General features: G+C 39.8%; 2 protein-coding genes across 3 annotated transcripts; one reads left to right on the forward strand and one right to left on the reverse strand.

The window, feature by feature from the left end:
- Nucleotides 1-3,711: 3,711 nt before the first annotated feature.
- On the forward strand, nucleotides 3,712-21,977 carry LOC145996971 (uncharacterized). Of its 2 annotated transcripts, none has more exons than XM_083133561.1 (7): nucleotides 3,712-3,857; nucleotides 11,491-11,557; nucleotides 12,108-12,205; nucleotides 15,800-15,895; nucleotides 16,570-16,686; nucleotides 18,135-18,295; nucleotides 21,816-21,977. In XM_083133561.1, exons 1-7 carry the CDS (start codon nucleotides 3,762-3,764, stop codon nucleotides 21,859-21,861), a joined length of 681 nt encoding a protein of 226 aa, XP_082989687.1. In that variant the 5' UTR covers nucleotides 3,712-3,761; the 3' UTR covers nucleotides 21,862-21,977. The 2 variants fall into 2 exon arrangements, with proteins under 2 accessions (XP_082989687.1, XP_082989688.1); XM_083133562.1 differs by having other exon boundaries at nucleotides 12,111-12,205.
- A 1,942-nt stretch (nucleotides 21,978-23,919) lies between these two features.
- Nucleotides 23,920-79,422, reverse strand: LOC145996972 (arylsulfatase B-like). Its single transcript, XM_083133564.1, has 8 exons — nucleotides 78,916-79,422; nucleotides 75,462-75,621; nucleotides 73,356-73,582; nucleotides 34,014-34,269; nucleotides 29,949-30,106; nucleotides 27,776-27,911; nucleotides 26,089-26,244; nucleotides 23,920-24,683 (listed from the first exon to the last, which is right to left on the reverse strand). The coding sequence occupies exons 1-8, from the start codon at nucleotides 79,012-79,014 to the stop codon at nucleotides 24,271-24,273; spliced, it is 1,605 nt and encodes a 534-aa protein (XP_082989690.1). The 5' UTR covers nucleotides 79,015-79,422; the 3' UTR covers nucleotides 23,920-24,270.
- Nucleotides 79,423-144,179: the final 64,757 nt, after the last annotated feature.

Raw genomic sequence — 144,179 nt, forward strand, 5'->3', positions numbered from 1 at the left:
AGCAGAAAATGTATGAACCGTATTCTGTGATTCCTTCTCAGTGAATACAATTTGATGTTTTTGTTCATCCACTCACGACTTTCAAATACTTAAAACGTGAAAACTGTTACGGAATCCCACTCCTTATCAACAATTAAACGATCTTTGTAACGAGGGTTTGTTTTATCCAACAACACATTTCTTCTTTGCACTTCTGCAATAAGCCCTTCCATCTTTCTCGGCGACTCGCCACCGGACGGCAAATGCGATACAAAACAAACCTGTTTGAAAATCAAACGTTGCGTGCGTTGCGAGCGGACGAATCGCACGCGTAACGTGTCCACGTAGGACGGGCTCATTGCTGACTACAGGTTTGATCGGATACGACTGCCGCGTTGCTCGCATCGCACCGCACGCACCGCGCTGCCCGTATCCACGTTGGACATAGCGTTACACTCATGTCGATGACACTAAGAAAGTTTTGTGGGGTTCCCCTTGTCGTTTCATGCAATCATCATTATCATCATCGCCGCGATTAGTTTAAAGCGGAAGAAAAGAGACAGTAAATATCCAAAATACAAATGCTTCAGTGTGTATATCTTTAAAAGAAATGATGATGATGATAATAATAATGAACCTAATTCATACACAAAAATTTAGTTGCCAAGAGCATTCCACGCGTATTTTTTCTCCCGTATTATTAACGAAAGTATGACGATAACAGGACGTGGTCGACTGTCTAGAATGTTCGTTACTATATTCGCGACCACTGTACCAAATATCATAGCAATTATCACATTCATAGAAATGCTTCATGTAAAAGAATCAGACGTTGCAGCGAAAACTGCATTTACTTCCATTATAAGCAGTCGAATACCAAGCACCGGGTTCAACACCAGCGCCTCTAGCGGATCATTTTCGACTGGAACCAGCCAGAGAGCGCAGAACCGTGCGCGTTTTCATGCATGGAGGTCCGCAGGATTTTTTCCAGGGAGTGACAAGGAAGGTATTTTTTTCCAGGGGGGCAAACAAGGCACATTTCCCCCCAAAATAGTGTTGTTCCCTAAAAAAAATTGCTTAAATTTGATGGTGTTCATGCAATAATTAACACATTTTATTGTGGCTAAAATGAAATTATATGTGTGAAATACATAATTTTAGGTTGACTTTCCTTTTTCAGGGGGGCACCCCCCATTGCCCCCCTTCTGGACGTCCATGGGTTTTTGTAAACATTCGGAATTCAAGCGGGCGGGTTGGAGATTTCAACCTTGTTTACGATGGTATACTTTGTGCAATATTTGGTTGTTTAGGTCTAACAGGCACTCACGTTTATCCTAGAATATTCCGAGAAAGAACAGAAGGTGCAATTCACGGCACAGAATTTTCCGATTCTTGATTAGAATACGCCGTCATGGTGAGAATAAATCGTGTCAACATTAATGAACAAATCAAACAGTACAGAGCGGTGGAGTGAACATTTGTTTTCAGGTAAGTTCATATATCGTTTTTCTCTGTGACTTTTAGTACAAATAGATTGAACTGGTGTTTTTATCATACTTGCAAGTAGCGTTTCCTTGTTATTGTTTTATTTTGTAGAAAGGTGTTGATAAGTTTGACGATAAAAATAATAACATTCAAAGTTAAATTCATCTTGATAATTGCACGCTTGTACTTGATTATTTATATTTCATTCATTAACACAGACTGTTATTAATTGTTATTATATTCATGAGAAAAGGTGCCGGTAGTAGGTTTTGCGTACTGTCAGAAAAAAAGCACTGCTTGGTTAAAACGTGTTAATAATATATCAAAGTATCTCAAATTTATTGATTTATTTGGTTTATTTTACTTCGTTTTTCTGCTATATTTGGCTAGTCGTTAAGATCAGTCATGCACAGGGCGAGATTCGAATCCGGGACCCCTAGCATCGTACTGCGTTGTGCTAACCACTCCGTCACTGAGACCTGCATATCGAAAAATTGTTAAAGCAAGGAGTGAAATTACTGTTTTTGAACAACTCAACATTTCAAATTACTGCGGTTGAACAACGTTAAAAGGAAACAGAAGATAACCACTTTCTCCCACCCCGAGCGGGAAATAGGTTACTTACTGGATGTAAATATTTCAAGCAGAATCAGAACCACTAATAACACACACAAACTGATTCCATGTAGCTGGTTCAAGTACATAAACACAGGTGAACTAGAGTTGGCCTTTTCGTTGTATTTTTATGCAATATTACCGACATTTTACACAGTACTAACAACAAACGTGCTCTTGGCGCAGGTGTAACGAACGCTGCGTGGTGGGTATTTCCTTGGAGACGACAAACAGCTTTGCCGCAAACATGGCAGTGGTGCGAATCCTGACGTCACATGAAACCCACCTATACTTAATATTGTTAAGTATTTACTGCTAATAAAATTTGAGCACACGGTCAGTTACACAAGAACCAGATGTGTTGTCGATGAATTAACTAATTATATTTGAACTTGCATCATGAACAAATTTACATTTGTAGAACTAAAAGTAATATTTAGATTTAGATGGGAGCTGAGGGCTACACCTCCAGTTCTCTATCTTCAAAGGGGCTTGGGAAAATTGCTTTAAAAAGGGCCACAAAATTTTAATATAATATATATTTGAAAATGTTATGTTATATACGAAATAGGGGCCTCCCCGATGGCGTGATGGTAACGTCTTATTTTCAAGAGGTCTCGGGTTCGATACCCAGTGGATGCACATACTGGTTCGGATCCTACTTTAAACTGTAGGTCCAGTCCCGATTAGCCTCCCCGTGCAAAAGTAGACTTCAAAACAAACTCAAATAAAAGAGATAAATAATCATCAGATGTAACTTAGCCATGAAGTTACAACTTAAATTGTGTATGGCGGTGGGGGAGAGAGGCTCATGGTGTGATTAACCCAGGACCTCCACACACGCTCGCCAGGGGCCGCGGGTTCGAATACCGGCCTGGGCGTGGGTTTTCTTGTGAGTGTCTCTTCATCAATTTCATAGTATCATCAGTCGTTCTCGTCTTTGCGATTAGCCAAAAGTGGCAGAAAATGAAGTGAAATAAATCAAATCAAATAAAGAAACAAATCGAATAGTTGGACTCTAATGTAGAATTAACCTAGCTGGTAACTCGAGAGCAATTGTTCAAATCACGTCACCAGGAAAGCTTCAATTCCTAACATGCGTATTGAAAATAGTGTAACCATTGTCGGAGTTCACATGTAGCCGAATCTAGCGCTCTAGCCTTTGGTGTTAGCGGTCCTAGGTTCGATCCGTTGTGGAAGCTCCAAAATTCAGATGTTGTATTGATCCAGCATCGTGAGAACAATTTGAGAGCTATTTGAAAGCGAAACCAGCTGCGATTAGAACACAATGATCTGACCACACGTCAGCGGCTTGGAGGTCATTGGCCTCCAAAGGACTGTTCCGCCGTGAAGTTTATGTTAGAAAAGCATGTTAGAACATCCCTACACTTATATTGACGCTTGAATCAAGTGGGAAGGAGGAATATGGGCACGAAAACATAAAGGGGGAATTCCCGTTCCAGAATTCACCGCTCACGGAACCCAAAAAAGGAGCTTACGAAAGTATATGTCGCATATATTGCCCGTAGGATGACTGTAAGTTCATTCCTTCGCAGGAAGTGTACTTCCGTAGGTGAGCCACTTCCTCCGAAAAATCGTAATGCAATTTTCTTTTTCTTGTTCCTTCGCCGACTTCAAGAGTCCTTCATTCCGTCAAGGGCAATCTGTCAGAAATTCAGAACATGGAGCGCCTCGTTATGTCCCTTGCATTCTTTGCTGCGGTGTTCGTCTTTCCATGCGTTGTCTCGCTTGAGAATAGAACACTCGTGGAGGATAAGGTAAGTAGTTTATTGTTCTCGCAAAGTGTTACTTAGCACCAGTCAGTGGCGTGGCCGGATTTTCTTCAGGGGGCGTTATGTCTTCATTTTGTAGTTGCCAGTTCCTTATTTTGCCTGCTATTTCTGCATTTGAAGTCTTTTTAATTAAGGAATGCTCTGCCAAATGGGAGTATCTCAATTGGGTACGCCACTGGCGCCAATATCTGAAAAGTTACTTTTTAAAAGTAACTTCCGGCGTCACCAGAGAAATTTTAGTGGGGTCATGAGAGGGCAAGAGATTTTGAAGTGGGTTCTTCTTCTGTGGTCTGGGGTGCTAAGAATCTCTTTCCCACCCCCTTCTCTCTTCTTTCTACATTTCTTCATCAGTCTCTCTCTCCCTCTCTTCGTTCTTTCTTTGTGTCTCTTTCTTTTCCCTCTCTGTTCTTCCTTTGTTTCTCTCTGTTTCTTGCTCTCAATGTTCTTCCTTTATATCTCTCTCCTTCTCTCCTTCCTTTCTATCTTTGTTCTTCCCTTGTATCTGTCTCTCTGTATCGCTCTCTTTTTCTCTATGTTCTTCCTTTGTATCTCTTACTTTCTCTATGTCCTTCGTTTGTCTTTCTCTCCCTCTCTCTATGTTTTTGCTTTGTATTTCTCACCCTCTCTATGTCCTTCCTTTGTCTTTCTCTCTATGCTCTTCCTTTGTATCTCTCACCTTCTCTATGTCTTTCCTTTGTCTTTCTCTCTATGTTCTTCCTTTGTATCTCTCACCCTTTCTATGTCTTTCCTTTGTCTTTTTCTCTATGTTCTTCCTTTGTATCTCTCACCCTCTCTATGTCTTTCCTTTGTCTTTCTCTCTATGTTCTTCCTTTGAATCTCTCACCCTCTCTATGTCCATCCTTTGTCCTTCTCTCTCCATGTTCTTCCTTTGTATCTCTTACCCTCTCTATGTCCTTCCTTTGTATCTCTCACCCTCTCTAATGTCCTTCCTTTGTCTTTCTCTCTATTTAATCTATGTTCTTCCTTTGTATATCTCACCCTCTCTATATCCTTCCTTTGTCTTTCTCTCTATGTTCTTCCTTTGTATCTCTTACCCTCTCTATGACCTTCCTTTGTATCTCTCACCCTCTCTATGTCCATCCTTTGTCCTTCTCTCTCCATGTTCTTCCTTTGTATCTCTTACCCTCTCTATGACCTTCCTTTGTATCTCTCACCCTCTCTATGTCCTTATTTGTCTTTCTCTCTATTTAATCTATGTTCTTCCTTTGTATATCTCACCCTCTCTATGTCCTTCCTTTGTTTTTCTCTCTCTATGTTCTTCCTTTGTATCTCTCGCACTGGGCCCGTAGCTAGAATTGATCTCCAGAGGGGACTTGTAAACCAAGTCGAATTTTCAAAAGTTTAAGAGTATTAAATGAAGGTAAATTATGTGTGGGGGGGGGTCATTAAGTTATATGAAATTTAGAAATATCATACAAATATAACATTTTTTTCGATATCTTTAAAAACATCGTTTTCTTATAAGTGTTGACTGCTCCTGAAATCATTCCTTACTGCACACTCCATACTACTTTTGATGATACAGATATTTATATCACACAAGAAAAAATGCACAATATTCAATCATAGTGCCTACAGTACATTCCACCCCCGGCGGAAACAATGAAACTCCCCTTCGTTCCGAAAACTTGGGACCTGTTGACCTTTGACACAAACGTGGAGGGAATTTGCACGATGTCATCAAAGTAACAGATTTCTGTCTAAGTGGAAGGTCGTAACAGGGGCAGCGAAAGTACAGATAAAGAAGCTGCCCTGTGAACAGGCACGTATCCAGAGGGGGGCTTAGGGGCTCGAGCCCCCCCGAAAGTTTTAGGTTTACACTAGATAAAATGAGTTTTTTTGTTTCTTGTGGTGTGAAATAAAATAATGTGACAATAATTTAAGGAAAGAAATAATTATCGAGGCAAGACTGAGAATGTTCCGTAACCCTGTTATTGATAATAGCACGTATCCAAGATGGGTCACAGGGGCTCGACCCTCTCCCAAGGAAATTTTTCACTTTACGTTAGATAAAATTAGGTTTTTCGCTTCTTAAATAATGTGAAAATAATGTAAGGAGAGAGATAATTACCGAGGCAAGACGGAGCATGTTTTATACCCCTGTTATTATTAATAGCTCGAGCCCCCCCCCCCTCAGGAAATTTTTAAATTTACACTAGATAAAATTAGATTTTTGGCGTCTTTAATAATGTGAAGATAATAAATTTATAAATCTGAGAGAAATAATTATCGAGACAAGACGGAGAGTGTTCTATAACCCTATTATTGTCAATAGCACGTATCCAAGGTGGGAATCAGGAGGCTTGAGCCCCCCTTCAGGATTTTTTTTCTGTTTACACTAGATAAAATTAGGATTTTGGCTTCTTGAATAATGTCATGATAATTTGGGAGAAATAATTATCGAGACAAGATGGAGAATGTGCTATAACCCTGTTATTGTTAATAGCACGTATCCAAGGTGGGGTTGATGTGGCTTGAGCCCCCCCCCCCAGGATTTTTTTATTTTACACTAGATAAAATTAGGTTTTTGGCTTTTTGAATAATGTGACGATGATTTAAGGAGATAGACAAGTATCGAGGCAAGACGGAGAATGTTCTATAACCCTGTTGTTGGTAATATTGCACGTACACTTTCCTTGCGCATTCGGTGTTGTTTCAGCGCACTTGAGGACTATGTAGAGTCTTGTCAGCATTTGGAAGCTGCACAACAAAGGTAGAGCCACACGTAGGGCGATTCGTTGTAATTTCTAATCTCTCGAAGGCGGGAGAGGGTTCGTTCTTGAATGAGAGAAGGAGTCAATTACTGGCGATATTAACGAATCGTTTTATCTGCGGAACGTTCTACAAGATAATGAGGATATAAATACGCCGATTCAATTTTTCGATTGATCTGTACAAAGAATCGGTTAATGAGATTTCAGAGGTACGTAAGTGTGACAATTCATACAGTCGATTGGTGATCAGATCAGTCAGCGTCCTCTGGTTGCTTTATAAGATATAGTGATTCGAAAATGAAGACATTGACGACAGCAGAACTTCCGGGGCCTCAGAGTAGTGCTAGCTCGGTTCGAGGGCCGAAGAGATCAAGTCCTCTCTCTCTTTCTCTCTCTAAAGTGAATATTTCATCAGTACCGGATATTAAAACAGAAATAAACTGCATAGATCAACTGAAAATCAAAGTTTTGAGTGATGATTTAGTTTTGCTAGAACTAAATTTCGTATATGCAGTCTGAGAATTTCATGATTTAAAAAAAATACTTTTGTTTAAGCCTACTGGGTTCGAAACACATTCAAACACTTAACTACCATAAAGAGACAGCCGAAAATTTTATGAATGTCGAGAAGAGAAAGCAAGAAGATGTTGCATATGTAGACATTTTAGGCGGAAATTGCAGGCTCTACCAGGACCCAAATCAGGGCTCTGCCAACTGAGCCACCTAGTCATCCCTGACTTCAACCGATTTTTCGTTAAAATGTCTACATAGTACATGTCCTGTGTATATCAAATCGTAAGGTGTTGCCTGTATAGTGAACAAGCACAGAAAATATAGGAGAGAGAAGAAAACTGAGGAGCATTATCACCGGTTGAGGATAATTTTTTTCTGTGGTCAACAAGAGCTACTACTTCAAGGTGACAATGACAGTGGCCTAATAAGGGAGATTTCACACCGTGTCGCCTGAAGATTAGGTTTGTGCGGCCTTTTGTGTCGCTACGGTGTGAAACGTTGCTGTTGATTGGCCCATTCCAATCGACATGTATCGCGTGTCCCTTCGGTCTGAAACCTTCCTAAGTCTTGAAAATCCAAGTCACAAGGATGAAAAATTAGGGCCTTGTTAAGGTTAGGTGTGAAGGCAGGCAGACGACAGCACCCTAAAGGATCATATTCAAACCTGTAGGGTCAAATGGGGTTATTACCTCACCAACCCTCCCTTGGGCACGTCACTGGAGATAAATGAGTAAGCATTTGATCATACTGGGAGACGAAACATTAGATGTGTTGGGAACGGAAGGGTTTTCATTATGCATTAATTGTTTCGTGATCCACCTGTATTCGACAAGACTTCCTTTGTTTCGGCCGATATATAACAAGACAGCGGAAGCTGTGACAGGCATTTTTGAACACTTGTGAGTGCTAAGGCCTGAATCTGAACAATTTGGTGGGTTTCGGCTTTTATAAGAGCTGAAAAAATGGGAGGACAAGACACGTTAGTGGTGTTCAGGCTCGAATCAGAGAGAATATTCGAGAGCTGTCTGCGTCCAGTTCGCAACCCACAATTTGAATCTCGCATTGTCGAGTGGATTGTCCATCCCGTGCATGTGTAACAGCTTCGTAAAAACACTCAAAGATACCATAGATGTTTTTATACCTGATGAGAAGAAATGGACAAACACACATACTGAGATGGTTCCGGCACACATTATTAATGCATGGAAACAGAGGAGTCGAGTGGTAAAAAATGTTCCGATTTCACGTTCTGATTAAAATGATAGCCTTACAGTGGCAACGATTTAAGGGATAGTTGCTCCCCAATTTTTATTTTTCTGCTTCAAAATTATGGCCTCTTAATGTTAAGCCTTGTCTACCAAGAGAAAGTAAACTTTCCTTGCAACGCCTTCCGCACCCCCCCCCCTTCCCGTTTTGGAACCCAATTGCCACCACTGGTCTTAAACATACAATTGTGAGGTTCTTACTATACCCCTTAAAAAATGGTGTTGAGCCCCCCCCGAAAGGAATTCCTGGATACGTGCCTGGCTGTGAAAGAACCTTCTAGAGTCTAGAGAAGGGAATCTTCTAAATACTTGCCGCTACTTATACTTCTTCTTACAAATGAGATGAAGAAATATGTTAGCTGTTCGTTCATATTCTGTGAATTTATCCTTCACCAAAGTTGTGAGAAAAATAATATCTGCTGTCTAAATTTTCACTCTTCACTGCAAAACAAATTACAGAAAATAGTTTTGCCTAATGTCAAGGCGGCTGAAGGCAGTGCCAGGGGGGGCTCAGCCCCCCTGGCCCCTGCCTGGCTACGGGCCTGTCTCACACTTTCTATGTCCTTCCTTTGTGTATATATATATGATTTTTATTTGTATCTCTTTATTTCCCTACTTGTATGTTGTCTATTGCTTTATCTTTCTTCATGTCAGTTTTTTGGCTGGTGCCCTCTGGTAACTGAGTTAGTCACTTTGATTTGAAAGTAATTACCTGTAACTCAATTAATGTTATTTTAAAATTAACTATTAACTGCAAGCTTCTTTTACAGTTACTTTATTATAGATAAACAATAACTTGCTTGCTGTCAATGGCGTGCCCAAAGGGAGGTTGATGGGGGTTATAACCCCCCCCCTTTCGCCCAGAATACCTATAAAAGGACGTCAAAAGTAGGAAAATATGACAAAATGAGGGCTGACTACCAAGAAAAAGTATACATAGCCCCTCCCTTTCGAAAATCCTGGGCACGCCACTGCTTGCTGCACATACAAACTGCAAGCGAACTGCACTTTTCTTTCGTGATGTGAGGCTCTAAGAATAATACCAATTGCCATTAAATTATAATGAAATAAATGTGAAAATATTTAAGCAAAAAGTCACAGTAAACCCACATGTTCTAAAATATTCATAAGATAAAATATTTCGCTCGTAACAAAAATATATGAGAATGTAAATGAGGCCTATTCCTATTTTTTCAACAATCCAGATTTTTGTTCATTTCTGTTACAGAAAAGTAATTTCTTTCACTATTACTTCCACTCGTATCTAAATTGAATTATTATTGTAACGAAGTGTCATAATTGGTAGTATTATTGCTCTTGATTGCAGGAAGAAAGCACATTTGCAAAAAAGCAAGTCTATTATCAGATGTAGTAAATTGTGTAACATTTCTTTGCACCCGGAACTTCCTGTATAATACTTATTAGTCTTTGAGGTACAGCAATATTTTCATTGACGTAGGAAGACCACATATCCTCTTTGATATTTTTTTAAAATTTTCCTTTTGTGGTTTTAGCAGAATGATATAAGATTTAAAGGAAAACATGTAGGGTGTTCGGCAAAAGACACATTAAGCCACAAACTGTGATTTTCTGTTAAAAATTGTGGACAATGCTGATCCAACGTTTATACAGGGTGATTCTTATAAAAACCGGCCCGACAAAATGAGCTGTAATGTAAAATATACAACAGTAGATATAAACGTAATTTATACATGACGTACCTTAGATAGTGTGCCGTTGATTGTGATCAGAGCATGTGTTGAAAGTGTCCGCCGTTTTCAAGAAGGCACGCCTCCAACCGCCTTTGCATATGCGCCGTAACGCGCCGCAGTGTTTCTCCAGTGATGTTCCTGACTTCAGCCGAAATGTTGTCATTTAAAGCTTGTAACGTACGCGGTTTGTTTGCATGCACCCTGTCCTTCAGTAAACCCCACAGGAAAAAATCTAGGCTGATAAGGTCGGGGGATCTTGGGGGCCTGTCGCCTGGGCACTGCAAACATGTTCTTAAGTGACCTTGAACCATAAGTGCTGCCACCTGTCGGACCATCCGCACGTCATTCGACTCAGCACGGGCCACGGATTATTATGTCGTAATTGTGAGCGGTTGTATGCATCACCTGCAGCATTATTAGCAAATTCATCAGGCCGGTTCTATAAGAATCACCCTGTATAATGTCTGTAATGTTTGCTATTGAAAGAATAAATATAAATACGGTAACTGTCTGCTCTAAATTGCATTTTTAGACTTAAGTGCCTTTTCCCGAACAATCTAGACATATGAACAATTCAGAGCGAAGAGCAAGATTTAATACGAATCATGCAAAAGTTCGTTTTCAATCTATTTTATGTACTGTGTCTATGATTAAATGTGGCAAACGACTCACTGAGACGTGCCCCTGTCGTCAATCGAACACAGGACCCCTTCATTAAGATGATGTTTTATTTGGATATAATATAGAATGTACGATAATGATAATATTTGATTAGTTTTTGTGCTATCAATTAAAATTTCTCTGAGTTGTGTTGATGGGAATTATATGATCAGGAGGAAATATTACACAACTCTGGTGTTGGCAACACTGAATTACGCTCGGATATGCAAATTGGATCTGGACCTTCAAATCCTACTTAAAAGTGGGATCCGACTACAGTGCAATGTGCCTCCACCAGGGACCAAACCCGGCACCCATTCATTCACTACAAAGCATTCGAGTACCAGTAACTGTAACTTAGTAATTTTTTTAAATGAGTAACAGTAACTCAGTTACCAGTACTTTCTGAACCAACTTACTGTAACTGTAAATCGGTTACTTTCAAAAATAACTTACTGAACACTCTTTCTAGAGATGTGACTCGCTCTCAAGTTGTAAATACACACGACGACCCTTTCATCCGCAATTAATATTGATAATGAATAATGTCATAAGACACATAAAGCTATAAGCGTAACGAAACTAAATCAAGTAAGATATTTGACATTAAAGAAAATGTGTCTCGTGTTTGTTATTAATGACATGATGACATCGGAAAATAGCGTAATTCTTCATAAATTATTAAATTCAATGAGAATATAAAACAATTTTGCTTTTTTTCTCTTCTTTACAGGACTTCCGAGTCCGAGTTGTCCGCTCTGACTTTGAAGAAATAGAGAAACATGAATTTAAGGAAGACAGTAAGTATGAACAAATTATACTTTTGAAATAGAGCATAATGGTTATGTTTGATGAACTTACAGGGAAACGCTTGGTTGTTAATGACGTTGTTGTAAATATAGCTACTCATAGAAAAGCCATGAATGAAGAACTGTAAGATATTGTGTTTTCAAAGATATACAGCGTGATCCAAAAGTCACTCATACAAGATTACTTCATCGATAATGACATGAAAATGGGAAGAGATAATTACATTGTTTTTTAAGCATATACACGTTATTCAGTGGAGATATGGTGCAATCCTGATTGTTCAGGATGGGAAATATGGGAAATGTATAATTCGAAAACGTAAAATTGGGGTTGCACTGTATGTTTAATTCTTTACTTAGCTCCTGGGCATTGTAACAAGGGTTAAAAAAGCAAAATTGCTAAAATAAAAAAGGAGACTAGGGGAGAGGGGAGTAAGTCAAGGGAATAAGAAAAACAAATAAGGAAATGTTACAGGCAAGAAAACTGAAAGCTGTCATATATATATGTACATTTAAAAATGCTAAAATGAGCTTTTCCTAGCAGTTTGTGGATCAACCTTGCGAGAAGTTCTTCAGGAGAACAGATGTAAACCTCGTCCAACGGTGGTAAAGTTAGAACCAATTGATCAGTATTTACAGGTATGTAGATTTTATACAATGTTAATATGTACACCGTTAGTGAAGGTCATATTTGTATTAAAGGAAGCAAGGTGATAGTAAGCAGCAGATAATAAGATGATCGTGTAGATTTGATTCCCCCCCCCTTTTTTTGGTAACTAAGTACTCGGAAATTGAGTTTGTGGTATATTCGTTGGTGGATAGGTATTCGAACATGATTTCATGACTGAATCCTGCATACAGTCCTGATCTTGCTCCGCCAGGTTTTAGACTTAATAAATTTGGTGATCCAGTCTTGCTACTGTCATGGAAAGAATGATTTGTCGTTTATAAGTCCACTTTATGCACAGATAGGCTAACCGGGACTGGACCTACAGCTTAAAGTGGGACTCGAACCACTGTGCCTTCACCAGGTATCGAACCTGGATCCCCTTGATTACAACGTGACGACTGTGACTGCTATGGAGATTGATTGATTGAGTTGGTGTTTTAAGTCCACTTCATGCACAGTAAGGCTAATCGGGACTGGGCCTGTTTACAGTGGGATCCGAACCACTATGTGCCTCCACCGGGTATCAAACACAGGACCCCTTGATCACAAGGCGACGACGTCACCACTGCGCCATCGGGGAGGCCCATGGAGATTGAATGAGAGTTCTGACGTTTAGGTTTAGTTTTCCCCTCTGCATTGTACCGTGTGGGGTGTGAAAGTACGGATCCACATATTCTCCTCTCGGCCATAATAATATTATTAGAGGCACCACTCATCTCCACAGGTACCCATTCACCAGAGGCTGGGTGAACCGAAGAGCTGCTTTTTAGGTGTGACCATTGTCGGACATATTCACGTTAGGTCATTCATCTTTGGAATCGAAACCGGGTCTCCAGCGTGGCAGTCAGACGCCCTATCAACAGAACCATCATACGTGTGTAGTAGATATCATGTCTGCCTCGCAAGCTGAAGGTTCCGAGTTCAATCCTTGGCGAGCACTGGTGTGGTATATTGAGAACACCCCCCCCCCCCACACACACACACACACACACATATATATATAGGTTCAGCAATAAATATGTCTTCCATGCAAGTACTTTTTTCCTGAAGGTGATTTTTTACCTATTTACCCACATTCTTAACAGATTTTTGATTAAGTATGTATGTTACGTTGCCCGTCTTTTGATCAATATAAAAATGAACCTTCACTTCCTTAGTGGTGAGAACATCGCGTTACGAGGCCAGGGGTTCTGGGTTCGAATCCAGACCTGGGCATGGATGTTTGTGAGTGTTCATTCATCAATTTCATCACATCATCACTCATCCTCATCTTCGCAAATTAGCCAAAAGTGGCACAAAAAAGCAAAATAAAGCAAATCAATCAATCAAACTTCCTTAGTGCCGTACAGTGAGACTCGAACGGTCCATTATGAGGACAGCTCAAACGTGGAACAAACTATAGAACATATGATCCAAACCCATCCATAATGCAGGATATAGTCTCTCCTGTTCAGCTCCAAACACTGTTATCACTAATACTCGCTTTGAAAGAAACACATAATTAACTAACAATAACATTACTATTGAACAGCCTTTTACTTCAATTACAACTGTCAAAATTCCATAAACCAACTTTCGATAATCTTGATACACGCACACATTAATTCCAAAGCATTTCCTTGGTAACCTAAAATCTACAGTAATCGCTAGAATTGACGTCGAATAAGAAGAGTAATATATTTTAATCCTTGCATTTTCAATGCCCATTTACTCAATTGCGTGGGGTCGTAACAACTAAAAATATAGACAAAGTTTTTGTCATTGTAATCAAATCAAGATATCATCACACTGCAGTAGTTCAACATAACTCCACCACAAACAATGCCTTCCTTTTTTTTTTTACCTCGAGCCCCCTCCCCTTCTCCCCGCCGGATCATGTCAGTGAGTCAAAGAAATAACCAATGGCGCCCGCAGGATATTTTCTCAGGGGAAGGGGCATTCAAAGAAAATTTCATCGTCATCACCATCATCATCATCATTATCATTATTATTATTAGTAGTAGTATTATTGCTATTATTATTATTATTATTATTATTATTATTATTATTATTATTATTAGAGGAAACTGTCTAAATACGGGCCCCCCTTTTTATGTTGTCATTTTCGGAGAAAAAATAATATATCAAGCACCTGCCTTTAAAATGCATATCAATGAAATATATACTTAAATGTAATAGCATGCTAAAGTATTAGAAGGTCTCAATTTCTTTTTTAAAAAAAGCCATTTCCAAAAAATGGTAAAATGATGTCATTCAAATTGTGGCCTAAATATGGGCTACTAGTGGCAATATCATAAAAAGGAATTAAAATTTAAAAAATAGTCATTTATCGCTATAACATTATAAAATTCATATTTATGAATAATCTGTTGTTTTGATAATCACGCGGAATGGGAAAAATCGAAATTACGAAAAACATTGAAATATTTGTTGAAAATGTGATCTCAACATTAGACCTCATGCCATAGCCCATATTTAGACCATCACGCTATGTTTCTTCTTCAATTTATTTTTGCTCTCTGTGGTAATATTTCACAAGAAATCATGGCGTTATAAAAGCCCACATTTGTTTTATGTACCGCTAATATCATAACTTATACAAAGCAGATGAGAATTCAGAAAACGCTGAGTTAAAACATGCCTGCAAAAAGTATTCAGAGGTCGCAATTCTATAACAGCGTCCAAGGCCAAAACTAACCACCACTTTCTCTTGCGAATTGTCGCCGCAACCTTTGTTCTTGACAGATAACCAGTTCCAATAGCCTCTGCCAGGCTGCAGCACCCGGCAGCGCTGATAACTCCAAAACCCATATTTAAACATTCGCCCATATTTAGACCTTCTCCTCTATTATTACTTATTATATTTTGTTAAAATAATACATACATTTATAATTTTCATATTCAGCATATCCATACATATTTGCATAACTGTATACTTAATATATCAATTCATTTAGAACAAAATGCTGTTTTTATAGTTAGATATTAGACTGAAAGTTTAAATGTAACCCTACTTCAATTATAATTATTATTGCTGAAACTTAATTCCCGTATGTCACAAAAAAACAACAATATTTTCTGTTGTAAAATATCGCTAAAATTTTACCATTCGAATTACATTAACATTTTCCAGAAATCTCAGGGGAGGGGCAAGTGCCCCCTGGCTCCTCCCTGCGGGCGCCCTTGGAAATAATAAGTATTATTATGATTTGCACAAGCACAACGTATCCGTAAACTCTTTGGCATCACTTCGAAGAAATTCAAAAATTGAAATCTAAAATAAGCATCCATGGATTTTGGTTTTAAGGTGCATTCATTTTTTATCTACTGGATGAGTTAAAACACCTATCCTCACCACTTCCATTGAACTTGGCTTTTAGAAAGTTTGCAAATACTAAATGAGTCAAAGTTGTTAAAAGTTGTAGTATATCAGTAAGTTTCTAGGGATAACTGAACCATAAACATAATAAATAAATAATTAAATATTGTTTTCATAAATATTTCTTTCTCACTAAATGTACTGAACCGAGATTTAAAATGCTTTCCAATGCTTTCGTTTCCAGATGAATCCAAGCACTTTGACAGTCAACCGTTGTGGAGGATCTTGTTCTTCAAAGAAGTCTTGTCTACCCACAGCAGCCAAAGATATCACTGTGGATGTAAGTAGCATACACCTGTTCATCACGAACTACATAACGTAGCGTTCATAGTGATATAGGACGGAATCTCTACATTTAAGACAAAAATTACCTTATTTAACGTAGGTTTATATTTATGTATATAAGTTTCTGTTCTCTATTAGCTTATGTGGGTATGTGCAGAATGAATCAGACCACAGATAAGGGTATACCCTTTTCTGTGATCAGACTATACTCTGTCCCTGCAATCTCTGGCTGCGCGAGTAGTGACTCGTAACAGCTCGACCAATTATGCGTAAGGGGGAACAAAATTGAGTGGAAGGGGAAAAGGGACTGTAGCTACCAGCCATTTGTACCAGCGTGTACTGCCTCGCTTCGCCCACTCGCTTCATCTCCTTCTCTGCCGTTATGTGTAGCCTTTCTCCAGAGATTCCCAGGATAGAGTATAGCTCGAGAAGACCGAATCACTATCTTTTGTAGGGCCTCCCCGATGGCGCAGTGGTAGCGTCGTCACCTTGTAATCAAGCGGTCTCTATTAAAAAAAGAACATACGATATTGTATATTTCAGTTCCCTTTGAGCATTAACGCTTTTCATGCACACCCAGAACAAACGCCACTGATCTTAACTCGAACAGGGAACTTGTGTGGCGATTCAGTAGCATGCTAAGCTTAATGACATTTCTTTCTGTTTCAGGTTAAGCCGCTACATGCCCTGAGGCGGATGTACCTCTGTGGTCAAGTTAAGATCTTAGAGCATACGCAGTGCACTTGCAAGTGTTCTCAGATGGAGCACCACTGCACGGAGAAGCAGGTAAGTGTGCATCAGTTTAGAGTTCATATTGCTTTATGCTATTGTTAATATTTCCTCTAAAGCAAGGATTCCCAACATTTTTACGTTCGTGGCACCCTTGGGAATGAGTTTAAAAACGTCGGGCATCCTTGTTAGTTTTTTTTTTTTCAATTTTTAATCCTAAATCGAATTGCAACATGTTATCAGGATCAAGTTAAATTTATTGTCAAATAAATACTTACTTCAGTACTAATATTTATTTTGACTACTTCCTAATAATATATATATATATATATTCGTTTATCCCTAAAATATTTTGCGGCAACCTAATGTGCTGCATCAAAGTGCAATGTGAATTTATCAAGTTCTACCTAGCGTCTACAGATTCCAGAGCAAATACACCAGTATATTTAACACGAAACTATTTCTAATTTCATACTTTTGTTAAGAATTTACCATACATGGGAACAATTTTTACAATGAATGCCAGTCTATGTTTCGAACAAGTCCTTTGTACTTACCAAAAAGAAGTGCAACTCGAACCACTAACCATAAAGATTGTGCGCAAGCGCAGTAGCCTACAGAGGGCGTCACTGTGCATCGTAGAGATGACGTAGCAGAGTAGGCAGGGGGCTACTGCGCTTTTAACTGCGCATCCTCTATCTGACGTTGTAGATAAACCTTATTCAACTTCTTTTATTTCGACATAGAAGGCTGCAACGCATACACCTCCACCATACGCAAGTTTTGGGTAGTTATGTTGCCACAGACAAACAATACAATTTAGCTTTTTCAACAAAAAATTTATTTATGTAACAAAAATGAAATCGTGACCAAAAAGTTAATTGTTAATAGCTGTCGTAGTAGAATTATTTAATTTTTTGCACTAAATCATGTAAATATTAGGATTATTGAATGGATGGAAATCAAGGAATGATGAAGATTACTTACAGCAAATTTTACGTTTTGAGAAAAATATATAAATTGTCAAAATTTTACCAAGACTAAGTTTATACGTATTTGCAGAATTATTACAACAATTTTTAAAGTTAATATGATAATGGAAAGATATTAATCCCCGCCCAATTTAAAATGTTTTCCGTTTGTGGTATAAATTACTCGAAAACAATTGAAAATTTCTATCACACTTCATTCACCTTGACTTAATATGTGATCCGGGTATCTTCAAATTTCCCTACAAATTCGACATCTTTCATACAATTTTTTTCCCAACTCACCTAGAATTCTGCCTGAATTTTCCTGCACTGAGGGAAATTTCCTTCATGTGGAAACACTGATTCTCAGTGTGTGAATTTGAGGAAACTCTTACATATTCTTCGCATAACCATGAAAAACAATTACTTATTAAAATCTTTTAAAGTTTATGTATAAAATGCTTATTTTTAGAATGTGTCTTACTTCAGTTACTCTTCAATGTACAAAACTATTTTAATATTGTGATCTTACAGATGTACGATGCAAGAAACTGCATGTGTGTGTGCAAGGACCCTATGGAAAGGATGAGATGCATCAACAGAAAGAAGGTTTGGGACGAAAAGAGGTGCAAGTGCATGTGTGCCGAGGAGCGAGATTGCAGCACAGGTCTTGAATGGATTCCAAGCAGATGTGGGTAAGTAGAAAACATTCCAGATAGTGAAGTTCTACTGTATCAAAAATGACCTTGTAATGCACTAGAACATTACACTTTAATGTTTTTATTCTTGAATTGTTAAGTTATTCCAACGTTTCAGAGGCGTGGCGTGCATGTAACCGGTGTTACCGCAGGTAACAGCAAAATGTAAAGAAATTAAAAAGTTTTTTTCTCAATAAAATAACAACATTGTTAAATAAGTTAACCGACAGCGTTGCAGTTAAGTGTATATTGCAGAGGACATTTTTTCCGCAGCCGACAAAAGCGAAGAGACAGGCCGTTCCTCTACCCTCAAGAGGCAACAAGAAAAATGGGCGCCCGCCAATGCAAGGGAACAGCGGGGAAAGACTTGGAGGCAAGTGTGCTAGGGGGTTATTCATATGCCTGTTTAGGGGCTCAGTTGGCGGTCAAGCCTACCGGATCAGCAAGTGTTGTCACAATGCATTTCCAGAAACGAGCAAAATCCCGCCTAAACCAACTAGGCAACTGAAGCAACTAGCTCTAGACTGCAAAGCCAGAACTGGATTTAACTACCACTGAAACCGTTTAGTAATAGACGAAAAGATAAGTACTTGATGCGATTCGTGATTTGGACAAACCCTGCTCCAAAAAACTAAGTGTGGCAACAGTAGTACGTACATCTGAACTTCCCTTCCACCGCTGGAGGAGGGGAATTCTGTCGTCTGCTCAACGCAGAAACGTCAAACTGACCCGAATGTGTGGTTCTTCTTCCCCTTTTCACCTCTTTGCAAAGAAATAGAGATGGTTGACAAGGCTCGACTACTATTCACTGGTTTTTCGCGGTGATTCTCTCATGAGTGGTAGTTCTTTCTAGGAGTGATTGTGACTAAATAAATCATTGAGCGGATTGAAAAAAAAAATCCACATTAATTAAAGGCATGTTTTTTTTTTGGGGGGGCGGTAGGGTGGAAATGATAACGTCTGATGGCCGGTAACACTTTTGAAAAAGTCACGCCACGCCACTGCAACGTTTATTACTTTGAAAAGTATTAATTATGTCATAATAAACTTTATTTTAACAAGTTATAACAATATGCAAGGTCTTTGAGTGTAAAAAAGATAATTGTTTAGTTAGTTTGCCACCAGATGGCTTTGATTTGGAAAGGGGCGTGGCTAAGAAATACCGGAGATCGGAGGAAAGCGAGCCTCGTGTGGCTTAGGTTAAAGCACGTTAGGTTGCGTTCGTTCTCTTTGAGTGTTGAAAGGGACATACTCGGAATGGAATAAAGTCCAGGGAGTAGCGGTTTTTGTAGTGGTTTAGTATTTGAAGTTGTTTTATGTAGTGTATTTAGTTGAAATATTTTAGTTAAAGCACAGCACACTTTGTTCTATTCTGAGATAGGTCTTTTGGGGGAAAAATGAATATTAAAATTGGATATTAAAATGAAATTACTATAATCCCCTTTTGGTTAAATAAAGTGTTAGGAAGTCTTAGTTATGTAAAGATTTAATTGTATAATTTAATTGTTTCTTGATTATTTATTGAATTTAGATTGGGGTTTGTATTCTTATTATTATCATTTATGTAGTCTCAAGCCCTTCAGGCATGATGTTGAATAAACCTCTTTACTATCAAGCCTTTACGTATAATTCCTTAAAACCTACAACTTTACAGCTTAAGCTTTCCACTGCCATTTTTGAGTTATATGTCTGCTAGGTTATTGTACCGGCTTTATTGATTGATTGATTGATTGATTTAGTTTATTTTACTTCGCGTTTTGTGCCTCTTGGCTAATTTGCGAAGATGGGGATGAGTGATGAAATGATGAAATGGATGAAAATGGACATTCACAAACAACCATACCCGACCGGGATTTGAACCCGGGACCCTTGGCGTCGCAGCGCGATGTGCTAACCACTCGGCCACAGGGTCGGGTACCGGCTTTAGTTGTAAGCCTTGTGCCCTACATTAAAAGACAATATTTCTTGTGTAAATAAATCTAAAGGACGTGCAATAAGAAGCTGGTCATAAGGTTGGACTCAAAATCAGGAATGGACCTACAGTTTAAAGTAAGAACCGTATCACTGCGCAATTCGCATCCATTGGGGATCAAACCAGGGACCCTTTTATTACAAAGCGACATCGTTCACGCTACGTCAGTGCCATTATAGAGCCGCAGAAGTTAAAATCATACTAATTTTAAGAAAGAGGCTTACGAGCAAACAACAACAAACATATTCTTCAGAAAAACATTTGTTGTTGAAGACTGTTACAGAAGTATCAGTGTAATACACATTAGGTGCATTCCCTTTTATTGGGTGGGACACGCGGACTACATTTTTCAGTAAAACTCGTTAATCCGGACTAATGGGGGGGGATAAGTTGAGCGGTTTAACGAATGTCAGGATTAACTGAAATAACCTAAAACAACAGTAGAAAGTGCATTAACACTCCGTTTATAGCAACAAAACACGTTTATTATGGTGTATTTAAAGAGCATAGGCCTAAATACACTATACAGTACAGTACAAAGTCTGCGGTAAACATAATTTCATCAGTGGTTGACTGCCTTTTCTTTGGGAAGTTCTGTTGACAATAGCCATATTTAAAAACCTTGCATTCTGCTATTTTTTCCTTTTGCCTTTTACCTGTCCGGATTAAGCGCAGTCCGGCTTATCGCGATCCGGATTAACGAGGTTTTACTCTATTAAAGATAATGTTAAGCAACAATTGTCTTACACTTTGTGGGGAATGCAATATGAAACCTTAACACTGTTGATTCAACATAACTACCCTTAAAATACTTTCCAAGATTTGTAGCTGTAAGTGAAAAATTTTGTGTCACGGGTAGGACAAACGAAACACTGCCTCTTTACTTAATAAGAAATTTATTTAATTTCTGTGAATTGTCAAATGATGAAAAATAAATTAGGTTAAGACCATTGAATATTATAGTGGAGTTGAAGGGGAAATGCAACAGTTAAAGAAGAAATTAATTGTTTCTGGTGTGGGTTGGACACATTACAGAATACAAGTAAATCAAAAAGTTAAAATAAACAAACAATAAGCAAAATACCTTTTAACTTAATTATGAATAATACTTGAATTTTTATGTAAATCACAATTTTAGATTGTTCACCCACAAGATAGGATAAAGTTACCGCATTGCATTTAATTTTAGAAATTGAGTTTCAGCGGCACTTTTTCATGGACTTCCCCATTAATAACTGAAATTTAGTTTTTGTACGAAGTATTTTTTTCCAGTAATTGTTTTTCGTTATCTTTTGCTGTAATATGGAAAATTTTGGCCGATTGTCCAAGAAGGTGAAGTTTTAGAAAAATATGTTTCAAAAGGTTTTGTTTTTGTATTATGTAGAACAGATTCGTCATGCTAAGAAAGGAATGTTTGTTATAGAAGTAAGATTGTATAGATTGGACGTGTTGGAAATGTATAGGATGGACGTTTCCTTTGTTTCTTATAAGACTACAGCTATCATTTTCTTCCTAAGACATTTTCTGTATACATTTTCTTTTCAGATGTGGTTTGGTGACCATGATGGAGGAAAATGACGTTGACTACTAGTCTATTCCAGGAGTCAATTGACTCCAGCAATCGACAAGAATGTTCCTATGATTATGCAGTTTACAGAAACATTGCAATGTCATAATGTCATGACATCAATAAACAGAACTTTGGAATATGTTACTTCTTACTGATTAATATTAAAACTTTAATTGTATATTTGCATGCACTTGTAATAATAGAATAAGTATTGCACAACATAAAAGTATATAGCATAAATAAGAACTATATTGAACTGGTTGGCCTGCTCTAAGAATACAAAGGTCATGGATTCAAACCCTGGGTAAGGTATGTGCCTTGTGTTGTGTTTGCTTCCTAATCTGTTTCATCAATTCATCATTCATCCTCATCTTGGCAATGTAGAAGAATAGCATCAAACATGGCCGTACATATACAAAAACAATGGGTGGAGTTGAATTTACAAGGGTGATACAATTATGTTAGTTATTATTGTAACTATTTATTTATTAACTTATAAACAATCTTAGCATTATAACTAACAAGAAATCTCTCTAAATAATTTGGATTTCATTAATTTTATTAACCACAATAGTATTTTTGTACATTATCTTCGTTACATTGGGTTTCATCTCTAAAGCAACTATTCGAGTGTATGTGTGTGATATTAATATAAGCACGAAAACCTTTCCAGCCAATGTAGTTCCTTGACCAATCTTGAGATGTTATTAATTTCATTAAGACAGTGAGTGCAAAATGTTCACTACGCAAATGTGAAAGGTTTGAACCCGTTAAACCTTTTCCTAAGGCATACAATACAGCGTGTTCCTTTAATGGAATGCGAGTGGTACTAGACGAAAGGGAAACTCAAATAATTTTATTGCATGACTTTGAAGTTCACCGTTCTCTCACTATGCAGCGCCACAATCGCATAAAGCACAATAGCAACTCCGCAGCAGCGCACAATCTGTATTCTGGTATGCAGAGACCAAATCAATCATTACAGTGCAAAGAAATTACCGGAGAGAATATGGAGGTGAAGCATCTGATGGGAAAACCATTAAGGCATGGTGTGCGAAGCTTTTGGTGACTGGAAGTGTTAATAAACAATCCGGAGGTTCTCAGATTGGAGATTATTCGTGCTACAAACGGTGTACACATTGAATTGTATTAGAGTTCAGTGTAGAGGTGTATTGGTGTACTCGTATTTAGTGCTTCGTGCAATAAAATCCCTTGAGTTTCTCTTTCGTCTAGTACCATTCGCATTCCATTATGTTTCATAACCTTTTAGCAATGATGAATTTAAATGTAGAAGGTTTGATCGGAGCACCCTGTACGTTACTGCTGCACATAATATTGAGAGGCATGGAAAACATCACAATTGTTTTCGCAAAGAGACCTTCAATAATTCGTCGTATAAGAACCAGAGGAACGTAACTCCACAAATGCTGTTTTCAGTTTTATTTAACGTGTTAGATTGACATATCTCCACTTCTAATAATTAACACTAACACTAAGCTGGAGTCAAGTATCTCCAATTTACCGAATCTTTTTAAGAGTCAGACATTTTCCTAAGAACATTTTCTTTCTCCTGTAAATTTGGTAAATTTGAGTTACGTCCTTCTAGTTCTTAAACGACAAATTGAAACAAAACACTAAACACACAATCGACAACCACTGGGGCTGTAGCCCCATCAGTTCCCCCTCTGCGTACGCCAGCGTCGACAATCTCTGTACAAGCGTCAGAACAACTTCATTCCTTAAAATAACACGTAGGATGCAAAAGAAAAACAAATTAAAACAGCAATTGACAATTTTCCTGTTATGATTTACGCATCACACTGTACACATTCTTAGTTGTACACCTAACGGCAAAAGAAACAGTAGGCAAATTGTCCATCACCATTTTCATTTGGTCTGTTTTGCACATTATGATGATAATGAATTGAAATAGAGACTTCAATAAGCAGAGGGCAATGCATGTTTTGCACCATCATAATTGCATTGCTTAAAACAACACGGATGTAGAATGAAAAGTAATGAAAATAACGATGGACAATTTGCCTACCATTATCTTTGCCGTTGCCTGTACAGCCAACAACAAAAAAATAGTAGGCAAATTATCCATAGCTATTTGGATTCTACAATTATTCTGTATCTTGTTTTATTTTAAGCAATGGAATTCTAAAGTAAAAGATATTCAATAACAGGTTGGAACATATACTATAATAGTACCTGAACTCAGCAACTTTGGCTAGAAATCGCAAACGCGGTGTGAGCCAAAAATAAAGAAGAAGAAGAAGCAATGGAATTCTGTTAATATTGCCCCCCGCTCATTGAAGTTGTTATTTCAATTCATGATCGTCACAATGTGGAAAACAGATTGAATGAAAATGATGATGGACAATTCGTGTACTATTACTTTCGCCGCTGGGTGTACATGTCAGGATTTTAATTTATGTCATTCCAAAATGTCCACGTGTAGTTCCAGAATATTGGGTTTGATTTTGGATCCAGGTCCACATTGGATGCAGGAACAAGTTTTGCTGCATATTGCCTCATCTTCTCATCCATCATTTTGGAAGCTGGATGGACCCCGTAGATATTGTTCCGCTCACACGGATCTTTCTCCAAATCGAAGAGACAAGGAGCTGAAAGTGGGTCGCATTGTCGTTTGCTCTTGCTGTCACATTGCAGCTGAGATTGCAGTCTGAGATCCAAGATGTGTTCCTGAAGGAGAGACCCAACATCCGCCAGCGCCTTTGCTACTTTGCTTTCATAAACGTCGCGCGTGTTGTATGGTCTACGATTATCCATATCCTCTGGCTCAAACCATTTGTCAAACTGCCCATCACTGGGTGTACCTGCAAAACACAATATGGCAAACCGTCAAATACAGTGTGTAGAGTAAATGTCCTTTATGATTGCTTGGACGTCGGGAGACCCAAGGGCTGTCGAACCAACTGAAATTATGTGGAAGTCAATTCCAGTCCGAACAGAAATTGAATCCAAACTTCGCGCTCACTTACGCGAGACTGAAACTTGCCTTTGGAGTTTTAGTTCAGGTTCAGGAATCGTCGGAATCAGTTCTTTTTAAATTTCGGTTCAGTTTCAATCGCGATTCCAGGGCCCAGGGCTGTCGAACCAATCGGTGACCGCACAGGATATTGGTATTATTACTTTAAAAAAAAAACCAAAAAAACAATGAACTTACGTTGATAGCCGCCAAGATAAATAATATTAAGCCGGCTTCCTGGCGGAGCGTTTATCACAGTGTGCTACGACGCCAGGGGTTCGAATCCCGGCCTGGGCATGAATGTTTTTTATGAATGTCCCTTCATCACTCATCATTGCGATTAACCAAAAGTGGGAGAAATGCGAAGTAAAATTAACCAAATCAATCAATCAAGAAATAAAGTTAAGTTATGCATATTTAGCATTCTAGTAGAATATGCAGTGGCGTAGTCGTACGGGGGCGTCACTTCGGTACGCCTGCCTCACAAAATGACAGTAAATATTCAATTTTTAATTTGCTTAATATTAATTTGTTGTGTAATCCGAAAAAAAACATAAAGTAGCACGTTACTTTATTGGGAAACACATAAGAAGAAACTCAAGTTTCAAGAGGGATGCGTGGAAGCTCTTTTGACATTTTTAAAATCGTTTCCTTAAATTTCATCGTCATGGAAATTTGCGGATGTATTTCATGATAACAATAAACTTCATGTTAACAAGAATGATACCATATTGCCTAGCTTAACGTATGTACTGCTAATACTATTTTATGTCATTGAGATGCAGTTTGTAAAGCGACTACACCACTGAGTATATGCAAAACAAAGTAACGAGTTAGCTCTCAAAGAACTGAGTGCAAAGGGCAAGAGCCAAGGTAGAATTCCATGTTTTTGTATTGTGCCACTTAATCTTGAACGTACTACCGCTATTGAACCGCCACTCAAGACCAGTGGCGTTTTCTCCGGGTGTGCAAGTCTTGTGCGAACACCCAAGGGAAATTGAAATAAAGATCATATGTTTCGTTTAATAATTAGACCTTGACATTAGGATTTTGAATGTTTTATCTTTAATTGTCAATGTTTCCAGCACTAAGTATTACATGAAAACGAAATGTATAAATGTTCATATCAAAATAACATAACGATTCTAAGAAAATTTGTGACAAAATTGCTTTAAAGCTTAAGGGAACTTATTCCCTGAATTATACTTCATTTCATAAGAAAAATTTTAAGATTTCCACAAGAGTAAGCCTACCTATGACAAACTTCAAATTGCCGACCCTCAACGCAGCATACGGAATCTTCTCGTCGATGTTGATAAGTACTTCCTCTCTGGGGGATTTCTCACCGCTAGACAGCGCCTGCCACATATCGATGCCGTCAATTTGACCCAACCGTGACACGTTCCCTCCTGCAATAAAAGAATGAGATTGATTGATGGACATTTAAATATATGGGCACGTTGAATCTCAGGCTATTTGCCCCGTCACATTACACAGGGTGTCCGAAAATGATCTCTTTGGTTTTGAATTACAGTTATGTTATTAAATTCTGACTCATACGTGTATGTAAGGTATTATATGGAAGTACTATGTTCAAAGTTTCATTGCCTTTACTGTAATTCATTGTGCTCAGCCTTAGCAACGTGGAAAAGAATGCTACCAGTACCAAACTTGACCTGCCTAACCTATACACGTGTGCTTATAATAGCTTAAACAAACAAACTTGAACCTGTATAACCTATTTACATGCTTATTTTTGCTATTATATGCCTACGTGCTAGGTTAGGACGGCACAGGTTTGGTGCTGTTAGCATATATATTCCAAATTGCCAAGTCTGTCGGTAGACGCTGGTGTGTAGAACTATTCGAAAAAAACGTGTGGACATCAGGTACAGATGTACACACCATATGATGACGATATGTGTCATAGGTCCTCACAATAATATCAAGAAACCATCGAGTTATTTTTAAATAATCATGTGTATGCAAGAAAAAAACATTTTCTACATAGGTTAAAATATGAAGCTAGAGATAACAACTCACAGTACAACTGAGTATTAATCTTTCCGCAGGCCTAGGCTCCAGAGACTCGTTAGCGTGCAGAATTGCAGTTTCGAGGGTGTACAACATGGAAGGAAGATTGACATTTTAGTACAGTAGCAAAATACGACGGGGAAGGCAAATGAAAACTTAATTTGTTTGTTATCTAGTTGCTGCAGCCATAAACCTTCTGGTTTAAGAAGGCTAGAGAATTAGTTAGTTAGTCTAGTACATTTCTTCATATAGAATTGCACAAGTCTGCTGTATTTTAGCTGATCTACGTATTTTCAATGCTGAGTTAGTGCATGTATACTTCAAGAGAAAACACTTTTTGTGATACACTTGCAGTTACTTTATGAGTCACTGTAAGTGTGTTTCCATCCATCAGCATGACAACTGAGACCATTGTCACACTTCCTCTAGTGCAAGTGTGTGTGTGTGTGTGTGTGTGTGTGAAGGAGCCGCCATCTTTAAAATGTCAGAATGGAAGGCTTGAATCTGACTTGATCAGTGCTGCAGCCTTGCGGTCGTTCTGTAAATAATAGTTGATATCTCAGGTAAATTTGAGCTGTGTACAGTCTGTCATATAATTTTTTGTCAGACTTTTTAGGGTTATCATTTGACTATACCTCGTAGAAATATTCATGAAAAACATGTGGTTGTCGAGAAATCAAATCTTTTCATGTTTGGAGAAGGTAATGAAGTAGGACCGTAAATGCTTCCGATGGCTGCTCAGGCAGGGAGGGAAACATTGTGAGGAACAGGCAAGCGACGTATCCAGAATTCCTGGTAACCACGCTGGAAGCAAGAGACGCGGATTGGCTTCAGCAGCTACGTGACTCTCCGCCGTGTGCACATGCATACGCGACCATCGGCCGTCGTATATGACAAGGTGTATACCTGCGGCGGAGTATAGAGTGGGGAGCCAGTCTGCAATGTGCATCAGCTGAGAGGACACCCTCTGGTTGTTGTGGAATCTCTTGCTCCACACACACGCCGGAGTCCTCACAGATCCTTCGAAGGGAGTCCTCTTTTGCTGCAAAAGAAGAAAACGAACTAGATAAAGTTTTCTGGAAACTTCAGAATAATGTGTTGAAGAGGAAAATACCTAGGTATAAGGAGACATCATTGGGCAATGCATGGTATCTTGTAAACTGTTATCCCCAAGTTACACAGAGAAAAATGTTTGTTTGAAATAACAAAAAATATAGCTTCTGGCAACCAAACATATGCATAAATAGGCGACAAGAAATGATTGTTCAATGGAAACAAATTTATTTGGTAGTCGTGCGCATTTGTTTAAAGTTACCCAAAAATTTGCACAAAATTACCAAATTTGTTAAGGTAAAGGTAAAGTCCTCCGTGCATATAGCACCGTGCGATGAAGGTACAGTAAGCAGATGTAGGGTAATTAAAAGAAATAGAACATCCGAATTTCAAATTATTTGATAAAGGTTACTAATATCTTTGTTTATAAGTACCAAAAAGTTTAACCACCCAAGCTTTGTTGGTCCAGGGAAATCAGGTTTGTTCTGTGCTGCTTCTGTGAAGAGTCGGAAGGCACCGTCATATGAATGTTAGATCTCAATTTATATAGCGTTGCTTTTCTGTCACTTTTGGCTAATCGCGACGATAAGGATTAGTGATGAAATTGATGAATAGACAAGCAAAAATATGATTCGAACCCGGTAACCCTGGCTTCATAGCAGCCACAGATATCATGACGTGAATCGTGATTCCTTACACTGAACGAGAAAATCAATTTATTTATTTATAATTTTGTAATATCCCAGCTCCATACTATTCCACAAACGTGTCCAGGCTTGCCCAAACCTGTAGCTGGTTTTAGCCGGGAAAGTATTTCTTTTCCCAGAGAAAGTGGGGAGACGCTTACCTCTAGAGGAGGTGAGTGAAGGTCAGGCAAAACCAACAAAACCAAGAGAATCTGGGGGCAAGGGGCTTTATGAGGATTCTTCGCTGCCAGGTAGAGACGGAGGGAGACAAGATGTGCGCGATATCGAACAGGGTAACTTATCACTATCCATCTATCTCCCATTCTCAGTCAGAAGGGTTGGGATAAACATCTCAATGTTATTTATTTAAGTTAGATTAGTTATCTCTTATCTGGCCCCCTTCGGAGCCATCGTTGCAAGCGATTAATACAATTTAGGGGATGAGCTACTTCCCCATTGGTTCAATCCCCAGTTTTACAGGGTAGAACGTTACGATTTTATCGAAAATTTTGAAATGTCCAAATACATAACATCAAGCTGGAAGTTATTTGAAATTGATTGAGTAGTACAATACTGATAGATTGGTGAAGCCTGGAAGAAAACCATGCTGAGCAGTATCTACAAGGGTGATGTGAACTTTAGCAAGTGCTCCAATTTAGAGGATTATAATTTGGACAAGCAGGAGATGTGATGCGTAGAAATATAAGCGACCAGGACTCAATCCTGAGTGTCTAGCATATAGCGCGAAACCAGTAGCTCAGTTGGTACTTCAATGGCAAGTTATACCAAAGACTAGGATTCGAAACTAAAATTTTGGCTGTAATTTCTACGTAGTACGTCACCCGTGTGTGTCAAATCATAAAATAATATGCAGCATCACGCTGGAATATATTAGGCACCATTGACGTCATCAGCTCGCACGGATAAAATAGCGGTAGCGAAAGAATCAGGAGAAATCAGATTGTCTCTGCAGCTCAGTTGGAAGCTTAGCTCCGTGTCTGATTGGAAGACAGGGATCCCGGGTTTGAATTCTGCGCATGGTACTCGAAATACACGGTTAAACGTGTAATTTTGGTTTCATTAAAATGATCTTCTCAATCAGTGGTGGCGATTGGGTTCCAAAACCGGAGGGGGGGGGGCAAGGTGCCAAAACTGGGAGTGGGTAAAGACAGTATATTTCCCTTTGTAGATAAGGTTTAGCATAGTGCGGGGTAAAAGTGGCGAAAAGTGATGCATTTTTTGTGCATCACACTGAACAGCAGCTGAAGTACCCTTTTATGCATTCATGTGTAGTTTGATGCACTAGAAATTGCAGCATTAACAATTTATGCAATCCTTACCCCTCTCAGAGGCCAATTTGATCCATGATTCGCGTGCATTCCTTTCACCGGAGCACCATTATCCGAAAGGAAGACAACGATGGATTCAGCCAACATTCCTTTCTTCGCAAGAGCCTCTATCACAGCTCCAACCGAACCATCCAGTTCTGAGACCATCGCTAAGAGAAGCACAAGTAAGTGTCAGCGTACCGGCATTTATACAGGGTGGCCCAGAAAAGGTAACCGAACATATACCACTGCTATACATTTCGGTTACGTTTTTTGGGCCACCCTGTACATGCATACGAATACATACAGGCTGTGCACGTAACTATGTACAGTCACCGGCAATAAAAATGTGACACAACATCCTGAAATACTCTCTTACCTGCAAAGGCGCCATGTGTGTTGCATAACTCCACGGCGAGAGGTGGATTTAAATAGCCTTCTAACACCGCCGGCAACACACTGTTTCAGAGGAAGCAGATAAGAGCTTCTCCATGTATAAGTCTTTACTAGCAGACAATAGACAATCATTTTCATTTGAGAATCTCAGCAAAGAGAATATACAGGGTGAGTCAAAAGTCCCTGACCACCCCTTATAAAATTAAAGGGATTGCAGCAAATTGGTCATGGTAGTATAATATGCTAGGCCTAGGGTGAAACTTTTTGGTGCATGTCATGACAACGTCCGCCAGCTTGGTGACCGCCATCTTGGATCCAACTTCATTTCTTTAAATGGGAAGGGAGCCATGTGGGGTATCGTTTCGGGCTAGAATTTTACCAGTGGCGAAGTCACATTTGTGAAAACTGTAATGATAAGGAAGTTATGGGCATATGAAAGTGATAATTACGTATCATTTGCAGGTGCTGAAGTATGCCATTGGTCAAGTCCGAACGAATCCAGATCATCAAGCTGTGGGGGGTTAGAAGTGCCCGTGCCGTAGCTCGTGATTTGAAGGAACGGAACCCTCAACGGAACCCAGTGTAGCACGTTACAGTGACCCAATTGCTGACCAGGTTCGAAGAGAGCGGCACAGTCCAGGACAGGCCACGATCTGGGACGCCCAGAACTGTCACTGACGAAGGAACAGCCACGGCAGTGCTAGCATCGTTTGCCAAGTCTTCGCAGCATAGCTCACGTCAAATGTCTATGCAATGTGGTGTCAGCCAGAGTTCCATTTGCAGGGTGTTAAAGATGGTTAAGTGGCACCCGTACAAGCTGCAGCTGCAACACCATCTCTCTGAGGACGACCCGGATAGGAGAATGCAGTTGGATCTAAGATGGCGATCACTAAGATGGCGGACGTTGTCATGACATGCACCAAAACGTTTCCCCCTAGGCCTGACATATTACTACCATGACGAATTGCTGGAATCTACATTCCCCTTCATTGTATAAGGGACGGTCAGGGACTTTTGACACACCCTATAGTTCATTTTCTTCGGATTTATTGTGAAAACTCCCTGCAATTTTTCAATAACAATTACAGTTGTAATTATGTTTAGACATTTTGCACTCTGATCCATTAAATTGCTACCTAGAATTAGGTAGCAATAGGGAAACAGTTTTAAAAATACGAGGGTTGCTCCGAAAGTAATGCCTCCAACTTTTTTCTCATTGCAAGTGACAGTGTAGGTGGTTGTTGGTGATACGGTAGTGGAGGCTCAATAATCCTGAAAATATACTTGCTAGTTCGTTGCTGTGCGACAGATGGAGGCTGAGACGCAGCACACAGATGTGAGGTCTGACTTGTATGTCCGTTTGAAGCAACGATGTGTGATTGAATTCCTTCACGCGAAAAAAAGTTGCACCAATTGAAATCCATCGACGCTAGCTGCAGTTTTATGGAGACCAGACAGTGGATGTTAGCAAAGTGAGACGGAGGTTGGCACGTTTCAGCCGTGGCCAAAGTGAAGTTAAAGACAGACCACGTTCTCGACGGCCATGCACAATTGTCACACCAGAAAATTAGATGCGTCTTGATGAGCTTATCCGTTCGAATCGGCGAATAATGACCAGGGAACTGTGCATAGAGCTGAATATTGGCTTTATTTCATTTGAAACCATGTTAAGGAAAGGGAAATATCACAAAGTTTGTGCGCGGTGGGTACCGCGATTGCTTACACATGACCCAAAAGAGACGAGTTTGAAGATCAAGGAACACATTGCCAAATTTGGCTGGACTGTCGTTCCACGTCCACCATACAGTCCTGATTTGGCTCCGTCAGATTTGCATCTTTTCGGGCCAATGAAAGATGCATTCCGTGGGCAACATTCCCAACAGATGATGCCGTCATCACTACTGTGAAACAGTGGACTAAATCGGTTGGTGGTGATTGTTACGAGCATGGCAGACTCTTGTTCATCGCAGGGGAAATTGTGTAGAAAAAGGTGGTGATTACATAGCAAGATAGTGTATTGCAGCTGAAACTGTGCTTTATTCAATCATATTTTGTATCTGCTGTGGTTTGTCCGAAAAAAAAATTGGAGACATTACTTTCGGAGCAACCCTCGTATATTGGTCATTTTAATACATTTTTTTCTTTCCTATTACATCGCATATCACGAAATTTCAGCTCTTCTATCTCATTACTCTTATCCAAAAACCTAATTTGTTTTACCCGAGAGACCTTACGGTGTAACAAGTATTGCGTAACAAAAAAAATATATTCTTTGTTGGAGTAAACAAACACGAACTTATTTTTTCGACCCCATAATTTAAAAACAGGTATTGTTGTCGCACCATTGACGAAGAAATTTGATAAGAGTTTGCGATATGAAGGTTGTAATTTTACCGACAAAACCGGTCGTTGTTACAATTATTAGATAGCAAGTTCATTGGAGAAGTTTTGCGTTTTGGTGTAAGCAACACAACAGGGTGTTTATGAAGTTTCGAACCAGTATGGTGGAAAAACATTTACTGCAAAAATGGTCATGAGCTCTACAATGCAATTTAACTCAACGCAGCTCAAAAACATTTTGCAGGATATCTGACAACTGTTGGAATTATTAACGTTGGAAATTATCAAACCAAAATATTATGAAACGAAATCGAATGATTAATGATTGTAAGACATTAAATGTCCATTTCTGACAGATTTACTGTTGTTAAGATATTGAATAGTCTTGTAGACTTTATGACCATTGATGCAATACAACTCTTATAGTTTCTTGCTTTTGAAAGTAACTAATTACTTGTAATCCAGTTACAAGTAAGATACATTCTTGAGGAATTCTAACTGTAAATATCTATATTTAGAAGTCAGTAGCTGTAACTTTTACATTGCATTTGTTTTACGACACTTAAATTGTTGACTTGTAAATTTTAACATGAGGAAAGAGTTAAATATGGCAACTCTGTTTCCAACCATGTGCCTTCTTTGGATCTAAGGTGAAAGGATTTTTATGGAATCGTCTAAGGTATCTGTAATAGTTTTTAAATCCATTAGTACAGGTGAGAGTCAAATGAAAGCCTTAAGAGTCCGACAAAAATTACAGGACAGACTGTAAACAGATCAAATTTACATGAGGTATCGACTGTTATTTACGAAACGACATCAAGGTTGCAACACTGATCAAGTGGGCTTCACAACACACTTTTTGTCATTTTATAGATTGCGCCTCCTGCATACATATACACAACAGTGGTTTCTTACCCTCTGAAAGCCTAAAACTAATAGACATTATACGGCAAATAAAAGTTCAATGTCTCTATGCATGCTTACCACACCAGCATGTTTACAAATAGTGGAGAAAGTTCGACAATGGCCTCAGTCCGCACGGAGATGGGTGGAAAGTCATTTGCGGTGTATACAGACACTAATTCAGACTTGAAAATATATGTGGATCAGCAATGGGTCTATCCTAAATTTCAGCAAACTTGTGCAACCCTCCATACAAAAATCCACTAGTTAAAGAAGAAAAACAAATTAAGGTTTTCAATTGACTCATGTACGTAATAATTCCAACCAAATGCGCCGATTAGATAAGAATTACTTGGAGAAATGTTGCTGGTGAAAAATAATCAAATCAAGCACATGTTTCGACGGCAAGCTTCTATGATATGTTAAGGTGGATCCTACCTGCGTACGTTCTTCTTTCGTTGTTTTTGATGTGAGAAAACTTCTCTACCCTGGTCAAAGGGGCCTGCAGTGGTGCATAGTAGTTCCCGGCGTGGGGAGCCAAGTGTGATAGATACAGGAACAGTGGACGGGACGCATCGTGGTTTTGGATGATGTCTATAGATTCCTTGGTGTACAAATCGGTTGAGTAACTCCCAATTGTACTCCATTCGCAGGCCCAGTTCCTTCGCATGTCCAGGCCCCTGAATCCCAAGAACTGGAAAGAAAAGACTAAATATGTGTGGACATACTTCTGAATTAGAATTCTGTAACAAACACACCTTTTCTTCATGCATTTAGTGAAGCAAGACCACGTGACTATTTCTGAGAAATAGTTCCTTTCCTATATAGTAGTGTAATTGATGATACAACCAGCACCACTTACAGGTGTACAAATGATGAGCTCATATAATTAAACAGCCCGATTTGCCCACACTTAAAATTATGCCAAGATGCTCTTATTCCCCAATTCTTCAAGTGTGATATGCTCTTAATTCTAAGAATTTTGAATCCTAGTGTACAAATGATGACCCCCCCCCCCAGATTGATTTGCCTACACTTATAAAAGGCACTTCTGTGAGATTGTTGTCCATAAATTTGTTAAAAATATGCCCCTCTTGATATTTTTTTTGCCCACACCTAAAACTAGGCCAAACGTATTAACACACACCCACACCCACCCACCCACCCACACACACACACACATATTTACTTCCGGTCCACTTCCGGTTCACATCCGGTTCACTTCCGGTACACTTCCGGTTCACTTCCGGTCCACTTCCGGTTTGCCTACTTCCGGTCCACTTCCGGTCCACCTGTGGCCTATTTCTGAGCACAGCTCTGTTAGAGATATGGATATTATATAAATTTAAAAATTATTTCATTCTTCACAAACAAATCTTATCTAACAATTCCATAACAGTTCCATGCTCAGCTCTGTGTCTGTGTGAAGCAAGCACAGCTCTGTTAGAGATAGGGATATTGAGTATTGAAACATCTAGAAATTATTTCATTCTTCTCAAGCTCAGCTCTGTGTCTGTGTGGGGATTTGTACCTAATAACATCAAAACAACACAGCTCTGTTAGAGACAGAATATTCAGTTCCATATCTATAACATCTCTGTGTAATTCCATAACAGTTCCATGCTCAGCTCTGTGTCTATGTAGAGCAAAACAGCACAGCTCTGTTAGAGATAGGTATATTATATAAATTTAAAAATTATTTCATTCTTCACAAACAAATCTCATCTAACAATTCCATAACAGTTCCATGCTCAGCTCTGTGTCTGTGTGAGGCAAGCATAGCTCTGTAGGAATATTAAGTATAGATTTAAAAATTATTTCATTCTTCACAACTACCAATTCTATAAGAGTTCCATGCTCAGCTCTGTGTCTGTGTGGGATTTGTACAGCAACATAGCTTTGTTAGAGACAGAGTAGATGGGTATAAATATTATTTCATTCAATTCTTCACCTCTATATCCATAACAGCTCTGTTAGAGATAGGGATATTAAGTATAAATTTAAAAATTCACAAACAAATCTCATCTAACAATTCCATAACAGTTCCATGCTCAGCTCTGTGTCTGTGTGAGGCAAGCACAGCTCTGTAGGAATATTAAGTATAGATTTTAAAATTATTTCATTCTTCACAAACAAATCTCATCTAACAATTCCATAACAGTTCCATGCTCAGCTCTCTGTCTGTGTGGGGATTTAGCTTTGTTAGAGACAGAGTAGATGGGTATAAATATTATTTCATTCAATTCTTCACATTTTATAACAGCTCTATTCTTCACATCTAACAATTCCTATAACAGTTTCATGATCAGCAAGGCTCTGTTAAGTATCTTAATATTTCATTCCTTCATAACAGTTTTGTGTCTGTGTGGGGATTTGTACCTAATAACATCAAAACAACACAGCTCTGTTAGAGACAGAATATTCAATTCCATATCTATAACATCTCTGTGTAATTCCATAACAGTTCCATGCTCAGCTCTGTGTCTATGTAGAGCAAAACAGCACAGCTGTGTTAGAGATAGGTATATTTTATAAATTTAAAAATTATTTCATTCTTCACAAACAAATCTCATCTAACAATTCCATAACAGTTCCATGCTCAGCTCTGTGTCTGTGTCTGTGTGAGGCAAGCACAGCTCTGTTAGAGATAGGGATATTAAGTATAAATTTAAAAATTATTTCATTCTTCACAAACAAATCTCATCTAACAATTCCATAACAGTTCCATGCTCAGCTCTGTGTCTGTGTGGGATTTGTACAGCAACATAGCTATGTTAGAGATTCATTCAATTCTTCACCTCCATATCCATAACAGCTCTGTGTTTATAATAGATAGGAATATTGAGTGCATTTAACAATTCCTGCCCATAACAGTTCCATGTTGTAGAAATATCAGCAAGGCTCTGTGTCTGTGAGATTTGAAACCTTGTTCCCAATCAGTTCCAAACTGTACAGCTCTGTGTCTGTGAGATTTGAAACCTGTTCCTGTACAGCTCTGTGAGAATTTTCATAGTGCCTAATAATATCAGCACAGCTCAGTTAGGATCGCATCTAACAAATATCAAGGATTTGTACCTAATTACAGTAGCACAGGGATAGGGATAATAAGTATAGACTATTGATATAGAAATTATTTTATTCTTCAATCTTATTCATAACAGTTCTTTGCTCCTATGTGTCTGAGCAACATCAGTACAGCACAGCTCTGTTAATTAATATCTATTGAAACATGTGTCTGTGCGGGAATTTGTACCTAAGTGTAGCTATTATTGAGTATAGAATTATTATATCTAGATCCATTTTCTGTGTCTGTGCAGGGATTTGTACTTAATAACATCAGTACAGCATTGCTCTGTTAGAGTATAGATTTATATTATTATTGAAACATCTCTTCACAAACAATCTCATCTAACAATTCTATAACAGTTCCGCTCAGCTCTGTGTCTGTGCGGGGATAAACATCAGTACAGCACAGCTCTGTTGCTCATCTTTTCAGCTCTGTGTCTGTGCAGGGATTTGTACCTAATAACATCAGTACAGCACAGCTCTGTTAGAGTATAGATTTAATTATATTATTATTGAAACATCTAGAAATTATTCTTCAAACAAATATCATCTAACAATTCCATAACAATTCCATGCTCAGCTCTGTTGCTCATCTTTTCAGCTCTGTATCTGTGCAGGGATTTGTACCTAATAACATCAGTACAGCACAGCTCTGTTAGAGTATAGATTCAATTATATTATTATTGAAACATCTAGAAATTATTCTTCCTAACAATTCTATAACAATTCCATGCTCAGCTCTGTGTCTGTGCTGGGATTTGTACCTAATAACATCAGTACAGCACAGCTCTGTTAGAGATAGGGATATTGAGTATAGATTTAATTATTGAAACATCTAGAAATTATTCTTCAAACAAATATCATCTAACAATTCCATAACAATTCCATGCTCAGCTCTGTGTCTGTGCGGGGATTTGTACCTAATAACATCAGTACAGCACAGCTCTGTTAGAGACATTTAATTCTTCACATTTATATCCATAACATCTCTGTGTCTGTGTGTCAGTACAGCACAGCTCTGTTAGAGATAGGGATATTGAGTATAGATTTAATTATATTATTATTGAAACATCTAGAAATTATTTCATTCTTCACAAACAAAATCTCATCTAACAATTCCATGCTCAGTTCTGTGTCTGTGTGAGGCAAGCACAGCTCTGTTAGAGATAGGGATATTGAGTATTGAAACATCTAGAAATTATTTCATTCTTCACAAACAAATCTCATCTAACAATTCCATGCTGAGCTCTGTGTCTGTGTGGGGATTTGTACCTAATAACATCAAAACAACACAGCTCTGTTAGAGGCAGAATATTCAATTCTTCACAATTCCATAACAGTTCCATGCTCAGCTCTGTGTCTATGTAGAGCAAAACAGCACAGCTCTGTTAGAGATAGGGATATTAAGTATAAATTAAAAAATTATTTCATTCTTCACAAACAAATCTCATCTAACAAATCCATAACAGTTCCAAGCTCAGCTCTGTGTCTGTGTGAGGCAAGCACAGCTCTGTTAAAGATCTTCACAAACAAATCTCATCTAACAATTCCATAACAGTTCCATGCTCAGCTCTGTGTCTGTGTGGGGATTTGTACCTAATAACATCAAAACAACACAGCTCTGTTAGAGACAGAATATTCAATTCTTCACATCCATATCCATAACATCTCTGTGTAATTCCATAACAGTTCCATGCTCAGCTCTGTGTCTGTGTGAGGCAAGCACAGCTCTGTTGAAGATCTTCACAAACAAATCTCATCTAACAATTCCATAACAGTTCCATGCTCAGCTCAGTGTCTGTGTGGGGATTTGTACCTAATAACATCAAAACAACACAGCTCTGTTAGAGACAGAATATTCAATTCCTCACATCCATATCCATAACATCTCTGTGTAATTCCATAACAGTTCCATGCTCAGCTCTGTGTCTGTGTGAGGCAAGCACAGCTCTGTTAAAGATCTTCACAAACAAATCTCATCTATCAATTCCATAACAATTCCATGCTCAGCTCTGTGTCTGTTTGGGGATTTGTACCTAATAACATCAAAACAACACAGCTCTGTTAGAGACAGAATATTCAATTCTTCACATCCATATCCATAACATCTCTGTGTAATTCCATAACAGTTCTATGCTCAGCTCTGTGTCTGTGTGAGGCAAGCACAGCTCTGTTAAAGATCTTCACAAACAAATCTCATCTAACAATTCCATAACAGTTCCATGCTCAGCTCTGTGTCTGTGTGGGGATTTGTACCTAATAACATCAAAACAACACAGCTCTGTTAGAGACAGAATATTCAATTCTTCACATCCATATCCATAACATCTCTGTGTAATTCCATAACAGTTCCATGCTCAGCTCTGTGTCTGTGTGAGGCAAGCACAGCTTTGTTAAAGATCTTCACAAACAAATCTCATCTAACAATTCCATAACAGTTCCATGCTCAGCTCTGTGTCTGTGTGGGGATTTGTACCTAATAACATCAAAACAACACAGCTCTGTTAGAGACAGAATATTCAATTCTTCACATCCATATCCATAACATCTCTGTGTAATTCCATAACAGTTCCATGCTCAGCTCTGTGTCTGTGTGAGGCAAGCACAGCTCTGTTAAAGATCTTCACAAACAAATCTCATCTAACAATTCCATAACAGTTCCATGCTCAGCTCTGTGTCTGTGTGGGGATTTGTACCTAATAACATCAAAATAACACAGCTCTGTTAGAGACAGAATATTCAATTCTTCACATCCATATCCATAACATCTCTGTGTAATTCCATAACAGTTCCATGCTCAGCTCTGTGTCTGTGTGAGGCAAGCACAGCTCTGTTAAAGATCTTCACAAACAAATCTCATCTATCAATTCCATAACAATTCCATGCTCAGCTCTGTGTCTGTGTGGGGATTTGTACCTAATAACATCAAAACAACACAGCTCTGTTAGAGACAGAATATTCAATTCCTCACATCCATATCCATAACATCTCTGTGTAATTCCATAACAATTCCATGCTTAACTCTGTATCTATGTAAAACAAAACTATTAGAGATAGGGATATTAAGTATAAATTTAAAAATTATTTCATTCTTCACAAACAAATCTCATCTAACAGTTCCATAACAGTTCCATGCTCAGCTCTGTGTCTGTGTGAGGCAAACACAGCTCTGTTACATGATAGGAATATTAAGTATAGATTTAAATTTCATTCTTCACAAACAAATCTCATCTAACAATTCCATAACAGTTCCATGCTCAGCTCTGTGTCTGTGTGAGGCAAGCACATCTCTGTTAAATATAGGAATATTAAGTATAGATTTAAATTTCATTCTTCACAAACAAATCTCATCTAACAATTCCATTACAGTTCCATGCTCAGCTCTGTGTCTGTGTGGGATTTGTACAGCAACATAGCTTTGTTAGAGACAGAGTAGATGGGTATAAATATTGTTTCTTTCAATTCTTCACCTCCATATCCATAACAGCTCTGTGAAATTTATTCTTCACATCTAACAATTTCATAACAGTTCCATGCTCAGCTGTGTGTCTGTGTGGGATTTGTACAGCAACATAGCTTTGTTAGAGACAGAGTAGATGGGTATAAATATTATTTCGTTCAATTCTTCACCTCCATATCCATAACAGCTCTGTGAAATTTATTCTTCACATCTAACAATTCCCATAACAGTTTCATGCTCAGCAAGGCTCTGTGTCTGTGTAGATAGGGATATTAAAACTTCATTCCTTCATAACAGTTCCTGTGTCTGTGTGGGATTTGTACAGAGCACAGCTCTGAGATAGGGACTAACAGTTAGGGTATAATTAATTCTTCACATCTATTGAGTGTCTAGATGTTAATTCATCCCTATGCCATGACAGTTTCAACTCTGTATTTGTATGGAATTTTAAACTTGTCTGAAAAGTGGCAATCAATGCCCATTGTTTCTATATAAACGTTTCAACGTACGTACGTTATGGATATGGAGGTGAAGAATTGAATGAAATAATATTTATACCCATCTACTCTGTCTCTAACAAAGCTATGTTGCTGTACAAATCCCACACAGACACAGAGCTGAGCATAGAACTGTTATGGAATTGTTAGATGAGATTTGTTTGTGAAGAATGAAATTTAAATCTATACTTAATATTCCTATATTTAACAGAGCTGTGCTTGCCTCACACAGACACAGAGCTGAGCATGGAACTGTTATGGAATTGTTAGATGAGATTTGTTTGTGAAGAATGAAATTTAAATCTATACTTAATATTCCTATCATGTAACAGAGCTGTGCTTGCCTCACACAGACACAGAGCTGAGCATGGAACTGTTATGGAATTACACAGAGATGTTATGGATATGGATGTGAAGAATTGAATATTCTGTCTCTAACAGAGCTGTGTTGTTTTGATGTTATTAGGTACAAATCCCCACACAGACACAGAGCTGAGCATGGAATTGATTTTGATTTGATTTAGTTTATTTTACTTCGCGTTTTGTGCCTCTTGGCTAATTTGCGAAGATGGGGATGAGTGATGAAACGATGAAATTGATGAATGGACATTCACAAACAACCAAGCCCGACCGGGATTCGAACCCGGGACCCTTGGCGTCGCAGCGCGATGTACTAACCACTCGGCCACAGGGTCGGGCGAGCATGGAATTGTTATGGAATTGATAGATGAGATTTGTTTGTGAAGATCTTTAACAGAGCTGTGCTTGCCTCACACAGACACAGAGCTGAGCATGAAACTGTTATGGAATTACACAGAGATGTTATGGATATGGATGTGAAGAATTGAATATTCAGTCTCTAACAGAGCTGTGTTGTTTTGATGTTATTAGGTACAAATCCCCACACAGACACAGAGCTGAGCATGGAATTGTTATGGAATTGATAGATGAGATTTGTTTGTGAAGATCTTTAACAGAGCTGTGCTTGCCTCACACAGACACAGAGCTGAGCATGAAACTGTTATGGAATTACACAGAGATGTTATGGATATGGATGTGAAGAATTGAATATTCTGTCTCTAACAGAGCTGTGTTGTTTTGATGTTATTAGGTACAAATTCCCACACAGACACAGAGCGAGCATGGAACTGTTATGGAATTGTTAGATGAGATTTGTTTGTGAAGATCTTTAACAGAGCTGTGCTTGCATCACACAGACACAGAGCTGAGCATGGAACTGTTATGGAATTACACAGAGATGTTATGGATATGGATGTGAAGAATTGAATATTTTGTCTGTAACAGAGCTGTGTTGTTTTGATGTTATTAGGTACAAATCCCCACACAGACACAGAGCTGAGCATGGAACTGTTATGGAATTGTTAGATGAGATTTGTTTGTGAAGATCTTTAACAGAGCTGTGCTTGCCTCACACAGACACAGAGCTGAGCATGGAACTGTTATGGAATTACACAGAGATGTTATGGATATGGATGTGAAGAATTGAATATTCTGTCTCCAACAGAGCTGTGTTGTTTTGATGTTATTAGGTACAAATCCCCACACAGACACAGAGCTGAGCATGGAACTGTTATGGAATTACACAGAGATGTTATGGATATGGATGTGAAGAATTGAATATTCTGTCTCTAACAGAGCTGTGTTGTTTTGATGTTATTAGGTACAAATCCCCACACAGACACAGAGCTGAGCATGGAACTGTTATGGAATTACACAGAGATGTTATGGATATGGATGTGAAGAATTGAATATTCTGTCTCTAACAGAGCTGTGTTGTTTTGATGTTATTAGGTACAAATCCCCACACAGACACAGAGCTGAGCATGGAACTGTTATGGAATTGATAGATGAGATTTGTTTGTGAAGATCTTTAACAGAGCTGTGCTTGCCTCACACAGACGCAGAGCTGAGCATGGAACTGTTATGGAATTACACAGAGATGTTATGGATATGGATGTGAAGAATTGAATATTCTGTCTCTAACAGAGCTGTGTTGTTTTGATGTTATTAGGTACAAATCCCCACACAGACACAGAGCTGAGCATGGAATTGTTATGGAATTGATAGATGAGATTTGTTTGTGAAGATCTTTAACAGAGCTGTGCTTGCCTCACACAGACACAGAGCTGAGCATGGAACTGTTATGGAATTACACAGAGATGTTATGGAAATGGATGTGAAGAATTGAATATTCTGTCTCTAACAGAGCTGTGTTGTTTTGATGTTATTAGGTACAAATCCCCACACAGACACAGAGCTGAGCATGGAACTGTTATGGAATTGTTAGATGAGATTTGTTTGTGAAGATCTTTAACAGAGCTGTGCTTGCCTCACACAGACACAGAGCTGAGCATGGAACTGTTATGGAATTACACAGAGATGTTATGGATATGGATGTGAAGAATTGAATATTCTGTCTCTAACAGAGCTGTGTTGTTTTGATGTTATTAGGTACAAATCCCCACACAGACACAGAGCTGAGCATGGAACTGTTATGGAATTGATAGGTGAGATTTGTTTGTGAAGATCTTTAACAGAGCTGTGCTTGCCTCACACAGACACAGAGCTGAGCATGGAACTGTTATGGAATTACACAGAGATGTTATGGATATGGATGTGAATATTTGAATATTCTGTCTCTAACAGAGCTGTGTTGTTTTGATGTTATTAGGTACAAATCCCCACACAGACACAGAGCTGAGCAAGGAACTGTAATGGAATTGTTAGATGAGATTTGTTTGTGAAGATCTTTAACAGAGCAGTGCTTGCCTCACACAGACACAGAGCTGAGCATGGAACTGTTATGGAATTACTCAGAGATGTTATGGATATGGATGTGAAGAATTGAATGTTCTGTCTCTAACAGAGCTGTGTTGTTTTGATGTTATTAGGTACAAATCCCCACACAGACACAGAGCTGAGCATGGAATTGTTATGGAATTGATATATGAGATTTGTTTGTGAAGATCTTTAACAGAGCTGTGCTTGCCTCACACAGACACAGAGCTGAGCATGGAACTGTTATGGAATTACACAGAGATGTTATGGATATGGATGTGAAGAATTGAATATTCTGTCTCTAACAGAGCTGTGTTGTTTTGATGTTACTAGGTACAAATCCCCACACAGACACAGAGCTGAGCATGGAAATGATATGGAATTGATAGATGAGATTTGTTTGTGAAGATCTTTAACAGAGCTGTGCTTGCCTCACACAGACACAGAGCTGAGCAGGGAACTGTTATGGAATTACACAGAGATGTTATGGATATGGATGTGAAGAATTGAATATTCTGTCTCTAACAGAGATGTGTTGCTTTGATGTTATTAGGTACAAATCCCCACACAGACACAGAGCTGAGCATGGAACTGTTATGGAATTGTTAGATGAGATTTGTTTGTGAAGATCTTTAACAGAGCTGTGCTTGCCTCACACAGACACAGTGCTGAGCATGGAACTGTTATGGAATTGTTAGATGAGATTTGTTTGTGAAGAATGAAATAATTTTTAAATTTATACTTAATATCCCTATCTCTAACAGAGCTGTGCTGTTTTGCTCTACATAGACACAGAGCTGAGCATGGAACTGTTATGGAATTGTGAAGAATTGAATATTCTGTCTCTAACAGAGCTGTGTTGTTTTGATGTTATTAGGTACAAATCCCCACACAGACACAGAGCTGAGCATGGAATTGTTAGATGAGATTTGTTTGTGAAGAATGAAATAATTTCTAGATGTTTCAATACTCAATATCCCTATCTCTAACAGAGCTGTGCTTGCCTCACACAGACACAGAGCTGTTATGGATATAAATGTGAAGAATTAAATGTCTCTAACAGAGCTATGCTGTACTGATGTTATTAGGTACAAATCCTCGCACAGACACAGAACTGAGCATGGAATTGTTAGATGAGATTTGTTTGTGAAGAATGAAATAATTTCTAGATGTTTCAATAATAATATAATTAAATCTATACTCAATATCCCTATCTCTAACAGAGCTGTGCTGTACTGACACACAGACACAGAGATGTTATGGATATAAATGTGAAGAATTAAATGTCTCTAACAGAGCTGTGCTGTACTGATGTTATTAGGTACAAATCCCCGCACAGACACAGAGCTGAGCATGGAATTGTTATGGAATTGTTAGATGATATTTGTTTGAAGAATAATTTCTAGATGTTTCAATAATAATATAATTAAATCTATACTCTAACAGAGCTGTGCTGTACTGATGTTATTAGGTACAAATCCCTGCACAGACACAGAGCTGAAAAGATGAGCATTAGAGCTGTGCTGTACTGATGTTTATCCCCGCACAGACACAGAGCTGAGCGGAACTGTTATAGAATTGTTAGATGAGATTGTTTGTGAAGAGATGTTTCAATAATAATATAAATCTATACTCTAACAGAGCAATGCTGTACTGATGTTATTAAGTACAAATCCCTGCACAGACACAGAAAATGGATCTAGATATAATAATTCTATTCTCAATAATAGCTATACTTAGGTACAAATCCCCACACAGACACATGTTTCAATAGATATTAATTAACAGAGCTGTGCTGTACTGATGTTGCTCAGACACATAGGAGCATAGAACTGTTATGAATAAGATTGAAGAATAAAATAATTTCTATATCAATAGTCTATACTTATTATCCCTATCCCTGTGCTACTGTAATTAGGTACAAATCCTTGATATTTGTTAGATGCGATCCTAACTGAGCTGTGCTGATATTATTAGGCACTATGAAAATTCTGACAGAGCTGTACAGGAACAGGTTTCAAATCTCACAGACACAGAGCTGTACAGTTTGGAACTGATTGGGAACAAGGTTTCAAATCTCACAGACACAGAGCCTTGCTGATATTTCTACAACATGGAACTGTTATGGGCAGGAATTGTTAAATGCACTCAATATTCCTATCTATTATAAACACAGAGCTGTTATGGATATGGAGGTGAAGAATTGAATGAATCTCTAACAAAGCTATGTTGCTGTACAAATCCCACACAGACACAGAGCTGAGCATGGAACTGTTAAGGAATTGTTAGATGAGATTTGTTTGTGAAGAATGAAATAATTTTTAAATTTATACTTAATATCCCTATCTCTAACAGAGCTGTGCTTGCCTCACACAGACACAGACACAGAGCTGAGCATGGAACTGTTATGGAATTGTTAGATGAGATTTGTTTGTGAAGAATGAAATAATTTTTAAATTTATAAAATATACCTATCTCTAACACAGCTGTGCTGTTTTGCTCTACATAGACACAGAGCTGAGCATGGAACTGTTATGGAATTACACAGAGATGTTATAGATATGGAATTGAATATTCTGTCTGTAACAGAGCTGTGTTGTTTTGATGTTATTAGGTACAAATCCCCACACAGACACAAAACTGTTATGAAGGAATGAAATATTAAGATACTTAACAGAGCCTTGCTGATCATGAAACTGTTATAGGAATTGTTAGATGTGAAGAATAGAGCTGTTATAAAATGTGAAGAATTGAATGAAATAATATTTATACCCATCTACTCTGTCTCTAACAAAGCTAAATCCCCACACAGACAGAGAGCTGAGCATGGAACTGTTATGGAATTGTTAGATGAGATTTGTTTGTGAAGAATGAAATAATTTTAAAATCTATACTTAATATTCCTACAGAGCTGTGCTTGCCTCACACAGACACAGAGCTGAGCATGGAACTGTTATGGAATTGTTAGATGAGATTTGTTTGTGAATTTTTAAATTTATACTTAATATCCCTATCTCTAACAGAGCTGTTATGGATATAGAGGTGAAGAATTGAATGAAATAATATTTATACCCATCTACTCTGTCTCTAACAAAGCTATGTTGCTGTACAAATCCCACACAGACACAGAGCTGAGCATGGAACTGTTATGGAATTACACAGAGATGTTATAGCTCTAACAGAGCTGTGCTGTACTGATGTTATTAGGTACAAATCCCCACACAGACACAGAGCTGAGCATGGAATTGTTAGATGAGATTTGTTTGTGAAGAATGAAATAATTTCCAATTGATCTATACTCAATATCTAACAGAGCTGTGCTGTACTGACACACAGACACAGAGATGTTATGGATATAAATGTGAAGAATTGAATGAAATAATATTTATACCCATCTACTCTGTCTCTAACAAAGCTATGTTGCTGTACAAATCCCACACAGACACAGAGCTGAGCATGGAACTCTTATAGAATTGGTAGTTGTGAAGAATGAAATAATTTTTAAATCTGTACTTAATATTCCTACAGAGCTATGCTTCCCTCACACAGACACAGAGTTGAGCATGGAACTGTTATGGAATTGTTAGATGAGATTTGTTTGTGAAGAATGAAATAATTTTTAAATTTATATAATATACCTATCTCTAACAGAGCTGTGCTGTTTTGCTCTACATAGACACAGAGCTGAGCATGGAACTGTTATGGAATTACACAGAGATGTTATAGATATGGAATTGAATATTCTGTCTCTAACAGAGCTGTGTTGTTTTGATGTTATTAGGTACAAATCCCCACACAGACACAGAGCTGAGCTTGAGAAGAATGAAATAATTTCTAGATGTTTCAATACTCAATATCCCTATCTCTAACAGAGCTGTGCTTGCTTCACACAGACACAGAGCTGAGCATGGAACTGTTATGGAATTGTTAGATAAGATTTGTTTGTGAAGAATGAAATAATTTTTAAATTTATATAATATCCATATCTCTAACAGAGCTGTGCTCAGAAATAGGCCACAGGTGGACCGGAAGTGGACCGGAAGTAGGCAAACCGGAAGTGGACCGGAAGTGGACCGGAAGTGAACCGGAAGTGGACCGGAAGTGGACCGGAAGTGAACCGGAAGTGGACCGGAAGTAAATATGTGTGTGTGTGTGGGTGGGTGGGTGGGTGTGGGTGGGTGTGGGTGTGTGTTAATACGTTTGGCCTAGTTTTAGGTGTGGGCAAAAAAAATATCAAGAGGGGCATATTTTTAACAAATTTATGGACAACAATCTCACAGAAGTGCCTTTTATAAGTGTAGGCAAATCAATCTAAGGGGGGTCATCATTTGTACACTAGGATTCAAAATTCTTAGAATTAAGAGCATATCACACTTGAAGAATTGGGGAATAAGAGCATCTTGGCATAATTTTAAGTGTGGGCAAATCGGGCTGTTTAATTATATGAGCTCATCATTTGTACACCTGTAAGTGGTGCTGGTTGTATCATCAATTACACTACTGAGGTTATATTGCTCATTAATACATTAGTTGCCGCTGTACGCTCATAACATAAGGTCCTATAACACTTAGAATGCAACTATACGGAGTGATACTACCCTATAATATGCACTACATTTTTACGTGCAAGATTTCTGCATAACTATCATTCGAACAACCAATTTCTGAGGAGCAATAGTTCCTTTCCTATGTGTCAGTACTTTGCCCATGAATACATTGGTCTTACCTATTCAACTAATAATCAATATACCTAGGTAGCAGCTACGTTGAGTGATATGGCTCTATTACAGGCACTATATTCCTACGCACAATATTTATTCATAGCCGTATTTCGAACAACCAATAGACTTTCTCAGAACCCACATGCATACGTTTATACAGGGTAAGTCAAAATGATGGAAGTAGTGTAAATTTGTGACTCCCACTGCAACTCTGATTTCTTGACCAAACGACCACAAAAAGTTGAAAAACTCACTTTCTCTCCCTGTTCCGTGCCTTATTTATTGCGCTGACTATGTTTCACGGGCGCAGAAAAGCAGTGATGAGTGAAAGATGAGCTCTCATCCTCTCATCCTCTCATCCTCTCATCTTCTCATCCTCTCATCCTCTCATCCTCTCATCTTCTCATCTTCTCATCCTCTCATCCTCTCATCCTCTCATTCTCTCATCCTCTTATTCTTTCTACCTTCAGAACATTGTCGTCAACATCAGAGATGAAGTTGGAGTGCTGGAATCAACGGGACCAAATGTTTATATATCGTGACCTTCGTAAACCTCTCTCTTGGGGAAGGATGTGGCATATACACACGCGCGCGCTCTCATCCTCTCATTTTCTCATCCTCTCATCCTCTTATTCTCTCTACCTTCAGAATATTGTCGTCAACATCAGAGATGAAGTTGGAGTGCTGGAATCAACGGGACCAAATGTTTATATATCGTGACCTTCGTAAACCTCTCTTTGGGGGGAACGATGTGGCATATACACACGCGCGCGCGCGTATGGCTCTCATTATTTTCCGTATTGTGACGCAAAAAACAAACCTCTCATCTTCTCATCCTCTCATCTTCTCATTCTCTCATTTTCTTATTCTCTCATCCTCTCATTTTTTGGGGGGGGTGAGTGCACCTTATCGTAATTTTCCAAGTCCGGGACCCAAATGTTTATATATCGTGACCTTCGTAAACCTCTCCTCTCATCTTCTCATCCTCTCATCCTCTTATTCTCTCATCCTCTTATTTTTTGAAAGATGAGTGCACCTTATCGTAATTTTCCAAGTCCGGGACCCAAATGTTTATATATCGTGACATTCGTAAACCTCTCATCCTCTCATCCTCTCATTCTCTCATCCTCTCATCCTCTTATCCTCTCATCCTTTTATTCTCTCATCTTCTTATTCTTGAAGGATGAATGTACCTTATTGTAATTTTCCAAATCCCGGTCAAAATGTTTGTAGATCGTGACTTTTGTAAACCTCTCTTTTTTGGGAACAATGTGGTGCACACACATAAACACGCATGAGGTGGAACTGTCAACGGGGTTTATTGCCATCCGCTTCCGCAGTGGACGACTCCACCCTCGGCAACCACAAACGGCAACAAACTCCCCGATTGAATACCATGATAAACACGCATGAGGTGGAAGTGTCAACGGGGTTCATTGCTAGGACATTGACTATAGCCCTCATTGTGTTTTCACCAAGGGGGTCGCGGTTCCTATATAACGCACCAGTTTCTCTTTTTGTACATCATTATCATAGTGAACCTCAATCGTGGCAGTTTAGTATTCTTAATTGTTTGTCTGATAGTATACATATATATCATCGTGGAAGTTTTAGTGAGCTACAAGTTTTATTTTGAAGTCTCTCTATCTCTCTTGAAAGGTGAACGTCAATCGTGGCAGTTCAGTATTCTTAATTGTTTATCTGGCAGTATACATATATATCATCGTGGAAGTTTTAGTGAGCTACAAGTTTTTATTTTGAAGTCTCTCTCTCTATCTCTCTTGAAAGGTAAGTTTTTATTTTTTCATGATATATTAATATTTTTGTTTTGCGTCTGACACACACATATTCGGAGGAGTCATAAAAAATTGACACACACTTACATGTCGTATATTTTTAACCTTCTACAACAGTGCAGACACACATACATACATACATACATACATACATACATACATACATACTGTTCGCGTCTAATATATATGTGGAAGGAAAAAATGTCTAGCATTTTTTCAATTTTTTTTTCTTCTGTTTCAGTGCGCTTTCCACTACCACCACCACAACCCCCCCCAAAAATTTCTCTGTATATATATATAAATAACAGAGGGAAAAAATGGAATCGCAACCAGGTCCCTCCGGTCTTTACGGGAAAGTGGCATGTCGCAACTGTGAGAAGTTGATTTCTAAACCTAACATTGCTAGGCATTTGAAAAAATGTCGTCTAGCGGATCATGATGTCGTAGTCCCGCCGGCAAAGAAATCTCGCATTGATGGGCATGAAGGCGGTGCTTTGAATAAAAGTGCACGCATTATGACCTATAAATCTGGAAGTGAAAAGTGTGACTCGAGCACCTTCCTCGACAAAGTGAAATCGCGGGTAGTTGATCAATTACGTGATTGCCTCGTCAATGTTGCAATTAAAATTCATCTCGTCTTGACCCTGCTGTATGAGAAAGTTGTCTCGTCCGAGTCAAGCACTTTCAGTTTTTACGTAGGGTGCGAATGCTTACACGATGACAATAACGAGGATCTGGAGGAAATTGTGACACGGCTATTCGAGCACTTGGGAGAAAAACAAGAAGACTTTGAAGGTAGAGGAAGTGGGTGGACTCTTTGCGGTGAGAATCATGCGTTAGAACTTCGAGTCTGCAATTTCAAACCATTACGCAGCGCTCAAAAAAACAAGCAAAAAAAAAAGCAAAATGCAGTGTTGAACATACAAAGTAATGATGCGAAGAGTTTCCTGTGGTCTGTCATCGCCGCATTACACCCAGCTAATAATGTTAACCCCGAACGCCTGTCCAATTACAGAGGATACGAGGGAAGATACGAGAATATGATGAGAGGAATTTCCTATCCTGTGCCCCTGAATAAGATCAATCAAATTTTAAAAAACTATAGAGAGGAAAAAGGAGAAGATATCGATATTTCTGTGTTTGGGGTTGACGATTCCGGCAATATTCGTGTGTTAAGACCTGCTAGAAGCCAGAATAATGTAATTCGACTCTTGCTTGTAGATGGCCGTTACAGTTTGATACGGAATTTCTCACGATTAGTAGGAAGACAGATCAGCAAGAATCGCGATAAGATCGAAATTTGCGATCGGTGTTTGAGAATTTTTCGCGGGGGTAAGAAGATGAGAGAACAGCACAAGTGTTTTGGCTCCGTGAATGCAGAACCCGAAGATGTCATGCCGGAACCCGGAACCAAGATGAAATTTCAGAAACACCAGACTCTTCTCCACCATCCCGTCGTTCTTTATGCCGACTTTGAAAGCTTCCAAGTTCCCATGACGTCTTGCGACCCTGATCCCTCTACCTCAAGCACGATCCAAATTTTTCACCACGAGCCTTGCAGTTTCTCCATCTACGGAGAAAAATTGAATGATATCATCTTGTATTGCGGACCCGATGCGGCAAAACATTTTGTTAAGAAGATAGCGGAATGCGCGAGAGAACTTGCACCCAGCCTGAAAGGCTCTTACGTTTCTCCACCTGCTCTCACGACGGAACAACAACGGAGACATGACGCGGCGACAAGATGCGAGGAGTGTAACCAGGCTTTCACCCCCGAAAATTACAAGGTCGTCCACCATGACCACCAGAATGGATTATTTCTGAGCACCATCTGTAATTCGTGCAATCTTAAAATTAAGGAGTCGCATTTCGTTGCCGTGTTTCTGCACTACACGGAGAAGTACGACACGCATCTCTTCGTCAAAGAGTTGTATAACATAACTTCTCGAATCAGCATCATTCCGAGAACGAGTGAGAAGTATATTGCGGTAAGAATTTGGATCCCTCTCCAAGAAGGAGGAATTGTGGAAGTGCGAATCCTGGACTCTTACAATTTCCTGTCCTCCAGCCTCGCAAGCCTTGCATCTCAACTTGGCGACGAAGATCTTGTGGCCACCAAGCAAAAATGTTTTTCGGAGAGAGATGAGAATTTGAATCTGTTGCGTCGCAAGGGCGTCTACCCCTACGAGTACGTCAACGATTTCGAGAAATTTGACGAGACGGAACTTCCACCCCGGGAGGTATTTTATTCTCATCTCACGGAGGACGTCTGTTCCGAAGAGGACTACGAACACGCTCGTAGTGTGTGGACGGCCTTCAATTGCCAAACTTTTCGCGATTATCACGATCTCTATCTGAAATTGGACGTGACTCTCCTCATGGACATTTTCGAATCGTTTCGTAAGAGATGCATCGCGATATACAAGTTGGATCCTGTGTATTTCTTCACGACGCCGGGATTGACTTGGGAATCGATGATGAAATACACCAACGTGGAACTGGGACTCATCGCAGAGAAGGAACAGTATGCTTTCCTGGAGAGTGCGATACGCGGTGGCATCGTCCAATGTCCCCGACGCCATGCTCAGGCAAACAATCCTCATACGCCTGGTTACGATGCATCGAAGCCCAACACCTATATTGTCTACTGGGATGTCAACAACCTGTACGGCCACTCCATGTCCCAGTGTCTTCCCATCAGCGACTACGCGTGGATGACCGAAGAGGAACTCTCCTGCGAAGATTTTCTCAACTGGAGGGAAGATAATGAATGGGGCTGTTTCTTGGAAGTGGATCTCGATTATCCCGAAACGCTTCACGAGAAACATCACGGATTGGCCCTGGCCCCCACCAAAAAAAAGCCACCTGGAGGATCGGAGCCAAAACTCATACTAAGCATGGAGAACAAGCGGAATTACGTTCTGCACTACCGACTCCTCCAATTTTACATAAGTCACGGCTTGCAGTTGAAGAAAGTTCATAAAGGATTGAAGTTCCGACAGAGCAAGTGGCTGGAACCCCACATAACCGAGAACACGCGCCGCAGAGCGCAATCGACATCGCCTGCAGACAAGGATCTGTACAAACTGTTCAATAACGCCATCTACGGCAAGACGATGGAGAACGTGCGTAATTACATCGACGCAACGTTGGTCACGGACGAAAAGAAATTTGAGAAGATCGTCGCGTCCCCCTACTTCAAAAACTTCACCATTTTCGACGAGAATCTAGTATTCGTCGAGAGGAACAAGAAGCAAGTGATGCTCAACAAGCCGATTGCCATAGGTGCCACCGTCCTTGAACTATCAAAATTACACATGTACCAATCGTACTACGATCAGTTTCAACCTTTTTATGGAGATAACATCCAAATATGTTACATTGACACGGATAGCTTTATTTTTCTAATCCAAAACACACCAAACCTCGAACGTGATCTGACTAAGATGAAGCATCTGTTTGATTTTAGCAACTTACCATCAGGCCATCACTTGCATTCGGCAGAAAACAAAATGACCATAGGAAAGTTCAAAGATGAAGTTGGCGGGAAGTACATCAGCGAATTTGCGGGGCTTCGTGCCAAAATGTACTGTGTAAAGATTGCAGAAGAAAAAGAGATCAAGAAGGCGAAGGGTGTGGGAAAAATAAGTACCAGCAAATTTAGCATGCAAGACTACAAGGAATGCCTTTTTCATAGTAAAAGGCAACTCAGCGCCGATCATCGCATTACAAGTAAATTGCATGATTTGTACACGACGCGCGTAACCAAAGTAGCATTGGATGCAACAGACAACAAGTTACGTGTTCTCGATTGTAAAATCCACACGAGAGAGTGGGGGGGCCACTGCAATGGAAGCGATAAATGTGACGTGTGTTAACTGTAACCCCATAGCCATGAAGTCCGCTGTGTTTTTTGCCATTCTTCAAACAAACAGACGGAGGAAAAGAGGGGCCCTCGGGCGATGAAAAGTTGCAAGCTGTTATTATGCTGTTAAGCCCGCTCCAAACCGAGGCTCATTAAATTCAACTCTTATTTTTTTCTTCTTCTTCATCGTGATGTAATCAGATAATTACATGTTCTTGAGCTTTTTGAATTTTATCGCCTGAGGGCCCCTCTTTTCCTCCGTCTGTTTGTTTGAAGAATGACAAAAGACACCTCATGTAGAAATTTAATTTAAATAACAGGGACAATGAATCTTTTTGGTTTCCGTAAACAAGGCATCATGGACACTACACAACCAAATTCCAATAACCTCTTACCTTTCGTGTTATCTAAACTCAATGGTCTGTTGGTTATTCATCTCAATAGTATCTGGACGAAACTAAATGACGATGTGGGCAAGATATTTTATGTTTTTAATAACAATTTATATTTCTACGAGATTCCGATCGACGGGAAACTTCAAATCACTGTGAATCCGGAGAACGAAGGGCAAAATATTAAAATTTCTAGCGGCAAGAACATTTTTCGAATCAAGCACGACAAGATGCTTTCTAACATTACGTACGATGTTTCCGCAGGAGATTACCTGTACGTGGAACTCCTCGGAGATTACGACAAACTCATTCCTCTCTTCGTAGAATTACGAATCACCTATCCTATTATAAATAACCGTTAACCAAAAATGCCTAACGACATTTTCGGCAACACGAAGCGTGTAGACCACGCAGAAGAGATTCTCATGTTGGACATTCGAGTTAAGAAGTTGAGGACCGACTTGATTGCTTTGCAGGAGACCTTAAACAAAAGTTTAGAGTCGGAGATCGCTACGCTCCAAACGCAATGTCTCGACCCCATTCTAAAAATCGATTCCGAACTGAAAACGCTCATAAAAAATTATGTCGACGTACCTTCTTACGACAACGTTCAAAATATACAGTTGAGCGTGGATTCGCTTCAAAATGATTTGGCCAAATTACAGCAATTTCAAGCGAAAAATGAAGATTTGGAAAAATTGAAACTCGAAATCGAAGAACGAACTTCCGCAATAGAAAAGAATTTCTCCGAACTTCAAACCGTGGTGAACGATATTGATGTAGAACGCTTGCACGTCGTTGTTTCCAAATTACAAGAAGAATTCACCAGCACGTTGGAAGAAATTAAATCCAAGTTGCAGACTTTGGAAGATACAATGACGAACCTACCATCGTCGGACGAACTGCAGGTCATCGGTAAAAGCGTCGCGAATATAAAAATTCAATTGGAGGCCTATCAAGATTTCGAACACATTCAAACCACCATCGCTACGCTTCAGGCGTCCTTGGAATTGATCAACGAAGAAATTAAAAATATTCACGCTGAAGCGAGAGCGTTGACGAGCATTCAAGACACGTTAAGCACGGTTCAGCAGAAGATCGAATATTTAGAAAATTTGAACGTCGAATCCAATCTCGCTCATTTTCATCACGTACTGGACAACATACAGGGTGACTTGGAATCGTTACGGACGAGCGTACCTTCGAGCGAAGATTTGGAAAAATTGAAAACGGCGGTGACGGCACTATCCGATTCGAGTGACATCAAAAGCTCGTTGAGCGATCTCGAGAGTAAAGTGGCCAATCTCCCCACCTCCAAAGAATTACACGCTTTGAAAAGGAACATATCACGTATGCTGAAACGAGTAGAAACGGAAACAGCGAACGTGGAACAGATTCGAGACGAACTTGCTTCGCTGGTGTCGACGCTGCCCACTTTGCAGAGCGTCGCCGACCTTCACACGCAGTTTACAGAGATGCGAATCATCGTGAACGATCTTACCGAGAAGAGCTCGAAATTGAATCAAATCGAGAACCTTCAGAACATTGTCGTCAACATCAGAGATCAAGTTGGAGTGCTGGAATCAACGCAGGAATCGACGCTGGCCTCTTTCGGTGCCAAGTTGCAAGAACTCAACGAAAGCTACAAGCAGTTGAACGTGGAAGTGAAAATCAAACCGTCATTTTCTACCGTAACAAATACCATAGTCGAACATTTGTTGCCCGTACAAAACACACTGGGTCAGCTTCACAGCAACCTCGTTAGCGTCGATACTAAATTCGCTAAACTGCATTCTCTGCAAGCCATCGAAATCAACAGCGTACCCAATCAACAGAGAATCTCCACGTTCGTCGAAGGTAACAAACTGTACATGCTACATCCTTATCATCCGTACTACAAGTTTCTCCTCGATGGCACGATTCAGATAAACGAATTTTCGTACTGGTCTCACGGCAGAAAAGCTAGCGTTCCCACCATGACTTTGATATCGAATCGTGGTGTCCAGAAAGCAGGAAACATTCCTCTGGCACGTTGGAACGAAACGCGCAACATATATGAAATACACGAAGACGAAGATCTTACTGTTTTCGACGTGAGTGCCGGCGATAAGCTGATCATTCAAAACACGAGCGAAGTGCCACCCTCTTTGAATCCCATCACGCTGGTGCTTCTTTTGAAACGTAATCTCTAAAAAATAATAAAAATGTCTAGGCAAGCCATCGTCCAAGAATTGCATAAACCTGCACGCCGCAACTACAAACGTTTGGCTGTGGTAACCAAGGGAATCGACGACCTCTGGGAAAGCGACCTCGTCGAAATGAGTAGCGGCAAGTTAAAAAACGTGCATAAATTGAACAAGGGCAACAAGTACCTCCTCACCGTCATAGACACATTTTCGAAATTCGCATGGGCTCTACCTTTGAAGGCGAAAACAGGAACGTGCGTCACGGAAGCATTCAAGACAATTTTTCGCGAAAGCGGCGGCAGACGACCTCGGTTTCTGCACACGGACAAAGGGAAGGAATTTTACAATGCCGTATTCCAAAAGTTTATTCGGAAACACAACGTTCAACATTACTCGACCTTCAGTGACGTCAAGGCCAGCATCGTGGAAAGATTCAATCGCACTCTGAAATCGCGCATGTGGTCACGCTTCACGCTTCAGGGAAGCTACAAGTGGGTCACTATTCTTCCGGAACTTGTTAACGACTATAATCACACACGGCACGGAACGATAGGCATGAAGCCAGATGACTTTACCAAGTCTGACGAGCAACGTTTAATTTCTAGCGTTTACTGTCCAAAGTACACGCCCACGACAAAAAAAGCTAAATACAAAATTGGAGACCAGGTGAGGGTCAGTAAATTGAAGCGAACGTTTGACAGGGGTTTTACACGAAACTGGAGCACTGAACTTTTTACCGTGGTTCGAGTTCTACCCGGGAACCGTCACACGTATATAATAAAGGACAGTGGCGGTGAAATTTTATTGGGGCGCTTCTATGAGGAGGAACTCTCTAAAACTAAATACCCCGACACGTACCTTATCGAAAAAGTTTTGCGCAAGAGAGGCAACAAACTTTTGGTGAAATGGCTGGGACTTCCGGAAACAAGTTGGATCGATTCAAACGAAGTGATTCTATGAGTACGTGGAATGTTGTGAAACGTTTACCTAATTCGGAAAGTCAAACGAAGAAAAAAAACGGTGAATTGCTCCCCGACAGCATCCGCTGTCTGATCGTAGGACCTTCGGGGTGTGGAAAAACGACACTGCTCGTGGACAATTTTCTCCTCGCACCGAATTGGTTAGATTGGAAGAACAGGCACCTGTACGTGTTCTCGAAAAGTTTAGAGCAATCCAAATACCAGCAACTGATGAAACTGTACGATGGTCTGGACATTGCAACGTTCGCCTCGGAAATAAAACCACTCGACGATTGTTGTGAAAATTCAGTCGTTGTGTTCGACGACGCCATCCTGGAAAATCAAAATGAAATTCGCAACTTTTTCACGCAAGGTCGTCACAAAGGAATGGATTGTTTTTACCTAGCTCAAACATTTTCCAAAATTCCAAAACAGTTAGTACGCGACAACGCTAATTTCATATGTTTGTTTCGTCAAGATCACACCAACCTCAAGCACGCGTACGATGACTACGTAGGCGGAGACATGAACTACAATCAATTTTCGGAACGCTGCTGCTCTACTTGCTGGAACGGTGACGATTTCGGATTCGCTACGATCGACATGACGAGGAAACCCAACGACGGAAAATACAGAAACAAAATCAACGACTTTCTAAACGTTGCAACGTTGTGAGAAACAACGTATATAAATAAACGTCATGACGAAACGAAAAATCGAAGACGAAAATCTCAAGTTGCGAGAATACCTCGCGAAACGCTTCAAAGGTTGGAAATCCGAGAATCGCGGATTCTACGAAGAGAAGAAACGTCAGGATCAACCTGTGATCGATGCCATCAGCGGTCTAGGTAAAGAAATTAAAAGTGTCACAGAACAAAATAAAAATTTGATCAACGAACTCGTACCGCTCGCAGCTAAAAGTTACGCTGTACCCACGCCTATTTCGAGCATTCCTTCGACGCCGTTCGAACTGAAGGATGTACCGGCACGACGTCGAGCTATTGGTAGCACCTCGTCGTCTTCGGATAAAATCGAGTTGGGACCTTTGGCACGAGACTACCTGAGTACGGGGAAATTCGACAAGGATGAAGTGTTCGGATTGTATCCCAGCATGGAAACCAGCGAAGGCGGCGGTGTGGTGTGGAAGATTGGGAAATCGAAGGTGACCTTCGAAGGCAACGACATTAAAGTCAATTTAGGCGACAAGAATAGTTGGAACAGGTATCCGGGTACGGTGGGACTGTGGGAACTCGTCGCCAAAAAGCAGCCGAAAGATTACACCGACGAAGATTACCAGAGTTACAAGGAAATTCTGATCATGACGGATGCCTTGTACCAGAACAACGACGCCTCGCAGAATAGGGTGAAATCGAGCAGCGGCGAGAAGTACAGGAATCTCATCAAACCGATTTGGAACCAGGTCAAAACGGGCAGCGGCGTCAAACGCTACAACACGTTACCCAAAGAATTCGTTTGGGTGGACGACGTTAGGAAGCTCGTGGACCGATTGTTGGTGATAGCCGGCGAAGAGAATGCAGGCAACCGTAATTTCTACAACGAGAAGGTTGGCATCGTGGACATGATCAGCACGAAACTTTCCAACTTCATTGTGAACGACGACAAGGGCATAGGTTACCTGATCAAAATCATCAACACGCTGCCTCCGAAATTTTGGAACGTGGCCGAAGGAAAGGGACTTGTGAACGACATCATCAACAAGTTACCTTTCGAGATGCATCTACCTGGCTACCAGTACTGTGGACCGGGTACCAAACTCGAGAAAAGATTGGAGAGAGGAGACAAGGGTGTGAATCCGTTGGACGCCGCATGCAAAGATCACGACATCGCCTACAACACCACGCAGACGGATCTGGATGCACGTCACGAAGCAGATAGAAAGTTAGAGCACGCAGCTTTCGAAAGGTTCGTGAGCAGAGACGCATCGCTGGGTGAACGGGTCGCCGCACTGGGTACCACCATCGCCATGAACACGAAACAAAAATTGGGGTGGGGTATATAAATAACATACAGTAAAAAAAACAACATGGCTTGCATAACTGATTTGCCGCACGAACTACTATCTAAAATATTCAAAAAGGTAGTTAACGGAGATGTTAATAAACTTGTGATCATAGCAAGAACAACGCCGGCATTTCGAATTCCGTGTGAAATAGTTCTCAAGGACCGTCTTCGGGAGATCAGTGGCCTGAGGTGCGGTGATCTCAACATTCTGCTTTTGGCTGCAGGGGAGAAATTAAACGATAGGTTCGATGAATTGCACGAGGCAAGGCAGGGGAGAAGACGGTACACAGTAGATTGGTACAAGTCTATGCAGGAGACAGAAGATATCATTACGCACATCATCGCGTTTTCCGAAGCACGGACTTTCTTCCTCTGTTAAAAAAGTAATAATATATATACGTGTCAAAAAAACTTGATATATAAATAAATAATCTTCGGTATATATAAATAACACAACGTGAAAAAACAATTAAATTTCTCTCTAACACTCTGAAATTTTTTTTGATATGACGACTGAAAAAATAAGTGATCTCCAAGCATTAAAACAAATGCTAAATTTGTCAGTCGAGTATGTAAAAATTCAGGAATTGGAAGTCGACAAACCTTACACGATAACTTCCGGTTCAATCGTTTCTACCCAGTATGGTCCCAAGGTACGCCTGTTGCTCAACGCACAATACAGTCTATTTTTACCAGATCGATACGCTAACATGTTATCTGACAAGAAGCTATCTATTTTAATCGAAAACAAAACTCGAATCGTGTACAAGGGGACAAAGGAACTTCTTGGCAAGAAAACGAAGCACGTAATAGAATTTGTGTAACGACTGCGAGGCCTTGAAAATATATAAATAACATACCGTAAAAAAAACTACACAAGAAAAATTCTCAGAATATATATATAAATAACATACCGTGAAAATAACACATAGAGCATCAACATGAAGCCCAAGGGTGTCGTGTACCAGATACCATATTCGAATCTAAAAAATCTAGGTACCCTCGATGGGTTACTCACCAAGAAACAACGCGAGAAGAAACGTTCTTGCTTGTCGAAAGGACATGGAATGAAATTGCTGCTCAGCACACCTCAATTGAAAAGATTGCAGCGTTCGCGGAAACAGCAAAAGATCGGAGGTTTCATATTCAGCATCCCGGCCATCCTGGCAGCATTGGGGGCCGTTGGAAGTTTGGCCGGCGGAAGTGCCGCCATCGCGAAAACCGTCATCGACTCGAAGAAGAACAAGGCGGAATTGGAAGAACAGAAACGTCACAACCTGGCCATGGAGAAGAAGGGGAAGGGCGTGATGAAAAAGTTTAAAAAAAAGAAACAGAAGCACTCACCAACCGAGACATTGAATCTCTGATCGGACCGTTACAAATCAAACACTTCAGAGGAGTTTTCATGTCCGACTCGTTACCTTCAACCGTCAAAAGAAGAGAATGCGGAGTAGTCAACTTGGACGGTCAAGAAAATCCAGGCACGCATTGGATATGTTACCACAAAAACGACAATGATAAAGCATTCGTTTTCGATTCTTTCGGAGGTGTTCCACCTACAAATTTAGTTCATTATCTGAAAACGAACAAAACCTCTATATACTACAACGACGAACGCATTCAAAATTTCGGAGACGTGAACTGCGGTCATCTCTGCCTCTCCGTGCTCGCGTTTCTCTCTAAAATAAATAACCCTACGATCGAGGATTTCCAGAAAGCATTGTGGAACCTCAAACAGCATCACTAGGATGGGCGTGTTCCATCTCACGAGCGAATCTTCAATCTTGAAACTCACGCTGCACGACGACATCGTCTATCCTAAATCCGTGGCTCTGCGTGCATTCTACAGCATGTACCTCATACCTAATGTTACGCATCACAACAACAAAATTAGCGTCGGAAGCGAACACATCGTCGTCACGCCAGGACAATACAATCTTTCCACTTTGCAAGCTCAATTACCCAAAGGCACATACCTTTCTCAAAATTCGGTCACGCACAGAGTGGAAATCCTATCCGCGACGGAGACCGTGGACCTGGGCACCATGGGAGAACTTTTAGGTTTCGAGAACGACACCAAACTCGAAGCTGGCATCAAGCACGTGGCAACAAACATTCCTAAATTCTTGGCCATAGAGACTCTGAACGTACACTGTAACGTGGCGGAAGGTATGATCACGAAATCTTCGGACGGATTATTAGGAAGTCACAAGCAGACGGGAATCATAGCCACTTTCAAACCAAGTTCCGAATTCATGGAACCGATCATCTACACGCCCTCTTCGCCGATCTATTTTCCAGTATGTCGCAACCGCATAGACGACATAGAGTTGGTGGTGACGAACGAGAAAGGAGACGTGGTGGATTTTGCAGGTGCCACTACGACGGCCATCGTGGAGATCAACGTGTAATAAATAACCATACATGTAAAATGGAGCAAATCGAAAGTTACGAATTGCAATCTTTCCCTCCCAACCGTCGCACGTTTGCCAATCTGAACGAAGCGAACAGGGAGATCGAATACGACGTGGACGTAGGCGACGGGTTCATTCATCCTCACAGAGCGGACCTCTACCTTCAATTCGACGTGGTGAAGAAAGAAAACGGAGACGCGTTTCCCGCAGCAGCAAACTTGATACTCGTGGACAACTTCGTGCCTCACCTGTTCTCGCAGGTGGAGGTGAGGAAACACAACACCGTCATCGACAGAATAGATTATCCAGGCATCACGTCGACGGCAGTGGGAACGTTGAAATTATCCAAAACAGACGCAGCGTACTACCAGGCCGGGGGATTCGAAGCCGGGACCAAAATATCGACGAGAAGTCACACGGTGCTCTTTCCCATGCGTCTGCTGCCGGGTTTCTTCTCGGACTACAAGGAGATCATGTGGAAGGGGGGATTGCGCGTCACATTTCGAAGAGCAGCCAACGACAACGACGCACTGATGCGATACTCTACTTTGGGTCCGGACGGCACCACGCCGATAGCCAACACTTTACCCGAAGCAGCGAAATGCGTCATCCGGAGCATGGAATTAAGAATGCCGGTAGTGGAATACGAAACAAACTACGCCCTCAAGTACAAAGCGGAGATCTTGAAAAGTCCGCAGGTGTCGATTCACTTTCACGGTTACCAGTGCGTGCAGAAGATGGCATCCGGAAGTCACATGGAATTCGACGTGACAACGCAGTTCAACAACATACAGTTCGACATGCCAGATTTCGTCGTAGTGCTCTTTCAGACCGGGAGAGACAACAATCAGGAAAAAGATTCCAGCAAGTTCGACGACTGCAAGATCAAGAACATTTATCTCAAGAATGGACGCAACGAAGTGTTCCCGCGCGAGAATTACAACCTCGACATGACCAAAAACGATTATCTCAAACTTTACGAAGCGTTTTCGGCTTACAAACGCGTGACCGAGGGAAGTGTGGACATGTACTACACGCCCAGCGAATTCAAAGCACGGAGACCCATGACCGTCATCAACACATCTAAGAGGAAGAAGGTTGTGGTCAACGATCGAACCAACATCAAGATCGTCTGCGAGTTCCACGATGCCTTGCCCGAGGACACCCTATGCAGCGTCATCCTGATTGCAGAGAAGTCCTTCGCCTACAACCTGAAGAACGAGAGAGTCACAGAGCAGTTTTAACAAGTTTTTAACATCTTTTCTTGCACAATAAGAAATTTTTTGTACTAGCACAATCAGTTACAATGGCACAATACGAATTTCACTAGTTCAGATCAGTTACAAATGTCAATTTCATTAGTTATCAGTTACAATATCTTTTTTCATCACTATAGCACGAGACAATCAGAAAATTTGCACAAAAAAATTTGTTGTTGTTTTTACACAAGAAAATTAACAATAAAATTTCTTTTTTTATCGTTTCAGATGCTGTCGAAACATCAAAAACACATACACACACACTAGAAAAAAAGCATGCAACTTTATTTGTAACACATACACATACATTCTCCATCTTCATCAAGAAAATATTAATAATAAACATAATTATTTTTATCTATATCTCACAATAAAACTCTATATCCAAAAATATCACAACATCAAATAACACTAGAGTCGTTAGTACACGTTGCATGCATTACGGAGGTCCTCTGTAGGGTTTCATGGAAGTTTGGGGGAAAAAAAAAACACGTGAAACTCTACAGAGGTGCGGTAATCTATAACCGCAGCCGTTAGAGAACCTTTTTTACTTTTTGGTTGGGCACCACGCACCCTGGCGAGGTTATAGGGGCCAGGTATCCTAAAAAACAACAATTATTATTTTGTTTGTTTGTTTGTGTTACAATACGGAAATAATAAAAGGCATACGCGCACGCGCGCGCGTGTGTATATGCCACATCGTTCCCCCAAAAAAGAGGTTTACAAAGGTCACGATATATAAACATTTGGGTCCCGGACTTGGAAAATTACAATAAGGTACACTCATTCTTCAAAAGATGAGAGGATAAGAGGATGAGAGGATAAGAGGATGAGAGGATGAGAGAATGAGAGGATGAGAGGATGAGAGGTTTACGAATGTCACGATATATAAACATTTGGGTCCCGGACTTGGAAAATTACGATAAGGTGCACTCATCTTTCAAAAAATAAGAGGATGAGAGAATAAGAGGATGAGAGGATGAGAAGATACATTTCTCAAAAAATAAGAGGATGAGAGAATGAGAGGATGAGAGGATGAGAGGATGAGAAGATGAGAAGATGAGAGGATGAGAGGATGAGAGGATGAGAAGATGAGAGGATGAGAGGATGAGAGGATGAGAGCTCATCTTTCACTCATCACTGCTTTTCTGCGCCCGTGAAACATAGTCAGCGCAATAAATAAGGCACGGAACAGGGAGAGAAAGTGAGTTTTTCAACTTTTTGTGGTCGTTTGGTCAAGAAATCAGAGTTGCAGTGGGAGTCACAAATTTACACTACTTCCATCATTTTGACTTACCCTGTATAAACGTATGCATGAGGGTTCTGAGAAAGTCTATTGGTTGTTCGAAATACGGCTATGAATAAATATTGTGCGTAGGAATATAGTGCCTGTAATAGAGCCATATCACTCAACGTAGCTGCTACCTAGGTATATTGATTATTAGTTGAATAGGTAAGACCAATGTATTCTTTTCATCGCCCGAGGGCCCCTCTTTTCCTCCGTCTGTTTGTTTGAAGAATGGCAAAAAACACAGCGGACTTCATGGCTATGGGGTTACAGTTAACACACGTCACATTTATCGCTTCCATTGCAGTGGCCCCCCCACTCTCTCGTGTGGATTTTACAATCGAGAACACGTAACTTGTTGTCTGTTGCATCCAATGCTACTTTGGTTACGCGCGTCGTGTACAAATCATGCAATTTACTTGTAATGCGATGATCGGCGCTGAGTTGCCTTTTACTATGAAAAAGGCATTCCTTGTAGTCTTGCATGCTAAATTTGCTGGTACTTATTTTTCCCACACCCTTCGCCTTCTTGATCTCTTTTTCTTCTGCAATCTTTACACAGTACATTTTGGCACGAAGCCCCGCAAATTCGCTGATGTACTTCCCGCCAACTTCATCTTTGAACTTTCCTATGGTCATTTTGTTTTCTGCCGAATGCAAGTGATGGCCTGATGGTAAGTTGCTAAAATCAAACAGATGCTTCATCTTAGTCAGATCACGTTCGAGGTTTGGTGTGTTTTGGATTAGAAAAATAAAGCTATCCGTGTCAATGTAACATATTTGGATGTTATCTCCATAAAAAGGTTGAAACTGATCGTAGTACGATTGGTACATGTGTAATTTTGATAGTTCAAGGACGGTGGCACCTATGGCAATCGGCTTGTTGAGCATCACTTGCTTCTTGTTCCTCTCGACGAATACTAGATTCTCGTCGAAAATGGTGAAGTTTTTGAAGTAGGGGGACGCGACGATCTTCTCAAATTTCTTTTCGTCCGTGACCAACGTTGCGTCGATGTAATTACGCACGTTCTCCATCGTCTTGCCGTAGATGGCGTTATTGAACAGTTTGTACAGATCCTTGTCTGCAGGCGATGTCGATTGCGCTCTGCGGCGCGTGTTCTCGGTTATGTGGGGTTCCAGCCACTTGCTCTGTCGGAACTTCAATCCTTTATGAACTTTCTTCAACTGCAAGCCGTGACTTATGTAAAATTGGAGGAGTCGGTAGTGCAGAACGTAATTCCGCTTGTTCTCCATGCTTAGTATGAGTTTTGGCTCCGATCCTCCAGGTGGCTTTTTTTTGGTGGGGGCCAGGGCCAATCCGTGATGTTTCTCGTGAAGCGTTTCGGGATAATCGAGATCCACTTCCAAGAAACAGCCCCATTCATTATCTTCCCTCCAGTTGAGAAAATCTTCGCAGGAGAGTTCCTCTTCGGTCATCCACGCGTAGTCGCTGATGGGAAGACACTGGGACATGGAGTGGCCGTACAGGTTGTTGACATCCCAGTAGACAATATAGGTGTTGGGCTTCGATGCATCGTAACCAGGCGTATGAGGATTGTTTGCCTGAGCATGGCGTCGGGGACATTGGACGATGCCACCGCGTATCGCACTCTCCAGGAAAGCATACTGTTCCTTCTCTGCGATGAGTCCCAGTTCCACGTTGGTGTATTTCATCATCGATTCCCAAGTCAATCCCGGCGTCGTGAAGAAATACACAGGATCCAACTTGTATATCGCGATGCATCTCTTACGAAACGATTCGAAAATGTCCATGAGGAGAGTCACGTCCAATTTCAGATAGAGATCGTGATAATCGCGAAAAGTTTGGCAATTGAAGGCCGTCCACACACTACGAGCGTGTTCGTAGTCCTCTTCGGAACAGACGTCCTCCGTGAGATGAGAATAAAATACCTCCCGGGGTGGAAGTTCCGTCTCGTCAAATTTCTCGAAATCGTTGACGTACTCGTAGGGGTAGACGCCCTTGCGACGCAACAGATTCAAATTCTCATCTCTCTCCGAAAAACATTTTTGCTTGGTGGCCACAAGATCTTCGTCGCCAAGTTGAGATGCAAGGCTTGCGAGGCTGGAGGACAGGAAATTGTAAGAGTCCAGGATTCGCACTTCCACAATTCCTCCTTCTTGGAGAGGGATCCAAATTCTTACCGCAATATACTTCTCACTCGTTCTCGGAATGATGCTGATTCGAGAAGTTATGTTATACAACTCTTTGACGAAGAGATGCGTGTCGTACTTCTCCGTGTAGTGCAGAAACACGGCAACGAAATGCGACTCCTTAATTTTAAGATTGCACGAATTACAGATGGTGCTCAGAAATAATCCATTCTGGTGGTCATGGTGGACGACCTTGTAATTTTCGGGGGTGAAAGCCTGGTTACACTCCTCGCATCTTGTCGCCGCGTCATGTCTCCGTTGTTGTTCCGTCGTGAGAGCAGGTGGAGAAACGTAAGAGCCTTTCAGGCTGGGTGCAAGTTCTCTCGCGCATTCCGCTATCTTCTTAACAAAATGTTTTGCCGCATCGGGTCCGCAATACAAGATGATATCATTCAATTTTTCTCCGTAGATGGAGAAACTGCAAGGCTCGTGGTGAAAAATTTGGATCGTGCTTGAGGTAGAGGGATCAGGGTCGCAAGACGTCATGGGAACTTGGAAGCTTTCAAAGTCGGCATAAAGAACGACGGGATGGTGGAGAAGAGTCTGGTGTTTCTGAAATTTCATCTTGGTTCCGGGTTCCGGCATGACATCTTCGGGTTCTGCATTCACGGAGCCAAAACACTTGTGCTGTTCTCTCATCTTCTTACCCCCGCGAAAAATTCTCAAACACCGATCGCAAATTTCGATCTTATCGCGATTCTTGCTGATCTGTCTTCCTACTAATCGTGAGAAATTCCGTATCAAACTGTAACGGCCATCTACAAGCAAGAGTCGAATTACATTATTCTGGCTTCTAGCAGGTCTTAACACACGAATATTGCCGGAATCGTCAACCCCAAACACAGAAATATCGATATCTTCTCCTTTTTCCTCTCTATAGTTTTTTAAAATTTGATTGATCTTATTCAGGGGCACAGGATAGGAAATTCCTCTCATCATATTCTCGTATCTTCCCTCGTATCCTCTGTAATTGGACAGGCGTTCGGGGTTAACATTATTAGCTGGGTGTAATGCGGCGATGACAGACCACAGGAAACTCTTCGCATCATTACTTTGTATGTTCAACACTGCATTTTGCTTTTTTTTTTGCTTGTTTTTTTGAGCGCTGCGTAATGGTTTGAAATTGCAGACTCGAAGTTCTAACGCATGATTCTCACCGCAAAGAGTCCACCCACTTCCTCTACCTTCAAAGTCTTCTTGTTTTTCTCCCAAGTGCTCGAATAGCCGTGTCACAATTTCCTCCAGATCCTCGTTATTGTCATCGTGTAAGCATTCGCACCCTACGTAAAAACTGAAAGTGCTTGACTCGGACGAGACAACTTTCTCATACAGCAGGGTCAAGACGAGATGAATTTTAATTGCAACATTGACGAGGCAATCACGTAATTGATCAACTACCCGCGATTTCACTTTGTCGAGGAAGGTGCTCGAGTCACACTTTTCACTTCCAGATTTATAGGTCATAATGCGTGCACTTTTATTCAAAGCACCGCCTTCATGCCCATCAATGCGAGATTTCTTTGCCGGCGGGACTACGACATCATGATCCGCTAGACGACATTTTTTCAAATGCCTAGCAATGTTAGGTTTAGAAATCAACTTCTCACAGTTGCGACATGCCACTTTCCCGTAAAGACCGGAGGGACCTGGTTGCGATTCCATTTTTTCCCTCTGTTATTTATATATATATACAGAGAAATTTTTTGGGGGGGTTGTGGTGGTGGTAGTGGAAAGCGCACTGAAACAGAAGAAAAAAAAATTGAAAAAATGCTAGACATTTTTTCCTTCCACATATATATTAGACGCGAACAGTATGTATGTATGTATGTATGTATGTATGTATGTATGTATGTGTGTCTGCACTGTTGTAGAAGGTTAAAAATATACGACATGTAAGTGTGTGTCAATTTTTTATGACTCCTCCGAATATGTGTGTGTCAGACGCAAAACAAAAATATTAATATATCATGAAAAAATAAAAACTTACCTTTCAAGAGAGATAGAGAGAGAGACTTCAAAATAAAAACTTGTAGCTCACTAAAACTTCCACGATGATATATATGTATACTGCCAGATAAACAATTAAGAATACTGAACTGCCACGATTGACGTTCACCTTTCAAGAGAGATAGAGAGACTTCAAAATAAAACTTGTAGCTCACTAAAACTTCCACGATGATATATATGTATACTATCAGACAAACAATTAAGAATACTAAACTGCCACGATTGAGGTTCACTATGATAATGATGTACAAAAAGAGAAACTGGTGCGTTATATAGGAACCGCGACCCCCTTGGTGAAAACACAATGAGGGCTATAGTCAATGTCCTAGCAATGAACCCCGTTGACACTTCCACCTCATGCGTGTTTATCATGGTATTCAATCGGGGAGTTTGTTGCCGTTTGTGGTTGCCGAGGGTGGAGTCGTCCACTGCGGAAGCGGATGGCAATAAACCCCGTTGACAGTTCCACCTCATGCGTGTTTATGTGTGTGCACCACATTGTTCCCAAAAAAGAGAGGTTTACAAAAGTCACGATCTACAAACATTTTGACCGGGATTTGGAAAATTACAATAAGGTACATTCATCCTTCAAGAATAAGAAGATGAGAGAATAAAAGGATGAGAGGATAAGAGGATGAGAGGATGAGAGAATGAGAGGATGAGAGGATGAGAGGTTTACGAATGTCACGATATATAAACATTTGGGTCCCGGACTTGGAAAATTACGATAAGGTGCACTCATCTTTCAAAAAATAAGAGGATGAGAGAATAAGAGGATGAGAGGATGAGAAGATGAGAGGAGAGGTTTACGAAGGTCACGATATATAAACATTTGGGTCCCGGACTTGGAAAATTACGATAAGGTGCACTCACCCCCCCAAAAAATGAGAGGATGAGAGAATAAGAAAATGAGAGAATGAGAAGATGAGAGGATGAGAAGATGAGAGGTTTGTTTTTTGCGTCACAATACGGAAAATAATGAGAGCCATACGCGCGCGCGCGTGTGTATATGCCACATCGTTCCCCCCAAAGGGAGGTTTACGAAGGTCACGATATATAAACATTTGGTCCCGTTGATTCCAGCACTCCAACTTCATCTCTGATGTTGACGACAATATTCTGAAGGTAGAGAGAATAAGAGGATGAGAGGATGAGAAAATGAGAGGATGAGAGCGCGCGCGTGTGTATATGCCACATCCTTCCCCAAGAGAGAGGTTTACGAAGGTCACGATATATAAACATTTGGTCCCGTTGATTCCAGCACTCCAACTTCATCTCTGATGTTGACGACAATGTTCTGAAGGTAGAAAGAATAAGAGGATGAGAGAATGAGAGGATGAGAGGATGAGAGGATGAGAAGATGAGAAGATGAGAGGATGAGAGGATGAGAGGATGAGAAGATGAGAGGATGAGAGGATGAGAGGATGAGAGCTCATCTTTCACTCATCACTGCTTTTCTGCGCCCGTGAAACATAGTCAGCGCAATAAATAAGGCACGGAACAGGGAGAGAAAGTGAGTTTTTCAACTTTTTGTGGTCGTTTGGTCAAGAAATCAGAGTTGCAGTGGGAGTCACAAATTTACACTACTGATGGACCCGATTTCAGATATTTATTCTGTGAAATATAATAAACAAATGTTATTGTGAGACATGTGCTAAGAAAGGTAAGCTGTCAAAGTTTTTTTTCAAACAAATCAAAAGTGTTCTATGTGAGCACCTCGCGTAACACGGCACACATCAAGCCGATAGTCTATCTCCTGCCAAACCTTGTGTAGCATGTTGCGGTCAATATCAGCAATGGCTGCTGTGATGCGGGCACGCAGGTCATCCAATGTTGTTGGAAGTGGTGGTACGTAAACATGATCCTTGAGAAAACCCCGCATGAAGAAATCACATGGGGTCAAGTCGGTTGAACGAGGTGGCCAATGAAGGAGAGGTCGATCCTCCAGAGATGCACGGCCTGTCCAATACCCCATTGAGATGGTCCCTAACGCTGCCATGGTAATACGCAGGGGCACCATCCAATTGGAGTATAAAATCTGCGCTATCCTCTGCAAGCTGTGGAAGGAGCCATAGTTGCAGCATATCAAGGAAAACAAGTCCAGTCACAGTACGTTCATGGAAGAAAAAGGGCCCATAAATCTTTTCATGGGAAATAGCACAAAAGACATTCACTTTGGGAGATTTGGGAGAATCGCGTTCGTGTTCCACAAATTCATGTGGGTTAGCTGCTCCCCAAATCCTTACGTTGTGTCTATTCACTTTCCCTGAAAGGTGAAAAGTTGCTTCATCAGTGTAAATTAACCTCGCAGAGAACCCATCCGTTTCCATTAATGCGAGGAAATCAGCACAGAAGGAAGCGCGCAAAGCATAATCAGTGTCTGTTAAGGCTTGAACTAGTTGAAAACGGTAGGGTTTCATTTGTAAACGTTTCCGCAGAACCAGCCAGACAGTTTTCTATGGAAGTTGAAGTTCTCTCGCTGCCCGGGAGGTGGACTTCTGTGGACTCCGCACGAAAGATGTGCGCACTCGTTCCACTGTGTCTTTCCTAGTCGACGGACGGCCAGTCGATTTTCATTTACAGATGCAGACCGAATCTCTGAAATGTTCATACCACTTACGAATGGCCTTCTCCGTAGGTGGATCTCTCCGATATTTGGTACTGAAATGTAGTTGCACACTAATCACAGACTTGTTCACATGATAATCAAGCACACAGAAAGATTTTTGTTCTCCAGTCAACGCCATTTTCCTGCTCGCTGCTGACTCCTAGCGGTAGAAAGTGGAAACACTGCGTGGAAACTAAACTTTGCAAGTTAACCTTTCCAAGCGCATGTCTCACAATAACATATGTTTATTAGATTTCACAGAATAAATTTCTGTAATCGGGTTCATCATTTTGACTTACCCTGTATTTACTTCGATCTTTCAGTGCATGGAGAACAGTCTTTCTAATTTTGGCTGTTTTCTATACGATGTTTCTTTACTTAACACGATTCCATTCTATTTTTCTACCTAATTTAGTGTTCTTTGAAGAATGCTATAGTAAAAATTAACAAACAAAACTAGTAGGAAGGGAGAAGAGAGACCTAGTGAGAAAATGGAAGGAGGCCAAGGAAATAGAGAAGAAATGTGGAGAAGACGCAATGAACTGGAATGGGGGCTGAAGATAAACAAAGAATGGAAGAAGATGTTAGAAAGAGTGGAAAGGACAAGAGAGAAAGAGGAGAGAAGAAGGAAGAAGAATGAAGGAAAATGAGCGTGAGATAAAGAGTCCAATCACATTCTAGATGGAAGAAAATATTAGCCTTTTAGGTGAAAGTACAGTTGACAAGGGAAAGCGTCCTGCTAGAATGTTCCAGAACAACTTTTTAATAGTATGGAGGGGAGTAATGTTTGTGTATATATATCGTCCTGTTTTGTACCTTCTACGTTACGCTTAGTTTATGTTTTATAATGAAATAAATTTCTGCCTTGGTCAGGATATTGAGTTTTTCATTTACTTCTGATTTATCTCCTACATGAACATTTAAAAGTTTATTAAAGTAGCTCTTCCATCTACATATTCTTGTAGTATTAAATATTTGACGCAGTGGCATAACAAAATCGTCAAGTACGCGCCCACAAGAAACAAATTTAGTTCCCCTAAGTGCAGTCAGAATCTTACAAGAAATTTAAGTACCCTATTTACTTTGAATATCTGGTTGGGGCTACACTTACATTCATAATTATGCAAATAAAACCTCTACCTGTGAATTCATAAATTACAACGTGTCTTTCTTTGATATTTGTGCAAGAAAAGACAAACACTTACTTATCTCCTTGACTTCTGGGCTGCGAATGACACTACTACTTCAAAGCATTCATAGATCTTGCCCTTTCACATTCAATAGTGAGATTACTGAGTCCGCTAAATTTAGCCTGAATCATACTACCCTAGCTTCCAGGAGTTCTGGGTAAGTTTTAATGTTGAGAAATATAATTCTTCTGTCGTGACTGTTACTGGAAGAGTAAGAAACAAATAGGAGGTGGTACAGGGTGCAGAGAACTCTGGAAGCTACTGCAGAGTTATCAAGAAAAATATACTTTGTCAAAACACTTATGGATGTTGTTGAGATGATTTCAGATTTAAACACATTCCTGAAACTTAGAGCTTGATTAGAAAATTCGGAAGATGATTTTGATTACATGTTCTTACCCGTTACAGAGGGAATCGCTGCATCTGAAGTTGTAGGAAGGAAGAACTGCTAATATTATCCATGCCCTTCTTCAGACGGAGGCATTTAAATGCACCATAACTTGCTCCGTGGCAGTTCGAGGTGCTTTATTGTTAACATATTGAAATTGGGAGTGCAAGGTCAAGGGAAAGAAGAAAATACAAGACAAAGTGTTTTTTTCTTCAATACTAAATGCATAAAAATATTAAACACTGTATAAATAAAAACCTAAATAATCGTGAATTTTTGCGTAAATGTTTTACATGAAAAACACAATATTTTTAACTTTTTTTTCGGCCCTCTTAGGCTTAGGGTCCGCCCGCTTGCATATATGTTAGCCTCTAACTTGATGTATTCATTCAAATTATAACATTAAACTAGAATTTAAATCCAGAAAAAATAATATTTTAATTTCATTGCCCTCAAAAATAGCCTACTTTTCTCACATCTATTTACTGCATTTTTCGCCCACTTCGCCCACCCCTTGCTACGCCACTGCTGAGATAAGGTTAGTAAATCTGAGCCTACCCTAAAGCGATAGAAAGACAATGAAATATAAAACGTAAGTATGATTATAGAATAAATAGCACATCAGCATACAGGAAACTTATCGTAAGGCAGTTCAAATCTTAAAGTTAAAGTTTACGCTTGAAGCACGTACCGTGGAGAGCGCAGTGTGATCATAGTAATCCTGGTAACCACTCATATATCCATAATGGGTGTCGAATCCTCTAAGTAAAGGAGTGTACTTCCTTTTGTGAAAGCCCAAGTGCCATTTCCCGACGATTCTGTTGATGTAGTTGAAGTCTTTTAAGTATTGCGGGAGGAGTTTTTCAGTCAAAGGAAGTCCCCTTGGTTCGTTTCCCATTAATACATCATGCTGCATCCCTAGGAGTAATATTACAGACGTTAAGATGGTAACCCAAAGAAGGGTTTAAGGAGTTCAAATCCATAGAAATATATTAGAAATTAAGAGCGTAAAAATAAGCATAAGCATTCTGTTAGGTGACTGTAATGCACAGATTGGCAAAGAAGAGACATTTAAACCCACGATTGGTAAAGAAAGTCTTCATGAATTAAGTAATGATGATGGTATAAGATTGATTACTTTTGCAACCTTAAAGAATTTAATTGTGAAAAGTACCACATTTAAACATAAAGATATCCATACAACAAAATCTAAAAGTTATATAATTTAATACAGGAAAATTTGCTGATGAAAGAATTAAGAAAGCTTACCAAATTAAATTGTCAAATAGAGTTGATGTTTTGCAGGATTTAAATGATGATGAAAATATAAATGAAACAGACGTAAATAAGAATTGGGAGCACATACGTAATGCAATAGAATCAGCAAGTAAAGAAAGTACGAGGGGAGTTCGACAATTATTGTCCCTAACATAGAAGGAATGATCCGAAACAACTGCATTTTTTTATGTGTCCTGTATAACTCTTTGCATGATTACACACAAAAGTTCAGCCATGTAGGGTCTATAATGTTAATGTTATGTTATGTTTTTCAGGACAATGTGAGCCCTGACTGAGAAAATGGAAAAATCGAAAGTGAGAGCCGTCATAAGTACCACTGTTCAGAGACAAATTTGGCCTTGCTTAAGAGAAATCCGGGTAAATTTTTGGTAGATGTGTGACCGTAAATGAAACCTGGGTACACCATGACGACCCTGAATCAAAACAACAGAGTATGCAGTGGCGGCACCATCATTCTCCGCCACTCCAAGAAATTCAAGACAATGCCATCAGCTGGCAAGCTTATGGCCACCATTTTTTGGGATGCCAAGGGAGTATTGTTCATTGACTACCTCCAGCGCCAAAAGACGATAACAGGTGACTATTATTCGCAATTGATTCCAAAAGTGAGGGATGCACTCAATAAGAAACGCAGAGGGATGTGTCACAGGAAAGTGCTGCTGCTGCAAGACAATGCTCCAACCCACAGAAGTAATCTTACAGCCACCGCTGTTGCTGCTGCTGGATTTGAACTAATCGAGCATCCACCCTACTTTCCAGCACTTGCCTTGAGTGACTTTCACTTGTTCCCAAGGCTGAAGCAGTACTTAATGATTGTACTGTCACTTCCGATTTTTCCATTTTCTAAGTCAGGGCTCACCTTGTCCTGAAAAACATAACATACCGTTAACATTATAAACCCTACATGGCTGAAATTTTGTGTGTAATCATTCAAAGAGTTATGCATGACACACAAAAAAATTCAATTGTTTCGGATCATTCAAGTCAAGTCAGGCTAGACTTAGGTGGTTAAATAACTCTGATGATACAAATCTAAGCAATTATAATAGTCTACTTTATGCACAGATAGGCCCTGAAGCTACAACACCAGCAATTTAAAGTGGGATCCGAACCACTATGTGCCTCATATACATGTGTGTGTGTGTGTGTGTGTGTGTTGGTGACTACGAATTAAAGAAGGCCCACCAAGAATATGGCGCTTTTTTTCACACAAGATATTACTTAAGAAATTACATATAGGAAACATTTACTTTATCCATGCAATAAAAAAATGCAAAGATGCCAATAAAGTTATGAAAAAATAAAAATAAATTCGAAACATAGTATCTTGCTTGGATGGAGTAGGATATTATTATAACGAGAGGATAATACAATTAAATTAATAATATTATGAATAACGTAGGAGATATTGAAAGTAGATAGTTCTGCAGGGAATTGAAGATAATGTAGTACAGTTTGCCGTATAATTTAGTACAGTATCCAATTATTATGCACTCACCTAAATGAATAGGGTACTTTCCTGTCATCAGAGCTGTTCTGGATGGGGTGCACATGGGCAATACATAGTGGTTCTTCAGTATTATACCCCCGTAGCACAGAGCATCAATGTTTGGGGTTGGGATCTCATTCGAACCGTGGAAACTGACGTCATTGTAACCCTGTAAGCATATGTAGCATTTAAAGCTGTTATGGCTGATGTTAAGAATTCTGCATTGGTTAAAAGTGAGGTTTTACAAGAAAGGGGTAGCTATCATCCCCACAGAAGATTATTCGAACCACTGCCGTACGCAGGGGAAGCTGATAAGGCTCCAACCCCTCCGAAATTTTGACAAAATCAAAAGTTTCGAATGAAATTAGTAAAGGACAAAAAAAACACTGCTAGATAAATATAAATTCCTTTAAAATGTGTCCCAGTTACAATTTTTGTCTTTGGACAACTTTTAGAAGGTTTAAAGATTGTAGCTACGAAATATTTTACAGAGTATCCCCCCCCCAAAGAAAGCAGCTATCTAATATCCACCTTTACAATTCCGACCCCTCCGAAAACAAGATCTTGCATATGCTAGTGATTTAAACTGAGAATTCAATCGCCAGAGCCTCCTTAACCTGCAACATGCATTTATAGCAGGATGTAGGGGGTTTGACATGTGAATACCTTCCCAAAACGTCATCCCTTACAATTCACAAAGAGAATTATACTAACAAATATTCCATCCTGTAATATACTGCATATAATTAATTCATCCACCAGATGTCCTACTTATTAAAATACTCATTTTTGTAAATAAAATGATTAATTCTATTACTGTACAAAAATATGTTTTTTTCCAGATTTTGCACAAAATGTTCTTCTATATTCTGTAATATTATAGAACGTAACAAAATAAATACGTAACGTAAGAAATATAATGATTTAGTGTTCCCAAACAGAAGTCACAAATGAAAATAACATTTCAATATGTTATCAATTGCATTTCGGCTAAATCATTTAGAAGGCTTATTGGAAACAAAATTCTTAATTGACAATATGTTTTTTTAGTTTAAAAGTAGAAAGATGTGACCCGTAATTTTGAGTAGTGACCCTATTTTTATTTTTATTGTAATTTTGACAATGTTAATTTTACTCCACAGCTCACATTTTCTGTGACTTTTAACCAATATCAATCCTCTACACTTGTATGTTAGGCCTAGGGAAAACCTTTTAGTGCATGTCATGACAACGTCCGCCATCTTGGTGACCGCCATCTTGGATTATTGGATTGGATTACTAACTATACGTACGATCACCTTTCATTTTGAGTGGTCCAGTTTATAGCAATAGCATATTGTAAGTGTGAGTCAACCATAGTTCATCTTTCTTCATTGTTTCTCATCTAACGGACGTATTTTCAAGTTAAATGTTAGTTCAGATCGGTCAACGAATTATCTAGAGTAATATATTGGCAACTTCTATTTGCTTACTCTATTTGGCTCAGTGTAGTGTCAAAAATGTCGCTCGAACGGGGCTTACTGGATAGTGATGTAGCTACCTCATTATCTTCGTGATTTCTCCGATGTCGAATATGAGGGAGAGAAAATATTGATGAATATGATGAGTTCAGAGTAGGAAATGACGATGTCAGAATAGATGTTCATTACATACTACTTACGAACTTGTGTACAATTATTCTTCAGATGAAGATGTGGAAGATGATGACGATACATGTGAGTTTCGGCAGATTGATGTCTCCTTCTTTATTGATTTTGTTTATTTTACTTCGCTTTTGTGCATCTTTGTGCGAAGATTGGGATGAGTGAAGATATGATGCAATTGATGAATAGTACGCCACGGTTGCCGGTGTTTCCTCCTTTCCAAGTGAGTGTTCGTGTATTTCTAATTTTTGTGATAGAATAAATAGAATAACGTAATTATATTTATAAAACGTTCCCACTAATGAAAAAAGCATACGTAATCTTAATCTAAATGGCAAGGAAAAATGTTACTAGAAACATAAAAACTAAAAAATAAATAATACACCATAATTAAATAATAACGCCAGGGGTTCCGGGTTCGAATTCCGGGTAAGGCATGGGTATTTGTGTTTGTCTGTCATGACAAAAATCGAGAAAATAATCCAATTGATATGAGTGAAGGTCGTGTGAATAATGGGGAATACTTCCGCATAGGGGTATACCTTTTTCCTATATATAAAAAAAAATCCTTAGGGTGTCTGGCTACCATGCGAGAGACCCGGTTTCGATCCCCGTCGTGGGAGAACCGGGACTTTTTCAACCTGTTCAAGCGGCTCCAGCGCCCACCCAACGTCGTATAAAGTGGGTACCTGGAGGAAACTCTGAAAAGGGGGGGGGGTTAAAGGCGGCTGATCACATCACCCCAAGCTCGGCCCTAACCCCACACCCCCTATACACTTTCATGGCGTGGTGCAAAGCACAGGGGAGCACTTTACTTTTTTTAAATAAGTAAATAAATAAATGAATAAATAAAATAAACACATGATGTTGATGTTGATAGGTGATGTATTTATATATTATTTATGTATATATTTAATGACAATTTGACAGTGTTAAGTTAACACCTCGTCTTCCATGATTTAACTGAATAACATGATCCTTCTGGCCTTCTGTTCCTTTGTGCCCCTCTATTAGCCACTGCAGAAGGCAGAATTTGTAACGAATGGCTATAATGATGTGAAAATAAAAGAAATAGAAAAACACAGGAGTTATTTCACGCTCAGAATAAAAGCAGTTAAAAATATTGCATGGAAAAACAATACCTGTGAAAATGATGGGTTCGTCCTAACAGGTAGCTAGGAAATCCGCATCCTCCTAGTTTTAAAACCTTTAAAAGATATTAACTTTTATGGGTCCAATGAGTGTATTGCTTCACTTTTGTTTCTAGCATTACTACTTGGCACTAAACTTGAATATATGGATCATTTACAACAAGCATAACAAAAAAATATAATACCCGTAACACATATATTTTCTTTTTTTTTAATTTTCAAAAGAGAAGACACGATGCTTTGCTTTTTTCTTTATACATAAGACAATATATATTTCAATGTAATGTATAAGGTTCATTCGGGTACCGTACCAGAGTTTTTCTTTATTTCAAACTTTCCACCCAGAAAGACAGTTCACAAATTTGGTAAGACCTGACAGCATATTTAATTTAATTTCTCTAACAATATTTTATTTTGGTTCATGTGAGTTTGGCTGCAGGAAGTTATTGATGTACTACATCTACTTGCGTTACAACTCGAGAGAAATGTAACTCATACTAACTTTACAGTTCAAAAATGGGGGAAAATGTAAGATCCCTTAGAATTGGCTGATTTAGGATCGAACTTCATATGTAATGCCACCACTCCACTGAACAAGCCAGAACTCCCCTTGTACAATATTAGATGCTAATGAATAAAACCTATACATGAAAAGAATCATTCACTTACCAGATCATCGGCTAATATGAAGATTATATGTTGTGGCTTCCCATACGTAAGACAAATTGAGAAAAAAAATATGGTGAGTTGAATCCAGATTTCAGGCATATTTAAACCTGAAAAGATGTAATTATACACAGTTGGCTTTCTTCAATCTTACTTTTGGTCCAATCGTAACACTGACTAATATTTTTGCGCTTCTACGAATGAAAATTTAACATCTATCACTGAATCGGGAGGTCTTACAAAGTCCTGCTATTGGTTTGTAATCCAGTTTTCGTGGATTTGAACCCTTGTGGTTGAAGTAACTGGTTACTATATCACTCCGTAGCACAGTCTACGCACAAACTAACTTAAATTTCAAGATTTTTTGTTGCCTTGCTTTCACAAGGTTAAGGCAACTTAACGTATTCCTAAAACATTCAAACACAAAGGAACAAATACACTGAAATACGTCCTCGTTACACTACCTCGACGTTCCACGTTGTGAAATTACATTTCAGAACAGAAAATTTATCGAAATACTCTCTGACACTTTACGTGAAGCAAGCATTTTGACGAAATGCTGATAAATGTTTATTTTTGCAGGTCAAATGGTAAATATTTCAGATAAGCACCTGACCGCCATCGCAAAACTGTCATTACTCTACACTTTTAAGTAAGTCTCAACCCATTCCAGGTTAAAAAGTAGACTACTCCACAATTCCCAATCTTCTGATAGTGATAATCATGTGTACTCAGAATACACGTTGCGTAAAAATTTAACATGTTTCGCAACGTTGTGGTTTTTGTGTAAGTCAATCGACGGTACTTTCCCTTCATTTTTCAACTTGTGACCATGACGTCACGCTTGATTACATTTCCTATTTCAGGACAAATTAACCTCGCCACCCCTACCCATACGGACAAGAGTGTTATGACATGGGAACCGGATTTTTATGCAATTTCATATTTTTTTCTTGTACAGTCAACGGCAAAGGTAATTGTAGCAAATTGTACACCGCTATTTCAATAACTTTTTTATTCTGCATGCTGTGTTTTTTTAAAGAATGTAACTATGTTGGTTCGAAGCAGGGATTGTTCTCTGCTTATTGACGTCATTATTTCAATTCATTGTCATCACATTGTGTAATCAGGGCCGGATTAAGGTGTGTGCTATTGATGCTACAGCATTAGCCCCATTCCCGAAATAGGCCCAGATGAAAACAGACGAGAATTTTCCAAAAGCTGAACAGTTTTCTCTTTGCTATATTAACCTGAAAATAAATCTTAGAATGAAATTTGGAGCCTCAATTTCGGACGCCTAGACACAGCGTTACTTATTATATAGTTACCATTATTCTTTGCACTGTGACGTAACTATAACGTCGTTGTGTTTATTATTCACCGAAGATTTCAAGCATCAGGCCCAATTTCGTCTTAATCCGGCCCTGTGTGTAATACAGACCGAATGAAAATGGTGGTGGACAATTCGCCTACTGTTTCTTTCGCCGTTGGGTGTACGTAGTCAAGCAAAAATGAGAATGATTATATTACATATTTTGATATATTTGACATATTTTTCGCTTGGGGTATCTTGTCATTTGTGCTATAATAATACTGATTATAGTTTTTAATGCATAATACTTTTGATTCATTTTGTTTATTTCACACATATCTATAGACAGCAATCATTGATTGATAGATTGATTTGGTTTATTTTACTTTGCATTTCTGTACTTTTGGCTAATCGCGAAGGTGACACTCACAAGGAACATCCATGTCCAGGCCGGGTACGGACCCGGGACTTATGTGAATCCGCTTTCTAATACTACACAAACTAAACAATATTTTAATATTATTTTCTATTTCTTAATAATGAACTGAGTAAATATTTTCAGTTTCTCAATAATAAGAAACGCCTTGTATTTTTCTACCCCTGGGATTAACTATTGGGATGATTCACCAAGGTCGTTATGTCGTTATGTATACGAAGGGCATGACTTTCTCGCTCTACGAGGTCAAGGTTACGTAGGTAAACAGAGCGTCTCTTCACTGACCCTGAAGATATGCCTCGTTCACACAAGCGAGTTCATCGCGCTTCTTATCTCCAAGTATTTCCTCATTGGAAGTAACTTCGCAAGGTACGTACACTTCGCAACATCTTATTTGACCGCCCTGAAAAATTTCAAAGTCCGGAATTCGTAAATTTGGCAGCATGGCGATTCAGAGCCAACTAAGAGTAGCCAACTTTGCAACATTTCTTCTCCCTGAATGAAAACGCTCGTGATTTTTTTTCATTCTTTCACATTCCATAAAGTAAAGATACCCTGAAGCAGTAATAAAATATATGAGTAGACAAAAAAATGTTAAGTAGAAATACGAATGTTGAAAATATTTCAAGATTCTTCGTTCTGAATTTGAAAATAGGAAAATGTATGTGCATTGTGAAACACTGAACAGGTTCTCATCCACCTGGAAAGAATTGCGGTCACATTTGAATGCAAGAAGGCAAACTTATGATGATTTTATGCGAATTGTTTAGTAAAGATACCTTGCACAACACCAAACGATTCTGCAAAGTGTGTCTTTTCCTTGGTTCTTGGCGAAAAATGGTTCGAAACTCCGGCACAATGTTGCTTCAACTGAGATTAACGTGTTTTAATGAGCTTTCTGTTAGCAATCTCCTGGAGTAGTTGGTTGGATGACAACACATTCGTTTTTTTACTGTTTTCGTTAAGATCGAAACATCGTAGGTTCAAATCCCACCCTTTCCATATTATTTTTTCCTTTTTATTTACCGAGTACGAAGTGCTCTAAAAACGTAATATAATATTATATGATATTACTGTAAATATTTATGTGATGCTTGCTCAGTGGCGGCGATTGGGTTTCAAAACTGATGGGGCAAGGTGGAGGAGAGGGGAGGGCAAGGACAGTTTCTTTCCCTTGGTAGATAATGTTTAGCATAGTGCTGGGTCATCTGCCTCTCCACACTCCATAATCGTCGCCACTGTGCATGCCTCAAGTAATGCTTTTACTAATGTTTTTAATCTTTCAGTGATTGGCAGGATTTTAGGAAATACTTTTCCTTTCATTCAGCTGTTATAAGTTAACACATATTAAGAACTTACATGTCAACTTTCTGCATCCGGAAATGCTGGACATAAATCGCATAAATATCAACGGAAATATCCAAGAAACGTAGATAAGCATTCTCGTCCAAAGCAGTTTACTTCCCGAAAAAGATTTTGCAAAGAAATAGGTTTGAACCCATGACCTTCCATTCCATAAGCAAACGATCCCCCTATACCACACGGTTCACGTTATTTTATGCACTCTGTTCGGATCCCACTTTAAACTGTAGGTCCAGTCCCGATTAGCCTTACTATGCATAAAGTTGACTTAAAACACCAAATCAACCAATTCATCTCCTTTCAGAGTGGGCTTTCTATGATACTGTAGTCGGCCAGCATCCGAAAATACAGTTCTGCTTCGCGTATACCAGAGTGTAATTGCATTTAATATTGTGACTAATTTTACTTGAAAACTAAAGATTAAACGATAATAGTGTCCAGAAAAAGAACACTAGGAAGTCAAACAATGAAGTCAGTGGCGGCTTGTAATCACACATTCGCGACTATCTCGAAAACGACTCGTTTGCAGACCCATGTTTACTGAGACTTTTTTGCTTCTATTATCGTGTAATTTCACCTGTGTCAGTTTGCGCTATTACTTATGAAACACGCTGTATATATATATTATATATATAACATAACCCCACAGCTCTACAGCACCTTGGCGGGCCTTGGCTTACCTACCGACTGCTGGTCTCCCTCCCACACTGTTCCGCCGTCACCTGTTATAGAGTGGAGGTCTCAGACCAGTGTTGGGGTGACGGGTGATCAGCCCGACGAACCCCCAGCCGTTGTTGTAGGTCTTCTCGACCGGGTTACGCTCACTCACTCGGAGCTTCCCAATTTCCTCACGATGGTGGGTTGCCACCGGCCCTATACGTAGGCCGAATGAATTCCGACCAGAGCCGGATTCGAACCTACGCCGTCCGGCAGCGAACGATCTCAAGACGAGGGAACGCCTTAACCCGCTCGACTACGGAGGAGGACATATATATATATATAAACTGTAAAACGAGAGAGAGAGAGAGTTGATTAGCGCCGTTACTAGATAAAAGTTATACAATAGTACATAAAGCACGGACAAATAGTAGACAAATCAAAAGCAAAACACCAGAGCAATTTTCCCAGAGACTTATACCCCCCCCCAATTAGAATCATGGGTAATGTTTACCAACCATTTGTTACACTCATGGGAGGGGTAGAAGTGCCTTATTTATAAAGATACAACAATTTTTAGACTGACAGTAGTCATCTTGATTAACAAAAACCATGTGCTCTAAATCACATATTTATTAAATCTTTTATCCTTTATTGCAAATCAAATATAACACTTATCCATAGGTAAAATAATGCCTAATTTACTAAAAGTAAATTCATTTGCAATTATCTGGCATAATTAAGCCAGAAAAGGTGAAAGAACACTTTTATTTACACTTTTCAAGCAATTGATAACTCTGCCATGTGGTGGGAGAAAGTGGCAGACAGAAAGGTCTCAGAGGACTCCAGCTGGTCAATGAGAAGCCGTCAAGGCTGTGACGTCACAGAGCAGACTTTCAGGTGGCCTATTGTGTGTTGAGCTGGGTGTAGCTACACTTCGCAACATCTTATTTGACCGCCCTGAAAAATTTCAAAGTCCGGAATTCGTTAATTTGGCAGCATAGCGCTTCAGAGCCAACTAAGGCTAGCCAACTTTGCAACATTCCTTCTTCCTGAATGAAAACGCTAGTGATTTTTTTCATTCTTTCACATTCCATAAAGTAAAGATACCCTAAAGCAGTAATAAAATATATCAGTAGACAAAAAAATGTTAAGTAGAAATACGAATGTTGAAAATATTTCAAGATTCTTCGTTCTGAATTTGAAAATAGGAAAATGTATGTGCATTGTGAAACACTGAACAGGTTCTCATCCACCTGGAAAGAATTGCAGTCACATTTGAATGCAAGAAGGCAAATTTATGATGATTTTATGCGAAATGTTTAGTAAAGATACCTTGCATAACACCAAACGATTCTGCAAAGTGTGTCTTTTCCTTGGTTTTTGGCGAAAAATGGTTCGAAACTCCGGCACATGGTTGCTTCAACTGAGATTAACGTGTTTTACTCAGATTTCTGTTAGCAATCTGCTGGAGTAGTTGTTTAGATGACAACACTAGTTTTTTTTACTGTTTTCGTCAAGATCGAAACATCGTAGGTTCAAATCCCACCCTTTCCTTATCATTTTTTCCTTTTTATTTACCGAGTACGAAGTGTTCTAATAACGTAATATAATATTATATGATATTACTGTAAATATTTATGCGATGCATGCTCAGTGGCGGCGATTGGGTTTCAAAACTGATGGGGCAAGGTTGGGGAGGGAGCGGAGGCGGGGGCAAGGACAGTTCCTTTCCCTTGGTAGATAATGTTAAGTATAGTGCTGGGTCATCTGCCCCTCCACACTCCATAATCGTCGCCACTGTGCATGCCTCAAGTAATGCTTCTACTAATGTTTTTAATCTTTCAGTGATTGGCAGGATTTTAGGAAATACTTTTCCTTTCATTCAGCTGTTATAAGTTAATACATATTAAGAACTTACATGTCAACTTTCTCCATCCGGAAATGCTGGACATAAATCGCATAAATATCAACGGAAATATCCAAGAAACGTAGATAAGCATTCTCGTCCAAAGCAGTTTACTTCCCGAAAAAGATTTTGCAAAGAAATAGGTTTGAACCCATGACCTTCCATTCCATAAGCAAACGATCCCCCTATACCACACGGTTCACGTTATTTTATGCACTCTGTTCGGATCCCACTTAAACTGTAGGTCCATTCTCGATTAGCCTTACTATGCATAAAGTTGACTTAAAACACCAAATCAACCAATTCATCTCTTTCTATGATACTTTCTACAGTTCTGCTTCGCGTATACCAGATTGTAATTGCATTTAATATTGTGATTAATATTACTTTAAAACTACAGATTAAAGCGATAATAGTGTCCAGAAAAAGAACGTCAAAGTAGATCTTCACACAAAGTATTTTAATCCATTGCCAAACATTTCAGTTAAGAATAATGTTATGCTATTCCATTGACCGTATTTTCGATTCATGGTGAATTTGCTAAAAGGACCATGTCAAGAAATCTAAATATGTAAGTTTTACTAGTAAATGCATTTAAAATGCACGAAACAACAGGGGAGGAGAAAAATAAACCTCAAAAAATAAGTAAAAATGCAACAAAAACTGTAAAAAAATACTAGGGTCAGAAAAAAAGTTGATTTTTCATCAACTTCCGGACCCTAATTAGTAATTATGACCATTGAAAATGTTGGAGGTAGATTACTTAAAATTTTCTTGCTGAGGGATCGTATCGTCCCATATCTCCACTTCATAACATAGAAAAACATCAAGTTCATATTTCGAAAATGCCTTGGAGTTTTCCACCACGAAAATATGTTTTTCATAGTTTGAAGTGAGTTAGTATTATCTTTCAAGGTTTCCATTGTTTTAATTTCACACATATTTTATATTTCATACGTTCCTCTCTCTTTTCATACAGTCTTTGGAAATAAGGTGAAGTTTCCTGTCAAACGGGGTCTGGTTCAAATGACTCCTTTTCGCTCTCCTGTTCCTACTTTAAACAAACAACAAAATACTTCTCAAAACACGGAATTTTTACACAATTTACAAAATTCGACAAAACGACAATAGATATGTTCATCATTTTTCCCTTTCAGCGTTTCTCGATTTTATCTGAATTCGTTTCCTCATGAAAATTGCCATGAGGAAATTATATATATGACATTATGTGCGAATTGGTTTCTTCAAACTGGTAGCAAATTTTAACAAGAGCTACCTGGAGAAGAGGTAACGTGCTTGATTCTTACGAGGGAGGTCGTAGGTTCGATTCTCCACCTAGGCAGGATTTTTTTCAGGAGTATATCGTTGGGTGTAAAGTTTATCCATCGTGCTAAGAAGTTAACATTGGTCTCTGCATTTCACGAGGTGAAAGGAAATAGTAAGATAAAGTAATTTCGATGATAGGAGGAAGTCACATGCCACGTGGAATGCGCAGAATCAAGTTACATAGAGCTAAGTCTGTAATGGTGGTTTCGAATATTGCAAAGTTAGTGCGAAAAGTTTGTTATCTGATACTCGTTCTTTCTGTTCAAAGAAGACAAACATTTTAGATACAAAGCAGTGAGGAATTAACGATCATTATGAGGTTTTGAATTTTTTGTTTGTCACTCACTATATAAATACTTATTAGTAGTTTCTTATCGAATCGGCCTTCGTCGCAATAACAATTTATTTTATGTTAATTAGTATTGACAACAGTCATTACGAAGGAACGGACATAAAATTACCAATCTTAGCAATTTGAACTCATTAAACGCTCTCCTTCGTTACAGTACTGCACTACATCACTACTTAACATTACTGTATATCTTTTTTAAATAATAATAATCCTTCGCGCAACAGCCCATGAAGGGCCTAGGCATATCTACCGACTGCCGGTCTCCCTCCCACGCTTTCCTTCGTCACCTCTAAGCGTGGAGATCTTCAACAAGTAGTATATCGAAATCAAATAATCAATATTTTAGGTGTCAGTGAAGAACAAACAATACATAACTTAAATAACATTACATTTTGCATCCTGAATACATATATGTGATTTGTGAATTAATCATGATGTGTGTGTTAACACAACATATGAACAATAACTAAAAAGAAAAGTTTTAACTTTAAATCCTGGAAATCTCCAACTTCTAATGGGAAATATGCGCAGTGTGCATCGGATTCATTTTTTAAATCTTCTAATAACAACGGTACCTGTTCAGCAAATAAAAGAAGAAAAAAAAGAAAGAGGAGAGGGTGGGATTTGAACCCGCTACCTTTCACGCTTGATGAAAAATAAGGATAGCAGAGCCTAACCAACTGCTCTACGTTAACTTAATGACGTTATATCCTTAAAAAACATGTTGACGTTTATGAAGACTCCCACCTTCCTGTGTTCCAAGCACATTTTCTCGACAAGTCGTGCAAAATATATGTTTTTGAGAACTGTTCGATATTATGCAAGGTATTGTAAATAAGATGTCGCATAAACTCCTCACAAATTTGCTACTTTCTGCACAAACGTGATGGCAATTTCCTCCAGGTGGAGAAAAACTCTATTCAGTGTTTCAAACCCACCAAATTTCAAGTCGAGCAAGCAGAATCGTAAATATCCTTCAAGGTTCTTTTTCCAATTTATTATTTCTGTTTGATTGCTTATTATAATAGCGGTTTATAGTTTCTAAGTTCATGGAAAGTGTTAAATTGAAAACCTATAACCGCAGCGTTTTTCGTCTAGTGGAAGGACTTACTCAAAGTTGGCTACTCTCACCTGGAGCTGAAGTGCAATGTTGCTAAGTTTACGATTTCGGGACTTAGAATTCTTCTTTCTTTCGGGGCGGTCAAATAAGATGTTGCGAAGTGTACCAGCTCACTTGTATTCCAGACTCACCTGTGAAGTTGCTGGCAGAATCCAGTGTGTTAATGGCCGCCTGTGCCACCAACAAAGGATGCATAAGGGAAACAGGGATCTAAGGTCCAGTTATAGTAAACATGGACCTAAGTGTGTGTGACCAAGTGGGATATTGTGTCCAAAACAGCATTTAATGATCCCAGTGAAAATTTCAGCAATATAGCGAGTTTTTGTGTCCCTCATCCAAAGTGGAAATCCAGATCACATGGTCGGCAGAACTGACGCCATAACAGCATCCATAGGATATCAGCTAATATCCAAGTTGTTCTCATCCATCCATGCAAGAAAAGCCAGGAAAAGCCATCCTTAACTCCCCCCAAAGCCGTTGTTACACCAAGGGAGGATTGAATTACCATTTTTAGTGTTGTGTACCCCAAAATTGCCCATGTGTCGGGATGTGGCTATGAAGGGTGAAATAGTGTGTGTACGGCCCCAGGTATGAATAGTATAATGTGAAAACGGGTGGTATGTAAGTATAGAATCTTTTGTATATCTTTTTGTGTGTTATGTACAGTGAAATGCTCATGTTTGGTGGTAGCTATGCCACAAGCTGTGTTTTTTATGAATAAATATGTCGTTCAAAGGTGTCTGGCCTTTTATCATTGAAGTGAATCATAAGCCTACCAAGGGCTCCCCTGGTTATTGATTGTTAAATTTAGGCTAAAGTTCGTCTGTTGCTTAACAGGTATCTCAAGGGATATCTGTTATTATACGGAACACCACACGTGGAATAGGGTCTGCATGTGGCCGCGTAAAGCGTGGCTCTATCTTTTGTTTTTGCTGTTTTTGATATATTGTATATTCAAAGTCAAACTTTTAATAAACTTAAACACACCCCTCATAATATGTACATCTGCAATGCGGCATTTTGAATGACGACGCATAAGAAAACGTCTCCGGGTTTACATGGTATTACATACGAATGTATTCAACACTGGCCTTTGAATGGATATGAAATTTTACTAAATACATACAATTCAATATGGAACAGTGGAAAAATTCCATCACAGTGGAAAGAAGTGGTGACAATACCCATGTTAAAACCAGGTAAACAATCAGGAATACATACGAACTATAGACCTATTGCAATGTCATCATGCCTTGCTAAATTATATGAACATTTAATACTGAACAGACTCACATGGTGGGTCGAATATAATCAGAAATTACCGAAACATCAGATGGGATTTAGGAAAGGAACTGGAACAGTAGATGTATTAGCGACACTAATTGTAGATATATGGCTAGCTTTCATACGGCGGGAATTTTGTATCGTAGTTTTTCTCGATCTAAGTAGCGCCTATGATTCTGTCCTTCCAAATATACTGTTAGAAAAATTGGAGAAAATGAACGTTCCACGTAATTTTATAAAAAGTATTCTTGGATTGTTATTGGCACGTAAGTTGTACATTCGATATGGAGGACAGTTATCCACCGCACGTTATACACATAAAGGTCTACCACAAGGCGCAGTGCTGAGTCCCATGCTATTTAATATGTACACGGCAGATTTAGGCTCAAAAATTCTTCAACACACTCGTCTATTACAATATGCAGATGACATTGTTATATGCACTAGTAGTAAAAATATTCAAGAAGGGGCTCAAAAGATTCAAAAATCTCGGGATGAATTATCATCATGGTGTGATATCAATGGAATTGAAGTAAATCCAGATAAGTCTTCGGTGGTAGTTTTTAATAAGAAGAGATCTCATTCATGCATATCAATAAATACAAACGGAAAAACTATTAGTCAACAAAGAAGTCATAAATTTTTGGGACTTATATTAGATGAAAAACTTAAATGGAAGTCAGAAGTAGAACTGGCACAATGTAAGGGATCTCAAGTGTTTAACATAACAAAAATGTTGACAGTTAAGAAAAAGTGGGGTGCTGAGCCTAAATTATTACATGAGATCCATAAACAGATGCTGAACTCAAACTAGAGTATGGTTCCTTTATGTACAATGATAATCTAAGTTGGGCTTTTAACACGCTATCTTCTATCCAATATAGCAGTTTATCCAGGATATATGGCCTTTGGAAAGGAACTCCAAAACAAGCAACTTTCGTAGAAGTGAGAGATCCACCATACAAACTTAGAGTTAAATATCTTGCGAGCAAATTTTTACTTAAGAAAATTGCCAACACGACATTTCCGATCATACCAAAACTTCAACTGTTAGACTCTTTGATGCTCAACAGACGTACAGCAAAATATAAATCCAGATTACCTATACTATGTTATGCTTATAAGGACATTAATAAATTTCAAGCTAATATTATTTTTTTACCTAATGCACCATGCTTCATGACAGACTACTTTAATATGATATCTTCCATGAGGATTCATTTTCCTGCCTACCCAAGTAGAGTTTTCAGGAAGACAATCCCTACAATTTCAAATAATATATATCAAGACTACATGCATTCAAAATTACAATGTGAATATCACATATATACAGATGCTTCAAAATCAACGTCTGGAAAAACAGGAGCAGCATTTTACTGTGATAATTCTACAGAAATCAAAATTTTTCCTTTGCCATCGTATCTGTCCATTTACACTGCAGAAGTTTATGCAATACGACAGGCATTGCTTTATGTACAAAGGAAGAAGTTAAATTCAGTTCTAATTGCAACCGATTCAGGCTCTGTGCTAAATTCTTTACAGTTTGCATCATGGTCATGTCATACGGAATGGTACATTGTTAACATAAGAATACTCACACTGAAATTAACGAGATTGGGATATGATATCAACTTTATTTGGGCACCTGGACATTCTTTAATAGAAGGGAACAATATAGCAGATACTTTGGCAAATTATGCAGCGAATCAAACAATCCAACGGCCGCTTTCAATAAAGATTCCGTCCGTAGTTTTGGAATCACACACTAGAAAAATACTATTTACTGACTGGCAAAGCTTGTGGACAAATACTGGCACTCAATGCGGTAAGGCCTACTATTCTATACAAGAAAGAATTCCAAAGGAATGTTGGTTTAAACAGATTCAGCTCTCAAGCGCCACTGACACTGCCTTGTTCACTGACTTCACCTTCATTCTCGGTAATCTATATTCTTACAAAATATCTTAATAAGTCTAATATAATTCTGTAAAAGTGTAATGAAATTTGGAAACTATTTATTATGAAAGGAATAATTGTGAGTAAATATTATGTGCATACATGTATATAATACCAATTGATAAATTGTTAACTGGTGCATGAATTTTGTCCACAACCAATAAATATTTTATATAAAAGAAAAAATGACGACGCATGCGCACTTGTTTGTGGGATAAATGTGAACAGCAAATATGCTATGGGAATTGTTTCAGTTGATTTTTACGTTATAACAGAACAAATCTGTGATTTAATTCTACTACAACAAACAATAATTATTCTGGTAAGTACATTACGACACTCGTCATATATATATACGTATATAGTATATATTTATATTTACTTACACGGGAATACTTTCCAAACCTTTGGATTAACATAGGTTGTTTTCTTGTATTCTTGATCCCTTGAATATTCCATATACTTTTAAAGTAAGACTTTCTTATTTGTCACGGTCGAGTCTGAAAAATATTATAACACAAACTTCAATTTCTTTTGTAAAATATGTAAACAACCTTTGTCCCAGGCAATGGCGGCGATTGGGTTCCAAAACCGCGGGGGGGGGGGCAAGGTGCCAAAACTGGGGGGCAAAGACAGTATATTTCCTTTTGTAGATAAGGTTTAGCATAGTGCGGAAGCAAAAGTGGCGAAAACTGGTGGGGGGCAACAGCCCCACCCCCTAATCGCCGCCGCTGGCCAAGTTATTGAAACATGGCACGTTGTACTCATTATTTGGTTTTGGCGAGCAAAGTAGGTCAATTTTTCCCTCCTTTCTTAATCCCTTGATCCTGTATATGTTAATTGGTGTCCTTTATTTATTTATTGTATATTTGGTTTATCGAGGTGATTTTATTGCTAAATAACGGAATTACAGCCACATTCAATACATACTTGTGTTTGGGTTTCAAAGCATGAGTCAGGTAACTTTGATTAACATAATACTGTTGTGCAAGTGACCCTTGCCCTGTAAAGCATTATGAATACGAAAGGTATTAAAAAAAAGATTTAAAATAATGAGAGACAAGGAACTCTGAACTATGAAGATGTTGACTTCATGCTCAGATTGCTACAGGAAAATTACTTCAGGGTAACAAACTTGTGTTTACATAAGAATTGGTGGTGGAAACGTTTTGCTAGTCGCCCGGTAGGTGGCAGGCAAGTACATAATCCCACCTAGCTGTTAGTTTGTCATTTGGCCAATAGATGGCACGAAATATGACTTTCACATAGACAGAGTTGTGAAAGATTAGTTACCATCATAACTAAATTTTGGCCGAGAATGTTTTCGTGTTATAAATTTGAAGTTGTGTGTTTACACATAGTTGTGAAAATGATCCCTTAAACTCTATAACAGCACTCGATTCTTCTAAGTCACTAGTAAAGTTAATTAAGATATACTTTATTTCTATGTGTTCGTTGGTTTAAATGGACATGGTATGACGAAATTTTCTATGAACTATATTTGAACACAGACATTTAAGGGATCAAAGGAACTACTTTTAACATAAACAAATAACATTTCCTTCCAACGTGAACATTTTTGAATCTATTTATTTATAATTTCATTATTTTTTTATCCTCGCACAGGAGGTGCTTATCTCAAGTACATACATTGCTCGGTATTTACATGTAGATATAAATTACATGGTCACCAGGAACTCCGTTAGGAGTCTTGGACATCCTGGATTTCTTGCTGACGGCTTATTCTGCTGCATTAACTTGCGTTAGAACTTACCACGATATGTACAATGCTGATACGCTTATTTTCGTGGGCGGTACTAATTTGTATGTATCTATTAATAATATGATTTTTTTGCAAGGCGTACTTAAGTCATTGCCATTGACATAATATTCTAGATCTTAGTATACATCTTTCGATTACCATTAATACCTTTATAAGAGCGAGGAGGGGGCAACAGGAACATTTGCAGCAGATTCTAAGGCTCTAAAAGCAGAGCAGTAAAAATGTTCACTTCATATTTGTTGTATATTGATTGGTTTATTTTACTAGTACTTAATGTTTTATTATAATTATAGTAATTAATAATTATAAATAGTAAATAAGTTATTATAAATATTATAAATAGAATAATTCATTTTAATGGGTATATTTCTGTAATTGAATGGCGATGAGGATGAGTGATGATATGATGAAATTGATGAAGGTACGCTCACAAAGAACACACATGCCCAGGCCGGGATTCGAACCCGGGACCCCTGACGTCGTAACGCGCTGTGCTAACCACTCCGCCACTGAGGTCGGCATGTTTCTTGTAGAGTCGCGGTAGCCCAGTCGATAGGGTGTCTTCCTGTCGCGGGGGAGACTCGGGTTCGACTCCCGTATCAAGTGCTTTCAGGTGAGAATTTTTTCAGCAATGTTCCCTGCGTGGAGCGATTCTGGGATACACTCAGCCTCTTGCTCATGGGTACCTGGTGTGCAAAGGCGGCGGCCGGAGCTTGATGTTCATTACATCACCTCCACGAATGACCCGAGATTGTGGATCTGCGAAGTCCTACCTTCATATCTTCGTATGTGTGCTGCAGGCGAGAGAAGCGTACTCAGTTGTCTTAAAATATTACCAAGAATACATTGAACTTTCCTGAACAGAACTAGAATTTCAATCCATGACATCCAGGGGTGCCCATCCTCCCCAAGGCCCATGACACACTCCCCCCCAAAGAGGTAAAACATTCGCCCCGCCCCTTTATGCCGCATTATTTACTCAAATTATATTCAACAATAGAATACAGACTATTTAAGCAATATATGCTTAATTTAGGTACCTTAGCCTCACTTTCATGTTTGCTAACTGTTCAGACGAATTGTCATTCTCATTAAGCTTGTTGCCATGCAGTGTGCGCATGCGCAGTGTGAGTCCGAGTTGAGTCGTGAGACGACGTACAGATGTTGTACGCCTCGTCATATTCGTGTACATTTGTGAGGAACTCTTCATTATATTCAGTGTTATTTACATGCTTCATGTTATGAAAGCTTAAGTTAATCTACATACATGTTTCATTATGCCAGCGTGAAACTGACATACGCGAAACCACACACCCAGGAACTAGGAAGCTATTCACAAACAAAAAAAGTACAAAACTGCTCAGGCTCACTAGCGTTGTTAGTGTACTGAATCTTATTCTTAGCAGTTTATCTGCTTGACTAACCTTGTATTAATGCGAACAGCACGTCTCCCCATCTTCAAAACCGATTATTAATGCATAATAAGTGGTGTTTCATTTCAACCCCACCGCCGCGATCACCCACAGGTAAGTAGAAAATCTGTAAATAACCTAAAAATCAATAAGTCAATCAAACGAAACGATCCCCCGCCCCATTTTTGTGTGACGATATATAGAATTAATATAAAACCTTGTCCCTCCTAAAATTCCCACGACCCAGGCGCGTCATGAAACCCCCTGTGGGCACCCCTGATGGCATGATTAGCATAAATAATGCCAAGATCTTCAGTGCTAAAGCAATAGCGAAGCTGAAGTCAAAGGCAAAAATAGATGGCCTAGTAAGAGATTCCAATCTGTTCTGCAAGATGTATATAAATTCCTCAAACAGAGAAACACGTGTCGAAATACATTTCCAGCATGAAAATCATCGCTTGTCAGCCTTCAATATCCCAAAGTGTAAGATTTTGGAAGAAAATGCAGATGTAACAGTATAGTATAGTGAAAACACATTTCTTCAAATTTTCAGGAGAAAGTACTTACGGAACAAAGTTTCTTTCGACTTTTGGAGGCTCGTGAAAGTGTTTTCTCCCTTCGTTCAACTTATTCGGCCGGTAAATCATGTATTTTTCGACATTAATGTATCTCCGATGCACGATAGCTCTTGCCACCACCATTACCGTCGACTACGTGAATCAAATGTTCCGTGCGTTCGATTATGTAACCCCCTGTCAGTGTAGAAACCACGCGGTAGTTTTACAAGATGACGTGTGAGCAGGGTTTTTTTCCAATATAATTTTCTGTTTGCCTAACCTAACCTTCCGTGAATGGTTTGTGGATCAATTTTCGCTTAAAAACCTTCTGTGAATAGTTTGTGCGGCATTTTTCGGTTAATAAGTTTGGAAACACTGCATATCAGCTGACGATAGACAACGTGAGTCAAGATTTGCCCGCCATATAGTGTGTAACGAAAGCGAATTAGTACAAATGTAAATAATTAGGAAATAAACGAGTGAAATGTGTTTTCATTATACAATACTGTTACCAATGCAGATATTGTGCATTCTGTAGAACAACTCGCGGCCCTAATTACAAACACAAGTAAGATTAACATTACGGCAGCCGTACCAGATGGATAAGTGATAGTGCACAAGTACTTGATGAGAAGACAGCAAAACGTTTTTCCAGCACCACATCCTCTTCAAGTCATACGTTTGCAGGTTATTGCTGAACTTTACAAGAATTAATGTCGTGTTTGACAGTCAGTCTTACATTCCTCAAGGTCGATACACGCCAGTCTAGAGGTGCAGGAGTTCAGATAGAAGTTACACCATTCACAACAATCTCGAGAAATTTCTTGGCAACGCAACTATTCAGTACTAAAAAAACACTATTCTGGCAAAATTATTTCTTCTGAGCCGCATGGTATGAAGTAGCGGATGATCATCTTCTCCTCCACGTGAAGCTTATAGATCAGCGGTTCATAAACCATTTTCTCATTGTACCCTCTAGTCATTACTAAACGTCTAATGTACCCTCACCATAGGTTTTCTCCGAAATGTTGGTTTTGGGGAATTTTTTTGGCTGCCTGATTGTTGGGGCGTTTTTGATATGTTGGAGGCGTGTATCTGCAACAGTGATGTGCCGTAGACTATAAGTTTACGTCTACATGCGTTGTCTACACGTAATCTACGCGTAGATTACATTGGGTTGTAGTTTACATAGACTACGTAGACAATCTAAAGTGCATTAGAATTAATTTTCAAGGGTTTCATGAAAGGAAAGTGATATTTTCAACTATATTGGTTCCTAACGAAATGAAAAGAACCCTATTTACAACAAAATTTCTCATCTCTTATATTATCAACTATGGATGAAGATATGAGTATGCAAAAAACAACAACAGATGGCAGTAGTGAGCCAAGAGTGGTCTTTTCCCCCTAAAACACTAGAATATTTCCTATATTAGGTTTCTTCCTAGGTGAGAAATTGTTCGAATTTGGAAGAAAGAGTATGAAAAGTTATCCTCACACATCAGCAACTGATGCGCATTATAATTTTATTTTAATTCCACGGCGCCCTTTGATAAGTTATCACCTTTCGCCATGTTGTTTACATAGATTACGTAATTTACGTGTATCAAATAGTCTACGTGTAGAATGTAGACTATCGTTGTTTACGCGTAGACGCACATCACTGATCTGCAATAGGGAAAAATGGCATTCGGGCTGTATGTGGAAAGACGGGAAACAAACAAACATTAGAATGCTACGTTTATTATTGTTTGGGTATTGTTACGTATTTAATCTTTATGATTCGTTACAAAAATAAAAATGTGAAACACACGTATACTATGAAGTATATAAAAAACTTTAATTTTCATATATTTTCCCACAGTTATTGAAAAAAAGTAAAGAACAAAAATAAGTTTGTAAACAAAATGTGAAGCACAATTTTGTAGATTTTATTGTAAATCCTTAGAGTTTCTAGTGACAAGGATGATCCTACATAGTCTGGAAGTTTCTTGATGACTGGTTGTGCACTTCAAACTTTCAAGCTGAGATTCGGCTCCAAATTTAGTCTAATATAGATTTCCAAAGAGTACTTTATTTCAGAACTTATGACACTAAGATAAGAGTGTCAGTAAGAAAATCAGCCTTATTTTTCTGTTGAGTGTTAAATTCTGCTTTACACACCTTCAGCTAAAAAGTTATCGTGTGGGTTTTCTCTACATTTCTCTTCCGAGCTGATCGCGTACCCCCTTGAAGTCGCTCATGTACCCCTGGGGGTACGCGTACCACAGTTTGAGAACCACTGATTTAGAACCACATTTCGTGAGGGGTCTGAACCAAGTGTCTCACATGTAAAAGTTTTATAATTTACCCTTTCCGGACGTTCCAGAAAATAACATGGTTCTCCAAGATATTTTTTCGTTTTTTTTTTCCAGAAAATCATAGAAAATATATTGTTAAGTGTGTTGTTATTTACCATTTTTTTCTGAAATCTATAAGTTAGTGCGTCTGACTACCATGCGAGAGACCCCCGGCGGGGGAGAACCGGGAGTTTTTCCACCTGTTCAAGCGGTATTAACGAAAATATGTTACGTTTGTGACGCTTTAAAAATGTAGCAGAATTTGATATAATTTGTCTGTGAAGCATACAAGCTACAGATGCTAATAATTTTTGTTGGTGAAATATGTAAATTAAACCGAAATTACAAACAATAATAATTTACAGATTAATTCATTTTGTTATTTACATTGAGTAGGACCACTTTTCGTGGAATGTTCAAGATAACCTTCTATATTATCAACAGTGCTCCCACAAAATGGGAGGTGTTTGGCATAGAGAACAATCTTATGTTTGCTGAAACTATGTTCTAATCAAACTGACGTTCTGAAACTTTTTTTTAAAAAAATACTTCAATATCAATACCAAATACTTCCTGTTGTATTCATTGAGCATTCAAGTGCCGATCAATTTAGAGATTGTCATTTACATTAAATAAATTATCGTCCACCCCACTGAACGATTCAAGCTGTTACGTTTTCTTTATTAATTTGGTTTATTTTACTTCGCATTTCTGAAACTTTTTCTGGCTAATCGCGAAGATGAGTCATGAAGACATTGATGAAGGGACACACACAAATGACACCCATGGCAAGACTGTAATTTACGTACGATCTCGTCACCAAAGGTCTCGGGTTCGAATCCCAACCTGGCAATCCTTTCTGGGCGTCCCTTCATCCTTGCCATCCTATCATCATTGTTATTCTCGCCTTTGTGATTAACCAAATGTGTCACGTAAAATAAGGAGTTTGAATCCCTCTTCTCGCCTCTTTCCCATTGCGAGATCACGTTCCCTCCTTGAAACCTATGAATTCCCTTTCGAACTCCTTTGAAAAGCTATTGTTTCTCTCCCCCCTCCCCCCTTTGCCCGCCACGACCCTCCCATTTCCATTTATTCGCCGCTCGGGTGACATTCCGGCTCCCACTGCGATGACGCCGGGTCCTTGGTCCGGCCAAATCCCTCCCGGGGGGCCTGTTACCCTCCCGACCTTCCCCATCATTGCCACCGCAGGAACCTTCCCTCCGAGGACACTCGTTCGACCTTCAGGGGGCACTGTCTTTCCGGCCCCCTCTCTTTCTACGCCTCTGGAACACGTCGCACTATGTTGCGTTACCTTCGACGAGTGCAGCATAAATTTGCGATGGTACTGTACAGGGTGTTCGGAATATCTTGTTACACTCTGTACAGGATGTGCGATAAATCCTCGTACCCCTAGATTATTCTAGATCAGCCAATTCGTGACAAAGTGATCCTATCAAAAAGTAAATTTAGTCAAAACATTTGTGAGGCATTGTGATCATGGAAGAAGACAACAATTAGTGGTTCCGTGGAATGGAGGGAACCTTACCACACAGTGTTTTCACCATTGCCACTCCTGTCCTGCTACTTATTGCCCTTGAGGTCCGGAGTGTAGGTGGGATGCTCGCACCGCACGAATTTAAATAATAACTCATAACGTTTTCAAGCGTTTGGAAGTAAACATTGCTTTCTCCACTATCAGTAACTGTAATTACTTTTCGAAACTAGTCACTGTAACTCAGTTACTCTTTCAAGTAACGAATAACGAAATTAACAGTTATTTTCTATATGTTTCAACAGCATAAACAGAATTATGAATTACCTTAAACAATAATTTAGGATTCACTTGTTAAATATTTTGCGTGACGAAATATTTTCAAAAATGATTGAATTTCCTTGCCTTCATATTTTCATATTTACATTCAAGGTTTACTATAATTTAATAAAAGTTAATGATAAATGTAGAGACTACACAACAGTTAAAAGATCAAGACGTTTCTGCTTCATACATGTAACATACTTCTAGTTATATTATTTAGAATAAAGTAACTGTACAAGTAACCTAGTAACTTTTTTAAATGGCGTTAACTGTTAAGTGAGTTAGTTTTCTCTAACACTGACAATTTCAAATACTTACAGCTCACAACTTTTTATAAGTGATACACTAGAAAGGAATTAACTAAGCCTGTTTTATTGTACATGTACGCTTGTTTTATACTCTATTATTACAAGATTGGCAACAACATTCAACGGCTTCCATTTATTTGTATCTTCATCCATTTGCCATTTAAAAAGTATGAGTATTCTGGGCACATACAGCAGATAGATGTATATTAACAAGATTTCTTAACCAATCAGATTTTATCTATCGTAATTCCTTTTTCGGTTTCGGCCTATTATTTGATAATCAACTTGTGATGTCATCTAGCGATAAAATAATAATCGGTAATAGCACAGAGTAATGAAATACTTTTTGAAGTGCAATTAAATTACTATTAAAAGTTTCAAACTGTTAAGTGTTATTTTCATATGATATATTGCTGATTCACTGAAAATGATGCAATAATGTTATCAAACTGGAAAACGTTTCGTTTATTCCTGCTTCACCATGAAGAGAAAACCCCTTTGGCACTGTCGTTGAATTTTCAACCCAAGGCGAACAAAGGGAGTATGGGTGATGTAATCAGCTGCTTGCATGTAATCTTGCCCCTGAGTTTCCAAAATGTGTGGAGTTCTTCAACACATGGTCACCTTTATTCAGTGTCGTGCCACCATGAAGGGGAAAAAGAGCTCTTTATTTGTTCAGCTGAAAAATTGATTTCATAAACATTCTACGTATAAAAAGGAGTCACTTTTCTCTATAAGTTGTAGCAACTGCTATTGTAGCTAGGTGAAACGAAACTAAAAAAATATTTAAAAACAGAATACCTCAAAATATCATGTATACTTTAAGCACTTTAACCCGGTAGAACACGCGTGGCGAAGATTTGATAGCAATTTTTTTTTCTTTGTGGGAATGCTTGTTGGTTTGGCTCTTTCCCCCAACTTATCTATGCTGGACATATGGAGGACGCACTGGGCAGCCAACAGTTTTAACAGTGGCCTTCTACATTTAAAAGGCACAGTTAAGTTTCATCTGTGCTGCTTTTGACCGCGCACGCTTTCTCGTGTTAACTTCTCACAGATTACCTTAGCGATCGCCAACAACGTGTCGTTCTTCCAGGAACCGTATCTAACGTTCTTCCTGTCCTCTCTGGAGTTCCACAGGGCAGTGTTCTAGGACCTCTCTTATTCATACCATTCGTCGACGACCTTGCCCACCATTTCACAGCTCCCTCTAGCGATTACCTCCTTTTCGCAGATGACTGTAACATTTTCAGAGAAATCTCCACTTCCGACGATACTCATCTTCTTCGGATTGACATAACATTTACTTCCTGGTGTATGACATGGGACTTTACATTACATCCTGAAAAGTGTACTACTCTCACCATCTCTCTCAAGAAGAACCTGTTAAAGTCATCTTACTCCATCTCTGGCGATAACATCCAATCAGTATCCTCTCACAAAGACCTAGGCATTGTTTTCGACCAAAAGCTCACATTTGAGGAACATATTTTATGCACCACAAAAAAGGCCATGCGTCTCTTAGGTTTACTCTACCGTTTCACTGAAATTACTGACAGCTCAGCCCTCACCTTCTACTTCAAATCATTCATTTCCCCAATAATAGAATACTGCTTTCCCGTCTGGTCCATGGCATGTCCCACTCATCTCTCTAGAATCGATTCAGTCTTTCACTTCTCCCTAGCTATAGTTCGATACAGGGTTCCCTCATTACGCAATTTTTCATCTCCGCATATTTTGTCTTTTCTAAACTTACAAACTGCTTATCAGCGACATTTGCAGAATGATTTCAGTTATTTATACAAAATTGTGAATGGCAAAATCCGCTGCAACACACTCCTTGAGGAATTTCACTTTCGAGTACCTATGCGCACAACTCGCAATACAAGATTATTTGATGCAAAAAAACCTAGACTAGAAATTTAAAAAAGATCCCTCTTTTACAGACTTGCCACACAGTACAATGACCTCCCATCAAGTATCGATATATTTTCCTTTGCCTTTCGGTCTTCTATTAGAAGAAATGTTTGTAAATAATATCAAGTAGTGCCATCTCTTGTTTACTTTTTTGTCAATTTGCTATTCTCTTTGAGTTATTGTGTTACTTTTAATTATTATTTTTTAATATATTTTTACTTATTACTATTATTATTGCGTTTTCATTGTTGACAATTTCAGTGTAAAATGGCCACCTGTGATGTATCTGGAATTTTCTCAATAAATAAATAAATAGATCTTTATTGAATTTTCCTGTATTTTGTGAACCCGGAAGAAGAAGATGGAATTCATAGGCTTCTTGAAAGCGTCGAGAAGGAGTGGGAATGTGATAATGAGCTTCTAAGGCAATTTGAAAGAGTAAGACGACACCTTTTTGGCTTTTCATGGCAAAGAAGTGGATTTGGAGTAAAGAGATGAAATAGATAAATTAAAAAAAAAACTGGAGGAGTAAGTGTAGAAAATATACTGCTATTGTCAATACCTTATAGTATCATAATTTTGTTCACTCTAAAACCTTTGCATCAAACCTATGTAAAATTATGTTTGTTTCATAATTACATTGCATTCTTACAATAATAAAAATGAACAAGAACAATTACCTATTAAACTTTTGTAAAATCTTGCTTTTTGCCTATTACATTATTACAATAATAGAGAACAAAAAATTTTCTTTAAAAAGTGTATCAAACTTTTGAAAACTCTCAACAGTTTTATTTATTGTATTAAAAAAAAAAGAATATATACAAAAGAAAGAAGGAAACAATAAAATACAAGAGGACTAATTTTGAAATATTCAAGCGCGGTCATTTTGACCGCGAGCACCTACTCACGTAAGAAGTCGCCGCACGCGTTCTCCCGGGTTAAATACAATTGTTGTGCTTCTTGTTGAAGAAGAGCACATTGTGGAATGTTATTTATCAAGATCGAGTGAAGAAACTTAAAAATACATGTATTACCAAACTCATATTGTAAAAAATATCACACTCGTTCATAGTACTGCAGTGTTCCACTTTGTCCGGTTGCTGGGCGTACGTTTCCATTTGTTTTGTCCACCTTTAGTCTTACAAACTATGTACTGCAGAGTGTTCACTGCAATCATCTGTCATAGTATATATATATTTAATAACAGACTATATATTTCTCGCTTTATACAGAGTGAACCAAAAGTAGGTGACAGCGATATTTCTTAGGAAATGTTTCATGGAGATACAGGTCATGGGAATTAGGAAGTTGTTGTAACTGTGGAACACCTTGATTCATTAGCATTTCGAGATATTTATCGCCTCTGACTGTTCCATCAAAAAAAAATTGATCCCAAAACACCAGAACTTGAATTACCACCCCAAACAGTAACACCAGGTTGGTTTAATTGTTGCTCGAATGTTAAATGCATGTTCACACTATACCAGTAAACACAATTGTCTGTTAATATGACCGGATAGCGTATTTACAAACCCTATAGTACTGCAGAACCTCCAGCGACATTTGGCTACTGATTGGCTGCCATTCCGGAAGTTGATGCAGCGTTTCTTCAAGTTAACGCTAGATGGCAGGGTTCAAATTAATAGTGCAGATTTTAGATATCCATCCCAACAAGATAAAAAAAAACATTTACAATAAGGTTCATTTTTTAGCAAAATTATTTAAATTAATGTTTTAGAAAACAGAAATTAGAACTTTTCTTGAAGTGGATGATTTTTGTATTTAAAGTCACATCAGTGCAAACATTGTTACTACCAATTACTATTGATAACATTATGTATATCCAACGTATAACATTTTAAACATTTAATTTTGTTATTTAAACGTATATTTCTTAACATAATTTCGACAATCTGTTTACAAACTTTATTACTATATAATCACAAGCCTAATTTTTCCATACTTCTGCTGTAAACATGGAACAATGGACACGGAACATAAACACTTCCGGTTCACACAGCCAATAAGAAAGTGTTATATATATCTCTGGTTCTGCAGCACTATAGGGTTTGTAAATACGCGACCGGATAATTTGAAAGAAGATTCATCGGTCCATATTATGTTATCCAAAATTATTGGATTTTCTCTAATTTTGTTCAGCATGATCTCACTAAATTGAATCGGCAGGTTTAAGAAGGGAATGAAAGACCAAAAAATTGCAAAATGACCTTTTGTACTCGACATCATCGGAAAGCGTCGCTCTACACGTGAGTGTGAAGAACGATATAAAACGCCGTCCCTAAAGGAAGCTATAGGGCCCTGAAATGAACGTAAGGTGTAAGAAGGAAATTAATCCCGGATCTATTACAATGCCACATTACCAATCAACGAAAAAGAAAAGGTGAATGATGTTAGGAAAATCATCCCCTACATTCCAGACGACAAAAAACCTTTCTACGACGTTATGGTAACTTGGCCTCCAAATTTTCACCACGATGAAGATCAGTCAGTGGATGAATGACTGTTTGTTGTTTGACTTGCCATGAAATTTCCAAAATTTGGGCATTCTTTTGTACGAGGGACGTTCCGAAAGTAAGTTTCGTCATTTTTTTTTCACAGGGAAGCTTTATTACAAACAGAAGAATACAATGTCATAACAAAATACAATCTGCTGGCTATCTTTCCACATAGTCGCCACCGACATTGATACATTTGTCGTTCCGTGAAATCAATTTCAAGAAACCATCCTGTTAAAAATCGGGGCCCAGCGATTTAAGGAAGTTCTTCACTGCCTGTTGCACCTCTTCGTTGCTTCCGAAGTGACGTCCCGATAGTGCTGACTTCAACGCTGGAAAAAGGTGGAAGTCTGATGGGGCAAGATCGGGGCTGTAGGCCGGGTGATTCAATCTCTCCCATTCCAGACGACAAATGTGTTCTGCAGTGACCCTTGCTGTGAGTGGTCTTGGATTGTCGTCTAAGAACAAAACCCCTCGACCCAAGAGCTCTGGTCTCTTGCGTTCCAGTACGAATTTTGTTGTTCTTGGACGCACACTCTCCCACTTATAGCTACAGTTTTCTTGATTTCCCACAAATTTACTTTTTGGACTTATTCCCTTCTTAAACCTGCCGATTCAATATGCATCCGCCTGTCTGGGTTATCCTCCAATAACCATGAATTAGCCGTGGACGATAAGCTTTCAGCCCAATAGTTATAATGAACACCATTGTTATAGGATAACCCTAACACAAACCCTATTCCACCTACTGTCCACCTACTTTTAGTTCACCCTGTATATGCACCATTTTATACAAAAATAATATATGGGCCTTCCTGACGTGGAGTGATCAGTGCCACTTGCTACGAAGCCAGGAGTCCCAGGTTCAAATCCTATTCCAAGGCATGGAAGTATCATTGTATTTGTCCCATCATTGACCTTATCGGGGTTTAAGGGCTGACCCACTCTTCCACATAGTACATACACTCTGGCCTGCATTTTGCAGACTGGCTAGGCTCTGGCGTCTGAAGTCACAGTCAGTATAATGCTCTTTGGAGCTTGTGTTCTGTGCTGTTAATATTAGGCCTATATTTGTAATTGTCTCTTCATTGCTTTCATCTTTTCACAATTCATCCTCATCTTCACGTTTATCCAAAAGTGGCAAAAGAGCGAGGTTAAATAAATCAAATCAGTCAATTCATCCTCATCGTTGCAATTAACCCAAGAGTGTAGAAGAGAGCCATAAAGAGAAATATAAATAGTTCAGATTTCATCTTAAAGCTGTGGTTCGAGTCTCGATTAGCCTATCTGAGCATAAACGTGACATGAACCAAATTTTGACAAATCCAAAAGCTCTCAGGCACGAATACTAGAAGATTGGCTGAACTTGTATCGCTACTCCTGCTAGGGGCTTTTCCGCACATGGAGTTGGCAACTCTGTTTCTTTCCGGGCCGCTTTTTTTTCCTATGTCATCATGGTAGCTCGTAAAACGCTTCCATAAAAGAAGCTCTCAATCGAACCCCGTTCCCTGACCAGTCTCCTGTGACCAGGCATAAAACCCGAGCGGAATGTTTGGATGGGGGACGGGGTGTGGGAGGGTGGGAGGAATGGAACGAAGGAAGAAACTTTTGGAAGACGCGACGAAAGCAGGAGACACTTTCGGTGCCGACAACTCTGACTGTAGCGCACTAGAATGGTCGCAAAGAGCGACAAAAATATTTTAAAAATGGGGCAGAGGGATGGTACACAAAAATTCGCAGAAGCACATCTGTAGTAATGATCATTATGAGAAAGAAAGAAAGAAGGGAAGAATGAAGGAAGGAAAGAAAGAAGGAAAGAAAGAAATAAAGAAGGAAAGAAAGAAATAAAGAAGGAAAGAAAGAAAGAATGAAGGAAAGAAAGATTGAAAGAAAGAAGAAAAGAAAAAAGAAGGAATCTCTCTCTCTCTTTCTCTTTCTCTCTCTCTCTATCTATTCTTTCCATCTTTTCTTCTCTCTCTCTCTCTCTCTATCTCGAGAGAAAGATAGAGAGAGAAAGAGAGAAATAATGAAGAGAGAGAGAGAGAAAGAGGGGAAAGAGAAGATGACAGAAAAGAGGGAGGGAGAGAGAGAGAAGGGGAAGAAAGAAAGAAGGATAGAATGAAAGAAGGAAAGAAAGAAAGAGGAAGGAGAGAGAGAGAGAGAGAGAGAGAGAATAACGAAGGAAAGAAAGTAAGAAACAAGGAGATTTCTTTCCTTCTTTCTTTTCCTTCTTTCTTTATTTCCTTCTTTCTTTCTTTCTTCTTTCCTTCTTTCTTTCTGCGCGAAAGCGAGAGAGATGAAAATACTAAATAGAGACAGGGAGAAATAAAGGAACATAATAGACAGAAAAACAAAAAAGAAAGAGAGATAGAAAAAAATAAAGAAACGTGACATAGAGAGGGAACGCAATAGACACGAGGTGAAGAGAGTAGCAGGAAAACAAAGTAGAGAGACAGAGGAGCAAGGAAGCGAGATAAAAATAGAGGGAGGGAGTAAGAAGTAAAAAGAGCGATAGAGCATGAAAGAAACGAAAGGAAGGGGTACAAGGATCGAGACCAAGGCCGCACACACGATTTTTTCTCAGGCACCAGTACTTAAGGTGAGGGGAACGTGAGGTGATGCTTTCCCTCAGTCAACAGAATTCTCATAAAGCATCCCTAGCATTAGGATAATTTGCATAGGTATTTTCTCTGCTGCCTTTCACAGCATCCGTCGTCTATGTTTTCACGCTACAATTTCAAAATTTGAATTACATGAAATCATTACAGACATCTCGGGGGGGGGCAAGTGCCCCCTGACCCCCTCTGTGGGCGTGATAGATGTGTGATAGATATGAAATAGAAAGGGAGAGAAATAAAGAAACATGACAGAGAGGAGAAGAATGGAAAGAAAAAAGAGAGAAAAATAAAGAAACATGACAGAGAGAAGAAGAATGGAATGAAGAAGAAGAGAGAGAAGTAAAGAAACATGACAGAAAGAAGAAGAATTTAAAGAAGAAGAAGAGGAAGAGAGAAATTAAGAAAAAGATAGATTAAAGAAGGCAACAGAGAGAAAGCAATAAAGACGCGAAGAGAGTGAAGCAGACAGACGGAATAGAGAGAGAGGGGGAGAGATAGATAGATAAGGAAGCGAAAGAAAAATAGAGGGAAGTAAGAAGTATAAAGAGAGATAGAGAGAAAGAGAGATAAGTATAGAGACTAAACAAAAAGAGAGAGAGAAAACATTAAAGATATGAAAGAGAAATTAGATTAAATAGAGTGTGAGAGAAAAATAAAGAAAGCAAGGTAAATAAAGAAACGTGTCAGGCAGAAGGAAAGCAATAAAGACGCGAAGGAGAGGGTGAATCAGAAAAACGAAATAGAGAGAGAGAGAGAGAGAGAGAGAGAAGTAAGAAAGCGAAATTAAAATAGAGGGAAGTAAGAAGTAGAGATAGAGAGAGAAAGAGAGATAAACAAGCGAAATAGAGAAACAAGAGGAAAGATGAGACAGAGAGAGAGAGAGAGAGAGAACAAAACGAAAATAAGACTACAAACAGGAGGAAAGTCCTAGCAAAAAATACGAAATAGAGAAGAAGCAAGCTTGAACAAGGCGATGCTTAAACTGAGAAAGGAAGATGAAAGCTAAAAAAATAGATAAAAAAGAGAAAATAGATAGAAACAAAAGAGAGAAGAAATGAATACATACAATATTTTTTTTATCCCTGTGGGTACTCATGAACGTCTCCCCTAATAATCGAGACAAACCTGTGAAAGCATAATCTTAAAGTATTACCACAGACAAAGTTAATATTTGTCTGTGGTATTACCCAACTAGACCCCGCACAATAATTCAAAGGTAGCAACACTTTCTCAGTGTACACTATTACAAACTATATATTTACCCAACGAACCGTGACAGTAACAGAGCCACCGTTATTAAGGAAGCCACAAAGAAAGAAAAACCACGAACAAAATGATCATTAAATCAAATCCACTACCTAATTACTCTAGGCCTTCTCCCACGGGATAACCTAACGGTCAATGATATCTGTTTGTCTGTTGGAGGCCACAAATCTACCATAAACGTCAAGTTTTTATTCCACATTGTGTACTATCTACACAGTGAAATTGAATACGAAATGTTTGCTACAATTTTATAACAGGGAAGCTCGTTTTCATTCCATACAATGATGGGGAGATAAAATAGATTGGCTATTAAAAATGATTGATTACAGTACCTCGAGAATTTGCGGATAGATGTCACTACGTACAAATATATCTATTTTACTAGGAAAAAGAAAACACAGGTTTCGGTCTGGATTAGTAATGAAACTATCTTTTCAGTAATTTACAAACGTATTGAAAATTCTTTGTTTGTTTTGATATCGTAGTATAATAATACAGTATTTACATTTCAGGTGCAGTATAACATGTTAGAAGTTGAATTTAAGAGCAAGAATAACAAATTATGACTGTATTACTTTCAGCACCCATCCTCCCTAACGGGAGATACCTCATCTCAAATACCCACTCGTCAACTCTTTCCTTGACCTTAGACAATTGCCTTTCCTTCAATATAAACCCTTCACTTTCGACAGTCGTAAGTGACAAACCGCCTGACTCTTGACTATCCCGCCATGACAATAGACTAACGAATTACTGTGACACATACGAAGGCAGAGTCTTTTACAGACTGGAACTTCGAGAACTCCTACGAATCGGCCATGATCCAGGTATGCAGGTTACTTCAAATGACAGGGTGTCCACTCTAGGACCATTATAAAATTCAAGTACTTGTATAATTCCTTGTTTTCAAGGCCAACTTCCCAAAATTCAAGGCTACAAGATGTTATCACTGTTTCAACCTTGCGTATTACCGCCTCTCACCACCCCCACACAAATACAGTAAGTTATATTAATAATACAAAGGGTCTTTGTGATTCCAATATATTTGCCATTTACTCAGACTCGAAATACATCTACAAAAAGTCACAAATGTTACGGGATATACTAATCTACGAATTTTTTTTTTAGTTATACAAGAATTTCAAACTCGAACTTGCCTAATTAAAATTGAAGATCTCGATAAACCTCCATGCGTCAGATCGATTGTTTTGCAAAGGGCACTAACAAAGTAAACAGATTGAGAGAATTCAACGCAGCTTGATTTTCCTTCCTTCATAAAAATGGAAGCTAAACTGTAAAATACTGCCGTCAGGGCATTTATAAATAGGCTATGTATAAAGTCAATTGGATATGTATTAACAGAAGTTGCAATTTTTCACGTCTACGGAGAAAATTTCAAGCATAATTCACGCATAATTCCCGGAGCCATAATTTCACGTATAATTCCCGAAATTCAAGGAATTCCCGGTGAGTACACTGAATGAGGTGATGGGACATATGTATTTTAGATTGAGTTTGAGTTAAGTTGGTGTTTCAAGTCCACTTTATGCACAGTAAGGCTAATCGGGACTGGACCTACGGTTTAAACTGGGATCCGAACCACTGTGCCAGGTGCCTCCACCAGGTATCGAGCCCGGGACCCCTTGATTACAAGGCGACGACGCTACCACCAGGGAGGCTCCATATGGATTTTAGGGAATAAGCAAAAACAATTCACACAAGCACAGTGACAAGGAAATAAAGAGACTTTCTCTCACACCAATCAACTCTACTAATTTCACCCAGCCAATTCAAGTTTCAATTTGAGTAATAGATCAACTCTAACATGCCTACTGTATTTCCACACGTTTTGCACGATTAAAGCCTTCCACCTTAAAACAGTCATCAGACTTATCTTTAGTCAATTACCCCACCCCTTTCCTCCTAAACTATAAACAATGGCACAATTCTTTTATTTAAAAATTCTGACTGGAGTTACACCCTAAAACTGCTGGAATTTCCCGTCTCAATCTACTAAAATGACGTCTAGACCATATGAGGGAAATTTCCCTCACCGAGGGAAAATTGAGGTAAAATTTTTAGTGAAGAGGGTAATTTTATGTAAAATATAAGCATTGTAGAGAAACTTTTATCAGCCCCATGGTTACATTTAAACTCTTCCAAGTGTGAAATACAATTTTCCTTCTTTAATTACATAAATAAAGCATAATAGTTGTATAAGCCTAATGGTAATTATTACCAATTTGTTTTTCGTATTTTGTATATTTTATTAAATTGATGTTCAACTTTGTGTCAACCTTTTTTTGGTTAACTAATAAGTAATAGCCGTTAAAACAAAGTTTAGGATAGGAAATTTTATACCTCTAAGAGGGAAAATATGCTTCTAGATGTGGCAACATTGTTTCAAATTAATATGAGAAGAATTTGATGCTCTCGTAAGAAAACAAAGTCAGATTTTTATCAAATTCATGTAAATTAATAAGCATAAGACGATAGAGTTATAAAGAAAAAGATGAGCATTCCAGCCACCTGATGTCGCCATTAGCTAAGGTATACGTGAGCGCTTGAAGTGACCCTTCCGTTTCACTTTTATGACGTCATCAATCACTGCCCAAACACACAGAACCTCCCCTCCTAGGCTTCGTTTGACAACGTCGGCCAAACAATTTATCTGAAGCACGTACGCAGGACCACTGGATTGTACAATATCGCCACGATAAATTTCGTGGCTCGGAAAATAGTTCGAAAAAAAAAAACGCTAGCTGGCGTCAAACTAGGAGGGGGGAAAACAAAACCGAAGAGCATTGTGGGTGTGATATGGCCTGTCATGTTCCACGACATAAAAAGGTATCGGGTGGTGTAGAAATTAAATTGACTGAAACCTGTCCTGAACAGAGGTGTTCATTTTGAATCAACCTCCCCTCACCCTCACCCTCCGACGTCGCAGTCGCCCTCGCCCTCCACCGCCCTCACCCTCCGAGATCGCTCTCGCCCTCGCCCTCCACCGCCCTCACCCTCCGAGATCGCTCTCGCCCTCGCCCTCCACCGCCCTCACCCTCCGAGATCGCTCTCGCCCTCGCCCTCCACCGCCCTCACCCTCCGAGATCGCTCTCGCCCTCGCCCTCCACCGCCCTCACCCTCCGAGATCGCTCTCGCCCTCGCCCTCCAACGCCCTCACCCTCCGACATCGCATTCGCCCTCGCCCTCCACCGCCCTCACCCTTCGAGATCGCAGTCGCCCTCGCCCTCCACCGCCCTCACCCTCCGAGATCGCAATCGCCCTCGCCCTCCACCGCCCTCACCCTCCGAGATCTCAGTCGCCCTCGCCCTCCACCGCCCTCACCCTCCGACATCGCAGTCGCCCTCGCCCTCCACCGCCCTCACCCTCCGACATCGCAGTCGCCCTCGCCCTCCACCGCCCTCACCCTCCGACATCGCAATCGCCCTCGCCCTCCACCGCCCTCACCCTCCGAGATCGCAATCGCCCTCGCCCTCCACCGCCCTCACCCTCCGAGATCTCAGTCGCCCTCGCCCTCCACCGCCCTCACCCTCCGACATCGCATTCGCCCTCGCCCTCCACCGCCCTCACCCTCCGACATCGCAATCGCCCTCGCCCTCCACCGCCCTCACCCTCCGACATCGCAATCGCCCTCGCTCTCCACCGCCCTCGCCCTCCGAGATCGCTCTCGCCCTCGCCCTCGCCCTCCACCGCCCTCACCCTCCAGTCGCTTTTTTAAAAAATATATTATTTGTTTATTGTTTTAAAAGTTCATATTTTTTTAACGCCTGAGAAACGTTTTATAAAGCTTTCATTTTAGAAATATATATTTAACAATAGTAATAACAGGAAATCCTTTCTTCTGTGTATTGTACTAAGTATTGCGGTTCTGGATATGTTTCTTTGTTCGCACTACACATATTAAAAACAATATTTTTTGTTGCTCCCCAGCTTAGAATTTAAAGAAAACAATCCATTTACAAAGTCACAGTGCAGAGAAGTTATTATAAGAATTAAATAGCAGTAGTTGAAAAAGAGCACTCATTTATTGAAATTTCAGATCGAAAGCTGCACGTGTCGCTTATCGCTTATGTGTCGCTCGGTCTGTTGGAATATGCTATGAATACTATCTTATAGATTGAAGGGGCCGTATCGTTTGTCGCTTAGGTGTGAAATTTTCATGTCTCTTGTCGCTTCACAGGCGACAAGCAATACGTGTCGCTCGGAAACGAACCCTTAATAATACATGAAACCTCTCGAACTAAATAGGTGTATTTCACTTACGTCACAAAATGTTGCATTGTGGGATCGAGCTGCCATGATTGAGGTCTGTTCTTATTGTAAACTTACGCACTTCAAGCGGGCGGACGGGAGATTTCAACCTTGTTTACGATGGTACTGCGCAGGATTCGGTTCTTTAAGATAAACTCACGTTTATCCTCGAATTTTCGAGGAAAGTCCAGAAGGTGCACTTCACCACGGCACGGGACTTGATAATTGTTGATCAGAAGATGCTGTGTCGTCTGGTTGGCGAGAATATATCGTGCCAACATTAATGTAATATAATTAAGCCTTGCTTCCATATTAAAAACACTAAGTTGCTGACCAAGGCAGTTTATTAAGATAAAAGAAGAAAACACTTAACGGGTAACGTTTCAACCCTGTATCAGGGTTGAAACGTTACCCGTTAAGTGTTTTGTTTTATATTAATAAACTGCCTTGGTCAGCAACTTAGTGTTTTCAACATTAATGAAGAAAGCAAACATTACAGTGTGTGCAGTTAATGATTATGCTACCTTCGCACGGTCAAAATACCGCGGCCATTAAACAAGTGTCATTGGGCAGGTTATACTTCATATAAAACCTATGCAGTGAACATTTCTCTCTGACTTTTAGTACAAAGGATCGAACTGGTGTGTTTAATCATACTTACAATTGCGTTTCCTTGTTTTTTGGTAGAAAGGTGCTGATACTTCCCATACGTTTGACGGTAAAAATGATAACATTCAAAGTTAAATTCATCTTGATAATTGTACCTTTCTACTTGATTACTTATATTTAGTTCGTTAACACAAACTGTTAATAATTGTTATTCGATCAGCGCTTGTAATGGCTGAGCCTTGTAATTTACAGTTTTACAGTTACAGTAGCCATTTATCATTTACCACTGCAGAAAATCAACAACAAAGTACTTGCATTGTCTATCGCTATCACCACAGATCAAATAAAAGGACTCGTTGTTCTGAAGCTATCAACCGAGTGGACCTGTTTGTTACCCCTTAGGCGACTTCCTGAAGCAGATTCCATTCTCAGTATGAGGAACGTTGATATCTGGAAATCTTTGACAAGACAAGAGACCAGGTCCTGGAAAGGATTAAATGCGCTTCCTCCCTCCTCCCCTTTGCTCTTTTAACAAAGAAACGAGAAGAAGGTTGGCGTCTGTGCTTTCAGTCAGCCTGCTAATTCCACGAAAATCTTTAATTTTGTCCTGCAAATTCCTCACATCCAAAATTTCTGGGGAGCGCCGAGTTTTTTGTTACAAGAACGAAGATAAACTATTAGTTTCAACTTGAGCTCTGTGGAAAGTGGAAATCCGAGGGGGCCATATTTGTTTTGTCAAGAAGAAGTCAGGCTGATGGAGCAAAATTCCAATTTACCATCTGCATTGGGAAGCCAGACAAGAAATGTGGTACCTCGTTTCCCAAGATACTCGCCGATATCCGTGGCGGAGTGGTTAGCACAGCGCGCCGCGCCACGCCACGACGCGAGGAGCCCCGGGTTTGAATTCCGGCCTGTAGATGGTAGTGTTTTTGTGCGTGTCCCTTCATCAATATTATCAGTCATCCTCATCTTCGCGATTAGCCGAAAGTGGCAGGAAAGCGAAGAAAAATAAACCAAATCAATGAATCCAATTTGGATAAAGTGGTTATTAATTCATTGATTGATTTTATTTATTTTACTTAGCTTTTCTGCTACTTTTGGCTAATCGCGAAGATGAGGATGACTGATGATAAGACGAAACTGATGAAGGAACAATCACAAAGAACACTAATGCCCAGGCTGGGATTCGAACCGGGGATCTATGACGTCGAAGCGCACTGTGCTAACCACTCCGCCACAAACCGTAAAAAGTTTTTTTTAGAAGGTTTGTAAGAGATTCTCACGTTGTGGGTGGACAATACTGTAACTATACCTATCAAAGAAGTTGCGAGGAAAAATCAATTTTCAATTTGGGGTCTCATTGTGGAAATGTTTACTTGATCTTTGTTTTCCTTATTAATAGAGCCCGGAAGTTCAGGCATTTATTTTCGTTAAAATAGGCAGGAAAAAAGGCATTTATAATGTGGAAAATAGGCACTAAAAAATGAAAAAAAATGCAAAATAAACCGAAAAAATGACACATTTGGAAGTCGCTTACTTTTATATATAATTTCTGGCAACATGTTAAAATCTACATTGGGAAGAGCATTTCAATTTTCTCCGTCTTGATTGCACATAACTACAAGGTGTTTTTTTAAGTTCTCAACATTCATTGATAGTCGTCTGTCAGAGAGAATGTTTTTCATAATAGAAAATGATCTTTCTACTTCGACAGAAGTTATTGGAGCATACATAGAACAAGCTAATGTAGCTGGACTCATTTTGGTAACAGCATTTTCATCTTTTTGAATATCACAAATTGTTTTCAATTGTTTCAAGTCCTTATTTGCACTCACTACCCGTTTTCACTTTTCCGCAACAGCTGACCCCTTTTCTCCTGGCACTTCCATCATCTGCTGCATAGGTTACTCGAAGATTTTCGTGGATGCTACAAGAGTCTCACCTCTTTTTTCTAGCTTTGTAATTGTCTCTGGCAATGCACCATAATGTGCAAAAATAAACTTGAATAGCACAGGAGTTTTTTCACTTCACGAATTGAAGCCGCTTCATTTTCTGGAAGAGCATCTATCACCTCACTGATTTTTTCAAGGTTGTTAGCATAATATATAGCTGCTGATATCCAGGTTCCCTATCTCGTCAAGACTGGTTGCTGAGATAAACTAAGCTCAATCGCAACTTCCTGAAATTTTCGGGTTCGAGAGGGAGATTTCAGAAATATCTTCTTTGTGTTCGAAATCAACCTGTCCACTTCAGCAGTCAATCATGCACAAGGAAATGTTAACCGAAAGGCAATATCCTGACTCAGCATGAAATACTTTTTTCTCACACTTTTCTCCTTCAGCAATGTTGAAACATGCGTGAGTTCAATATTACTTAAATAAGGTGAAAATTATTCACATAATAAACGGAAGAAAAATAAATGCCAACATTTTTTTTAAAAAAATGGTCAAATTTCATTGAAAAAGGCAGAAAAAGGCATTATAATTAAAAATAGGCAGTGGGGTCCCAAATAGGCAAAATGAAAAGGCTTCTAAAACATTCGAAACAACATACAAAACGTATATCCGGAAAAATTTTATCAATATATACAGTAAATAAAAAGAGGCATTTTGCCAAACTTCCGGGCTCTACTTATTAAATAACTGAATCCAATAGGAGGTTTTGATGGAGAAACCAGATATTGTTGTTGTGCGCGCCGATTTCTTTAGATATATTCATGACTGCCCAAATACTGGAAGAGCCGTGTACTATTTAAACGAAACTTACATCAACGAACATCATACGGTGCCAAAACGTGGCAGTGTGACAAAGACGTTGTAAAGCCTCTACCACCAAGTGGAAAAGGAAGGAGTGGCTTCTAATGGCAACCCTCGATGTAGCACAGTTTCCTGTGGCCTTTCGCAAGTAAAATAACGAGAAGAAACGTATGTACGCATTGATGATGTCAGAGGGATGGACAGACGTTTTAACCCAATATCTTCTATTACGAAAAGGAGGGAGAAGGAAATGGGCGTAGAGGAGCTCGCTGCATTGCGTACAAAGCAAATATGTCCGTAATAGGTTAAAAGGTCGATATACTTTTTTCTTTAATTAAAAGAATGTAGTGTGTATATAGCTTTGCTAAGAAATGCTCTTGGTTATCACAGGCATTCTGGTAACATATATTGAAAATAACAAGAAATTAGTGCGGTTGCAAACACTGCTTTTGAAGGGCGGAGAACTCATTATGAGGGTTGTCACTGCCTCCGCGGTCAACTCGAATGCTTTCTCCCCAGAGCTCAAGTTGTGGCGCGATACCTATAACAAATTATCAAAAACACATAGAAAGTAAGACAGATAATGTTTGTCTCTCATCTGTCCTTCCCTCTCTGTTATCATTCTCTATCTCCCCCCCCTCTCTATGTTTAATTCCTCATTCTCTCTCTGTCTTTTTCAAGAGACTATTAACAATTTCACCCCGAAGTGACAAGTTACATGGGCCACAGTCTATAAGCAAGCATTCATCGTCATCGCACATGCGTGTACAAGTCCGAGACAACATAATACACATTATTCAGGAAACGGCCTAATCCGAAGACACGCATGCAAAAGCGACACGTGCAGCTTGCTGTGATTCTTGGAATTTGACCAAAGCTGCAGACCAAACCCACTTCCAGTTTCTTCCTCCACGAAAACCAGCCCAGCGATCTGTTGGCAGGAGGAAAAATGTCAGAAATAAACAATAAAAGCTGGAGATAACAGGTGGACGTTGATACTGGATTTAATGTTGCATAGTGTAAGAGCCGCGGTGGTCTAGTTTGTCGTCCTCCGTGGTAAGTGGTGAGTGCAGCGCGCTATGACGCCAGGGATCTCGGGTTCGAATCCCGGGACATGGATGTTTGTGATTGTCTGTCCTCAATGAACACGTTGAGATTAATTGAGATGAGGTTTGTGTGGGAAAGCTGCCGCTTAGGAGCTTTCCTATATGAAAAAAAGTCGGTATGGCGTGTGACTGCCACACACAAGAGACCCGGGTTCGATTCCCGTGCTGGTTGATCTAAGGTCGGAATTTCCCCGGCCTTGTCTACCCATAAAGCGGCTCACGTAGCCTCAAATCAATTGGCACCTGGGAGATCAAAGTGGCCGGACTGATCACGTCACGGACCGAGATCGAGAATGTGTGGGACCCTACCCTCAAATCCTCTAACTGTGCCTTCATGGCACGATGCTACATGCACGGGAAACTTTACCTTTTTATAGTGTTTGCAATGGAATTGAAATATTATATTGGCATAAATACTTGTATTTTGTGCCTGAAATGTTTAACTGCATTAGTAATAAGAACTTCCAAAATGATTGATTCAATAGTTAATTGGTCTTAATGTATCCGGACACTTGGGCCGAACTGAGTGCGAAGTGGTTAGCATAGCATGCTAAATTGCCGGGTGCCATGGGTTCGAAACAAGGCTAGGGCATAGGAGTTCTTTGTGAGTGGCCGTTCAACAATTTCATCTAATCCCCATTCTTCATCAATGTCGCAATTATCCAAACGTAGCAGAAAGCGAAGAATAATAACCAAATTGATCAGTCAATCAAGGGACACTCGGTTCTAGGATCCAGATCCAGGTACCCGGAAATTTACATTGTTGGCCATGCCTAGTATATATGTATTTATACGCAAACCTTCCAGTTGGCGTAGTGGGATAACGTAATCGCCTTGTAATCAAGGAGGTCGATACCCGGTGGATGCACATTGTGGTTCGGACCCCACTTTAAACTGTAGGCTGGCTATCCTTTTTGTGCATAAAACTATTTTAAAAAAAAACAAAAAAAAACGTGTTATTTATACATATAAAATATGATCCGCATCTACATTAACAATGGAAGAACATGCAATAGTGTATTTAACATTGACGATAATAATGCCACAACCAGCCCCGTTACGGGTACGCCACTGCTTTAGAAACTTAATTCACCCTCGCAGTAAGTTGACGCATATTTTCGCACCACATCTCAATTTTATATTTTCGTGGGTTCGATTGATTGTGATTGATTGATTTGGTGTTTTAATTCCACTTTATGCACAGTAAGGCTAATCGGGACTGGACCTACAGTTTAAAGTTGGATCCGAACCACTATGTGCCTCCACCAGGTATGGAACCCTTTCGTGGGTTCGGAACGAACACCCTTCATCAATTCCATTCCACCATTTCCAGTCTACAACTTAAAAGCTACCCAGTTAGCTTTCTTTTCATCTTCTAAACCTGTTATGTGTTGGGTCGAAACCAGGGAGGTGCAGTCTGGCGTTCGGAAAAGTTCGGAACCATTCGTAAACCTCCAAGGATGACGTCAGCCACGGGACATGTCAAAGACGAGCACCAGCAACGGCATAGGAATTCACACTTCTTCCGTGTTTTCGGAAATAAATTTGTTTTAAAATCGAATGAATGTTCTAGCGTGTGTGTATAAATAAATGTATATGTATAGAGCAGACTATATCTAGTAAACTGTGTCGCTGAAAGTTAACTATCAATAGAATTTCGAGCGGGAAAGCCGGCTCGGAGGTGGAGCAGAGAGGTTTGTTCAGAATTTTCTATTTGAGTGGTGTAAATTCGTGTTTGTGGGGGTGAAAAGTTATACTTAGAGCCAAAAAGACCACAAAGTTGTCCTTTTTAAAACATTGTGTGGGGTGTTAGGGCGAAGTTGTTGGATATATCACTGGGACCGAGATATTACAACTTCATGTTTATAATCCAAAAGTTACTTTTTTAGCACTTTCATCCTGCAGTGTTTGCAGCTTCTTTATTTGTTCTTCAGCACATTTTAATTTCTTTTTCAGAGTTTCCAACACACTACCTTGTTGGAGATGGGTATATTTCCAGTACTGAAAGTCTCTGAATTATGTGCCATGCAAATTCTTTTGCGAGGAGACAACTCTTCAAGTCTGTCCACTGCTCGCTTTCGAATCTGACGTTTATTGGCACGTAAACTCCGATCAATTATGCCATTTGGCTATTGAACACTACTACAATTCACCACACAATCTGTTCCCTGTACTCATTGCGTGAAACGAGGCACTAAAAAGCTTACATATTTTGCCCTACGATAAAATAAGGGCCATTCCATGTGAATTCAACCAAAAAAGAACCCCTGCTCTCAGATTTTGATGAAAATTGACATATTTAATCCTTCCATGGTGGTGAGAAACTACATTTTTTCTCTAACTTGTCTGGTCTCATTTCTAGAACTTCTCAAACATTCAGTGATTCATCCTTTCTTCTATTCTCAAAGCCTCCAAGTGTGAGCTGCACTGTTTTGGAAACATTATTGTACGTATCTCCCTTATAAGTTATTCAATCTTTTTGAAATTTTACAACAATGTTAACCAATTAACTAGGATCCCCCAAAAAAATTTTCAATATATCACACGTATATTGTTTAGCAGACAATTAAATAAATAAAACATTATTATCTTATTTTTTTGAACCGAAAACATGGTTTACTAATATTTCAATTATCATTGAAAGGGTAAGGTGCAACACTAACACAAGTATTTTTAAAATGAACTTACATGATCTGACTTACTCAGAAATAAAATTGATGGCTTTTTAATTCCTTCTGAAAATATGATAACTTATTTCTGATTTTTTTTTAAATGGCTACCGGATTTTATATTTTTCAAATTAACTTAACATCTAAGAATCTAGCTTCAAAATATCATTGAAGAAAATGTATAGAGCATAACATTTTAAATAATGTTTTCATGGATGCGCAGAGGGTGAGGCACAGGTGGCGTGCCTCCATCCCTGGAAAATGAAGGCAACCAAAAAGTTCATATTTCACACACATCCTTTTTTATCTCCAGTCACAGTCGTTTGTGTTTATTATTAAAAGGGTATTGCAGGGACATGAAAACTTCATATCGACAGAGTGTTTCTTTCAGGGGGCGACATTATTGTGGAGGAATATGCCTCATTTACACCCCTTTCTGCCACCAAAATAAAAGTCCTGCTGATGTCCATGATTGAAACATGCCCTTATAATTTCTTATATTAGTTTATTTACATTTATTAGGAAAAAGGAACATTTTAAAAAGTAGTTGATATTCTAACTTTTAATACATGGAATGAAATTAATGAGGAATATACTTTGCATTATAACTTGTAGATTTAATCGCTTTGGTGACTTTGATGACAAAAATACTTAGTTCCCTTTGCCATCCACATTCATTTCTTTGCTTACAAATATTCCAAAAATCTATTCCGTGACAGTTTGCGAATATTATGGGATTAGTGTTGTTTGTTGCTGTATGCTCAGATGGTATAATAGGAATAATGTTACTACTACGACATTGGGGAGGCTCGTGTGATGCTTTTTATTTTCTTATGTTTGTAGTCATATATTTGGCTAAATTGCAGCATATTTTAATGTTGCTTATTATGTGAATTCGGCATATTGTGAATGTAATTTGTTCATTTGCACCGATTTTTAAGCCATGCTAGTTGATAGCTGAGGGGCAAGAACTAGCTCCCCTACCACCCACAATCCCCCTCCAATACGCACAGATATATAGGGAGGGGAATAAACAACATTGTAAGAGCAGCCTTATATACAATTTCAGTTGTAATTAAAAAAAAAAAAAACTGTTTCACATAGTCAATATGTTTTGAGCACATTCCAAAGATTTTCATTTTGTGACCTTTTTCAACCCAATTTTTCCTCACCTTTGCAGGTGAAATTCTGGTTCCAGTGGCGTCGATTGGGTTCCAAAACTGGGGACAAGGGCAGTTTATTTTCCCTTGGTATATAAGGTTTAGCATAGTGCGGCAGGGGCAAAAGTGGCAGTTGGTGGGGGGCAGTTGCCCGCACCTCGCTCTCCCTAATCGCCGCCACTGTCTGGTTCTGTACAGTCAAAGTACTATGAGGTAGATTTTATTTTACCTACACGGCCCATACTTTGGGATCAAATATCTCCTGTTATTTGTGATTTCTGCACTCGGAAACACATTTTATATTACATCAAAGTCTAAACCTATTGATAAAGAAACTGACGTAATTCTTGAGGGGTATTGTCGGTCAAGGGGCCTGGACATAATCACCCACTCTAATATAAGTAATTATAAGGTTATGCTTTCAATCAAATAATCACTAACATTCATGGACATCCGCAGGATTTTTTTGGTGGGGGAGAGGGGTGTAAGTGAGGAATATTCCCCCATAATTGTGCCGCCCCTGAAAGAAACACTCAGTCGATATGAAGTTATTACGTCCCGGCGATATCCATTTAAGGAATAAACACAAACGACTGTGACAAATAAAATTATATATTTGAAATCCTTAGATCTATCTTAATTTGAAAAATATAAAATCCTGTAGTCATTTTTTAAAAAAAATCAGAAATAACTTGTCATATTTTCAGAATGAATGAAAAAGCCGTCAATTTTATTTCTGGGTAAGTTAAATCATATAAGTTCAGTACAAAAATGCTTGTGTTGGTGTTGCACTTTTCACTTTCAATGATAATGGAAATTTTAGTAAACCATGTTTTCGGAAAACAAATATTAGAAAATACTATTTTATTAATTTATTAGTGTACTAAAATATAAGTGTGAAATGTTGAAATATTCTTTTCTGGAATCCTTATTGTTTGGTTAACATTGTTGTAAAGTTTAAGAAACATTGAAAAATTTATAAGAGGGATAGAATTATTTCTCCAAGACAGCGAAGCTCATACTTGGGTTGAGTTGAGTTGGTGTTTTAAGTCTAATTTATGCACAGTAAGGCTAAGTCCACTATATGCACAGTAAGGCTAATCGTGACTGAACCTATGGTTTAACGTGGGATCCGAGCCACTGTGCCATGTCCCTCTACCGGGTATCGAACCCGGGACCCCTTGATTTCAAGACGACGACGCTACCACTGCGCCATCGGGGTGGCCCAGCTCATACTTGGAGGCTATGTGAATGGAAGAAAGGATGAATCACTGAAAGTTCGAGGGGCTATAAATATGAAACCAGGCAAGTGAAAAAGAAAGTAGTTTCTCAATATCATGTAAGGATTAAATGTGTCGAATTTCATCAAAATTTGAGATCACAGGTACCATGGTCGGGTTGAATTGACATGAAATGACCGATAAACTTTTCAATTTGAATTTGAATTTGATTTGAAAATTTTGGGTGCGTCAGCACTTAGGCTATTTTGCACCCGTCACATTATACCCCTTATCGTTACAAATAACAACTCTATCGTCGCATAACTAAAATCATAAAATATTAAAATCTTCTGACTTCCGTTAAAAGCTGAGGCTGTAAACGAGACGAGCACTTAGCACACATAAGGACAAAAAACAGGACAACACACAGAATTATACTGACCATGTGGCCAGTCGCCAGAGCCTCGTTAGTCTGCATTCCAGGGTGTTCTACGTCGAAGTTAGGTTGACTATTGGGTGCACAACGTGGAAGGAGCACCACCCCTTACACCCAGATAAACTTTTCAAATTTACTGAGAAGGAACACAGATTTCTAAGCACTAAAGCCCATATAAAACACGGATTTGAAAAGAAACAAACTTGAAAAAAAAAATTGAAGGCATGTGTTTTTTCAACATTTAATAATTTTGTTTCAAAATCAGGGCTAGAAGTTAGTTGGTGCTTATGTGTGGTTTTACGTTACGCATGGATTCATATATCTCCGAATATTACTACCCTTTTAAGGTCTTTATTCAAAGAGAGCTTCAAATATATTTGATTGTTTTTTCTGTGTCAAAGTAAAGCTCTTCTAGTCAAGTGAATATATCTGCTGGAAAATAAAGAACCAGCATTCTTCACTTTCCGCGGAAGCTTTCGTATGCATTCCTCCGGTGAATTCTTCATGGTTCAATAGACAGGCAGGATGTCTACCAGCAAGGAGGAATGTGCAGGCAATTCTTGGAATTAGGCTTGAATTCCATTCGATGTCAGGTCAAATAGTAAGCAATATAAGCTACAATGGGAACAAGACATTATCGAAAAAAGGGAAATATTATTTTGGGTAAAGGAAATTTATAATAATTACTCATGAAAACAAAAATAATTTTAATTTAATCCTATCTCCTCACGTCTCGATCAGCCCCGCCATTACCATCACCCTCCATCGCCCTCCACCACCCTCCACCGCCCTCACCCTCCGAGATCGCAGTCGCCCTCGCCCTCCACCACCCTCACCCTCCGAGATCGGCCTCGCCCTCGCCCTCCACCGCCCTCACCCTCCGAGATCGCTCTCTCCCTCGCCCTCCACCACCCTCACCCTCCGAGATCGCAGTCGCCCTCGCCCTCCACCGCCCTCACCCTCCGACATCGCATTCACCCTCGCCCTCCACCGCCCTCACCCTCCGACATCGCAATCGCCCTCGCCCTCCACCGCCCTCACCCTCCGAGATCGCTCTCGCCCTCGCCCTCCACCACCCTCACCCTCGGAGATCGCAGTCGCCCTCGCCCTCCACCGCCCTCACCCTCCGACATCGCATTCGCCCTCGCCCTCCACCGCCCTCACCCTCCGAGATCGCAATCGCCCTCGCCCTCCACCGCCCTCACCCTCCGAGATCGCAATCGCCCTCGCCCTCCACCGCCCTCACCCTCCGACATCGCAATCGCCCTCGCCCTCCACCGCCCTCACCCTCCGACATCGCATTCTCCCTCGCCCTCCACCGCCCTCACCCTCCGACATCGCAATCGCCCTCGCCCTCCACCGCCCTCACCCTCCTACATCGCATTCGCCCTCGCCCTCCACCGCCCTCACCCTCCGACATCGCATTCGCCCTCGCCCTCCACCGCCCTCACCCTCCAACATCGCAATCGCCCTCGCCCTCCATCGCCCTCACCCTCCGAGATCGCAATCGCCCTCGCCCTCCACCGCCCTCACCCTCACAAGTCTTCCGGAGGGTGAGGGTGAGGGTGAGGTCTGCCCTCACGAGGGTCGCCCTCCGGAGGGTGAACACCTCTGGTCCTGAATGGTAAAAATCTATAACTTTCCGTGAAAGGATGAGGTTCAGCACTGTCCCTCGCGAATTCCTGCATCGTGTATCCGAGAGCGTTTTGTAACGGTTAAGAAAAGCTCATAAAGTGGATCGATGCAATACCATGGAGCTGTGTTTACGTCGCGTTAGGGTAATGCAATACTGAACGCCTTCTAGATCAGTGCAAGCTTCGATTGTGTTCGGCTAACATCGTTTATCTTCGTGGGACAAAGTGCCGAACGCTGGGCGCGAGAAAGTACATTCTGTCCTTGGAATATCTGGAGCAAGCAAACGAAAACAAGTTTCTGCACAAGCAATGAACGCGTGAGAGAGGAAGTGGGTGTAAGGAGGGGAAAACGCGGCTGCAGTTACCACCCATACAGCACACACATATCCAGGAGACGTCTAATGGACGTCCTCTGGATATCCATGCCGAAATTCTGGATATCCATAGGATGTTCCGGAATGTCCAGTAGACATCCATAGGATGCCCCCTGGATATCCTAATGCCCGTCCAGGGGACGTCCATACGATATCCAGGAAAAACGTGCTTTGGACATTCTGTGGATCATTTTTGGATGCGTTTTGGACATTCTGGATGTTTCGGATATTCAGTGGAACATTTTTGAACCTGTTTAGGACATCCTGTGGATCATTTTTGGATGTGTTTTGGACATTATATGGATGACCTTTCGACATGTTTCGGACATGACTTCACGTGATTTTCTGGATGTTTTTATTTCATTGTGGATAAGGATATATTCTGGACTAAAATTATACCTACTATGGGCATTATGCTGATATTTTTCGCACATACTTTGGATACGAAAAGAACATTCCTGGACTAGATTTCCACAAATCGAAGACCTCGAGGACACATATCCTTATAACAAGCACTCCACTCTCTCTTTCTTTCTCTATCTCTCACTCACTCACTTACTCACACGCACACACGCACTTACGCACACAAATTCACACACATACGCATAGTAAGCATCTATGATTCTTCACTACAAGGCAACGTCCTCATGCAAACAAACTGCCGTTGTGTTCGAGACGAGACACAAAGAAAGCCTCGTGGCAACTTTCACCTGCTTGACGCGCATGTGTGACTCGCTGAAAAGTTTGACTATTTGAGTGCTAACATATTTGACACTAGATACTATGACTGAATCTTTACACGGATATCAAAACATTTATGTCAAATTTTTGATAACGCGTGGACGTAATACCACATATCCCATTAATATCCAGAACGGGACGTCCTATGGATATCCAGAATGGGAGATTCTCTGAATATCCAGGAAGAGATATCCCATAGACGTCCCATGGATATCCCAATCTGGATATCCAGAACGGGACATCCATAGGACGTCTTATGGACATCCACAATTTCCATGGATCTTAATTGGACATTGTGGACGTCCCTTGGAGATGTGTGCTGTATGGGCAGCCGTTTGCATAAGAGCGTACTGCTTTGATCCGTCCATTCGCTCTCTCCCCTTCTCTGCTCTACAGATCCCAGAGACAAGGTGCAGAGGTTGAAGAGCCTTGGTTCACTGTACTTGCAACATGCAAAAGCAGGATTACTGCTGTACTATGAATGGGAAACTCTCTGTGGAAGCGGCGGGGGAATGAATGATGCAATCAGGTGCTTGAATGACACTGCCCCTGCGTCGCCAACACGTGGAGTTCATTCAAAAGCTCTGGCTTTATTTCCATCCAGTGTCAAGTGTTTGCACCATCGTGAAGGGGAAAATTAATCGCAGGGAAATCACTTAAAATTCTTGATTTTTATTTTTACAATGAACCGAGGAAGGTTAGTTACAAATATGATGTACAAACTACAAAGCTGCTCCGGTTAGAGTGCAAATATTGGAAAGTTTTTGCAAGAAAATTAGAAGAGAAAGGAAGAGTTGTGCAGACAGCGGCCGAGAAAGGGGGGGTACTTACCCCCCACCCGAGATATCAGCGAAAACTTCACATAATACGAATTATGAAACTGTAGTATGAAAACATGGATGAGTTGTGTCAAGATTCAAGAAATACAACAGATTAAGTGGTGTCTGATATCTGCGCATCGTGAAAAAGTGATGTACGAGGGTAGAAATGAAGTCAAATCCAGTTTCAATTTAAAATGTGAACTCAAGTCTGAACTTAACAACAACGCCGAGGTATTCTTAATTCAATTACAATTTTGTGATTTTTAAAAAGAAATAATAATAATTAAAAGGTAAGGTATGATTTTTTATGACAGTGCAAGATGTGAAATCTTACTCTGAAACAGGGTTGTTAAAGGTCCAGTAATTTGAAATAAATTCAATTCCGGTCCAGGAGAGAAAATCATCAAGCGTAAATGGGTTTTGGACCGTAAAGAACCTTTCTATCTGTAAAGTATTGCAATACGGTCCAGGAACCTTTTTAACAGATCAATTTAAATAGGGTCCAGGAACCTATTTTTCAGACTGAATTTAAATTCGGTCAAGGAATTCGGATCCTGCTTAAAAACATTTAGCAACAGTCACTTCACTTCACTTTATGTCTGTGGCACATGATCTGCTTGGATTGTATTCCAGATAAACCTTCGCTCCTGATGTGTGTGTGTTGTGCAGTTGAAACTTGATAACGGTATCACTGCACTTCACTTCAAGTCTCTGGTACAGCCTGAGCTGCCAGAATTTTAGTGTGTGAAATTTGCTTCCTGATATGTGCTGTTATTTGGTTCAGAATTCATACCGAGAGCATTTCACTTCATTCCATGTCTGTGATGCAGCGCCAGGAGTGAAGCCCCGGTGAAAATATGTCCCGTTGTGCAATTGAAAGTTGATAATGAGAACTTCACTTGACGTGAGCTGTTTGGAGTGGAGTCCACTGAGCTTTACTCTTGATGTACTGTTGAGAGTTGATAAGCAAAGAAGCAACTTTCCATTTTATGTCTGTGGTACATTACCTCGCATACCTGCATCATGGCGGATTCATAGACGTTCTCAAAGTTCCAGTCTGTAGAAGACTCTGCCTTCGTATATGTCACAGTAATTCGTTAGTCAATAGTCATGGCGGGATAGTCAAAAGTCAGGCGGTTTGTCACTGTCGAAAGGGTTTATATGAAAGGTTGTGAACGCTACCCTCAGATATTGTTGTTTGTTTGAAGTTTTATTATGTTGACTTATTATTTACATATTATTATATATCTGTTTATTCTATTGCTGACTTTGGGAGAAGAAAGCACGGCGAGGACTAATGAACAGTACAAAAAGAAGAGAGAGGAAGTATAGTATTGGTTTCCCGCTAAAAGTGCTGACTGTTTTATACAAATCGTTCTCCCAGAGCCATGTATATGTCAGATGTTCAAACGTTCTCTCTGGAGGGGTAGCCTTAACTTTTACGCTCCACTTACAACAAGATTGTCTGTCCACTATATCCCTCCTGCATTTCTTTATCTGCATTTTTTCCCTGCCTACAAAATGTTTCTTTCTGGAGTGCCACTGTTCCTGAATGTCTTCCGAAGCTGCAATTTACAACATCGGCTGTTTTTTGTTTGAAGGTGGAATGTGTCCCCCTGCCCGGTTATGGCCATTTTATGGTACTTATCCCGGATCTTCGAATCTCCCGGAGTCAAATGGTCGATTTAGAAGCCGGGGCGAGTCCCACCCCCCTTTTCCTAACTTCCGTACAAATTCATGCGAACTTTTATTTCACATCTTTCTTCCTTTCTTGTACATTAAAGTGGAACAGGCATAAAAACGATAGGAAATGGACTACGTAGTATTCAAAACGGAAGTTCTTTGGGAAACGGACCAAAGGAATGAAATGCCTCCAATATAACAGCAGGTTGACGATATTATTTTCCTTTTAAATGACTGGGCTAATGTTTCCAGCAGAGACCGGTTCTACGAAATATCTCTTTTTGTTATTTCATGGTTTCGTAAAGAATAATACCAAGTTTCCATATTCCATTATGTTACAGTTATTTTGATTTGGTTTATTGAGAATGACGATACCGAAAATACTCCCTTGAGTATTACTTCACGCAATTTACTACCTACATTATGCAAAACTCCATATTTGGACTACCCTCCTCGAAAGATACACGAACCAAACGCATTGTTGCGTAGAAGAGAGTCACTTTCCTCAATTAGGAGGGGAAAGGTGACCCCGTTCACCCTCTGTGCAGGCGCCCATGGCATCGGAAGAGCTTTTTCGTTGTCATACGCACTTCCGCAAAAGATTTGGTTCTCACTTCCACCACCGTGGCGCTGGCGTATGTGACCTTTGCCACATGTGAAAATTTCAAGTTATATTTTCATATCAAAAGTAACTTTAGGCCACTGGTCATTTTCATATAATTTTAAGGTTATTTTATGGACTCTTAAGGCCATCGAGTTGCCCTATCTAATTTCAAGATTATACAGGGTGACGTGAAGCAAAGACGATCATAACGCTTGGGTACATATTTGTTTGGGTCACCCTGTATTATTCTCAGCTGTTATAAAAAGGTGCTTACCGAACGGCTTACATTTGAGTGGCCACAGAAAAAACCTGGCGCGACTTACATTTGAATACTCACAGGAAAAAAACACTCTCTGTACATGGACGACCCCAGGATGGGGGCAAACGAGGCATATTTTCCCCCATAATAGCGATGTTCCCTCAAAAAACACTGTTTCAGTCTGAAATTAACGTGTTCCTTCAACGCACTTTAACATAAATTATGTGTGAAATACAATATATATCATTTTTGGGGGGACATTAATTTTCCAGGAGGGGTGTACGGCTCCCCCTGCCCCCCTTCCAGACGTCCATGTCCCTGTATGTATATATCAGTGTTTGGAAGTAACAAGTTACTTGCAACGTAATTTCAATTAACAGTTTTTGTAGGAATACACAGCGCGCTATGACGCAAGGGTCCAGGTTTCGAATCCTGGCCCGGGCAATTCACAATGTGATGTTGACATTTGGGTGTCCTTATACCCCTAGTGGCAAAAAAGACACTAAATTAAATTAATTTATCAACTTAACAATATGCATGGAATTGTGGTCTTTGTTGAAGTTAAACTTAGGGAAAACGGTCATTTTCTTTCAGTAGCTGTTCTCTTAAAATGGACGGATTCGTTGATTTTGCTAGAGAAACTCTGGATTCTCAATGCTTTTACATATGCCCTCGTATGACTGAATACTGGGGACGAAACGGCGCGCCCTTCTCAAAAATGAATGGGCAGACGGAGGAGTGCAAGTAATTTCTGGAGGTGCAGTATACCTCTAACTCGTACAATTAAAAAATGCTTATTTTGGATAAAAGAGAATATATTTAATTATGTTTACTTGTGCTGAATGCGGTACGAGGCAAAGTGGTTGATTGGAGGGGGAGGGGGTATCCGCCGTCCTCTCCTCCCTTCTAGCTCTGCCACTGCTGGATACAGCCCTTTGCCACTTATGGAAACCGAAGTTCCACCCCTGCAGATCTCCTACTCAAAGTATTTATCCTCGAGCATTTTTATGAATAAATTAAGTAATGACGTTTCAAAATTCAACCAGAGTATATTTCAAATGCTGAAAGTAACTGAATATTAAGACTGTATATTGTTTGTGTTAAATTTTATATCACGTGACGCCATTACTTTGTGGAAAATGCTGGGCTACTTTAGCAGGCCATACTTTTGCATCACCTTGTGACGGAACCACCGAATTACGTCGAGTGTGCACACTTTTCCTTCGCTCTGTGGTAAGTGCTGCTGAAGCGTGGTCCTGACCACATCACCTTCCCAATGTCCCCGAGATCGTGAATGTGTGAGGTTCCAACCTCAACATGCGATCATCATGTCACGATGCTTGGGAAACAGCTTTTTACAGGTTTTACCCGGGACTTTTCTAAGGGAGATGGGGGATGAAATGTAGGGGTGAGGGAGGGGAGATACAAAAATTGGGAAAGAAAAAAAAGAAGATCTCAAATGCTGTTGGAGTGTAAAGCCCGCATCACACGGAACTGGATTTCCAGTAGGTATGCCCTAGTTGGCGCTGGACTGCCTACCAATTTGCTAGTTTTCGCCTCACACGATACTTATCAGCGTACTTGTCGATACACTTTTGTTCCCATACGAGGGAAGTTGTAATGGCGGCCGCGTGAGATGTAAACAACGTATCACTTCACATTTTTATAGTCGATAACTATTCAACCGAGAGGAATAACGTTTCGTATAAAACGTTATTAGGTTCAAAACAATGGCGCTGCTTAAATACATACTTTACAACGTTTACTGTACACGTATCGAAGAATGTTTTAGTTGTTTCAATTGTAAACACCGTGCACCCAGCATAGATGATGTAACTCAACGCGCCTTTCATGCTGTATACGTTATACATTGTTTTTGTAACACTCGGAAACCACAGACAAAAACGCTCTTTTGCACACTCACAGATTATCTTCACATGGCGAAACTTTGCTCTGATTGTCTGATCCACAGAATCCAGTCGAGGAAAGAAGTAGCAATTAGAACATGTCCAATTTATCCAAACCAGTCAAGCAGTCAGCCAGGCGGCCATGATTGCTACCTAGAAAGTTAGTTCAGCGCCAACTAGGGCATTCCTACTAGAAATCCAGTTCCGTGTGATAGGGGCTATATTAGGATTGCAGTTAGACGTATAATTGTGGAGTTGCAATATTATTGTGCAAAGTAACGGAAATAATCCATCTCACAGATAGATCCTGACCCGACAATCAATGAGCAACACAGTCGCTTACAGATAAAGGCTACCACAAGGTGTCCACTTTGGTGCTTATTCATTACATTCAATTCTCAGAAGTATTCAGACAGTACTGTATTCCTCAAATAAAAAAAAATGTTTCAAATTTCCTTTAATTTTGTACATACCAGCACCATTGAACAACCATGATAATTCTATATTTAGATTTTTTTTTAGAAAATATATCTTTAAATTTAGACAATACATATTAACAATGATTCTTATATTGATGCATTTTTTCATCATAACTGGAGTTCAAAAAAACAGTCTGGATAGGAATTAAATAGAATAGACTGTCTCGACTAAATCGGAACGTCTGGTAGCCTTGCATCAATGGCTATAAAACTAAAATTACCAAATACTGAAGACTGCATACTTCTGCAGCCTGCCTATCTTCACAAACAACCAATTAATTTATGCAAGCACAAAATCGAAAATCTTGTAAGATCTGAAAGAGCGTCAATATTATTTTCATAAGTTTTTATTGGTTCACATTAAAATATTTCATAGTTAGAGCGGGGGGACATTACCCCCTTGGCCCCCGCTTGGGTACAGGCCTAGCTCTATACCCCCCCACACACACAGACAGTGACGGATTAACGTGGGTGCTATTGATGCTGCAGCGTTAGGTCCATTCCTGAAATAGGCCCAGATGAAAACAGACAAGAATTTTCCGAAAGCTGAACAGTTTTCTATTGCTATATTAACCTGAAAATAAATCTTAGAATGAAATTTGGAACCCCATTTTCGGACGCCTAGACACAGCGTTACTTATTCAGAGCTAGGAATTTTAGGTGCTGCACCTTAAATTTTTTTTGTGTGAACATGGGTAAAAAAGTGACTCATCCCCAAAATAAGCACGTATTGAACTCTACTCATGGTGTTTCGGCTGCACCTTTTTGCACCTTTTTCACAATCTCAGAACTTTTTCCACCTTTTTCACAATCTCAGAACCTTTTGAACTTTTTCGCCCTTTTTGCATCTTTATCATTTTTTTTAATACAACTCGCGCGCTGTTTAACCCCACCCATATTCGATGCACGGCTTCTTGGCACGCGATTCTTGTTTACCGCACAACAATGAATCGGCTTTCTTCAGTTCTTGGACGTTAATGTAGTAAGCGCGTGGACTTTTTTAAACAGTGTCAACAATGACGCGTTACAATTGCTAGAAGTTGTGTTCTTTTTGTCCTATGCTGTATTGTTTACGAATTGTTGTAGGAAAGCTGTTTTGTTTTCGTTTCCTTCTCCCGTCTCAGCGAGAAAGGTAACTGCAGTCTGTGATCGACTGATCGATGCATCGGATTTGCTTGTTCACCATGCCAAAACAAAGTAAATGCTGGGAAACTGCAGGACATTGTTAAACAGTTTAGCGGTGACGGCATTCAGAGTGATGGATCTGTTTTGATGTGTGTGATGTTTCTATTGCCGTTGATGACAAACACCAATGCACTCGGGTTGTGCAGCATCTACAAAGTGGGAAGCAGGAATAAAGAACTACGAGATGGTAAAGGTGGCAAGCGACAGCAATTCATTGGCGAGGCGCTTGCATCTTCGAGTTCCAGAAATACAAATGAATTTTTCAGTGAGACAGCAAGGACATTTATAGGGTGTGGAATACCTCTTTCGAAACTTAACAATCCTGTCATGAAATCATATTTGCAAAAATATACTGGGAAGTCAGTTCCAGATGAGAGCACCTTAAGGAAATCTTACCTTCAACCTCTTTATGAAGCTAAAATCTCGCAGATCAGGCAAGTAGTAGCTGACCATCCAGTCTATTTCATACTAGATGAAACCACAGATAGGCAAAACAGGTACGTTTTGAACATTTTAGTAGCAGCTCTCAATGGACATCAAGTGAAACCCATGCTTTTAAAAACTTATTTTCTCGGCAAAACAGATAATGCAAAGTTTCAATGATGCATGTTTTGTATTGTGGCCGGAGGGCGTAAAACATGATAGTGTGGGGTTAGTTCTTACAGACCAAGCATCTTACATGTTAGCTGCATTTTCTAATCTGAAGATTATGTAACCTAACTTAAAACAGTGACCTGCATTGTTTATGCTTTGCATCGAGTTTGTGAAGCACTTTAAGATGAATATACATATGTGAACGAATTTGTTTGTAGCATTAAGAAAATACTGAAAAAGGCTTCTTCTAGAATACAGAAGTACGTAGAAACTACGAAACTTCCACTACCACCCTCTCCCATCCTCACTACATGGGGTACATGGTTAAAAGCTGCAGTGTTTATTTGCAATCATTTCCATACAATATCGAAATTTTTAGATGCTTTGCCTAGTGATTCCTCAGCTGTACAAAAAGCCAAAAAACTTGTACTTAAACAGGAATTGCAAGATGAACTCTTTATTGTACATGGCTTCTCTTTCCTTACTACTGAAATCACAAAACTGGAGGAGCAGTGTCCTGAAAAGTAAACACAGTGGGCCGTTTTGATGGATGTGCAACGAGAGCTGCAAGGGGTCGGGATAGAGAAGTTAGAACAAAGTTTAGCCAAAACCCTGATGTTCAAGAAGTCGCAACCAACAAGGATGTGGATTACCGGTTGAAAACAAAATACGCACCACTTTTGTCCCTTGACGTTGAATGTTCTTTTTCAACTTACAAGTATCTGCATAGTGACCGCAGATGTAGCCTCACTCAGAAGAACATAGAAATTTTGAATGTAATCTATTTTAACAGTTTTCTAGATGACTAATTCTAAGCAAGTAAGAAGAAGCATGTTTTCCTTTATGTCGCTTTCAAATGTATCAGATAATTTTCTTTAGTAGAGTATTTTTGTGACTCCCACGCCAACTCTGATTTCTCGACCAAACGACCGCAAAAAGTTGAAAACCTCACTTTCTCTCCCTGCTCCGCGCCTCATTTAGTACGCTGACGACGTTTCACGGGCGCAAAAAGGGAGTGATGAGTGAAAGATGAGCTCTCATCTCCTCATCCTCCTCATCTTTCTCATTCTCTTTTTATTCTCTCATCTTCTTATCCTCCAAAATGTTTGTAGATCGTGACCTTTGTAAACCTCTCTCTCGAGAACGATGTGCCACACACACATACAGACACATACACACAGATACACACACACACATACACACACATACAGTTATTTTTCTCTCCACGTTCTGTGCCTTATTTATTACGCTGGCGATGTTTCAGGGTGCAGAAAAGCAGTGATGAGTGAAAGATGAGCTCTCATCTTCTTATTTTTTTATTTTCTTATTTTTGAAGGACCAAATGTTTGTAGATCGTGACGTTTGTAAACCTCTCTCTCTCGGGGGAAGGATGTGGCACACACATACACGCGCGCGTGCTCTCATCTTTTTATTTTTTTATTCTCTTATTTTCTTATTCTCTTATTCTTTTATTTTGAAAGATGAGTGTATTTTATCGTAATTTTCCAAGTCCGGGACCAAATGTTTATATATTGCGACCTACGTAAACCTCTCTTCTCATCCTCTTATTCTCTCATCCTCTCATTCTCTTATTCTCTCATTCTCTCTACCTTTAGAATATTGTCGTCAACATTAGAGATGAAGTTGGAGTGCTGGAATCAAGGGGACCAAAAAATGTTTATATATAGCGACCTTCGTAAACCTCTCTCTCGGGGGAACGATGTGGCATATACACACACGCGCGCTCTCATCTTCTTAATTTCTCATTCTCTCATTCTCTCATTCTTGAAGGATGAGTGCACCTTATTGTAATTTTCCAAGTCCGGGACCAAATGTTTATATATAGCGATCTTCGTAAACCTCTCTCTCGGGGAACGATGTGGCATATACACACGCGCGTGCTCTCATCTTCTCATTTTCTTATTCTCTTATTCTCTTATTTTGAAAGATGAGTGTATTTTATCGTAATTTTCCAAGTCCGGGACCAAATGTTTATATATTGCGACCTACGTAAACCTCTCCTCTCCTCTCATCTTCTCATCTTCTCATTTTTGAAAAATGAGTGCACCTTATCGTAATTTTCCAAGTCCGGGACCCAAATGTTTATATATATCGTGACCTTCGTAAACCTCTCCTCTCATCCTCTTATTTTTGAAAGATGAGTGTATTTTATCGTAATTTTTCAAGTCCGGGGGCCAAAAATGTTTTATATATTGCGACCTACGTAAACCTCTCTCTCTCGGGGAGGGAACGATGTGCCGCACACATACGTACGCGCGTGCGTATGCCTCTTATTATTTTCCGTATTGTGACGCAAGCAAACAAAATAATAATTGTTGTTTTTTAGGATGCCTGGCCCCTAACCTCGCCAGGGTGCGTGGTGCCCAACCAAAAATGTAAAGGTTTTCTAATGGCTGCGGTTATAGATTACCGCACCTCTGTAGAGTTTCACGTGTTTTATTTTTTTCCCCCAAACTTCCATGAAACCCTACAGAGGACCTCCGTAATGCATGCAACGTGTACTAACGACTCTAGTGTTATTTGATGTTGTGATATTTTTGGATATAGAGTTTTATTGTGAGATATAGATAAAAATAATTATGTTTATTATAATATTTTCTTGATGAAGATGGAGAATGTATGTGTGTGTTACAAATAAAGTTGCATGCTTTTTTCTAGTGTGTGTGTATATGTTTTTGATGTTTCGACAGCATCTGAAACGATAAAAAAGAAATTTTATTGTTAATTTTCTTGTGTAAAAACAACAACAAATTTTTTTGTGCAAATTTTCTGATTGTCTCGTGCTATAGTGCAAAAAGATATTGTAGCTGATAGCTAATGAAATTAACATTTGTAAGTGATCTGAACTAGTGAAATTCGTATTGTGCTATTGTAACTGATTGTGCTAGTACAAAAAATTTCTTATTGTGCAAGAAAATAGATGTTAAAAAACTTGTTAAAACTGCTCTGTGACCCTCTCGTTCTTCACGTCGTAGGCGAAGGACTTCTCTGCAATCAGGATGACACTGCATAGGGTATCCTCGGGCAAGGCATCGTGGAACTCGCAGACGACCTTGATGTTGGTTCGATCGTTGACCACAACTTTTTTTCTCTTAGATGTGTTGATGACGGTCATGGGTCTCTGTGCTTTGAACTCGCTGGGCGTGTAGTACATGTCCACACTTCCCTCGGTCACGCGTTTGTAAGCCGAAAACGCTTCGTAAAGTTTGAGATAATTGTTTTTGGTCATGTCGAGGTTGTAATTCTCGCGCGGGAACACTTCGTTCCTGCCATTCTTCAGATAAACGTTCTTGATCTTGCAGTCGTCGAATTTGCTGGAATCTTTTTCCTGATTCTTGTCCCTCCCGGTCTGAAAAAGCACTACGACGAAATCTGGCATGTCGAACTGTATGTTGTTGAACTGCGTCGTCACGTCGAATTCCATGTGACTTCCGGACGCCATCTTCTGCACGCACTGGTAACCGTGAAAGTGAATCGGCACCTGCGGATTTTTCAAGATCTCCGCTTTGTACTTGAGGGCGTAGTTCGTTTCGTATTCCACCACCGGCATTCTCAATTCCATGCTTTGGATGACGCATTTCGCTGCTTCGGGTAAAGTGTTGGCTATCGGCGTGGTGCCGTCCGGACCCAAAGTAGCGTATCGCATCAGTGCGTCGTTGTCGTTGGCAGCTCTTCGAAACGTGATCCTCAGTCCTCCCTTCCACATGATCTCCTTGTAGTCCGAGAAGAATCCTGGAAGCAGACGCATGGGAAAGAGCACCGTGTGACTTCTCGTCGATATTTTGGTCCCGGCTTCGAATCCTCCTGCCTGATAGTACGCTGCGTCTGTTTTGGATAATTTCAATGTTCCCACTGCCGTCGACGTGATGCCTGGATAGTCTATTCTGTCGATGATGGTATTGTGTTTCCTCACCTCTACCTGCGAGAACAGGTGAGGCACGAAGTTGTCCACGAGTATCAAGTTTGCTGCTGCAGGAAACGCGTCTCCGCTTTCTTTCTTCACCACGTCGAATTGAAGGTAGAGGTCCGCTCTGTGAGGATGAATGAACCCGTCGCCTACGTCCACATCGTATTCGATCTCCCTGTTCGCTTCGTTCAGATTGGCAAACGTGCGACGGTTGGGAGGGAAAGATTGCAATTCGTAACTTTCGATTTGCTCCATTTTACATGTATGGTTATTTATTATACGTTGATCTCCACGATGGCAGTAGTTGTTGCACCTGCGAAATCCACCACGTCTCCTTTCTCGTTCGTCACTACCAACTCTATGTCGTCTATGCGGTTGCGACATACTGGAAAATAGATCGGCGAAGAGGGCGTGTAGATGATCGGTTCCATGAATTCGGAACTTGGTTTGAAAGTGGCTATGATTCCCGTCTGCTTGTGACTTCCTAACAATCCGTCCGAGGATTTTGTGATCATACCTTCTGCCACGTTACAGTGTACGTTCAGAGTCTCTATGGCCAAAAATTTAGGAATGTTTGTTGCCACGTGCTTGATGCCAGCTTCGAGTTTTGTGTTGTTCTCGAAACCTAAAAGTTCTCCTATGGTGCCCAGGTCCACGGTCTCCGTCGCCGACAGGATTTCCACTCTGTGCGTAACCGAATTTTGAGAAAAGTACGTGCCTTTGGGTAACTGAGCTTGCAAAGTGGAAAGATTGTATTGTCCTGGCGTGACGACAATGTGTTCGCTTCCGACGCTAATTTTGTTGTTGTGCTGCGTAACATTAGGTATGAGGTACATGCTGTAGAATGCACGCAGAGCCACGGATTTAGGATAGACAATGTCGTCGTGCAGCGTGAGTTTCAAGATTGAAGATTTGCTCGTGAGATGGAACACGCCCATCCTAGTGATGCTGTTTCAGGTTCCACAGTACTTTCTGGAAATCTTCGACTGTAGGGTTATTTATTTTAGAGAGAAACGCGAGCACGGAGAGGCAGAGATGACCGCAGTTCACGTCTCCGAAATCTTGAATGCGTTCGTCGTTGTAGTATATGGAGGTTTTGTTCGTTTTCAGATAATGAACTAAATTTGTAGGTGGAACACCTCCGAAAGAATCGAAAACGAATGCTTTATCATCGTTTTTGTGGTAACATATCCAATGTGTGCCTGGATTTTCTTGACCGTCCAAGTTGACTACTCCACATTCTCTTCTTTTCACGCTTGAAGGTAACGAGTCGGACATAAAAACTCCTCTGAAGTGTTTGATTTGTAACGGTTCGATCAGAGATTCAATGTCTCGGTTGGTGAGTGCTTCTGTTTCTTTTTTTTATATTTCTTCAAAGCATCGAGGTTGCTTTTTTGTTTTTTGGTTATACCTTTCCCCTTCTTCTCCATGGCCAGGTTGTGACGTTTCTGTTCTTCCAATTCCGCTTTGTTCTTCTTCGAGTCGATGACGGTTTTCGCAATGGCGGCACTTCCGCCGGCCAAACTTCCAACGGCCCCCAATGCTGCCAGGATGGCCGGGATGCTGAATATGAAACCTCCGATCTTTTGCTGTTTCCGCGAACGCTGCAATCTTTTCAATTGAGGTGTGCTGAGAAGTAATTTCATTCCATGTCCTTTCGACAAGCAAGAACGTTTCTTCTCGCGTTGTTTCTTGGTGAGTAACCCATCGAGGGTACCTAGATTTTTTAGATTGGAGTATGGTATCTGGTACACGACACCCTTGGGCTTCATGTTGATGCTCTATGTGTTATTTTCACGGTATGTTATTTATATATATATTCTGAGATTTTTTCTTGTGTAGTTTTTTACGGTATGTTATTTATATATTTTCAAGGCCTCGCAGTCGTTACACAAATTCTATTACGTGCTTTGTTTTCTTGCCAAGAAGTTCCTTTGTCCCCTTGTACACGATTCGAGTTTTGTTCTCGATTAAAATAGATAGCTTCTCGTCGGATAACATGTTAGCGTATCGATCTGGTAAAAATAGACTGTATTGTGCGTTGAGCAACAGGCGTACCTTGGGACCATACTGGGTAGAAACGATTGAACCGGAAGTTATCGTGTAAGATTTGTCGACTTCCAATTCCCGAATTTTTACATACTCGACTGACAAATTTAGCATTTGTTTTAATGCTTGGAGATCACTTATTTTTTCAGTTGTCATATCAAAGAAGAGAAATTTTCAGTGTATGTGTTAGGGAAATTTAATTGTTTTTCACGATGTGTGTTATTTATATATACCAAAGTTTATTTTTTCACGATGTGTGTTATTTATATATCAAGTTTCTTTGACAGGTATATATATTATTATTTTTTTAACAGAGGAAAGAAAGTTCGTGCTTCGGAGAACGCGATGATGTGCGTAGTGATATCTTCCGTCTCCTGCATAGACTTGTACCAATCATCAGTATACCGTCTTCTTCCCTGCCTTGCCTCGTACAGTTCGTCCAACCTATCGTTTAATTTCTCCCCTGCAGCCGAAAGCAGAATGTTGAGATCATCGCACCTCAGGCCGCTGATCTTCCGAAGAAGGTCCTTGAGAACCATTTCACAAGGGATGCGAAATTCCGGCGTTGTTTTTGCTATGATCACAAGTTTATTAACATCTCCGTTAACTACCTTTTTGAATATTTTAGATAGTAGTTCGTGCGGCAAATCAGTTATGCAAGCCATGTTGTTTTTTTTACTGTATGTTATTTATATACCCCACCCCAATTTTTGTTTAGTGTTCATGGCGATGGTGGTGCCTAGTGCGGCGACCCGTTCACCCAACGATGCGTCTCTGCTCACGAATCTTTCGAAAGCTGCGTGCTCTAACTTTCTATCTGCTTCGTGACGTGCATCCAGATCCGTCTGTGTGGTGTTGTAAGCAATGTCGTGATCTTTGCATGCGGCGTCCAACGGATTCACACCCTTGTCTCCTCTCTCCAATCTTTTCTCGAGTTTGGTACCCGGTCCACAGTACTGGTAGCCAGGTAGATGCATCTCGAAAGGTAGCTTGTTGATGATGTCGTTCACAAGTCCCTTTCCTTCGGCCACGTTCCAAAATTTAGGAGGCAGCGTGTTGATGATTTTGATGAGGTAACCTATGCCCTTGTCGTCGTTAATGATGAAGTTGGAAAGTTTCGTGCTGATCATGTCCACGATGCCAACCTTCTCGTTGTAGAAATTACGGTTGCCTGCATTCTCCTCGCCGGCTATCACCAACAATCGGTCCACGAGTTTCCTTACGTCGTCCACCCAAACGAATTCTTTGGGTAAGGTGTTGTAGCGTTTGACGCCGCTGCCTGTTTTGACCTGGTTCCAAATCGGTTTGATGAGATTCCTGTACTTCTCGCCGCTGCTTGATTTCACCCTATTCTGCGAGGCGTCGTTGTTCTGGTACAAGGCATCCGTCATGATCAGAATTTCCTTGTAACTCTGGTAATCTTCGTCGGTGTAATCTTTCGGCTGCTTTTTGGCGACGAGTTCCCACAGTCCCACCGTGCCCGGATACCTGTTCCAACTATCCTTGTCGCCTAAATTGACTTTAATGTCGTTGCCTTCGAAGGTCACCTTTGATTTCCCAATCTTCCACACCACACCGCCGCCTTCGCTGGTTTCCATGCTGGGATACAATCCGAACACTTCATCCTTGTCGAATTTCCCCGTGCTCAGGTAGTCTCGTGCCAAAGGTCCCAACTCGATCTTATCCGAAGACGACGACGTGCTGCCTATGGCTCGACGTCGTGCCGGTGCATCCTTCAGTTCGAACGGCGTCGAAGGAATGCTCGAAATAGGCGTGGGTACGGCGTAATTTTTAGCTGCGAGCGGTACGAGTTCATTAATCAAATTTTTATTTTGTTCCGTGACACTTTTAATTTCTTTACCTAGACCGCTGATGGCATCGATCACAGGTTGATCCTGACGTTTCTTCTCTTCGTAGAATCCGCGATTTTCGGATTTCCAACCTTTGAAGCGTTTCGCGAGGTAATCGCGAAGCTTGAGATTTTCGTCTTCAATTTTTCGTTTCGTCATGACGTTATTTATATACGTCGTTTCTCACAACGTTGCAACGTTTAGAAAGTCGTTGATTTTGTTTCTGTATTTTCCGTCGTTGGGTTTCCTCGTCATGTCGATCGTCACAAATCCGAAATCGTCACCGTTCCAGCAAGTAGAGCAGCAGCCTTCTGAAAATTGATTGTAGTTCATGTCCCCCCCTACGTAGTCATCGTACGCATGCTTGAGGTTGGTGTGATCTTGACGAAACAAACATATGAAATTAGCATTGTCACGTACTAACTGTTTTGGAATTTTGGAAAATGTTTGAGCTAGGTAAAAACAATCCATTCCTTTGTGACGACCTTGCGTGAAAAAGTTGCGAATTTCATTTTGATTTTCCAGAATGGCGTCGTCGAACACAACGACTGAATTTTCACGACAATTGTCAAGTGGTTTTATTTCCGAGGCGAACGTTGCAATGTCCAGACCATCGTACAGTTTCATCAGTTGCTGGTATTTGGATTGCTCCAAACTTTTCGAGAACACGTACAGGTGCCTGTTCTTCCAATCTAACCAATTCGGTGCGAGGAGAAAATTGTCCACGAGCAGTGTCGTTTTCCCACACCCCGAAGGACCTACGATCAGACAACGGATGCTGTCGGGAAGCAATTCGCCGTTCTTTTTCTTCCTTCCATTTTCCGAATTAGGTAAACGTTTCACAACATTCCACGTACTCATAGAATCACTTCGTTTGAATCGATCCAACTTGTTTCCGGAAGTCCCAGCCATTTCACCAAAAGTTTGTTGCCTCTCTTGCGCAAAACTTTTTCAATAAGGTACGTGTCGGGGTATTTAGTTTTAGAGAGTTCCTCTTCATAGAAGCGCCCCAATAAAATTTCACCGCCACTGTCCTTTATTATATACGTGTGACGGTTCCCAGGTAGAACTCGAACCACGGTAAAAAGTTCAGTACTCCAGTTTCGTGTAAAACCCCTGTCGAACGTTCGCTTCAATTTACTAACCCTCACCTGTTCTCCAATTTTGTATTTAGCCTTTTTTGTCGTGGGCGTGTACTTTGGACAGTAAACGCTAGAAATTAAACGTTGCTCGTCGGACTTGGTAACGTCAGCTGGCTTCATGCCTATCGTTGCGTGCCGTGTGTGATTATAGTCGTTAACAAGTTCCGGAAGAATAGTGACCCACTTGTAGCTTCCCTGAAGCGTGAAGCGTGACCACATGCGCGATTTCAGAGTGCGATTGAATCTTTCCACGATGCTGGCCTTGACGTCACTGAAGGTCGAGTAATGTTGAACGTTGTGTTTCCGAATAAACTTTTGGAATACGGCATTGTAAAATTCCTTCCCTTTGTCCGTGTGCAGAAACCGAGGTCGTCTGCCGCCGCCTTCGCGAAAAATTGTCTTGAATGCTTCCGTGAGGCACGTTCCTGTTTTTGCCTTCAAAGGTAGAGCCCATGCGAATTTCGAAAATGTGTCTATGACGGTGAGGAGGTACTTGTTGCCCTTGTTCAATTTATGCACGTTTTTTAACTTGCCGCTACTCATTTCGACGAGGTCGCTTTCCCAGAGGTCGTCGATTCCCTTGGTTACCACAGCCAAACGTTTGTAGTTGCGGCGTGCAGGTTTATGCAATTCTTGGACGATGGCTTGCCTAGACATTTTTATTATTTTTAGAGATTACGTTTGAAGAGAAGCACCAGCGTGATGGGATTCAAAGAGGGTGGCACTTCACTCGTGTTTTGAATGATCAGCTTATCACCAGCACTCACGTCGAAAACGGTGAGATCTTCGTCTTCGTGTATTTCATATATGTTGCGCGTTTCGTTCCAACGTGCCAGAGGAATGTTTCCTGCTTTCTGGACACCACGATTCGATATCAAAGTCATGGTGGGAACGCTAGCTTTTCTACCGTGAGACCAGTACGAAAATTCGTTTATCTGAATCGTGCCATCGAGGAGGAACTTGTAGTACGGATGATAAGGATGGAGCATGTACAGTTTGTTACCTTCGACGAACGTGGAGATTCTCTGTTGATTGGGTACGCTGTTGATTTCGATGGCTTGCAGAGAATGCAGTTTAGCGAATTTAGTATCGATGCTAACGAGGTTACTGTGAAGCTGACCCAGTGTGTTTTGTACGGGCAACAAATATTCGACTATGGTATCCGTTACGGTAGAAAATGACGGTTTGATTTTCACTTCCACCTTCAACTGCTTGTAGCTTTCGTTGAGTTCTTGCAACTTGGCACCGAAAGAGGTCAGCGTTGATTCCTGCGTTGATTCCAGCACTCCAACTTGATCTCTGATGTTGACGATGATGTTCTGAAGGTTCTCGACTTGATTCAATTTCGAGCTCTTCTCGGTAAGATCGTTCACGATGCTTCGCATCTCTGTAAACTGCGTGTGAAGGTCGGCGACGCTCTGCGAAGTGGGCAGCGTCGACACCAGCGAGGCAAGTTCGTCTCGAATCTGTTCCACGTTCGCCGTTTCCGTTTCCAGTCGTTTCAGCATACGTGATATGTTCCTTTTCAAGGCATGTAATTCTTTGGAGGTGGGGAGATTGGCCACTTTACTCTCGAGATCGCTCAACGAACTTTTGATGTCACTCGAATCTGATAGGGCCGTCACCGCCGTTTTCAATTTTTCCAAATCTTCGCTCGAAGGCACGCTCGTTCGTAACGATTCCAAGTCACCCTGTATGTTGTCCAGTACGTGATGAAAATGAGTAAGATTGGATTCGACGTTCAAATTTTCCAAATATTGGATCTTCTGCTGAACCGTGCTCAACGTGTCCTGAATACTCGTCAACACACTTGCTTCAGCGTGAATATTTTTAATTTCTTCGTTGATCAATTCCAAGGACGCCTGAAGCGTAGCGATGGTGGTTTGAATGTGTTCGAAATCTTGATAGGCCTCCAATTGAATTTTTATGTTCGCGACGCTTTTACCGATGACCTGCAGTTCGTCCGACGATGGTAGGTTCGTCATGGTATCTTCCAAAGTCTGCAACTTGGATTTAATTTCTTCCAACGTGCCGGTGAATTCTTCTTGTAATTTAGAAACAACGACCTGCAAGCGTTCTATATCAATATCATTCACCACGGTTTGAAGTTCAGAGAAATTCTTTTCTATTGCGGAAGTTCGCTCTTCGATTTCGAGTTTCAATTTTTCCAAATCTTCATTTTTCGATTGAAATTGCTGTAATTTGGCCAAATCATTTTGAAGCGAATCCATGCTCAACTGTATATTTTGAATGTTGTCGTAAGAAGGTACGTCGACATAATTTTTTATCAGTGTTTTCAGTTCGGAATCGATTTTCAGAATGGGGTCGAGACATTGCGTTTGGAGCGTAGCGATCTCAGACTCTAAACTTTTGTTTAAGGTTTCCTGCAAAGCGATCAAATCAGTCCTCAACTTCTTAACACGAACGTCCAGCATGAGAATCTCTTCTGCATGGTCTACACGCTTGGTGTTGCCGAAAATGTCGTTAGGCATTTTTGGTTAACGGTTATTTATAATAGGATAGACGATTCGTAATTCTACGAAGAGAGGAATAAGTTTGTCGTAGTCTCCGAGGAGTTCCACGTACAGGTAATCTCCTGCAGACACATCGTAGGTAATGTTAGAAAGTATCTTGTCGTGCTTCATTCGAAAAATATTCTTCCCGGTAGAAATTTTGATTTCGCCTGTGTTCTCCGGATTCACGGTGATTTGAAGTTTCCCGTCGATCGGAATTTCATAGAAATGTAAATTGTTATTGAAGACGTAAAACATCTTGCCCACATCGTTATTTATTTCCGTCCATATACTATTAAGATGTACAATTAGTAGACCATTGAGTTTAGATAACACGGAAGGTAAGAGGTTATTAGAATTTGGTGATGCAGTCTCCATGTTGTTTTGTTTGCGAAAACCAAAGAGATTCATTGTCCTTGTTAGTTATTTAACACATGCCTTTACTATTCTTCAAAACCAGACAGAGGAAAAGAATGAAAGAGGGAGCCCTCGGGCGATGAAAAGTTGCAACCTGTTATTATGTTGTTAAGCCCGCTTCAAACCCAGGCTCATTAAATTCAACTTTTATTTTTCATCGCCCGAGGGCTCCCTCTTTCATTCTTTTCCTCTGTCTGCTTTTGAAGAGGAAAAAACACAGCGGACTTCATGGCTATGGGGTTACAGTTAACACACGTCACATTTATCGCTTCCATTGTAGTGCCCCCACTCTCGCGTGTGGATTTTACAATCGAGAACACGTAACTTATTGTCTGTTGCATCCAATGCTACTTTGGTTACGCGCGTCGTGTACAAATCATGCAATTTACTTGCAATGCGATGATCGGTGCTGAGTTGCCTTTTACCATGAAAAAGGCATTCTTTGTAGTCCTGCATGCTAAATTTGCTGGTACTTATTTTTCCCACCCCCTTCGCCTTCTTGATCTCTTTTTCTTCTGTAATCTTTACACAGTACATTTTGGCACGAAGCCCCGCAAATTCGCTGATGTACTCCCCGCCAACTTCATCTTTGAACTTTCCAATCGTCATTTTG

This window comes from Lepisma saccharinum, chromosome 13 (genome assembly GCF_977018435.1).
Source record: "Lepisma saccharinum chromosome 13, izLepSacc3.1, whole genome shotgun sequence".
Taxonomy (NCBI): domain Eukaryota; kingdom Metazoa; phylum Arthropoda; class Insecta; order Zygentoma; family Lepismatidae; genus Lepisma; species Lepisma saccharinum.

Coding starts and splice junctions, on each gene's coding strand:
- LOC145996971 (XM_083133561.1), top strand. CDS start 3,762: ATGGAGCGCCTCGTTATGTCCCTTGCATTCTTTGCTGCGGTGTTCGTC. Junction 3,858..11,490: donor GAACACTCGTGGAGGATAAG/GTAAGTAGTTTA, acceptor TCTTCTTTACAG/GACTTCCGAGTCCGAGTTGT. Junction 12,206..15,799: donor CAATTGATCAGTATTTACAG/GTATGTAGATTT, acceptor TTTCGTTTCCAG/ATGAATCCAAGCACTTTGAC.
- LOC145996972 (XM_083133564.1), bottom strand. CDS start 79,014: ATGCCTGAAATCTGGATTCAACTCACCATATTTTTTTTCTCAATTTGT. Junction 75,622..78,915: donor TCATATTAGCCGATGATCTG/GTAAGTGAATGA, acceptor ATATGCTTACAG/GGTTACAATGACGTCAGTTT. Junction 24,684..26,088: donor CAATTTGAAGTTTGTCATAG/GTAGGCTTACTC, acceptor TGTGTTTTGCAG/GTACACCCAGTGATGGGCAG.